The 144179-nt window shown below is 44.4% G+C and overlaps 1 long non-coding RNA gene across 2 annotated transcripts; it reads right to left on the bottom strand.

The window, feature by feature from the left end:
* Positions 1-25940: 25940 nt before the first annotated feature.
* LOC141264529 (uncharacterized) lies at positions 25941-81379 on the bottom strand. Of its 2 annotated transcripts, none has more exons than XR_012319994.1 (3): positions 81149-81379; positions 28438-28678; positions 25941-27233 (listed from the first exon to the last, which is right to left on the bottom strand). It is a non-coding gene; the product is annotated as an uncharacterized lncRNA (long non-coding RNA). The 2 variants fall into 2 exon arrangements; XR_012319995.1 differs by lacking the exon at positions 81149-81379 and adding an exon at positions 32141-32198.
* Positions 81380-144179: the final 62800 nt, after the last annotated feature.

Raw genomic sequence — 144179 nt, forward strand, 5'->3', positions numbered from 1 at the left:
GTAACGCTCATGATGGAGTCATCAGCACTGGCCATGATGGTGGAGTATTCAAAGCAGTGCAGCACAGCACACACGTTTCGCATGGAGGCCCACTCATTGGTGGTGAAGTGGTGTTGTTCTGTAGAGCGACTCACCCATGCGTGCTGCAGCAAAAACTCCACTATTTCCTGCTGCTGCTCGCACAGTGTCTCCAGCATATACAAGATGGAGTTCGACCTTGTTGGTATGTCACATATGAGGCTGTGAGCGGGAAGGCAGAAGTGACACTGCATCGCAGACAGGCAAGCCGCAGGGTGAGAATTCCAAAATAGCGCACACAATGCTCGTACTTTCAGCAGCAGCTCTGACATACTGTATGTGGGTAATTTTTAAGGAAGCTCTGCAGCGCTAAATTCAGCAAATGCATCAGGCAAGGGTTGTGCATCAAACCAGCTAGGCCCAGAGCTGCTAATAGACTTCGCCCGTTATCGCACACTACCAGGCTGGGCTTGAGGTTCACCAGCACCAACCACTCATCTGTCTGCTGCTTAATGTCTATCCACAGCTCTTGAGCAGTGGGTGATTTGCCCTCCAAACAGATGAGTTTAAAAGCAGCCTGCTGTCATTTCCTCCTGGCTGTGCTAAATTTGGTAGCGCAGGTCTTACTGTGACTGGATGAGGAGGCGGTGGAGGAAGTGGAGTAGGAGGAGGCAACATGATCAGAGAAACAACCACCTATTCTCGGTGGTGGTATTGCATGCGCTAGAACGCCTTCCTGCTTTGGCCCAGCCACCACTACATTTACCCAGTGGGCAGTTAGGGAGATAAAAAGTCCTTGGCTGTGTTTACTGGTCCACGTATCGGTGTTTGTGTTTGTGTGGACTTGCTACTGATGGCATTGCGCAATGGGGAAATGGGGATGAAAACCTTAATTACAGAAAGGTACCAGTAGACTGATTGACTTGACTGTTAAAGGCAAACTCAGCGAGAGGTAAAAACGAAAACCAGTCTTTCTGCCAAGCTGCCACAAAGCACCTTTAAATTTGTTACAAATATTGATCTCACTGCAAAATGCAAATAAATTTATCTAATTTATACAATGTGATTTTCTTGATTTTTTTGGGGGATATTCTATCTCTCAATGTTAAAATTAACCTTCCCTTAAAGTTATAGACTGTTCATGTCATTGTCAGTGGGCAAACTTCCAAAAACAACAAGGGATCAAATACTTATTTCCTCCACTGTATGTCCCCACATTACCTCTAATGTCGATGGGGAGGTAATATCTCTGTCTCTTTTTCTGAGAACACATTACTAAACTCCATCAGGTACCCCAGCAAACTCTTCAGATTATCAGAGAGTATATGTACAGATTTTAGACATTTCTTGTAACAATTGGGGATCCATCTAACAATCTCCTTCTGACACCAACCAATAACAGGATTGTGAATATGCAACAATGGAAGCTCCAGTACCAACTCATCAGGTAAATTATCCAAAACAAAATAGGAGATGGATTAAGTGCTCCCACTTGGAGCGTGAAATCCACTTTTACCCTCTTGACCAAATTCCAGGCTAACGATGTCTTGTCATTGGCAAACATTTGAATGAGTCTAAACTAACTGTCCCTAATCTTAACTTCAGAACCAGTCCCAAATCAATAAAGTTATCAGCAAACCCACAGTTATTGAACTCCAGTGTTGATAACACCTGGTTCTTGGAGGATAACACAGTATTTATCAGTACTCTATCAAAGGAAGAAAAGGGTACCTGATAGCCTGGTGACTACCTTGGCCTTCACCCAGACTCAGATGTTCTCCCAATGGTTTGCTTGCCTGAGGATGAGTTGGGAAATTCTTGAGAATATGTCCAGAGAGATCACTGTACAGACTGAGTCCCAGATCTCATCTGTGTTTTTTCTCCATAACAAGAAGACTGGCAAATCTAACCTCAAATGGCTCCACCTCGGGTAAATGGACCTGCTCTGGGGAAGTATAATGAGCAGCCTACTGTTCACCACGTTTCTCACGGATTCTGCGGTCCATTCATATGGCCAAGGGTCATGGCCTCCGCCAGAGAAAAAGGGGAGTCGTGTAGGACAAATGCATCGTTAAGAGTTTCAGAAAGGCCTTTGTGGAACTGGCACCCTGAGAGCTGCATTGTTCCACAGAACTTCAGTGGACCACTGCTGGAACTCAGTGCAGTAGTCCTCAGCTGTGTGACTCCCCTGTGCCAGTTTCTTGATCCTAGCCACAGAAACTTGGATCCTGTCGGGTTTGTAATAGATCAGACCTAGACCGTTCTGGGGTTTGTGGGACAAGGAAAATGTCCAGGTCTGAGGATCCTCTCACTGTAGGGAAATGTTTATTCCCACCCGTTGGAACTCGTCCCCTGATGACAGGGGATGCAGGCTAAAAAATAACCTACAACTCTCCCTAAACACCCTAAACTGGTCTTTCTCTCCCAAAAATGTATCAGATAGGGCCATTACAGGTTTGGGATTAACCAACTGTACTGAAGGGCACTGAAGTCATAGCCACTGCCGGCAGTGGAGCGCTATAGGAAGTATTCACAAAATTAATTATCTGACTCTGCAATGGATATTGTGATGACTCCACACTCTGGCATTCGTTAGCCAGATCCTGAGTCATCTGTGTCAAATTCGCCACCTGGTCACTAAGTGTGTGAACAGGATCCATACTGGCAAAAAATAAAAAATGCATAGGCTAAACGTAATGTGACATTGAGTCACTTCTCATGGGCAAGCCATGAGTCAGGATAGTCAAGGAGTCCGAGGTCAAAAGCCAGCAGGCAAATCATAAACAGAGGGAAGAGACAAAGGCATAGTGAGGTAACGGTCCAAAGTCAAGATACCAGAAAGATAGTGGATCAGAACAAAGGGGTTAAACAGACGGATGGTCAGAACTAGTTGCAAGGTCAGGCAACAAAAGATCATCAAGCAAAGCACTAGGCACAGAGAAAACCCAAGCACTCTTAGCTAAACCTACGTCATCTCGCCTCTGCATCAGATTGCACACTGAGCTGTTAATTAAAGTACTGACAGCCTCAGTACACCCCTATACCAGATTGGAGGGCTGAGCCATCAGTAACTGCATCCCAGACACACTGAGGGGCGGAATCATGACACCAGGTTCTTAAAGTGTTAATAATAGTCATAATACAAAACAATGAGAATGAAATCATTACTTTCAACCAAAAATTGGAAATTTGTACTTAAACATTAAATCGCTGCTCCTCAATAATCCCTTATCAATATTCATGACAAACTCTTCAGGAGTAAACAGAATTAAGAGCAGCTATTTCCAGACTGTCTGAATCCTTTCTGAACAGACGGAAAGGAGTTGGGTATCGGCGGCACCTGCCTGGTGTGTGCTGGGACACTTTCAGTTCTGCTCTTTTTTTAGATATCGAAATGTTAGTTAGAATCTGTCAAAAATAATCCCTGCATGTGATTAAAGACAAGGGGTAATGTAACCAGAATGAGCTCCTATATTTCACATGTGATTTACAGGAAAAGGTTAAGACCAAAAAAGATTCATTGTTCAAAATATTTATTATTATTATTATTATTATTATTATTATTATCATTACAGATGTGCAAATCATTTTGAGGCAATCTAAATTTATCTCCAATTTAAAAAAAAAATTGGATGTTTTCCAAAAAGCCTGAATTTTGCTGATTAGTAGAGGACCGGAGAAGGGATGAAAGTAAAATAATACCTTGCAGCTCGTCCGTCCCATTTTTTTTTTTGCAACAAATAAATTCAATTTAATTTTCATGCCAAATTTGAGCAAACTGACAAATTCTAATTTTGGCAGATTCGCTCATCATGTTACTATTATTGTCTTCTTTGGCTATGTGCACATGTTCAGCTTTTGCAGAAAATTCAGCTACAAATCCTGATGTGTTGTCAGGAAAAATGCTTCTTAAAATAAATGCATTTTTGCACATTTTTGCTATATTTTTTGGCATGTGTTTTGCTTGTTTTTGTATTTTTTTTCACTCATTAGAATGGATGAAAAATGCTGCAAAAGAGCTGAAAGAATTGACATGCTGCAGATTGGAATCTGCTGGAAATCTGCAAGGAAAAGAAAAAAGGAACATGTGCATGAGACTTCAGAAATCTCATTCACTTTCATGACACTGTAGAAACGCAGCACATTTTCCGCAACAAATCCGTGCAGAAACAAAAACGCAACAAAGCATACACATAATTTATGGTTCACCATTTTCAAAATCTCTACTTGTTGTCAATGAATGAGAACAAGCGTGTTTTTATCCACTGAGAACAAGCCATTAATCTGAAAATGGTGAAGAACAGAAGCATAAAGTCTAATAGAAAGTTGTAGAACTTTTTTCTTTTTATTTACAGGCTGGTTCAAGGGAACCTGTCAGCAGGTTTTCCCCATATAAATTGCAGCCAGCACCTGTAAGCTCTCTGTAACAGGATACAAGAATGCTGTATGTCCCAAATTGCTCCACAAGGCACAAAAAAGAGCTTTATTATAGTTACAGACAATGCGGTCCGATCCGATGGGTCTTGATTAGTGATGAGCGAGCATGCTCGTCATTCGAGATTTACGAGCATGCTCGGGTGTTTTCCGAGTATCTTCAGCGTGCTCAGGTGTTATGTTTCAGTCACTCTGTCCTCATGATTTGCGACTGTTTGACAGCTTTAATACATGTGAGGAATGCCTGTTTCTTAGGCATTCCTCAAATGTATTAAAGCTGTCAAACAGTCGCAAATCATGAGCATGGAGTGACTGAATCATAACACCCGAGCACGCTGAAGATACTCGGCGAGCACCTGAGCATGCTCGCCGAAAGGGTTAACAGAACGTACTTGCTCATCACTAGTCTTGATCCAACGCCTCCTCACTTCCCACAATCGCCATGCTCCTTCGCTTCTTAATGTGGATGGCGCATCCTAAGTCATCCACCCAGCGTCCTCCATCATGCTCCTGTGCAGGCACACTTCTCTCTGCCCTGCCAAGGGCAGAGGAAAGTAATGTAAAGCGCATGCGCGGGGAAATGGCAAAGAGCACCGATGATCAATAGGTAAAGCCAATACTTTGCTCTTCCCCCGGCAAGAAAGGGAAGAGTTTGCCTGTGCAGGAGCGCGATGGAGGGCACTGCTTGGACGACGTAGGTTGTGTAGGACATGATGACATAGAGAAGGCGCCGGATAAAGGCCAGTGGACCGGACCGCAGTGTATGTGAGTATAATAGAAGCTCTTTATTGTGCCTTGCAGAGCGTATCGGGGACTTATATACAGCATACTAGTATGCAGTAACAGAAGCTTACAGGTGGTAGCCACATTTTATACGAGGAAAACCTGGTGACAGGTTCCCTTTAAGTTTTACATCTACAGATGCAGTGATATTTAGCTTGTACTTAGGACATGCTCCTCCATTAGCCAAACAGACATATGCTATTTATTATTAAGAGAGCAGCCGCCTTTGTAGTATAATTTAAGCACTGTTGAGCTAACATCTCCATAAAACCAGAATTTTTTTTAAAGGTGTTATCTCACAAACAAAACAACAGTTATCACTCGTAGGTGATAAACTTTGATTGCTGTGGGTTCAGCAGCTTCGACTCCCCCGCGATCAGTAGAACGCGAGTATTGTGTCCTACGTATGAATGAAGCGCTATCCTCATAACCACAGTTCCATTCACCGGCCACGGGAGCAGTGGTCACCTGTGAACACTACATGCTCCTCTGACCCATAAAAGAGGGTAGCGCAGCTTTTACGCAGTGCACTACAGTTCCATCTACATGGAGAACACGAGACTTAGAATCCTATAATTATTCATTTGGGTCCCAACAGCCACAGTCCCACCTATCATACATTTATCCCCTTTATGACATGTTATCATTTGCAAAATTAAAAAGGGATTTAATTTTTTTCTAACAATTCTGATATACTGTATGCATTGTTATGTGATTGGTGTGGATGGGTGTGGATGGGTGCTGGCATTATGTTTTTCTCTATTTTTTGGTCAGCATTTTATGCTTTTTTAGGCTTTATTTTGAGAATATGTCATATCACTACAGTGGTCATTAAAGACGTTGTCCACTACTTTAACACTGATGACTTATCCTTGGGATAGGTGATCAATGTCTGCTCAGTAGGGGTATGACACCTGGCTCCCCCCACCGATCAGCTGTTCTTGTTGTTGGTGGCGGCAGGAAGTGCTCAGTAACGGAGCTGCTCCATCTACTAATAGTGACCGCGGCCGGATACTGCACGTTTATTTATTTGAATAGGGTGTGGTTATGCAGTACCTGCCATGGCCACTTTAAGTAGACGGAGCTGCGCTGTGCAACTCCATAGCTGAATACTTCTGGCCACCGCCGACACTGAGAAGAGTTGATCAGTGGTGGTGCCGGGTGTTGCAACCACACCGATCAGACGTTGATGACCTATCGGGCAAAAATGTTTACGTAGTGGACAATCCATTTAAGACCAAAATCACTTGCGGGAACCTAAATTATAAGTAAACCCAGTTTTCTGTATTGTCTTCTGCCAATACTCATCAGCGTTGGCATCTAGAAGAAACCCGGTCATCAGGTGATCGGTCATGGATTTACGGGTTCCAATGCAGACAGCAAAATTGAAACTGATGCATTGTTGATCCCTAGGACTGTCTTGTAATATTTCCAGTTGTAAGAATTTTCTTATGGATGCACTACCAGTTATTGGCGTTTTTATCATAAACTAAATAATATCCCATCCAGCCACTAAAAATGAATCAATATTCCATACATGAATTACAATTTTAATTGTTCTGTTTTTCTGCATAAGGAATGGAAAGATTAAAAAGGCGTTGGCCTTTCTGTCTTCGTTTTTTGGCTTGCAAAAAAATGATTTTCATTTCCCAAATCTTTTTATTTAAATTTCACAAAGTTTCCATCTTTACAAACCATTCTTGTGTAAAACCCAAGCAAAGTATTATAGGACTGAGCTAACATAATAGGTTATGTACATAATCGGCAAAAGAACATTTAACAAACGCACCTTCACCTTGCTTTAGTAAATCTTGCCTCGTTTTTACACTAATCCTGCATATTGCTAGCTCAGCTAAATTAACGGAAAGAAAAAGTACAAATTCCACATCCAGAAAATGCCAACTCCTTCCCTTGTGTCTAACTGACAGTACTGGATAATAAAACATAAAAAAAACCTGTATGGTCTAAGGCAGTGTTCCCCAACTCCAGTCCTCAGGAGCCACTAACAGATCATGTTTTCAGGATTTCCTTAGTATTGCACAGGTCATGGAATTTTCACTTCGGCCATACATGATCTGTTGGGGGCTCTTGACGACTGGAGTTGGGAAACACTAATCTAAGGGATAATGTTTAGCAGGGGCATATCTAGGGGTCAGACGGGGCCAGTTCAGAGAAAGTGCAGCTCGCTTGCTCCCAGTGATCAATTGTACTAGCGTACTTCAGGCACGACTGCAATTGAAGCACTGACCACCGGCACTTATGGGTCAGGGCAACATCAGCAGCATGATCTGATCATGTGATCACACTGCTGACATCATAAATGAGAGGAATGTATGTGGCCACAGCATGGGGGGGTGCAGATACAGTATGGAAGGGAAGGTGGGGAAGGGTGCGGACACAGTATAGTGAGCAAGGGAGGGATGAGTGTGGAAACAGTATGGGGAGCAGGGGGGATGTGTAAGGAGACTTTTGTGGAAATTTGTGTGAGGGGACACAAAATAGAGACTGAGTAGTGTTGAGGGTGGTATGGGGAGGGGGCAGCATGGAGGGGCAGTGTGAGGCCAAAGCAAGGAGGGGACAGTATGCCGAGGAGGGGGATTGTGATAAGGAAGCACAGTATAGAGACTGGGCAGTATAGGGGGACAATGTGTGAGAGGACAATGCGAAGAAGGGGCCAGTATGGAAATGAGAGGGCAGTGTGGAGGACATGTACCATAAAAGGGACTAAAAGAGACAGCGTTTGGGTTATATTTTGTGATTTTGTTCAGGGAACACAATTAGGAGAAATTACTTATTCAGGGGCACAACTTAGGGCAGATATTTTTATTCAAGAGCATTATAATGACTACTATTTTTAAGGGCATTGTGACAAGATGTGGTGTACAAGATAAGAGAAGATGGAAGTTTGCAGAGACAAACTGTGGCTGTGAAAAGTCATCATGCAGGCTGGACAAGTTGAAGAAAAGAAGAGAATGGCTCCATTTAGAGACAACATCATCTATTAGGTACCTGAATGTAAATATTCATTTGTGATACTGACTAATTATAATCAGTATTGTGGTTCCTGTATGGTCCTCAGTCTGATGATAACTGATAGCAACCACTCCTAGATCTCCTTACCATTGTTAATGATGTAATGGACATTGTAGATTCATGCAATACAAAAGTATATGGGTCTGACCTGACATTACAATTGATATACCATGTCCTGATGGTAATTGTGGTGATGAATTCATGTACTGATGGTGGTTTTAGTGATGTATTCATGTACTGATGATGGTCCTGGTGATGTATTCATGTTCTGATGGTGGGTTCGGTGATGTATTCCATACTGATCGTGGTCCTCGTGATGTATTCCTGTACTGATAAGGGTTTTGATGCTATGTTTCTGTACTGATGGGAGTTATATGGATGTATTTCTGTACTGCTGGTGGTTCTGATGATGAATTTCTGTACTGTTGATTGTTCTGGTGATGTATTTATATACTGATTAGGGTTGGCATGCTGTGTTTCTGCACTGATGGGTGTTTTACTGATGTATTTCTGTACTGCTGGTGGTTTAGGTGAGGGATTCTTTTGCTGTTACTGGTTCTGATCCTGTACACATATAATAGTATAAAAACTTGTAAGATTAAGTGATATACTGCTATGTTAATAAGGTGTTGTGCCATCTGACAAGTTAAGGGTTACTATGATTTTATTTATGTTAGGAGTAGTGTTGAGCGAGCATGCTCGACGCTGCTCGGTACGCGCCCGAGCATCTCACTACTCGGGATGTTCGGCGAGCACCGAGCATTTCAGAGTTATTCGGGCGGGAGCTCGGGTCTCCACCCTGTTAGGTGCTCTTTACAAAGACAATGAACATGCAGGGATTGCCAGCCAGTCACTGTAATGCCACAGCCATGTAGGTTGTGGGCATTACAGTGATTGGCTGGCCGCACAGCGTCACCTCGAGTATTTAAAACCGGGCGCGGCCATCTTGGACACAGTCGCTCCGGATCACACAGTGTAGGGAGAGTGCTGCTGAGATAGGGAGAGATTTATACTGCGAAATAGGTGGTGTAGGGTCTCTAAAGCCAGCAAAATCAAACAAACAGTCCTTCTTAGGACTAATATCCATCCCAGATATCAGGCAGGCTGTATAGGAGACGCAGTGGTTATACCAACTAACGCTGCAATACAGTCCTGTGTGCTGCTGCTCAAATTGCTAGACTTAGCCGCAGGTCTCAGGGGCCAGGAAAAATCCTTTTTTTTTCATCTAAATCCTCTTTTTTTTTTCCTCAGTCAGACTGCACAAACACCCATCTTATTAACCTTTTGGTATTCCCTCCCCCCCCAAAAAAAAAATTGTGTCTGTGAGTGTTCAGACACAAATATATGTGTTTAAAAGAATCTGGTTTTGGCCAGATAACTAGAACTGTGGTTTTGCCGTTCCACGGTTCAAATCTCTGTATTATCCACTTTTTTGCCTTTTTCCCATTAAAAAAGAACAGTTTGAGTGTCTCGCTGACTGTTCAGACACAAATATATCTATTTAAAAAAGTCTATACGCCAGGAAATTAGAACTGTGGTTTTCCTCTTCCACGGTTCAAATCTTGGTGTCATCCACCTTTTTGCCTTTTTTACATAAAAAAAACCAGTTTGAGTGTCTCACTGACTGTTCAGACACAAATATATCTGTTTAAAAGATTCTGGTGTAGGCCAGAGAACTAGAATTGTGGTTTTCCTCTTTCACTGTTCAAATCTGGGTGTAATCCATCTTTTTGCCTTTTTTACATAAAAAAAAAACAGTTTCAGTGTCTCGCTGACTGTTCAGACACAAATATATCTGTTTAAAAAATTCTGGTGTAGGCTAGAGAAATAGAACTGTGGTTTTCTTCTTCCACGGTTCAAATCTGGGTGTAATCCACCTTTTTGCCTTTTTTACATAAAAAAAACAGTTTGAGTGTCTCGCCGACTGTTCAGACACAAATATATCTGTTTAAAAGATTCTGGTGTAGGCCAGAGAACTAAAACTGTGGCTTTCCTCTTCCACGGTTCAAATCTGGGTGTAATCCACCTTTTTGCTTAAAAAAAAACAGTTTGAGTGTCTCGCTGACTGTTCAGACACAAATATATATGTTTAAAAGATTGTGGTGTAGGCCAGAGAAATAGAACTGTGGTTTTCCTCTTCCATTATTCAAATCTGGGTGTAATCCACCTTTTTGCCTTTTTTACATAAAAAAAAACAGTTTGAGTGTCTCGCTGACTGTTCAGACACAAATATATCTGTTTAAAAAATTCTGGTGTAGGCCAGAGAAATAGAACTGTGGTTTTCCTCTTCCACGGTTCTAATCTCCTTTTTATTACCCTTTTGCCATTGATAGTGTGAGTGTAACCTATTTTACTTGATTTACAATGGGCAATGTGCGTAGCAAGGGACGTGGAACTGGACGTTCTGGTGATGGTGCGTGCAAAGGATGGGGCCGTTGCCAAGGTGAAAATGTACCACAACCAACAGCCACATCCTCTCGCTCCACTTCTTGACCGAATTACTAGGGAAACACACAACACCACTATTGCAAACTGATCAGTGTGAACAGGTAATTAATTGGATAGCAGATAAAACTTCCAGTCACCTGGGCACCACTACCTCCGGTCTGTCTTCCACATGGTCAAGTGTTAGTAGCCGTGACTCTCGACCGCATACTCCTCCTCACCCTGATGCTACTTCCTCCCACCATGCCGAGTGTCGTCAGACAGCAACTGATCCCACAGTTGGACACTCTGAAGAGCTGTTCACTGGTCCATTTCCATATTTGGGCCCCTCGTCTGCTCCGCTTGAAGTGGTGGAAGAGGAGAGCCCATGTAGCGATGCCCAAATATTTGAACAGCCACGGCCACAGGAAGGCGACACTGGCAATTTGTCACAAGAGGTGGACGATGACGAGACACAATTGCCACGAAGTGAGGAGGAGGACCGTGGTGCGGAAGTGGAAGAGGAGGAGGTGGTTGATGATCTAATAACTGACCCAACGTGGTAGGAGGACACGCAGAGCGAGGCCAGCAGCACACAGGGGGAGGGAGGCAGTGTACCCCAACAGGCAGGAAGAAGCAGTGTGGTGGCCGCAGACAGAAGGAGGGCAACCGGTCCCCGTAACAGCAACACGAGGGACGTTGGCAGTACAACCGGTAAGTCTTCCAGAGTCTGGAATTTTTTTAAAGACTCTGCTGATAACCCCAAAAAGGCCATTTGTACCACCTGCCAGGCCAGCATCAGCAGGGGTGGCAAAACTACCAGCCTGACCACCACCAGCATGATCAGGCACATGGCAGCAAAGCACCCGACTTTGTGGGGTGAACCCCAGGGTCCACGACCAGTGTCAGCAGGTGTCACCACTGCTTCTTCCGCTGTTGTGCGTGTAAGAGAACCCCCTATTGTGCGTGCAAGGGAATCCCCTGTCCATACTGCAAGCAAAGATGCCCCCTCCTCTCAGTCTTCACTTGTTATGGCAGTTTCTCAAGAAACAGCATCAACATCCACGTCCACATCCCACCGCAGCGTTCAATTGTCCATATCCCAGAGCTTTGAACAAAAGCGCAAATTCGCAGCCAACGCCCCACAGGCCACAGTCCTAAATTCGCACATTTCACGACTGCTTGCGTTGGAAATGCTGCCTTTTAGGCTGGTGGAGACGGAATCCTTCCGCAACCTTATGGCAATTGCCATCCCTCGGTACTCGGTCCCCAGCCGACACTATTTTGCCCGGTGTGCCATCCCCGCACTACACAAGCAAGTGTCCCAAAACATCTGGCGCGCACTCAACAACGCAGTTACTGGGAGAGTCCTCCTGACAACGGACACATGGACAAGTGCTTGTGGCTAGGGACGGTGCATCTCCCTGATGGCACACTGGGTAAACATAGTGGAAGCCGGCACCCAGTCGGACCTTGGGATGGAACACATCCTCCCCACACCGAGGATTGCGGACCCTATGTCAGTCAGAGTTGTTCCCACATTTTACAGCTCCTGCGCATCATCCTCTTCCTCCTCATGTTCAGCCTCCATCTCAGATATCACCACATCAGTTACAAGCTGGAAGCACTGCAGTACTGCCTCAGCCAAGCGGCAACAGGCTGTGCTGAAACTCATAAGCTTTGGTGATAAACCTCACACTGCTATTGAGTTGTGGACAGCTGTGAAAGAGCAGGCAGATCTGTGGCTGAGACCGCTGAACCTACATCCAGGCATGGTCGTGTGTGACAATGGCCATAACCTAGTGGCAGCTCTGAGGCGAGGCGAGATCACACACGTACCATGCCTGGCTCATGTGCTTAACCTCATGGTTCAGCGGTTTCTTAAATTGTACCCCGAGTTGCCAGATCTGCTCGTCAAAGTACGCCGTTTGTCAGCTCATTTTCAGAAGACGGCTACAGCTTCCTCCGCCCTTGCAGTGTTGCAGCAGCATTTGCAGCTTCCGGCACACCGACTAGTGTGTGATGTCCCCACATGTTGGAACTCTACCCTCCACATGTTGCAAAGGATTTTTGAGCAGAAGAGAGCAGTTGTGGAGTGCCAGCTGCAACAAGGCCGTCGATATTCAGGTCAGACTCCACACATAAGTCCTCAGGAGTGGACCTGGATGTCTGACATATGTACCATCCTGACAAACTTTGAGGGGTCCACCAAGATGGTGAGTGGCGATGATGCCATCATTAGCATCCGCATCCCACTTGTCTGTCTTTTGCAACGCTCTCTGCAGAGAATTAAAGAGGAGGCATTGCAGCCAGAGAATGATGACATGGATCAAGAAGCCATAGCGGGCAATTACACACAGCCCAGCCTCATCTCATCTCAACGTGCATTGGGGGACAATGAGGGAGAGGAGGAGTAGGAGGAAGAACAGGAGCTGGTATCATGCGCTGTAGACGGTAGAACCTGTACAACTGTCACACCGTCGATTCATCGTGGGTGGCCTGAGGACAGAGGGGAGGAGGAGTAGGAGGAGGAGAGCAGGGTCAGTCGTCATCTTGGTGAGGACACTGAAGTCTTGCCGGTTACCAGTCTGGCACGCATGGCTGACTTTATTTTACGCTGCCTTAAACGTGACCCTCGCGTTATCAAAATGTTGGGTGACAGTCATTACTGGTTGGTGACACTTTTAGACCCCCACTACAAGGAGAACTTTCACTCTCTTATTCCTGAGGTGGAGAGGTCTACAAAAATGGGGCAGTACCAGAAGGCCCTTGCTGCAGAACTGTTAAAAAAATTCCCATCTGAACACGCTAGCGGCAGAGGACACAGTTCGTTGCCCAACCAAGGCGTACAGGCGAGAGAGACGCAACTCCAATCCAGCAGAGGCAGGGGAGCACTCTCAACATTCTGGGACAGTTTTCTGAGACCCGCCAAGCTTACAGGCCCTAAGGCGCGGGGTACTCTCTCAAGGAGTGGAAAGTTTCAAAAGATGGTTAGGGAGTACCTTGCCGACCATACCAGCATCCTCCGTGATTCCTCTGTGCCTTTTAATTATTGGGTATCCAAGCTGGACACTTGGAGTGAACTCGCTCTGTACGTCTTGGAGGTCCTGGCCTGCCCTGCCGCTAGCGTGTTATCGGAGAGTGTTTTTAGTGCCGCTGGGGGAATTAGAACTGATAATCACACTCGCCTGTCAACTGACAATGATGACAAGCTGACCCTCATTAAAATGAACCAAGGCTTTATTGGGCCAGACTTCTCATCACCACCAAATGACAGCAGAGTAACATAAAGTCAAATCCACTGTGTTATTTCGGGAGGTGTATTCCCATGCACCGCTTCACACCTACATGGATATACGCTTCCTCATTTCAGCTGTTTATTGCTCTTCTGCTTATTCTCAGCCTCCACCACCACTACACCACCAGGGTGACCATGTTCCATGTTGCCAGCATTGCAAGTTCCTCCGTCCTAATTTTTGGCAGCTTTTGCTTGGAAGGCATAGGCAAAGACTATGGGAGACCCACTCCCCAATAATGGGAATAATGTTTGTAATATGCAGTACTGCATGGCTCTTGTAAGGGGCATTGCAAGTTCCTCCATCCTAATTTTTGGCAGCTTTTGCTTGGAAGGCATAGGCAAAGACTATGGGAGATCCACTCCTTAATAATGGGAATTATGTTTTTAATATGCTGTACTGCATGGCTCTTGTAAGGGGCATTAAAATCGTCTTGTTAAGCTACTGTCACCTCCACGTTTCTTCCAAGGGTCATTGATATTGTCTTTTTATTCCACTGTGACCTCCACATCTCTTCCAAGGGGTATTAAAACTGTCTTGTTAAGTTACTGTGACCTCCACGTCTCCTCCAAGGGGCATTAAAACCATCTTGTTAAACCACTCTGAACTCCACGTCACTTCCAAGGGGCTTTCAAATCGTCTTGTTAAGCTATTGTGACCTCCACGTCTCTTCGAAGCATCATTGATATTGTCTTTTTATTCCACTGGGACCTCCTCCACTCTTCCAAGGGGCATTGATATTGTTTTTTTATTCCAATGGGACCTCCACGTCTCTTCCAAGGGGCATTAAAATTGTCTTGTTAAACCACTCTGAACTCCACGTCTCTTCCAAGGGGCATTAAAACCATCTTGTTAAGCTACTGTGACCTCCACGTCTATTCCAAGGGGCATTAAAACCGTCTTGTTAAACCACTCTGAACTCCACGACTCTTCCAAGGGGCATTAAAACCGTCTTGTTAAACCACTCTGAACTCCACATCTTTTCCAAGGGGCATTAAAATTGTCATGTTAAGCTACTGTGACCTCCACGTCTCTTCCAAGGGGCATTAAAACCGTCTTGTTAAGCTACTGTGACCTCCACGTCTCTTCCAAGGGTCATTGATATTGTCTTTTTATTCCATTGGGACCTCCACGTCTCTTCCAAGGGGCATTAAAACGTCTTGTAAAGCTACTGTGACCTCCATGTCTCTTCCAAGGGGCATTAAAACCGTCTTGTTAAACCACTCTGAACTCCACGTCTCTTCCAAGGGTCATTGATATAGTTTTTTTATTCCACTGGGACCTCCACCACTCTTCCAAGGGGCATTGAAATTGTCTTTTTATTCCACTGGGACCTCCACATCTCTTCCAAGGGGCATTAAAACCGTCTAGTTAAACCACTCTGAACTCCACAGCTCTTCCAAGGGGCATTGAAATGTTGTTTTTAATTACCTCTAACCTCCTCGACTCTTCCAACGGGCATTGTATTTCCTCCTAATTTTAGTCAGCTTTTACTTTTCAATGCATAGGCGAACACTAAGGGAGACCCACTCCCCAATAATGTTTTTTTAGTATGCTGCTTTTTCACGTCTGTTTCAAGGGGCATTGCAGTTCCTCATGATTTTTGGAAAGCCTTCCATTCACTGCTTAGGCCAACAGTGTGCAGGAGACCCAGTTGCTATAAATGGAAAAAATGGTTTAGTTAAGGCCCTCTGAACTCCATGTCACTTCCAAGGGGCATTGGAGTGCCTCGAAATTTTTGGTAGGCATTGCACTCACTGTATGCCCTATAACTGTGTAGCCGAACCGCTCCTTTTGGTACAGAAACATATCCTACAAGACATGTGTGGTTGACTGGCCTGATATTAATGTGGATGGTCTCTGTTCCTCCTGCTCTTTCTCCTTTGCCACCATCTCATCCATCATTCATCACCTGAAGCTTTGTTTTAACGGGAGTCATAGAACTGGGATAGTAGCAGGAAAACATCCAGCAATCCTCAGAGGAGATAGGATATGCGCCAAAATGCTGACCACCTCAGGCCTAGCCGCTACTACTTACATGCGCTTGCATTCCAAGGAACAGAAAGCTAAGGAGATAGATGGCCTCATGATCATGAATAATTTACTTGTTGTGTAGGAAGCCGACCACTGCTGCTGTCTACCTTCTGAACTTTGTGTTGAAGCCTGATTGACCCAGGACCCGCAATCCTCTATGTCTGGAGGACGTGTTGCATCCCAGTGTCCAACTGTGTCCTCGCTTCCGCAATATTAACCCAGTGTGAAGGCGTCAGTGAGATGGACCATCCCCTGGTCACATTCACTTGTCCACGTGTTTGTGGTTAGGCTGTCCTTCCCTCTAAATACACTGGGGAGGGCACAGGTAATGTTTTGGTATGCGCACTTGTAAATAAGGCGCACAGGGATAAATAAGGGCAGCTGGGGACCGAGTATGGACACCCGGCCGCCCCCTGGTGGCTGGGGACCGACTGTGGACACCCGGCCGCCGGGCGGCTGGGGACTGAGTATGGATACCAGGCCACCGACGCAGCCATGACATGGTGGCCGGCGTCTGCCTCCACAAGCCTAAAAAGCCTCATTTCAAGTGCAAGCAAGCTAGCAGTATGGTATTGCAGCCTGGGGGTGGGTGGGTGGCAGGCTGCACACTTACGCTTGCATTCCAAGAAAACAAAGCAGATGCTAACTTCTATCATCATCATCATGCTCCTCACCTTGGCAATCTCAATTCCCCTGATGGAGAAGCCAGGGCCCACCGGAGGAGTCTGGTTCTCTGGTGGGCTCGTCCAATGCTGCCCTAAAGCAGGCCAGGCTAAGAAAAGTGTGGGGAAGGTTCCCGGGACAAATAATATCGGCTGGGGACAGAGTATGGAGACCTCGCTGCCGGCGCAGCCATGAGGTAGTGGCCATCTTTGGCCTCCTCCAAACTAAAAGGCCCCATTTGAAGTGCAAGCTAGCAGTATAGTATTGCAGCCTGCGGGTGGGTGGTTGGCTGCATATTTGCGCTTGCATTGCAAGGAATGGGGGAGGTACAATTAAACACTGCCCTGGGACTAGAACTTGCATGGGGATAGTTGCAAGTCTGCATCTTCTGATGTGGCAAGGATCAGTTCTGATGGGCACACTTTTAGGCAGTGACCTGGGTGTCAGAGATGCTTCCAAGGGTCTTCCCCATGCTGTTCCCATGTCTTGTCAGCACTGTACGCATGTGTCACACAGCACATGGCCAGATAAGGTTGTAAAATGTTAAAATGACATTTCCCGGTGAATGCATTTGTCACGGTTGAAAGCAATACAAAAGTGCAAAAACGCATAAAAAATGCTACTTGTGAACATAGCCCAAGGTGTGGAGGAGTATTTTTGTTTTTGGTTATTTATTTTACCTTATACACAAGTCTTTACCCTGGAACGGATGTTCCTTAACATATTTCACAGGAAAACAGTTTCAGTTTCATTTTTGAATGTTTTATTGTGAGCCCGTAAAAGTGGCTTAATACCTCTTACCACGTTGTTGACAGCAGTGACCTGGGGGTCAGAAATGCTTCCTGGGGCGATCCCCATGCTGTCCCCATGTCATTTGAGCACTGTCACTATCGTTTTGGGCACTTTTTAGGCTTTCTACAGACTGCCGGGGGTGCCACCGCAAAAATGCTCCGGTCTCCCATAGACTAACATTGGGCTTGTTGCTCGGGTCGAGCGCCCAAGTATCACGGTGATCTCGGCCCGAGCTTCGAGCACCCGAGCATTTTAGTGCTCGCTCAACACTAGTTAGGAGCATTAAAGGGGTTGTCCAAGTTTGTGATGAGTCTGAAGTCATTCTATATGACTGCAAACTTCTGAATTCTAACTGCATGCTATCAGTATTCTCTGGTGTTGGTGGTGAGAGTGGGAGGTCACGAATTTGCAAGTATGCAGTCTCGTGCCAACAATACATGCGTGGCCTTGCTCAACGAAAATGAATTGAGCAATATCAGACATGCTCACATGACTGTCCACTCTTTCCACCGACAAGGGAGAATCCTAAAAGTGAGCAGTGCATGCACTGTGAGAATTCAGAAGCTTTCAGTAACCTACAGTGACTGCAGACTTTATCTCAAACCTAAACAAGCCCTTTAGTTATAAAATGAAACTCTGTAGCATGCACAATCCTAACAGCGTGTAATCTACTCACTGTCAGAATTCAGCCCTGCTTGCCAGTTACATCAGTCTTCACATTTCCTATTGGTCCTATAGGTCAGGAGCAGACATATTCATGCAACCTACAGAGCCACACAAGGGTCCATAAGGGTAAGGGCAGGGGAGTTACTGCAATAGGATGTAATTGCACCCAGGCCCTAGAGCCTAAGGGGTCCAAAATGTCCCTTTGACCTATATGAAAAGACCAGTCATAATAAAGACTTATAATAATTGTGGCCCCCATTTAAGCTTTTGAATTTGGGCCCATGAGCTTCAAGTTATGGAACTGAGTAAAGGGGCCCATTGTCCCCTCCAAAGCAGGTGGAATTGTGCATTATGATGAGCTATTGGACTGCAAAGGTCCCATATATTATTCTTGCACAGGGGTTTTCTTTTGTCTGTGTCCACCAGTGCTATAGACTTACAGCCAATATCTGGCCACTGTTGTTTTTGTCACAAAATTAGCTGCAGAAAATTTTCAAAAATGTGAGGGTTTAAAAACCACCTTCATTCATGCTGTCTTTTTGACTCATTTCACTCAGTTATGAGTAACACAAAGGATGGAATTAACATCATAATACATAATTAGTATTACCTTAGTCTTCATACAGAATCAATATTAATTTTTAACAATTTTTTAAAAATGGTCCTATGAAATGGTGTCAGGTGACTTTATTTTTACTCACAAAACCTCAATGTCTTTAAATAGTCATAGTCACTTGATTTTGCAGATAAAAATGAGAAATTGTGAGGTCAAATAAAATGTAATTTCAAAACCCGCCCACCACTTGTGGGTGTGGCTTCAGCTAACACAGTTCGTACACCCAGCCAAAAAGTGTTGTGACAATATAGACAACTCTTTTCATATGGGAGCTAATTTTGCCTTGGGATGCTTTAATCAGCTGATATGATATTTCCGTGGTATGGGAAATGTAGTATTTAGAGATGAGTTGGGGCTGAATCAGACATCCAATTTTTGCATACGACTTCTATCCATGTTTTTCACGTTTGTGTCAATGATTGTCTAAAGTGTTATCCACATGTCTGATTTTTTTTCCTTCGGACTGAGTGGTCCTCGGAAAATATCGGAGACGTGTCTAATTTTTTTCCCGGGGTCATATCAAATGCAAGTCAATGGGTCCTTGAAAAAACTGGATTGCTCAAGGATCACATCTGAGTGCAGTCTGATTTTCAAGGACAGTCAGAATGGAGAAACAGATCTTTTGGCACAACTTGCCATGCCATGCCCTTACTTGGGTGACATGTGTCATAAAATCATGACATCATCACGTGCGCCGAGCAGAGACATCAGAAGTCTTAGCTTGGAGTGTAAAAAACCAAAGAGGATCCGAATGACAGGAAAATGGGAAACAAAAAGATGCAGAAGACCAGACGATGGGCTATGTGGATGGCTAGACAGGTTCAACAAAATGGTAGCTGGAGATGGATAGCCATTATTTTCCTAAATTTGTGAGAAACAAATTACAAAAAAAATCTATATTCTGGAGAATACAAATTTTTGGAAAATACAAGGAGAATTCAATTACATTCAAGTAAGTTGCTCATCTCTACTCATCTCTAATGTATGGACATCTACATAATACAATCCCTTTTGTCATGTTCACATGCTATAACAGAATAGCATAGTGGTTGTTTTCATGAGATATCCCTTTAACCCCTTAAGGACCAGGTGATTTTTCATTTTTTATGCTTTTGTTTTTTCCTCCCCTTATTCAAAAAGCCATTACTATTTTTATCTTTTTGTTGACATTTCCGTGTTTTTGGTGTACTTTTGAATTGACTCATCAATTTTATCATGTGTTATACTGGAAACCAGGAAAAAAATTCCAAATGTGGCGAATTACCAAAAAAAACCTAATTCTGAAATGTTTTATTTTGGTTTTTTTATTTACAACATTCACTTTACTGTAACTATGACCAGGCAATAAGATTTTCCAGGTCAGTGTGATTATGGAGATACCAAACATGCATACTTTTTGTTTTACTTGAACAGTGATAAAAAATTCAGAAATTTGTAAAAACAAAATATCTTGATACGCCATTTTCCGAGAGCCATAATGTTTTCAATTTCCTGGGTGTGGAGCTGTGTGAGGGCTTGTTTTTTCCATCTCAGAGCCATTGTTTTTATTGATACCATTTTGGGCAAGATACGATATTTTGGCGCCTCCTATTACATTTTTTTGTGTTATTGCTGTGGCTGTAAACCGCAGTTCTGGTCTTTTGATTTTATTCTCGTTATGCCGTTTCCCAATCAGGTTAATCTATTTTTTATTTTGATAGATCATACTTTTACGAATGCAGTGATACCAAATATGATGAATTATTATTTTTTTTGTTATTTCTAAATTTCTAATGGGGGGAAAAGGGGTGTGATTTGAATTATATATTTTTTATTTTTTTCATATTTTTGAAACATTTTTTCACTTTTCACTATATTTGTTAGTCCCCTTAGGGGACTTGAACCTACAATCATCTGATCATTTGTACTATAGCAAAAATCATGGTCTCCTATGAATATCAGCCACAGCGTGGCTTTTACATGAATACCAGTTAGATGAGGAAGAAAGACTATCAACACTGTCCTTTTAAAAAAATAGTGTGCTAGAGGAAGGGACTCGTGGTCCAGACTAATTGAAGTGGGAACCTCAGCACCACAAAATAATGCTTTGACAGGAATAAGATCATGGCAGGCACAGGAGACCCTTTGCCCTCATGGCAACCCATTGGCACCCAACGATAACTTTACAGCCGGGCTGTTGAGTGCATAGAACACTGTGTCCCTTTCCTGGAATGCTGTAAATGCCACTGTTACAGATTGACATCAGCATTTAACTGGTTAACAGTGGCAGGCAGATGATTATTACAGCCATCATCTGCTGGCAAAGTTGCTTGCGAGCCCACATTAAAGGCAGGTGGCCGGCATATGGCCAACCCTGTATGTCATATGTCGTTATGGGGTTAAGACTGTGTGCATCATAGTAACTCCCATCTAATAATGGACTTTCTTGATGCAAAAAACAGCGGTTTGTGCTAGTATGTAACAGTTGGTATTCATTTCAGAGCAAACATACTGTATGCTGTAAATATAACAAGATGACATCGGCATCGGATGTCCATGATCTCCTCTTGTTTCCTCCTGGAAATCCAAAAACAGTAGTGTAACCTTTCCATGTAATTGGCCCTACTGTTACACACACACATTAATAACTTTTAATCGCACAATGTAATGCACAATGGGGGTTATTATTTTCGAACCATGTTGTCTTTTCGCATTCTTTTTTATCTTGGATTCATAGTTGTGAAATCCGAGCCCAACCTTCTAATGATCACTCTAGGATCTGTTAGTTTAACCTCTAATGAAATGATTGGTGTTTCTCTAATGATCACCTGTGGCAGTGGAATCTTGTCCTGACCTGCCTATATCCCTTGCCGGTAAGACGGCATCAGTCTATTCTAAGCTATTTCCAGTCTGATTATTGTGAGATGACACAAGTAAAGAAACGAGAGAATAAAAGACAAGCTCCGAGAACAGTGAATATTAACATTGTCTTTAATGGGTTTATTTTGCTTTCCTTCTAAAGCTAGCCAATCACATTCAAGCTTTTGACTTGATTGCTCAATAGTTTTTGTAAGTCTTGGCATGCATGTCTACTACATAGAAAAAAAGGTGAATATGCTGCTTCCGGACACTCCTCTCAGCAGCCTACTTCTAGGATCAAGGTTGTAGAATCTATTCTTACTTGACCATATACCATCATGAGATGGTTGGGGAGGCCTCAATAAATTTTAGAATGCTAGCCAATTTACAGTTCACTGAGAAATCAGATTACATGCCGACCAAAAAAGTCTGTAGGGAGAGGAAGGGAAAGAGAAGCGACCTGCTGGAGGAAAAAAGAGGCAGAGATATAGATAGTGCTGCTTTCTAGTAAGAGATTTAGCTTATCACAGTGCTGGATTCACAACAACACTACCCTGTTGTGCTGTAAAATACTCTCCAGTGTTTATGATGGGACTCAGCTTCTACAGTACTGACTTTTTCACCATATTGACCGCCATAGATGAGAGCTATAAGCTGTCATTTAATCACTCTCAGGTTTGTTGTGCTCCAGCAGATGTCACCATGTGTCGAATATTTTCATTGCTGATATCCCCACAACAGAGAGTCGAAATTAAAAAAAGTCCTACAGCGCTTATAATATTGAGTGTCCAGTTAAACATGAAAAGTTTAATGAAAAGTTCTTTTCAAAGAAAAAGCACTGACATAGGCTTCTGTTTGGGTAGTAACAAGTTTTCATAAACCATTTAGGCATAAATGATAGATAGATGAATAATAGCATTTTGAAGAGAGGGGGGACTATGAGTAGTGTTGAGCGAATTTGTTCGGCATTTCAAATTCACTCAACACTAATTATGAGCTCACCACGTCATGTCTTCTAATGCTGAAAGTTGAAATCTGTGTGTCGGGTGCTGGCCCTGCTGTTGAACTTTAGCCAAACATTTGATTAAAAACATGGAGTCCAAAGATATATAAAAATAGCATTTTTAACTGAAATAAAATTTTCTTTTATGTTATATTTTGTCAGAGACAATACATATTCCAGTTAATTGCAATTTTTTTAGTTGTGTTTTTTAATTTCACTTTTTGATATTAGTTTTGTTATCACTGTATGCATTGTGAATGAATACAGTGGTGTTGACCTCCAGCAGTCTTGTGCTACCACCCAACACATTATCTTCAATCCATAACCTGCCCCCATCCATACATCTCTGCTACCTCCTTAATCATAAACTCCAGTCTAAACCCTCCCTCATCCATACATCTCACTACTTTTTCAACAAGTTATCCTTAGTTTACAACCTGCCCCCTCCATACATTCTTCCACTACCTCACCACAGGTAATCTTCAGTCAATAATCTATCACCTACCAACATTATCAAAGAAATGAGCTGCAACATATGTTGGTATAATTGCAATATGCAGGTGCACATTCACACTGCGGCCACTTAACAGACAAAACCAAGAACAAGGTGTATCCAATCGGGATAGTCCTTTCTCTAGTTTTAAACCTCTCTATGTGTTAGCAGACCTCAAAATAGATAGGGGGAGAGCAGGACCCTTATCCAACTATTCAGAAATACAGTATGCTCTTGGAAAGTTATATAAACATAATGCCAAACCAGAAAGGGGGGATCCACACCAATGTTTGTACAAAGTACAAAAAACTAAATCAAAACCAAAGAAGTGAGCCGGAACACATTTTGGTATAAGTGAAATGTGCAGGGTTATGTTCACACTGTGGTCATTAAACAGATAAAACTTAAGATCAAAACAAAATGAGCATATACACTATAGTAAGTAAATAAATATGGTAATAGTACATGTAGATAACAAGGGGTACTTAGTTAACACTATTTTGATAAAAGAAAAGTGTAAAAGCCATCCCACCATGACAAAGTGTGCCCAATCAAGATGATTCTATCTCTAGTATTAAACCTCACTATGTGTCATCAGACCTCAAAATAAATGGGGGTAATACAGTACCCAGACCTGATTGTTCAGACACCTGCCTGTGGATTGTACCAGTTGGTTAAACTTTGTCGAGGTGGGATGGCTTTTACGCTTTTTTGATCAAAATAGTGTTAACCAAGTACCTTATATTATTTACATGTACTATTACTATTTATTTATTTGCCAGGTATAAAATACCAGATAGTTGCTAATTTTGTTTTTATCTTAGGTTTTGTCTGTTAAATAGTCACAATGTGAACGTACACCGACACACTGCACTTATACCAACATATGTTCCGGCTCATGTGTTTGGTTTTCCTTTTTTTGTGTACTTTTTACAAACAGGAGCGTGACAACTCCTTTTTGAGCTGGACATTATGTCTATTGAGATTTCCTTGGCAGGTGTCTGAACAGTTGGGTCTGGATCCTGCTCTGTCTCATCTCTACTGGGGTCTGCTGACACTAGGTTTAATACTCTAGGTTTAATTCTCTAGGTTTAATACTCTAGGTTTATTTATCTAGGTTTAATACTAGCGATAGAATTGTCTCAATTAGGGTACATCTTGTTGCGGTGGGATGGCTTTTATGCTTTTTTGATCAAAATAGTCTTAACTATTTACATGTACTATTACTATTTACTTATTCACTTACTACAGGGTATATGCTCATTTGTTTTTTTCTTGTTTTTTTTTTTTTTGACGTTGCAGAGCCCATTTCATTTTGAGGTTTTTGTTTTCCTGCCAGTATATATACCTACACTTTTACAGTCATGCATTTAGCTTGGGCTTGGTTGAGTAGTTCATTGATTGGATGAGATCTTTTCTTTGTGCAGACACCAGCATCTGAAGAATTTCATTCTAATCACCCTTTGATTTTGTGCAGTTTAGTACATGAATAGATAAAGCAAACATTTTTCTAGCGTAAGACTCTCCGTCTTTATGACAGCTATTAGTACCCCTCCTTCTTCATGTACCATGACAACACTAAATACGAGCATGTGAATCAAGGGTGATAGTTCAGAGGAGGTCGGGTACTTATAAATGACAATTCCTGTGATTTATATTTCTCATATCTTCACATGCACGACAATTGATCGACTGGTACTCCACCAGTATCACACTAATGAGGCGAAAACCAACAAAAGATCTCGCTGATCAATGTTCTGCATGGATATCTCACAGAAGAGGCAAATAAATCTAATCTTGGCATAATATAACTTGACCCCTGTAACAAAGCCCAAGGAAGCTGTTCTACGGATCAATCCAGGCATTTTATTAGATTCCTATCGTTGGATGTTTTGATCTTCATATTTTTACGAGGAAAATTGTCAATAACATTTTCTTGAAATACATTTTTTAAAATAAATGCAGTTCATTGCCAATAATTGTGTAGTTAGGTATATTATTATATTATTTAATGGACATTGGAATATGGAAATAAAAATGTAATGATGATTGAAACCACAAATTAAGAGCAGGTCTTATTGTCCACAGCAGTAAGTTCCACAATATGGGTGCAGCACGAGAGAAATCCTGCAGTCACGAAAAAGAAAAAGTAATATGGAAAGATGTCTTAGGTCCTTTTTTTTCCCCAGATCAAATCTTTGATAAAAAAAATAAACTAATTTATAGACTCTAGTAATAACTTTTCCTGCCTCGATTTCATCTTATCTTCATTCAAACTCCCAGTTTCTGGAGGTTTTGTAGGGTTTATGCCCTCCCCTGGATAGAATGTCCTGGATAGAGTGTCATGTAAAGTGCTTTGTAGGGTTTATGCCCTCCCCTGGTTAGAATGTCCTGGATAGAGTGTCATGTAAAGTGTTTTGTAGGGTTTATGCCCTTCCCTGGATAGAGTGTCCTGGATAGAATGTCATGTAGAGTGTTTTGTAGGGTTTATGCCCTCCAACTGGATAGAGTGTCCTGGATAGAATGTCATGTAGAGTGTTTTGCAGGGTTTATGCCCAACCACTGGATAGAGTATCCTGGATGGAATGCTGCATTGCCAAGTTTTTAGCAATAAGGTTCAGATACGGCTTTAAAGAAGGCAACCACTTGTAATATAATGCAATTTTATTTATAATAGTTAATTTGAAAGATAAAATAAAGAATCAAAGGAATAGTATGATATTAAGATATTGCGTACACTTTTGTAGATTAAAGGTTACAAAGGTTAAATACTTATAAAGGTTAAATACTTTTAAAAGTTACATACTTACTATTAGATCGAAGAAGAAAAAGATTTCCCTAGTAGCATGTACATCATCTGTCCAGAAACTTCAGCTGGAGAAGCATTCAGTGATGAGCAGAGAATGCGTCCTAGGTCCTACACTGTAAAGAGCGTCCTCTTCACAGGTCCACAATGCTTCTGCCATAACTGAATTCTTCAACAGCTTTTATATTTTAGAAAAAGGCTTACCCAACCTAATATTATGTAAGCATGAAAATTCATAGGTTGTTGTCCAACATTCTAATCCCCTGACAGTGGCCAGCTATCACAGATAAGCAATGCCGGACAAGACCTGTTCACGGACCATTCTACTTCTGTCATAATGTTTACATATGATAAGAGTAAATCCTACACCAGGTTATAAACCAGAACAAGGTTTTCTTCCCAGACAGTATATTGTGTTAAGAAGCTATGTATCAGTGAGATACTTTCACAGATAAAGTATACCTTAACACAGAATATATAATCAGAATATTGATTAAAGGTTGGATACATCATAATGGGTTTCAGATAGCCACTTATATTTTTGGTGCTACAATAAGCTTCTCCATCTTAAGCCATATGCCTGTAGTCTTATTTACAATTTTGTGCAATTGTCTGTCTCTGGTTCTAGCAAACACAGCATATACAAGAGGCTAATTCCCTTCAGTAATAAAAATTAAACCTCAGACTGTTAGAAAACTTAAACTAAAGCTATGTTTTAGTATGTCTGGACTAATGACCCTTAGTCTACTGAGGTAGGATACCTACAAACGCTGACATGTCTGGTTCCTATTTTATTTCAATATGGATTTGAAATATAAAATAGCCATTTTTCATGTTCATACTACAATCCACCCTTGGTTATCTGAATCCATATATTATTTATATCCAACGCCATATCCCAAAGGAATAACATCAACAGATGCAATGTTTTGAGTCTTTATAGCGATCATATCTTCAGTAATAAAATCTTCTCCAGTACAGTTTATACAAGCGTAATGCGGGTTGTATGTATAATTCTGAAGCACATCTCCTTCTTCCACCTCCTCATCTTGGATAAATCCCGCTATCAATTTGGTCCACAGTCGTAAGGGGGTTGGTATAGCTACCATACAAGTTTCCAACACATTTGTAGCTGTAGCAGACTTTGCCATACAAAAATGGCTCATGTTTGTCAGTTGTGCCAAGTAACTCCATAAATTCTGCTTAATTTTCCATAAAGCTTCAATCTCCTCGTCCGGCGTTTCTCTTTCCCATCTATATAACGATTGGGTAGTGACAGATACCAAAAGGACCATGCCTGTAACACCGATCATCCACCATCTCCAATTTTGAATCTAAAATGGAAATATATACATTAGTCTCTGAGATAACACCTGTCTGCAGGAACATGTTCCCACTTCTCTTGTCCTGGCTTCATCACTATTAACACATTGTCTGCCCCTTGGGCGATCACCTCTGAGGGTTCTGGAGGACCTTTATCTCCAGGTTGCTTCACCCAGATTTTTGCACCATCATTCAGAAAATGAGTGGAGCCAAAACCTCTGTCTCCTCCAACTGTTATTATTGTAGGAGCTGTTCCCTTGACTATTTTCATTTTTTGGATAGATAAAATCAATAATTGAGCTATACTGTCTCCTTTTTGGATCAACAAGTCACTATCCCCACTATTCAACAGGAGTACCTTGATTTCACCTTGATAATCCTGATGTATCGCTCCTCCCATCACTTGATTTCCTCTCAGGGCCAAACCTGATCTCGGAGCTATAAAGCCAAAATGCTTGGGAGGCATTTGTAATCCTATAGCAGTTCTGATTACCTTTACAACCCCTATTTCTAATCTAATTTCCTCATGAGAATGTAAATCTAGTCCTGCTGCCTGTGGGGTGGCCCTATAAGATCCCCGAGCCCCTGGCTCTAGTTCCCAATAGAGAATTGTTTGTCCTGTGGTAGTAGCTTTTAAAGGCATGATCTGTAAATTGGAGGTAATCATTCTCATTAATGGTGTTTCCTGTTCTCCAACTGGTCTGTTATTAAGAATGTTAAGGGCTTCACTTAAATGTTTTCTCTACCCTTTTTAGTTTCCATTTCCCAATTTCTTCAACTGTTCTTTCAATAGCCCATTCATCTGCTCTACCAATCCTGCGGCTTGAGGATAATATGGGGTATGAAAGATCCACTCAATATTATGTTCTGAGCAGAACTCTGCGACCTTCCTGTTCTTGAAGTGACTACCATTGTCACTCTGAATTTGCAATGGAATACCATAATATAATATTATGGTTTCCATAATTTTAATGGTACTGTTAGCATTGGCCTCTTTACACGGACAAGCCATCATATACCCTGAGTATGTATCCACGGCCGTGCATACATACACACCCTCCATCTTATGCAAGGGGGCCGACGTAATCTACCTGCCAAATTTGTCCAGGTAGTTTACCTCGGGCTATTTGACCCCTAACAACATGGGGGACAGGTCTTTGTTGTGAATGTTGGCATACTGGACATTTCATAATTGTTTCCTTGATTACATCTAACCTGATGGGCACCCCTCTGGTCTGTACCCATTGAGTCACTCCGAGCAGCTCCCCAGTGGTGTCAGTCCGAGCAGCTCCTCAGTGGTGTCAGTCAGAGCAGCTCCTCAGTGGTGTCAGTCCGAGCAGCTCCTCAGTGGTGTCAGTCCGAGCAGCTCCTCAGTGGTGTCAGTCTTTACTGGATTCAGTGACTGATATTTTGGACTGTTCATCTGCTACTGAGTTGAAGAGTCTTTCCAGGGTATCTGAAGCACAAATAGCATCAACATGAAACACAGCCACTTTAATTATTTGCACAATTGCTCAAATATATTGCCACAACTCTTTTCCCCATACTTCTTTGCTATGTATACTTGTAGTCTGATAGCCCACTGCGTTCCACACACGGTTGTTACCTTGGTAACTAGCTGCCCCTTCTGTAAACCACGCTTGTTTCCTCTGCTCAGGAATCAATTGTTCGAAGGGTATCTCCTGCTCCTGAAGTCCCACAGGGACTTTGCTTAACTTCTCATCCAATGTGGAGATTCCACTAACTCCTGGTTCTGCTCTGTCCTGAATTGCCTCAATTTGCTTTCCTCCTACTTCTGTAGTTATAACCTTGCACTCACTGAATTGTTTTGGAGTTCCCTTAATCAAACTGGCCTCCGCCCCTGTATCTACTAACATTTGTGGGGCGTGGCCAGCATGTCAATCACTTTTATCTGTCTCCCCCAATCGATCCTCCATTTCAGATGAAGACATCTTATTAGGAGAAAATGATGCCCCCTTCTGTTGGGCTTTGAAATCTTGTATCAAGGATTTAACTTCAGCATAAAGATCCTCAAACCCCGGTGCTGTGGGCTTTTCTGGCGACGAGGAGGGAGTGGGCCCTCTCTCTCCCCGTGTCCTGCCCGGCCCCTGCTGTGGGAAACCTTTCTATTATGTGAAACCCCTGACTTTTTAATTAACCTTCCCTCGCCTCCTTCTGTATTTGTACTGAGCTACACTTACAGCTGCCTTTTGTGCGACATGTTGATACCCATCACATTTATCCATTAGCAGCCTATTCTGACATTGCACCACTGTCACAGCACTCTGCATTTCACACCTTTGTTGTTCTAACTCTTGCATTCTTTGCAGGAATTGAAGCCGTTCCTCATGCTGTCTCCTATAAGCATGTAACAAAATCCATCCTCTCCTGCTCACAGCACCCAATTCCTGTTTTTTTTCCACTCGCACTTTTTGCAGACATGTCACCACATCAGCAGGTTCAGCATTATTCATACATTTGTCCCATGATTCACTTAATCCAACACATTGCAACCACTCTTTGGCCAAAATATGGTAAGGAGCCTGCTCCCACCCTGGAATTTCTACAGAAACACGTACAACCTCTTTTTTCTTAAAGAGAGGCATGTTTTACGCAATATCACACTATCACACAGAGTCCCTTCTACTTTCCAATAAAAAAAACTTCCGAGCCTTCTGCGTATCCTGCAGACTACGCCAAATTATGCATTGCCAAGTTTTTAGCAATAAGGTTCGGATACGGCTTTAAAGAATTCAACCACTTGTAATATAATGCAATTTTATTTATAATAGTTAATTTGAAAGATAAAATACAGAATCAAAGGAATAGTATGATATTAAGATATTGCGTACACTTTTGTAGATTAAAGGTTACAAAGGTTAAATACTTATAAAGGTTAAATACTTAGAAAGGTTACATACTTACTATTAGATAGAAGAGGAAAAAGATTTCTCTAGTAGCATGTACATCATCTGTCCGGATACTTCAGCTGGAGAAGCGTTCAGCAATGGGCAGATATTGCGTCCTAGGTCCTACACTGTAAAGAGCGTCCTCTTCACAGGTCCACAATGCTTCTGCCATAACTGAATTCTTCAACAGCTTTTATATTTTAGAGAAAGGCTTACCCAACCTAATATTACGTAAGCATGAAAATTCATAGTTGTTGTCCAACATTCCAATCCCGTGACAGTGGCCAGCTATCACAGATAAGCAATGCCGGACAAGACCTGTTCACGGACCATTCTACTTCTGTCATATTGTTTACATATGATAAGAGTAAATCCTACACCGGGTTATAAATGAGAACAAGGTTTTCTTCCCAGACAGTATATTGTGTTAAGAAGCTATGTATCAGTGAGATACTTTCACAGATAAAGTATACCTTAACACAGAATATATAATCAGAATATTGATTAAAGGTTGGATACATCATAATGGGTTTCAGATAGCCACTTATATTTTTGGTACTACAATAAGCTTCTCCATCTTAAGCCATATGCCTGTAGTTTTATTTACAATTTTGTGCAATTAGTTCATACTCATGTAGAGTGTTTTGCAGAAATGGAAAAGCTGTCTGGTTAGAGCGCTAGGGCATTTCAGTAGCAATTGCTACCTTCCTCAGGCAGTATAACCTGATTATACTACCTGATGAAGGTAGCAATTTGCTACCGAAACACGTTGCAATAAAAGGTTTGTTTTTTACTGCATTGCTCCTGTGGATTCTGTGCCCTAGCACTCTAACTAGACCGCTTTTCCATTTCTGCATCTTCACGTCCCTGGTCCAAGGGTACGCAGCAGGAGCTGCTCTGGGCTTGATTTTTCCACTTGCCATTCATCTTTGAGGACCTGCGGCGACGCTTACTTGGACCGCACCATCACATGACCGACTGACTGATCACGTGACCGGACACAACCTTGCAGGACCTGCAGTGATACACCCCCGGATTGTTCATTTGACAGGTCTGTGGATCATGGGAACGGATCCAGGATATATCCGCATGCCAGCAGCAACGCTGTGCCTCCGCTGTGGAGCGATTCACTAAGGTTGTGCAGAGGTGCACAACCCGTTGAGGTGAGAGGCCAACTTGCCTTATTTATTGTTTCCCCACTATTGACCACTGGTACTTCTCATTGCGCTCCTCCTTTCTTTTTTCCCTCATGTAGAGTGCTTTGTAAGGTTAATGCTCTCCCATTGGATAGGGTGTCCTGGATAGAATGTCATGTAGAGTGTTTTGTAGGGTTTATGCCCCCCCTCCCCACTGGATAGAATGTTCTGGATAGAATGTCATGTAGAGTGTTTTGTAGTGTTTATGCCCTCCCACTGGATAGAGTGTTCTGGATAGAATGTAATGTAAAGTGATTTATAGGGTTTATGCTCTCCCACTGAATAGAGTGTCCTGGATAGAATGTCATGTAGAAGAGTGTTTGGTAGGGTTTATTCCCTCCCACTGGATAGAGTGTCCTGCATAGAATGTCATGTAGAGTGTTTTGTAGGGTTTATTCCCTCCCAGTGGATAGAGTGTCCTGGATAGAATGTCATGCACAGTGTTTTGTAGGGTTTATGCCTTCCCACTGGATAGAGTATCCTGGATAGAATGTCATGTAGAGTGTTTTGTAGGGTTCATGCCCTACCACTGGATAGAGTGTCATGCAGAAGGTTTGTCACAAAACTGCTTCTTTCAACTTGGGTGTTCCTGATATGTATTACTATAAGGTGACACCAAAGCTACTCCACATGTAATGTTGGAATTTATCAACACCGGCTTTTCATATCACAGTCTTGAAACAAAAGACCGCTAGAGAAAGGTGTGCAAATTTCTAAATGGGTGGCAGCCTCTTAAAAAAAAATGACACATAAATTTGACTGTCCCGAAAATGAAATCTATACCTTCTATGAGCTGCAATAGATATCACTTACAATTTGCGCTAGTTTTCGGATGTGCACGGTGGTTGATCACTCCTTTAGATAAAACTCTTTGAAAAAAAGACAAAAAGAAGAGTTGGGGCGAGTATGAAAAGACACACATTTTTTGGCCTAATACTGTCGCTCCTTTGACTTTTCAACCTCAGAAAACTGGCATAAAGGGAATGATTTATTCTCGCAATTACGGTTGATGCTGCTCAATTATGGAGACGAGGTAGAGCGAAAGCAAGATCTAAAAAACTTATAATCTTTAAAAATTAATGCATTTGCAAAAATAAATATATTTACATTATCTAGCATGTGATTCTGTATTTTTCAGAAGATACTAATCTTTTAATTCTACAAGAATCAAGGAACCAGTGTAATGAGCGACATAATAATAATAATAATAATCATAATAATAATAAATTATATAATATAAAGAATTCATTGATCAATCTACTTTTACAAATATTGCTAATCGTACATTTATTATAGTTTCCCGCATTAATACAGCTCTGCACAGATATCACACAGAAGAGGCAACTAAATCTATACTTGGTCACATAACTTGACCCCTGTGACAGAGCGTTGCTGCAGAACAAATCAATCCAGGCGTTTTATTAGATTCTTATCACTGGATGTTACACACTTCATATTTTTACTGAGACAATTGGTAATAACCCGAGGTCTGAAAGAATACCATAATATGAGTTTCTAAATGGTTTCACGCTTTTATATTATATTTGTTTTCTGCAAGTTGCTAATTTAATATACTATGTGGCTACATTGATAATTATGACTATATTTGATTTTTTTTGATTTTTTTAACTTTTTTAGATATGTTCTATTATTATTTTTTAATATAAAAATAGACTTTCTAAATTAAATTTAAAATACATTTAAGATTAATTATTTATTTCCATATATATTTGTCGTAGTTTGAAAAGCTAACATGTGGTGTACCATGGAAGTTTGTTAAATTCTCCCAGCATTTATACTCGGCAGCTTCAATACAAAGCAAATGAACTAAGGCGACATCACTGTCATTTTCTACATCTTCATGTTGTGAGATAGTAAAAAGTTCAGACATATATACTTGAGGAATTTGAGGTTGCTTAGAGTTCTCCAAAGATTTCTTCCTCCAGAAAACTCTACTCTCAAAAGGTTCATTGTATTCCTGAGGTCCTTATCCACACAACCTGCTGCCCACAATAATAGGTAGAATTATGATATCTCTACTTATTGAGAACAGAGTAGCAAAAGATATAGAAAAGGTTGTCCATCTACATGATAATAGTGTACAAACCTGGACAGTAAGATGAAACATAAAGGTCGAGAATGAAAGACGTGTAAACGCACAAAAAAGTTAAAGCACCACTTCAGTGTTTTTTTTATTGTACCACTGGAGTGGTGCATTAAATGTAATAACCCTGCCCCCTGTCTGATGCTCACCTGACACCACGTTCATCCTTTTCCAGCGTCATTCCCGTCGGTCTCCGGCAAAAAGTGATCTGCAGGCAGCAACAGTGTTTCATGGAGGTCACTTTTCAATACATCTCTATGAGAGCCTTGATCTGGCTGCATCTGAAACAACAGATACTGGAAGCCTGTGCTAGCATTTCTTCTGCGGTGTTGCTATCAGGGTATAAAGAGTGGGAGAAAAGGGTTGCATTGACAATCCAACACAATGGGCAGCACATTGAACACATTTTATAAGTGGCCATGAACTTGTAAAAACCTCATGAAAAAATAAAGTTACGTTAAAACCAAGCACATCATAGTTTTTCTTATGAAATTCTCAATAAGTTTGATGTGTCACATGACCCTCTTCACATTGATAAAAATAAAGTTGGATCCAAAATGGCCAACTTCAAAATGGCTGCCATGGTCACCACTCATCTGGAAAAGTTTTCCCCCTCCCATATACTAATGTGCCGCAAACAGGAAGTTGATATCACCAACTATTACCATTTAATTTAGGTGTATCCATATAAATGGCCCACCCCGTATAATATTATAAATGCAAAGTATGGCAAAGTAGAAAACAAAAAGTCAAGGATCAATTTTACCTATTCAGGATTCATCCTAGAAACTGTAATTGGAGGGGGCATTTCTATCACGGACACACTTCTCAGAATGCGACGTTGACTGTGACTACAAAAGTTAATCTATCTCCTCTCACTCAATCTTGCACTCAACCTTTGCTATAGGCTATAAAGTGAGAATAGATCACATCCCAGTACACATAACCCAGATACACAACAGGCTGCCACCACTCTTCAAACAGATGAAGTGATGAGTAGTGTTGAGCCACCCCCGTAGTGTTCGAGTTCGGTTCGGTTCGTCGAACACCCGTGTGTTCGCCGAACTGTTCGTCGAACTGTTCGTCGAATACCTTCGAACACCGTTAAAACCAATGGCAGGCAAACAAAAACACATAGAAACACATAGAAAACACCTTCAAAGGTGTCCAAAAGCTGACAAACTGCTCAGAAGACATAACTAACACATGGAAAAGTGACAAGCACATATAGTCATGCGAAAATAAAAGAGGTGGAGGAGTAAAAGGAGGGGGAGACACAGATATAGGCATGTCATGCCCTTCTAAAATCCAAAAAGTGAGAAGCCGACACGGCCAGTCCGCTCCTGCCCGTGCCACCTCCATGTCGCCGGGTTTGTGCCAGAGCCGCGGTGAACCCTGACGGCCAGCCCCCCTCTCCCAATACTGGTGCCTGTCCACTGGTGGGTCGAGCGAGCCCCCCTGTGGTGGAGGCAGCTCTAAGCTTTTTAATTTAAATTGTCTCTCTAATTTGAATGAATACACTTTAAATCCATTTACAAGGATCTATTGGAGGGCAAGTCTCATGCCAGCAGCCGCGGTAATTCCAGCTCCAGTAGCGTCCACTAAAGCTGCTGCAGTTAAAAAGCTTTTATAAGGATCGAGCTCGGCTGTCCACCGCAAGGCATCCTACTGCCAGTCCCAGCCCCTATGCCTTGGGGTGCCTACTGATGCTCTTCACTAAGTATCCCATGGTCCCGAAGCATTTCCTTTGAAAAAATTAAGTGTCTAAACTACAGGTGGTGCAGCTTGCTTAACAGCCGGGATAATCCGCTCACTAGCAGACACTGCTACTAGGCACAAAGTATTTCCTGGGCTAGATGCAGTTAAAAATTTGTAATTAGATACTCTCGTTGGATGCTGAGAAAGCATTCCATAGAGTCTCCTGGCACGCCATATATGATTCTCTTAAAAAGCTTGGGGTAGGGGTCTAGGGGACCCTTTTATAGCCAAAATCACTGCCCTGTATCGCAATACGTCACCTAGGCTGAAGATAAATGGAACTGTAGCACCCTGAGGGCTCGGTTGCTACAGACGTATTGCACCTCACCCAGAGGTGTGATATCTCACTCTCAGGTAAGGATGGAGTGTGGATCAGGACCCGACACCTGCATGCATTACACCACATTGCCGTGGGGCAGGGCGACCAATATGCCCCTGAGATGGGCACGACAGTCCCTGTCCCTGGCTGGAGTGGGGGGAGGGAACACTGAGGAAGGGGAACCCTGTAGTGCAGGAGCAGGGAGGAAGCAGTTCCTGGGTGCATTGAGAAGGGAGTATAAAAGGTGGGCACCATCTTAGTTCAGTGCAGAGAAGTCTGAGCAGAAGTGGCAGGGAGCAGGGGCTCTGCATGTGCTCTGCTCCGGAGGCGGGCCTAGTAACAGAGGCTCAGGCCTGGAAGAGGGAGAAGGAAGGAAGAGGAGCGGAGAAGGCTCCAGGAACGAGGAATGAAGGGATCCCAGGGGTGCGGACGGGCGAGTCGCCACCGCACGCCCGAATCCACCTGCGTGGAGGGGTCAGGCCAAAGGGGGAGACCGGTCCCCGAACTAGTGGAGGCAGGAAACGACCCTCAGCTAGAAACCGGAAGCTCTGACATTTTATGTGGCGCAGCCCCTCGCTACACCCGCTAGGAAGGCACCACATAGGGTCAGGGAAACTGGCGCCAAGTTTACCAAGAGGAGGCCCGAGGCAGCCGGACAGAAGTGTTGGTAAGAAAGGCCAGACAAAGGACACACAAAGGGGGTCCTGTGAAGTGCTCCAAAGTTATCTGGGAGTTGTCTGAGCCCCTCACCTGGTGAGCACAGTACGACGTGGGCAGCCGTTACCTGCAGACGTGGTCTGGATAATAAGAACTGTGAGTAAAGGCCCTGAACTGCATCACTGACTCCGTGTCGTTACTGCTGCTGCCCTGCACCATCAACCCCATCCCCCATCCTCCGCATACACTGCCCTGAGGCTATACTCCTCCCGTGGGGAGTTATGCTACGCTCTGCTGCACCCACAACACCAGCCTCAGTGGTCTGCCCTGTAGCGGCGGTTCACTCTGACCGCATTCCACGGGTGGCGTAGTCGGACATTTAAACATGAAAACCACATAAATAGTTCCGCCACTGGTTTGACCGCCCTGAGCCACGGAACTGGGTCGCCGCCACGAAGACTACAACCACCAGCATCCACCAAAAAGGGTCCGGCTCCGGGTGTCCCAAGGCCCAGGGGGTGCGTCAGAACATTTTCATCACCTTTCACAATCACCAATGGGACAAGGCAGTGATGTCCTCTGTCCCCTCTCTTATACATCCTAGTGACGGAGCACCTGCTCTCATCAATTCGCCATAACCCCAATATTAGGTGGATTGAGGTGGGAGGCACCGAGTACAAGTGCTCTCTATTTGCTGATGATGTCCTAGTATATATCACTCAATCACATATATCCATCCATGCTGTTATGGCTGAAATAGATCACTTTGTTACATGGTAAAATTTTAAAATCAATGCAGCGAAGTCTGAGGCCCTCGATGTCTCCCTCCCCAAATCCATATAGGATTCCATCCAGTCCAACTTTCCCTTTGCCTGGCCCTCACAGGGTATCAAATACTTAGGAATTCCTATTCATAGAGACCTCTCCCATCTATGTTATCTTAAATTTGGGCCCTTTATTGAACAACTCCATACAGACCACGGTTGGAAAGTTAGAACTGTAAGATTCACTACGTGAACCACTGGTGTTTTGTGGAAAAGCACATGTACACTGCGTTCCAAATTATTATACGAAAAGTGTTTAGGAGTGATAAGGGAAGAATTTGTTTGTTTGTCAGTTAAACTCATTGATGGTGATGTGTGTCAGGGCTCTTTATATCACTGTAAGCAATTGCAGACACCTGTGCTAATTAGTTTGGCAGGTGTGTCCAATGAAAGGCAAGACTACTTAAGAAGGCTCTCTCACATTATTAAGCAGCCTACATTTTCTGCCAAAATGGGAAAGAAAAAGGATGTGTCGGCTGCTGAGAAGCAACAAATTGTGGAGTGTTTAGGTCAAGGCATGACTACAATCAACATTGTGCGATGATCAGGATGAAGTGTCTTGGCAATCAAGAAGTATGTAGCTGATTCACAGTACACACGTGTGCGTGCTGATAAGGGCAAATTGAGGACTCTTTCCTACAGGCAATTACGTCAGGTTGAAAGAGCAGCGGCAAAAAAGCCTTGTCATAGCAGCAGACAAGTTTTTGAAGCTGCTTGTGCCTCCAACGTCCCCCGAACAACAAGATGCAGGGTCCTTCAGAGGTTTGCAGCTGTGCATGCGCCATCCTGTCGACCTCCTCTATCCACTTCACACAAGCAGAAACGGCTCCAGTGGGCCAAACATTACATAAAGACTGATTTCAAAACTGTTTTGTTCACGGATGAGTGCCGTGCAGCGCTCGATGGTCCAGATGGATGGAGTGGAGGATGGCTGGTTGATGGACACCCCACGCAAACACGGCTACAGCGCCAACAAGGAGGAGGTGGAGTAATGTTTTGGGCTGGAATCATGGGGAGAGAGATTGTCGGCCCCTTTAGGATCCCTGAAGGCGCTAAAGATGAACTCCATAATGTATGTGGATTTTCTCAAACAGCACTTCCTGCCATGGTTCAAGAAGAAGAACCGTGTATTTCACAGCAAGATCATTTTTCTGCATGATAATGCACCATCTCATGCTGCACATAAAACATCTGCATCTCTGGCTGATATGGGCATAAAAGGGGACAAACTTATGGTGTGACCCCCATGCTCCCCTGACCTCTACCCCATTCAGAACCTTTGGAGCATCATTAAAAGGAGTGTCTATGATGGCGGGAGGCAGTTCACATCTAAGCAACAGCTCTGGGAGGGTATTCTGTCCTCATGCAAAACAATTGAAGCAGAAACCATCCAAAACCTGACAAATTCAATGGACGAGAGAGTTCAGAAGCTCCTTTCGAACAAGGGGTCCTATGTGAAAATGTAACATCACCTAGAATAAAGTTTTGAGTTGAAAACTGTTTGATTTCAGTTTCTAACAACCTGCTAATGCTTATAATTTCAAAAATGACCATTTTTTTGGTCTTTATTAAAATGAAAAGGTTGATCGAAAAGTTTGGGGGATCTAAGAGTGTGGCAACCCAGTAGTCATGATTACTTCGAATTCTGACAATATGAGGGTCATGCTGCAAAATTATTTTCCGGGCTAGATGCAGCTAAAAATTATTTTTAATTTTAAATCTGGTGAAGCTTTAGTATAGATGGCCTAATAGGATCAGTGCTGCACACTGCTACAAAGCCCAAATTATTTTCCAGTCAAGATACAGATAAACATGATTAGTAATTTGAAAGCTTAAAACGGTTGGTAGGGTGATTTTAACCAATCATCAAGCTTTTACTCTCCCCAGGATGACACAGGGGTAGAAAAGTCGTTTCGGATCCATGATTTGTTCATCTTTATGAACGTGAGTCTGTCTACATTATCAGTGGAGAGCCGCGTGCGCTTATCTGTCAGCACACCACCAGCAGCGCTGAACACACGTTCAGACAGAACGCTGGCTGCGGGGCATGACAAGATCTCCAAGGCGTAAGTGGCTAGCTCCGGCCATTTATCCAGATTGGAAGCCCAAAAAGAGCAAGGGTCCAGTGACACAGTCGTGGCTTCAATGTTTACTTGGAGATACTCCTGTACCATCGTCTCTAGGCGTTGACTATGTGTCAGACTTCTTGTCTCCTGTGGCCTTGCAAAGGATGGGCTAAAAAAGTGGTGAAATGATTCCGCAAAATTGATGTTACCAGCAGATACTGTGGTTCTGTTACGGTTTGAGTGCTGAACACTTGACGGTCCCACGGTTGGCAAGTTGGAACTGTGAGATTCACTACGTGCACCACTGGTATTTTGTGGAAAAGCACATGTAAGATTCTGCAACAGTCTCTGCTGATACTCCTGCATGCGTGCATCCCTTTCTATGGCAGGAATAATTTCTGCAAATTTACTTTTGTACCGGGGATCTAACAGTGTGGCAACCCAGTAGTCAGGATTATTTCTAATTCTCACAATTCGAGGGTCATGTTGCAGGTAGTGCAGCAAGAAGGCACTCATGTGTGTTGCGCATCCAGGAGCACCAAGTCCCTGTTGTGTTGGTGGCGAGGTAACAATCATGCTTCCTTCCTCTGTCCTCTCCCCCCAACCTCGCACAACAGAAATGTGATCAAGGTCTCCCTCATCTGATGAGTCTTCCATCAGTTCGTCCTCCACTTCTTCCTGGGCTCCTGCACCTTCCTCACTAGTTTGGCTGCTACCAAGCGCCCTGGTAAAACCATCTCCCCCACCCTCACATGCCTGCCGCCTTGGTGCTGCTGACCGTCTGGACCTTGCAGATGTTAGCCCTTCCGCATACAACTCCTCCTCCTCTACTTCCTCCACCTCCTCTTGTGCCACCACCTGACTCCGAATTCTGTTTAACATGTGCTCCAGCATGTAAATCACCGGAATAGTCATGCTGATAATGGCATCGTCAGCACTAAACATCTTCGTCGCCATTTCAAAACTGTGCAGAAGGGTGCATAGGTCCCTGATCTGAGACCACTCCTCCAGCGTGATTTGCCCCACCTCTGAATCTCGTTGGCCCAGGCTATACGTCAGAACGTATTGCACCAGGGCTTGTCGGTGCTGCCACAGTCGCTGCAACATGTGCAGAGTTGAATTCCACCGGGTAGGCACATCGCATTTTAGCCGGTGAAGTGGCAGGCCCAACGACTTCTGTAGAGATGTAAGTCGCTGAGCTGCGGGATGCGAACGGCGGAAGTGAGCACACAGCGACCGTGCCCTCTGCAGAAGGCCATCTAGTCTGGGATAGTGGGCTAAAAATTGCTGGACAACCAGGTTCAACACGTGAGCCATACAAGGCACGTGTGTGACATTGCCCCGGCGAAGGGCCGCACCCAGGTTTGCAGCATTGTCGCACACGGCCTTCCCTGGTTTCAGGTCCAGTGGAGACAACCATTCATGAAATTGGTTCTCCAGAGCTGACCACAACTCCTCAGCTGTGTGACTCACATTTCCCAGACATTTCAATGTAAAAACCGCCTGATGACGTTGAGCCCTACTGCCAGCATAGTAAGGAGGTGTGCAGGATCCCTTCTGCGCAGTTAGAAAGCTTGTGGCATGACCAGACAGGCTTTGGGTGCAGGTGGAAGACCGAGAGGAGGTTGAGGAGGCAGAAGCAGTGGAGGAACTTTGACATAAAGAGGATTGACGCACAACTCGTGGGGACGGCAAGACTTGGACAGCAGCCCCTTGTCCTGCTGTCACCATAGTTACCCAGTGCCCAGTCAGCGACATGTAACGCCCCTGTCCATGCCTACTCGTCCAAGTGTCTGTGGTGAAATGCACCCTGTCACACACAGAGTTTCTCAAAGCAGCGGTGATGTTGTGTGCGACATGCTGGTGGAGCGCAGGCACACCTTTCTTTGAGAAGTAGTGCCGACTGGGCATCTGGTACTGGGGCACTGCGACGGACATAAGGTCTCGAAAATCCTCTGTGTCCACTAGGCGGAAAGGCAGCATTTCTGTAGCCAAGAGCTTGCAGATGGTGAAATTCAACCTCTTAGCTTTCTCATGGCTAGGAGGAAATGGTCTTTTACTTGTCCACATCTGAGGGACCGAGGGCTGGCTATTGTGCTTAGACGGGGTTGATAAGGGTGTCCCCGGCAAACTGCCGGTCTGTGAGGAAGATGCAGGCGGACATGTTAGGTTTCCTTGATCCAAAGGTGGTGCTATCGATGTCGGACAGCGCTCAACACCAGCTGGTGTTACCACCTCCAAAGAAAATGATGACCTGCCAATCACGCTGGCAGTTGCGGGTAAAGAGGTGGCAGGTCTGCGCCCCAAAACAGGTGTGACTGCTGTCCCCCCAGTCACAGAGGATGAAGAGGCCGCGGATGCACAAGATATGGCAGACGGTGATTGGCCCGGCCGGCTAGGCCGCATTGTAGCACACTGAGCTTCCCACTGCAACTTATGCTTCATGTCCATGTGCCGGTTCATGCATGAAGTACTCAAACTATGTATTTTTTGGCCTCTACTTAGGTTTTGCTGACAAATGTTACAGATAACACGAGTTGGGTCATCTTTATCGATCTGAAAAAATTCCCAGGCTATGCAAGGCTTAGCACCCATGCGACCTGAAGAGCCACCACGACTTGTGGTGAGAGGCAGAGTTGTGTTTGAGGATGCAGTTGTTGACGTGCTTCCAGTACTACGTCTCTGTCCAGGAAGGCGCAACCTGACCTCGTCGTCACTAGCATCTTCCTCCACCTCCTCTGCTGACCTCATCTCTTGGCTGACTGTGGGTTGACAGTAAGTGGGATCTCCGACCTCATCATCATCACCCTGTGCGTTATCACACCCGTCGTCCTCAGAGCCAACCTGTTCCTGCCCTGACAAAAAACTAAAGTTGTCGCTCCAATCAGGTATTTGAGACTTATCATCGTCTTCCTCATTGTCTCCACCAACAGGAGTTACAGTTTGGGAATGAGGGTCTACATTATGGTCAGAACCTTCTGCGTCTGGTCCTGGATCCGACTCATAAAGATTCTGGGCATCAGTGCAGATCATTTCCTCGTCTGGATTCACAGAAGCGCTGGAGTCGACCTCTGATTCCCAGGCTTTAGTATGAGTAAACAGCTCTGCAGACTCAACCATCTGTTCTACCTCATACTCAGACGGGCAGCTGGAGATTTGGGAGCTGTGAGGAAGCAAGTGCGATTTGGGTGACACCTTTGAGGACTGGAGTATTTGTGATGTTGAAGTTGATGTGGAGGAGAGCCCACTTAAAGGAGCACTTGATATCCGTTGAAGCACCTGCTGTTTTTGTGCCTCATCTGGAATTTGTAGCGATTGGCGTGGCCGTAAGAAAGGGATCTTATCACATTGTCCGCTAAAAGAAGTAGACATTTTAGTTTGGCTGGAAGATGGTCTTTCTTCTGCAGATGTTACTGTTGCTTTAACACCTACCCCACGGACACAACCTTTTTTCCCCTTCCCAACACGCCTATTCCCCGTTCCACCAGCAGCAGGCCTTTTTCCACTCATTTTGGTGGTTAACTAATTCACAACTCTGGAGTTGTTTGCACAAAAAAACAATGGATGGTAACCGAGCAGAGCTGAGTGGCCAAACTGTGGTATTAGGCCAAAACTATTGGCTGGGTTAGATGCAGAAAAAAATTATTTTGAATTTGCAACCTGATGGAGGTCAGTATAGATGGACTAATACAAATAGTCCCACACACTGCTAGAAGCCCAAATATTTTTTCAGAGGTACTGTAGATGCAGATAAAAATTATTTTTAATTTGCAACCTGATGGAGGTCAGTATAGATGGACTAATAGACCAAGTCCCACACACTGCTAGAAGCCCAAATATTTTTTCAGAGCTAGATGCAGAAAAAAATTATTTTTAATTTGCAACCTGATGGAGGTCAGTATAGATGGACTAATAGACCAAGTCCCACACACCGCTAGAAGCCCAACTATTTTTTCAGAGCTAGATGCAGAAAAAAATTATATTCAATTTGCAACCTGCTGGAGGTCAGTATAGAAGGACTAATAGAACAAGTCCCACACACTGCTAGAAGCCCAAATATTTTTTCAGAGCTAAATGAAGAAAAAAATTATTTTTAATTTGCAACCTGATGGAGGTCAGTATAGATGGACTAATAGACCAAGTCCCACACACTGCTAGAAGCCCAAATATTTTTTCAGAGCTAGATGCAGATAAAAAATATTTTTAATTTGCAACCTGATGGAGGTCAGTATAGATGGACTAATAGACCCAGTCCCACACACCGCTAGAAGCCCAAATATTTTTTCAGAGCTAGATGCAGAAAAAAATTATTTTTAATTTGCAACCTGATGGAGGTCAGTATAGATGGACTAATAGACCAAGTCCCACACACTGCTAGAAGCCCAAATATTTTTTCAGAGCTAGATGCAGAAAAAAATTATTTTTAATTTGCAACCTGATGGAGGTCAGTATAGATGGACTAATAGACCAAGTCCCACACACCGCTAGAAGCCCAAATATTTTTTCAGAGCTAGATGCAGAAAAAAAATATTTTTAATTTGCAACCTGATGGAGGTCAGTATAGATGGACTAATAGACCAAGTCCCACACACTGCTAGAAGCCCAAATATTTTTTCAGAGCTAGATGCAGAAAAAAATTATTTTTAATTTGCAACCTGATGGAGGTCAGTATAGATGGACTAATAGACCAAGTCCCACACACCGCTAGAAGCCCAACTATTTTTTCAGAGCTAGATGCAGAAAAAAATTATATTCAATTTGCAACCTGCTGGAGGTCAGTATAGAAGGACTAATAGAACAAGTCCCACACACTGCTAGAAGCCCAAATATTTTTTCAGAGCTAAATGAAGAAAAAAAATATTTTTAATTTGCAACCTGATGGAGGTCAGTATAGATGGACTAATAGACCAAGTCCCACACACTGCTAGAAGCCCAAATATTTTTTCAGAGCTAAATGCAGAAAAAAATTATTTTTAATTTGCAACGTGATGGAGGTCAGTATAGATGGACTAATAGACCAAGTCCCACACACTGCTAGAAGCCCAAATATTTTTTCAGAGCTAGATGCAGAAAAAAAATATTTTTAATTTGCAACCTGATGGAGGTCAGTATAGATGGACTAATAGACCAAGTCCCACACACTGCTAGAAGCCCAAATATTTTTTCAGAGCTAGATGCAGAAAAAAATTATTTTTAATTTGCAACCTGATGGAGGTCAGTATAGATGGACTAATAGACCAAGTCCCACACACCGCTAGAAGCCCAACTATTTTTTCAGAGATAGATGCAGAAAAAAATTATATTCAATTTGCAACCTGCTGGAGGTCAGTATAGAAGGACTAATAGAACAAGTCCCACACACTGCTAGAAGCCCAAATATTTTTTCAGAGCTAAATGAAGAAAAAAATTATTTTTAATTTGCAACCTGATGGAGGTCAGTATAGATGGACTAATAGACCAAGTCCCACACACTGCTAGAAGCCCAAATATGTTTTCAGAGCTAGATGCAGAAAAAAATTATATTCAGTTTGCAACCTGATGGATGTCAGTATAGATGGACTAATAGAATGATGCTATGCCCAAAAGATTTTACTTCACTAGGTGCAGTAAAAAAATTGGTATTCTATACACAGGTGTTATATCTTGCAACACAGATAGGCTACTCCACTGACTAACACACTCTGCAATAGGCCAAAAAGGATTAGCTTTGCTAGATTCAGCCAAATGCTGTGAAAAAAACTTGCACAGCACTGGCACAGACCTGCCTGGTAAAAACTGATAGGAACTCATGTAACCTAGTCCTGAAAAGGACTCCAATTACAATTAGTCTTTACTCCCACAACCTATCTATTTAAGAGCACAGACCTCCCTGATAAAAGTCGTAGGAAATGCTGTAACCTAGTCCTTAAAAGGACTGCAATCACAACTATTCCCTACTCCCAAGCTATCTGTATATTTGTGCGAAAATTGGCTTGAAATTAACAAGGTATAGCGCACACAGCAACAGCGGTGCCGTCTAACACGCAGCTGCAGCAGTGAGAAAATGGTGGCGACGGGGAAAATGGCTTGGTCTTATAGGGCAAGGACATGTGACATACACTGCCAATGACACATGCCCTTGCTTGTGTGAAAAAAAGCACTTCGCTCCGTGTGTGCGCTGCTGATAGGCTGACAGATTGCACCTCCCCACTGCAAATGCGGGAAAGAGAAAAAAAAAATGGAGATCTTCATTGTTCCTGCAGAGATCCATCCCCTGCCCCTCCCCCCACCCCGCTGTACACTCAAACTGCGTATTAACATTAATTTTCATCATTACTGAGAAAAAATCCAGTTATGATTTTGGTGCACGAACAGTTATCGAACATAACCTCGAACAGCCGAATTTTTCTCAAATTGTTCGTGTTCGCCGAACGGCTCGAACACCGCCCAAAACAGCTCGAATTTGAGATTGGCGAACAGTTCGAGTAGAACAACGCTCATCTCTAGTGATGAGTCTCCAAAATATATATTATTGTTCAACAGTCAAAAGAATCACACACTCCCTGAAAGGCTATGGAATCGCTGGAGCATACAAGGACCAAACTTACAGTCTTAAGCTGTAATATAAAAAATACAGTGCCTACAAGAAAAACTATAAAGAGATAAAAATAAAACAACATACAAACATGCAAAACTGTTATAAAATAAAAAGGAAGAAAAACCAGATATACCTAAACATTCCCATCTAATATTATGCTTCTGTTTCCTTGAAGGTAGAAGAAAGGGTTTACAGATTACATCCAGCTGTAGCTGACCCGAACATGTGAACACCTTTCCATTGTGTAACCCATCTTTTATATGCCTGGTTCTGGGCTTACATTTCCAGGATGGCCTAGATTGGAATATTGAAATCGGAGATCTGTTCGTGTTAAAATTAGTGGTGAGCCCCTTGAATTTTAAATACCTTGTTTTTTCCAACTACCCCCCTTCCGATGGTGAATATGAAATGTCCAGTCTGGCCACAAAGGACTATCTGCTTAAGTTTTGAAGCTTAGGCTCACCAGACTGAGGTGGCAGGAATGACACCCTTTGTTGTCTCAGGGATATCCTGGCTCCTGGTTCCTGTAATAGGATATCACTCATGGTTCTTAATTCCTGTAATAGGAGTATGACGCGCCCCCTGGGCCGTGGGGTACTCGGTAGCCGGGTCGTTCAGTGCTGGGGATGTCACGGTGGCAGTGACCTGGTCCGTGACCCAGGGTGGTCAATTAAAGGGAGAGTAAAAGGGGAATAAAGTTTTTAGAGATAATGTTCGTGATGCCACCTGTGGTATGTGGCTATATGAAGCCGCCGTTACAGTGCAGATCCACTGGAGCCGATGGTGATGCAGCAGAGTTGGTTCAGCTCTCCACAGGTAGTGCTAAGCTCCAGGGCAGTATATGATTATTTTATGAGGAGGTAGATGTCGGTGCAGTGTAGTGCAGTGCAGGTGATGGCGCAGCAATTATTCAAGGACACAGTGGGGTGCAGTCTTCAGGTTTTACTGACAGTTGTTCAAGACTCCGGGTTACAGTTACTGGTGTGTAACCACCCACGTCGCCCTGTGACCTCTGGGGTAGGGGTCCAGCAAGCTCTCAGGTATCTCAGGAGCACTTACACGGGACCCCGTTCTATGTACCTTTCCCGGTCGTCTCACTGCGCTGGCTCTCACCCTCCTGTCCTGCGCCTCACAATCAGTGTCCCAAACCAGTGGCCTCGGGACTTGTCGGGCGACATGCTCTGAGTCCCCTGGACCCTATGCGGCCACCTTTTCGGCAATGTAATTGTGGATTTTGGCTGCAACACCTCGAAAATGCTGCAGCCTCCGGTTGGCTAGCTGAGCCTGGTTGTTCTCCACTAGTTTGGGGCCGGTCCCCTTCTGCGGCCTGATCCCTCCACGTCAGTGTGAATTCGGGCGCACGGGTGGCCTCTGCACTCGCCGTGCCCCTGGGATCCCCTCTGTCTCTCCTGGAGCCCTCCTCACTACTCCTCTCTTCTTTCCTCTCTCTCTCTCATTCCTTGCTCTTATGAGCAGAGCTCTTCCTGAGCTCCCAGCTCCCAAGTCACTCGGCACTCCTGCTCCAACCACTGGAGCAGGAGACTGGATGAACTGTTCCCCTTGCTCCCCTCAGCAGAACTGGACTCTGGACCCTTCTAGATGATTCTCTCTTCCTTATATACCTTTCTGCCTGTGCTCCCCTAATCTTCTTCCTCCACCCACCTCCTCTACCTAGTTCCACCCTCCAGCTAGGGACCATGGACTGTGCTCTCCCTTAGGAGCAATTTTGCCCTTCTCTACTGAAGTGGAGAGTATTGGATGTGGCTGTGTGGGTCCCAGGTAGTACTCCCTCCTTACCTGAGAGTGGGGTACCACACCTCTGGGTTAGATGCAGTACCTCTGTGGCAACTGGACTCGCAGTGGCACTAGAGGAGCACATAGATGTTATGCCCCAGCATAGTGTCAATGACGTGATTGGCAGTCTAAAAGTAATGTTCCACTACTGATGTTATATAGTAATTTCCCTTACAATTTCACATTTATGAGTCTTCATGTAGACCCATGGTTCCAACATTTTTATAAATTCTTCTCTTGCTCTTGACTCCTAACCAGCTGGATCTTCTAATCTGTATACCTGACCTTCACCTTCACTAGGTTCACAGGAATGACAGAATAGCAGGATCATTGGTTTTGCTAATGTTCCTTTGTAATATAGATGTCCAGATATTTCTTGATATTGAAAAAATGAATCCTTGAAAAATATAGTGTACATCCAAAAAATAGATAAAATCTTCAGATTTTTTTCTATCACGAGCATGTGAATTTTAGTTGTTTGTTATAATAATAATAATTATTATTATTATTATTATTATTGTTTTAATTATAGTATAACATTTGACGATCTTGTTTATTTTTTTTAGTGTGCCGATCCACTTTATTTTTCTCAGGTTAATTTCCTGACAATCAGCAGTATTTGAAATGGCACCAATCACATACAAAGGACACATCTAATCATTTACTGCATAGTGAGCAATTAATTTTCTCTTTTTATGGAAAAAATTAGGTATCAAAGTAATATCAAAGCAGGAAGCAAGATCCAATACGTTAAGAATAATGGAAGTAACCAACTGGTAATACCAAACCATTGCAGCAACCCTTTCATCTCATGTTAATTTCCATTGGGTACCTAGAAAATCGAGAGTTGTATTTCAATCAGTGCAGATTGGACACTGTCCAGCTTAGCCTGTTGCCATTAGCTGGGGGCAGTAGACTTATTCATCGATGTAATGACACTAGTACAAGGGAGCTCGGGAAGGGGAAACCTGTCCCATTCTAAGGTTTATTTTTAATTTTTATTTATTTTACCCACTTGTGAAATACCATTATATTTCGCAGAATTTTTCAGACATTATAATCACTGTCCCCATTGGGACTCACAATCTAAATTCCCTATCAGGATGTCTTTGGAGTGTGGGAGGAAACCGGAGAACCTGGAGGAAACCCATGAGAACACGGGGAGAACATACAAACTCCTTGCAGATGTTGTCCTTGGTGGGATGTGAACCCAGGACCCCAGCGCTACAAGTCTGCAGTGCTAACCACTGCTCGGGTTAGTATGTCAGTGCGCATCACCGAGCTCCAGATTTCATAATCTATAGAAACACTGTTAGAGTGCAAAGAAAACTTTGGTAAAAAAGACATTCCCTGATGGGAGATTTTAGCAATAAGCTGTAAAAGCCGTGTTGAAGACAGGTCCTTCTACTCCAAGTTACATCCTTTTCTTTAGTGCTGTACTTTCTGACTATTTTGATTTTTTCTTATATTTCAAGATTTTTTGAATTTCAAATGAACAATTCTTTATATAAAAAAAAACATTTCCCAGTCAGTGAGCACTATTCAATAATTCCATCTTTTTGGCTGGTAAAGTAGACTTTATACACTGCTGAAAAAAATAAAGGGAACACTCAAATAACACATCCTAGATCTGAATGAATGAAATATTCTCATTGAATACTTTGTTCTGTACAAAGTTGAATGTGCTGACAACAAAATCACACAAAAATCATCAATTGAAATCAAATTTATTAACCAATGGAGGACTGGATTTGGAGTCACCCCCAAAATTAAAGTGGAAAAACACACTACAGGCTGATCCAACTTTAATATAATGTCCTTAAAACAAGTCAAAATGAGGCTCAGTATTGTGTGTGGCCTCCACGTGCCTGTATGACCTCCCTACAACGCCTGGGCATGCTCCTGATGAGGCTGAGTATTGTGTGTGGCCTCCACGTGCCTGTATGACCTCCCTACAACACCTGGGCATGCTCCTGATGAGGCTCAGTATTGTGTGTGGACTCCACGTGCCTGTATGACCTCCCTACAATGCCTGGGCATGCTCCTGATGAGGCTCAGTATTGTGTGTGGCCTCCACATGCCTGTATGACCTCCCTACAACACCTGGGCATGCTCCTGATGAGGCTGAGTATTGTGTGTGGCCTCCACGTGCCTGTATGACCTCCCTACAATGCCTGGGCATGCTCCTGATGAGGCTGAGTATTGTGTGTGGCCTCCACGTGCCTGTATGACCTCCCTACAATGCTTGGGCATGCTCCTGATAAGGTTGCGGATGGTCTCCTGTGGGATCTCCTCACAGACCTGGACAAAAACATCCGCCAATTCTTGGAAGTCTGTGGTGCAAGTCTGTTGGTGGATGGAGCGAGACCTGATGTCCCAGATGTGCTCAATCGGATTCAGGTCTGGGGAACGGGCGAGCCAGTCCATAGCTTCAATGCCTTCATCTTGCAGGAACTGCTGACACACTCCAGCCACATGAGGTCTGGCATTGTCCTGCATTAGGAGGAACCCAGGGCCAACCGCACCAGCATATTGTCTCACAAGGGGTCTGAGGATCTCATCTCGGTACCTAATGGCGGTCAGGCTACCTCTGGCGAGCACATGGAGGGCTGTGCAGCCCTCCAAAGAAATGCCACCCCACACCATTACTGACCCACTGCCAAACCAGTCATGCTAAAGGATGTTGCAGGCAGCAGATCGCTCTCCACGGCGTCTCCAGACTCTGTCACGTCTGTCACATGTGCTCAGTGTGAACATGCTTTCATCTGTGAAGAGCACAGGGCGCCAGTGGTGACTTTGCCAATCCTGGTGTTCTGTAGCAAATGCCAAGCGTCCTGCATTATGTTGGGCTGTGAGCACAACCCCCATCTGTGGACGTCGGGCCCTCATACCACCCTCATGGAGTCGGTTTCTAACCGTTTGCCTTTTGTGCAGACATATGCACATTTGTGGCCTGCTGGAGGTCATTTTGCAGGGCTCTGGCAGTGCTCCTCCTGTTCTTCCTTGCACAAAGGTGGAGGTAGTGGTCTTGCTGCTGGGTTGTTGCCCTCCTATGGCCACCTCCACCTCTCCTGATGTACTGGCCTATCTCGTGGAAGTGCCTCCAGCCACTGGACACTACACTGAAAGACACAGCAAACCTTCTTGCCACAGCTCGCATTGATGTGCCATACTGGATGAGCTGCACTACCTGAGTAACTTTTGTGGGTTGTAGAGTCCGGCTTATGCTACCACGAGTGTGAAAGCACAACCAACATTCAAAAGTGACCAAAACATCAGCCAGAAAGCAATGTTACTGAGATGTGGTCTGTGGTCCCCACCTGCAGAACCATTCCTTTATTGAGGGTGTCTTGATAATTGCCAATAATTTCCATCTATTGTCTATTCCATTTGCACAACAGCATGTGAAATTGATTGTCAATCAGTGTTGCTTCATAAGTGGACAGTTTGATTTCACAGAAGTGTATATACTAAAGGGGGAAATCTCCCACCAATCTAGAGTAGTAAAGATATAGGTATAAAAGTCAATCTGGTCCCGTGCTACCAATAAAGTCCTGTATATAACCTGGTGGCCTCATGGAGAATGGCCCCAACTCGCGTTTCGCTTCTGACTTCCTCAGAAGTTAAAAATCTTATAAGTCATATAACTCATATCATGCTTACCCACATTTCTGATGTAGCTCAGTATCAAGACGATCTCAAGATCCTTCAAAGTTACCTAGTTTTGCCTCACGTAGATTTCCTCATCTGCATTAAAGGGTTTTACAGGAGAGCCCCAGGTCTCTTGCGTGGTCCGTACAAGACAACACTTGCCAGTCCTCATTCATTAGAACTGTCCTTTGTTATCCTTTGTGATCAATCAGAGCTCAGCTTTCATTTTATCAGAGCAAACAATTAGAGCTCAGCTTCAATATTACCTCCATATTGTAAGAAATGAGTAAAACCCAGAGTCTCCTTCCTGCCAGTTGTGTGTTTCTCTGAGGAGGATGAAGCAGTCTCAACAATAAAGGTTACAATTAAAAATCACATCCAAACCACATTTAATTTGAAAGTATTGATATTAAAAAAAGCTTTAATAATATTCTGTCTATATAATCTATATATATAATCGTCTAATTCTGTCTGTTTGTCTGTAACGGAAATCCCGCGTCGCTGATTGGTCGCACCAGCCGCCCGCAACCAATCAGTGACAGGCGCAGTCCGGCAGCAAATTGGCGCGGGATTTTAGCCACGCTTCGCTGATTGGTCGCGGCCGGCTGTGACCAATCAGCGATATTGGCGCGGCTACTTTAAATTAACCCTCCAATTTATCCCCCCGGGGATCCTAATGAATTTCATAAATACCTCATGTTGCCACTACTGCCTGTGCTATCGCTGACCGCGCACAGGCAGCACGTGACCCCCGGCTGCAGGCGGGTCTTGCTTCCGCTTACGTCATGACTATTTACAGCTGCAGCCAGGGGTCTCCTGTTCCACGGTGAGTGACGGGTTGTGGGCGGAGTTATCCCCATCGCGTCACACCTGGCATCCACCGTGCGCGTTCTCAATGAATCGACGCGCGGTGGATTCCGGGTGTGTCGCTATGGGGGATAACCCCGCCCACAACATGTCACTCACTGCGGAACGTGGAACAGGAGACCCCTGGCTGCAGCCGCAAATAGTCTTGACGTAAGCGGAAGCAAGAGCCGGCTGCAGCCGGGGGTCACGTGCTGCCTGTGCACGGTCAGCGATAGAGCCGTGCAAAGCTAGTATTGGAAACATGAGGTATTTACGAAATTCATTAGGGGCCCCGAGGGAATACTTTGGGGGGTTAATTTAAAGTAGTGGACAACCCCTTTAAACCCCGCTTCGCTGATTGGTCGCGCCCGGCCGGCTGCGACCAATCAGAGATATTGGCGCGGAATTTATCCCCCAGTCACAGTGCGACGTAGTTCAGTCACGTTTACTAGACAAGTTCTGTCAGTCACAGTGCGACATAGTTCACTCACGTTTACTGAACACGTTCTGTCAGTCACAGCGCGCTGAACTTCTTTACTGTACGCTATCACGATTTACGCTTCCTGTCTTCCAATGGGTCGTAAGCAAAAATACGCCAATGAGTATGACAGAATAAACAACATACATATTCTAGAATACCCGATGTGTTTGAATCGGGCCACCATCTAGTATAGAAAATAATTATTTTGAATGTAAGAGTGTAATAGTAATATGTTTGAACCCCCTGAGGTAACCAGAAAGCGAAACGTGGGTTGCAGTTCCTGTGGAGTGCACAATAACATACCACTTATGGGTAAACACTTTCTTATTACACTCTGTCATTCCAAAAAAAACACATTTTTTTTATTTAGATAAGCAGCAGGTCACATTGTTGAGACTTGTTTTATCTAGGGATTTGCTTCACGATTGCACCTATTGGAAACATGTTGCTTACTATTTTACCTGTTTTTGATGGGGTTACGTATCATTACATGCAGCTATCTGTGCTTCCCTTCCCCATGTGTAGTCTGTAGTACATAGTCTGTAGCGTAGTATGAGTGCTATCCGTGTTTTTCATGGATAGCACTCATACCTCGATAGTTTATGGGTAGATTATGGAGTAGTTCACATGATGTCCAATTTTTTCTTTGGACCGAGTGGTCCGCACAAAAGCATAGAGACTTTCCCAAAAATCGGACAGCCCTTGGATGCCAACTGTTTGCTTTCTGATTTTCATGGATCTTTGATAAAAGAAGTTGGAGAAACCCATTGTTCTTATTTTTTTCTCCATCTGATAGAAACTGGTGAAACGCTGACACTGACCAATCTCTGATGAAACTGTGACCAAAGACATTGATTATATTCAGACTGTTTTTCTCGTATGAGAACAAAATCAAATACATCTGAATGAGCCCTAATAGTGACATAGCTGGCACCTGTTCCTGTCCAGAAGCCTGACCATGACTTTAAAAATGGATTTCCTCTGGGATATTCTGTTACATGTTCACATTTTTTGTTGAATTATGGTCTACATTTTGTTGTGCCGACCCGAGTCCAGTTTGCCTTAATTAATTCTAAAGTCCCCCCCCCCCCCTACTTTATGAACCGGCTTTTCATTAAAAGAATAAAGTTTTGGGTACAGTTGCACTAAACTTTGCAGAGATCAAACTTTTTAGAATTTCTAACTTTTGATTACTGTGACTGTGGAAGCAATTTCTCAAAATAGCCCTATTCATATCCATTCGACACCGGACCAACCATAAAAGTAAAAAGTTAGAGGATCAGCTCCAATAGTGACAGGTTCAGAGGAGAGCTCTTTAAGCCTGCCAGGCCATTGTTGAAGCGGTACATCTATTTTTATCCTAAGGGAGCGTATGTATGACACAGAGTATCTGCTATATGTTCAGTTTCTTCTGTGGGAGGAATAGCTGACAAGGTCAAGTGTACTTTCTAATGAAGCTTGATGTGCCGAACATCTGAATTCTTCTTTTTTCCTCCTTTATTCTCGAAGCTATTAAGTAAACCGGTAGGTTTCTTCTCTGCATTGAAAAGAGAAACTTAAATCGAGAACCCTGCTCATAAATAAAGCTTCAGAATGTAACGTGTCTGGTTCCATGATATGTGGATGAAGAAATGGACATTTCACCCATAGGGCCCTTTTTTCAAGATCAGGATCCTAGAGATAGGTTTAACACTAGTGATTGAAAATCAAATTCAGCAATTTGCTCAAATTTGGCTATAAAACTCAACTCATATTGAATTTATTCAATGCAAATAAAATGTGTCATATTATGTGCCTTATTATGCTCTGGAGTCTCTTCATGCCCCATAGTATAATAAATGTTAAGGGTTAAAAAAATAGAAAAAATTGTATGCTCACCTCGCCACTCACCAGTCTCATGGTGACAACTTCTCGCCTGGTCCTCTACTCCTTGCCTGGTCCTCTACTGTGTCTTCATTCACTTAGCATTGGAGCTTCCTGTGCAAAGCAGGCCTTGGACGACACATGTCGTGATATTTGAATGTCATGACATGCATTGCCTAGGCACTGAGTCATCCTTGAACATGCACATTGTGACGTCTGGACATTGTGGCATCATATTGTGCATTTCCTGAGGCTTATTCAGTGCAAAAAGTGTCAGAGCTGATTGGAAATAGAAGCAAAAGAGGAAACAGGTGAGAGGTGAGATGAGTATATTATTAATTTATTTATTTTCAACCCCTTTTCTGTCTTTCTAAAATCCAAAAAAAATGGTACACAGCAGCCATTTTGTTTGTTTCGCATCATGACATTCAGAAAAAAAAAATTGGATTGGGTGAAAATGTATAAAATTGAATTTGCCTCAAATTGTAAAATTTGCCACAAATTAGATTTTATCAATCCAGTTTGCTCATCTCCCATTTCCCATCTCTTAGCCATTTATTGCTTATTAAATGGAAGTTCCATAAATTCTTAACCTGGAAATAATTTATTAAATGACCATTATTAGATTCACCAAGCACAAATTAGTCATTTGAGCTAGGAGACAGAAAAGTAATAACTCCTTCATATAGTTTATAACAATGGATTTGCACATGGCGAGAACTCCAGAATATTATAGAACCTATAGACACATGGATTCATGAAAACCACACAAATATACCAAAAACATTCAATACTTTACTGAGTTGCATAAAAAGTTATATGTAAAAATGACACTTGACTGAGCAGTGGATACTGAGGACACCTTTTCAGTGCTGCCCGCTGCAATGTAATCAACTTCCAGATGAGTGATGAAGGTCTTACTAACCGAAACGTCTTGAATCTGGAATTTCAATGAACAATAAAATATTTCAGTCTATGTGAAGAAGCGAGTGCCAAGTCTTTCTTACACTGTCTAAATCAGAAGACTGTTTTTTTCTGTAATGACAGAGTTGAATGGTAATTTGTTTGAATCCCCTGAGGAAGCTAAAATGCGAAACATGTGTTGGGGTTTCCGTGGATTGCACAATAACATACCACTTACGGGTAAGCACTTTTCTATTACACTCTGTCATTATTTAGATAGGCAGCATTTCAATATGTAGACCATATTTTTCAAGACTACTCATTATCTACTGATTTGCATCATGATTACACCTATTGAAAATATGTTATTTACTATTTTACATGTTTCTTGATGGGGAGATGTACCATTAGATGCAGCTATCTGTGTTTCCCTTCACTATGTATAGTCTTCAGTTTGGAACAGTTTTTTATAAATACTTTTTTATGCAACTCAGGTTATCTGGTAACCAAATCTCTGAACAAAAGTATAACCAAAGAACAAAGAAAATGAGGGAGTGAATGCTTGTTAGTGGAGTTGGTGCAAATAGATTCAAGGGACCCGGTCCATCAGCCACTGAGGTAGTCTGTGGAAGCTGGATGTGAGCCCTGAAATCTGCCTCTTACCTCATGGCAGCCGTGGTTTTTCTTTTGTTTAGCCAGCCTGGTGTGACATCACATGTGCATCACGCCGCCATGGTGAGGTTATGTCAGGCTGACTAATCAAAAGAGGAGCCAGGAATACTGTCAGGTGGTCCTCAGGGGTCAAGTTCATTAACCAAAAATTACTGATAAGCCAATGGGTTTGGCCCTGTGGATTGGTTGACACCAACACTAGTTTTTAGTGTCAGTACAGTATGTGTCCATTATAAGTTGGCCGACTTTACCAAATTTTCCCTTAAAATTTGATTTGCGACGAGAGAGGACCCCGCTGACCATAAAAGCTTACACTCTACAGGAGAGAGAGACTCCGCTGACCATAAGAGCTTACACTTTACCAGAGAGAGAGGACCCCACTGACCATAAGAGCTTACACTCTACAGGAGAGAGAGAACCCCACTGACCATAAGAGCTAACACTCTACATTACAGAGAGAGAGAGGACCCCACTGACCATAAGAGCTTATACTGTACAGGAGAGAGAGGCATTCTATATACAACTAATAAAGTGTAAGGAGAATACGATGGCCAGAAATTGAAGACAGAGGTCAAAAGAATTCATCAAGCAGGAGTATGGTTTATATGCTATAAATTTGATAGTTTTCAAGTAGATATGCAAGTCGCATATTCATATTATCGACTAAGGAATAAAACATTTGAGTATGGCATCTAAGGATAACACACAAATATGGTATAATATAGGCATGAACTGGAAAAAGAGAATATGGTAGACCAAACACAGAACAACGGGGCACAAACTTAATAGCCATGTCAAACTTGTCAAGGTCAAGAGATGAAGATAGTTCAATAATCCTAAAAAAGTTACAAGGGAACCATTATAAGTGACACAGAGCACAGACGAGATGAACCGGCTCTCTTTTCCAACTCGCTTAGCATCCCGGATGGCTCCACTACAAAAAATAGAGAGGCACCGGCATTCAGGTACTGAGGAAATAATTTTTTATTCTTTAAAATATAGAGGAAAAATTATTCTATGGATTTTTTGAGGAGATTTATTCCATACCACTGAAGTAGCAGTTAGGATGTTGAAATCGCCACTAAGCCCTATGACTGGTTGTGCCTGTAAGCCAGACAAGACCCCATGAGTTCACTTAGCAGCTATGTCTTTTCAGCATGGCTTAATGTATTTCAAATATTAAAACTTGTCATTCTTTCGCAGGTAAGCTTTAATGTGTATGTTATAAATTTCTTCTAACTTATGGTTTTGAGAAAGGAAGTAACTGCCTAACCCACTACTGTCATGTCCCATGACTTTGGAATCACTGCATTGTATTGTCGCATAGCTATGCAATAAAGTTTACCCTTTCGAAGTTTGTCCTTCCTCTCTCCTTGTCTGCCTCCCTAGCTCTGATGTCAGTAACCCATCCCTCCTTCTTCCTCATTCAGAGTATGTCAGCCATCTTAAGAAGCTCTGGTTCAGAATAGTCTTTGTTACCTAATGTAATTGTGCATTACAATGAGAATTCAGCTTGAAAATAAATCTTTTGGAATCTTCATACATGCCTGAGTCTTTATACAAGTCAAGTCAATCTATCTGAATAAATCTCTTCATGTGAGTATTGGTACATAGAGGTATCCAAAGAGAAAGTGTCTCAAGAGTCCTACACTCGCAGCCTAATTAAGGAGTCAGAAAAACTTCCTTAGAAAACCATTTATACAGTACAGGTATTAATTTCACTTTATCTGCACATACATATAATCGTACCTCCTGAGGGATAAGCAAATCTTTCAACTGTTAACCACACTGCTACTACTGATGCTAAACTTGGTGAGTTGACTCCAACATCTTAGTTCCTCCTTTGCTTTCTCCTCATCATTCAATCATAATGACAGAAGTGTTTTGAAAATAATGCATCAATAAATCAGATTATAAGTAAAATAATACTTTCTCCTCAATAAACCATGCCTTTCCTTGTACAATACAATATGTTGTTGGCTTTTGTGGCAGCCTTCTGGCATTAGACTTATGACAGGGATAGGAGTGATGTCATTCTGGGCATGCAAGGTTGTTTGTCCAGACCGTAACCCAGGGGTGGGGAATAAAAGGCCTGAGGGCCATTTACAGCCCTCGATGACCTTTTATCCGGACCCTGGCCAGATTCCCGGGGACCACAGTTCTTGGGCTGGCAGCTCTATTTTAACAGCCACCAGCCCATTAATTTCTTCTTGCTCCATGAGCATGCAAATTGTATGTATTTTGTGTGCAGGGTAAGCATGAAAATTGTATGGCCCCTGAAGAATGGTATAAATATCAAAATGACCCTTGGCAGAAAAAAGATTTCCCACCCCTGCCCTAATCCAAAAGGTACTCAAATCATCTGAATGACATTACAGATTCCCAAGTGATTCTTGGGAAATCATATTTTGTAGGATTGAGAAATGAGTAACAGTTGCCATCTCTACTTCAAGCTTTATTTTCATTTCTTGATGCCAAACGTCTACAGGTTGTTCTCACTGCCTTATTTTCCAGGTCATCAGAATTCCTCTTGACACATAAGGCAGCTCAACTCCATTCACTAAAAGCAAACTGATCATTAGAAAGTGTCATTTGACTTCAATCAGGTGTATAATGCAAACATATTTTTGAAATTATTGGTATTTTTTTTAATGTGACAATCCAAAAAGCTTAAAATATTGCAGCTTTTACACTGGTCACAGTCCCAATAGGTTGACACTTCCTGTTTTACTTAGCTTGGCTGTGTAGATTGGGACGTTCTTAGTATCCTTTTTTCGGTTGTTTCCCGGTTTATGGAGGAGGGTAACTACTCTATGAATTTAAAGAAACTCTAAAACTCTATGTATTGATACTTTAAGTACAGCATTGATGAGGAGACCGGCTAGAGTCAGCGGCTCCTGTTTCATGAAATTGCGTACGCCTCCTCAAGAATCAGGAGCACCGGACAAGTGGTGTACAACTTAGTGTGTGCCTCGCTACAAATCTTACTACAGTCCCTTCTATAGTAAAACTTTTGGTATAGTGAACCTGCCGCTCAGCATGAATTTGATGAACAAAGGTCGTCGTCCCCTTGTCCCACCCCAGCTGTCAGAGCTGGGCAAAAAAAATGCCAAAAGTCACACAATTTTTGCACAGTCTCTCTATTTGCACCAAAATTATGCTACTATGCTACAAAGATTTTTACTCCAGAAAACTGACCGTGTGATTTTTTTGTTTTTGACCCTACTTCAGCTGCAATAAATCCGACACACAGCTTTACCGTTTATATAGACATTACAAGTAAGGCATGTTGGTCTTCAAGTATGGACACCCCCAGAAAAGTTCTTAAAAATAAGAAAAATTTGCATGTAAAATAAAATAAAAACACAAAGAAATATATTTTTTCATGCAAAATGCGCCAGAATTCTAGAGTAATTTGCACCATAAAAGTGTCTTTCTTGACCTGAACTGTACCTCCATTTACTATGTTTCTGCACCTTGTCTGACAAGAGGGTGTGGCATCACTGAAAAGAGGGTGTAGCTTAACAGAAAGAAGGCCTGGCCCCCCCAAAAATGCAACAAAATTTGGAATCTAATTTCTGGCACAATGTAAGTCAATTTGTTAAAATAGACAACCTAATGTTGTTACATATCATTTTGAATTATTTCTCTTCCAAAACCTAAATCTTATTGATGACTGTGCAATTAATATTAGACATTTCCTTTAAATAAGGCTGAGTTGCAATGCCAGACGCATCCCAAAGACAAGAGTGGCTCTGATCCTGGAAAAAATATGCAGACTGTCAGACCAAACCACAATTGCTAATTCCAAAAACATTGCAGTGTGTCCTGTAACGTAATCCTTCCGCGGCTTGCTAACTCAATTTTACGGAATAACATCCAAATGAAAATATAGATTTTCTCTCTGTTAGTGCTCTTCATATTATTATGAAAACCTGCCCTGAAGCGAGGAGGCAGACTGCTCCGCTGGGTTTGATATAGCTGCTGCATATGTTGGTGGATGTTAATGGGGTTTCCTGGAATCGAGGATTCACATGTGCTTGTCTGGTGATGTGCCAGCTCGCAGGATTGCTTTACAGGAAGCTAAATCTAAGCCTAGTAGATATTCGTGTTAGAAATAAATGGAGAAATGCTGCAGGGTATTTTCTGATCAAGTCTGCAAAAAATATGACACAAATACATAGGAAATAGGAAATAAGGAAAGAAGCTTAAAATAGTGAAAAATTGAACATTAATCGTGATACTTTCATCGTAACCTATTAGGTTGCATTCATATTGCTACTAACAGCAATAAGCTAGAAGCTCGCCCCGGCACTGACTGACAGTCGGCTCTGCAGTGCATTAGTACACAGCCAGCTGTCAGTCAGTGCCGGGACGTGCTTGCAGCTGCCGCTCTCAGTGAGAGGTGACTGTAATTGCTCCGGGCACGCCGGCATGACTGAAAGCCGCTGCTCCCAAGAGAAATAAAGTTCATATGCTCCCGGGTGCCAAACCTTATATCTGCAGGTTAGTAGTGGAACTGACAAGTTTCCTTAAGGGCTTGTGCAGGCCACCATATTTTCAGTTCGAGTGTGATCCAACAAAACATCGGATCAGACTCGGGCCAATGTTATTCTTTGGTTCTGAACACATGTCCAATTTTTTCCTTGGACAGAGTCTGTCTGAGGAGAGAATCAGAGCATGCCTTAATTGCATCCGATACTGGGCCATGCAAGTCAATGAGTCCACGGAAAACATCGGAGGGCATTTGGATAACAATCAACTGAGGTGCAATTTTCAAGGACTGACAAAATGAAGAAGTTGGAATTTTTTTTTTTAACATCTTCTCCACATCCCAGAAAATTGGATCACACTGTGATCAAACTCTGATCAAACTCTGATAAGAATTCTGTCGGATAATAGAAAATACGGTGGTGTGAACCTAGCCTTAAGCAGTTCAAAAACACATTGGATTAGTAAATCTATGTGTAAGACAGGTGCCGGAATACAACGCACAGAGACCACGTGGCAAAAGCAGTCAGGGATTAATATAACCACTTTATAGATATAACAATTATTTTAAAGGGGTTGGTAACAATGGAATCAACAATAACTTGGAATAACAATAAGAAGTCTTTTCAGTAAGTAACAGTAAAGTTCTTTGCAAAAATGTGATGCACCCAGTCGTGGGAGACAGCACGTAAGTTCTCTTTCTATCTATATGGCTCTGGAAGGGGTCAACGATGCTTCATGCTAGGCCAGAAGTGGGTACGGAAAGTATTCAGACCCCTTTAAATTTTTCAGTCTTTGTTTCATTGCAGCCATTTGGTAAATTCTAAAACGTTAATTTTTTTTCTCATTAAAGTACACTCTGCACCCCATCTTGACTGAAAAAAGCAGAAATGTAGAAATTTTTGCAAATTTATTAAAAAAGAAAAATTGAAATATCACATGGTCATAAGTATTCAGACCCTTTGCTCAGACACTCATATTTGAGTCACATGCTGTCCATTTCCTTGTGATCCTCCTTGAGAAGGTTCTACTCCTTCATTGGAGTCAAGCTGTGTTTAATTAAACTGATAGGACTTGATTTGGAAAGACACACACCATAGGTGGAAGTTGGAAGTGACGGCCCTGCTCTCTCACGCTGTTCCTCCGCTCCTGCAGGCGTGCCTCTCCTGTCTCAGTCTTCTCTCAGCTTTTCTTGGCTTGACCATCGACGGTAGTCTCTTACGCTTGGGGTAAGGGGGTCCAAACCTCGGCTCTTGACAGGCGACGTTCGATACCAGGAACTTAATCAGTGCAGAGCGCAGGTCCTGCCTCTGGCCAACATACGCAGAACTCAGTGTGCTTCGGTGTCAGATCCGGACCTTATCAGACGACGTCCGGCACTTAGGTGACACAAGCCTCTGGCTGAGGCCTGTCGCACTGGGCTCTGCAGTACCTATGGAGCATGTCTGCTCCGCTCTTCAGCCTGGTGCCAAATCTCTGGCTGCAGCATCTTCTCCAGTGCACACCCACACCTTGTACTCTCTTGGCACAAAAAACCCCGTGCAATCTGGCACACAGAGCTTTTATGCCCAAGAAATCCTCTGGATTACCTGATAAGGTCCAGCACACAAATTCGCTCCCCCTGCAAATCTCCTAGCACCATTTGGTTCCTGCTAACACAATTCTTTGTTTTACTTTCACTTTCAGTTTGTTCTAGCAGAGGATGGTGTTCGCTTACAGTTACTTAGTCTCTCTTGTCCATCTCTTTACATACCAAATGTCTGCTTTGAGTACACATAATAGAGGACTAATATTAAATGACTATTCATATAACATTATAGTCAACTGATCCTGCAACAGCTTAATATTCATTTGGGTGTCCTGACCCTATCCCAATGGAACATTTGTTTCTGCTTGACATAAGCCACTACTAGAGGATCTGGCCAGGGGTATAGCATTGGTTAATGCAAAGGTAACAATAGCACCAAAGCCCTTTGAAAGGCGGCGGTGTTCACACCGTGCAGTAACTGAGGCAGTGACCCAATCAAGTCCAACATAAACAGCTTTTTTTTCAGCAACTCACAGGTTAACAGAAAGTCCTCCGTTTCGCAGCCGGGTTAACAGAAAGTCCATACACAATGGTTGCCGTGGGTAACGGCCGTGACGGGCAGCTCAGAGCCTGATGGGTGCAGAGCCTTCCCAGGCGTGGAATCAGCTACACACAGTCCTGCCGAGTTTTCCTGCTATCCTCCTAGCAGGTCCCAACACTGAACAACACTAATCCTTAGTGCAGGGTTTTTAAAGAACCTGTGGCAAGAGCCACTGGAAAACCCGGGTTAGAGGGAGGAGGCCGCCCCACTGCCTTCCTGTAGCCTCCCCCAAGAAATGAAGGCCCTGCCAGGTTTTACTTAATCAGCCTTAGCCAGATAGCCTGACCAGCTCAATGCTCACCTTCATTCCTGCATTGCAGCCACAGGTGAGTTTGTGACTACAATGCACTCCAATGGATTTAATAGGTCTCTATACACATTCTGGGGGATATATAACGTATACGATCCCGGTCACTGCCTCATATACCCCCCCCTCTGTTCAAACTTGTGGGGTTGAACATTTGACACCATACAGGGTGCCCGGGACAGGGCATCCGCATTTGCCTGCGACTTCCCAGGGCGATGTTCTACAGAGAAACTGAAATTTTGCAGTGACAGGAACCACCTGGTGACTCGCGCATTCCTCTCCTTGGCATTTCTCTTCCATACCAAGGGTGAGCGGTCCGTCACCAAGCAGAACTGGCGACCGAGTAAATAATAACGTAGCGATTCCAAGGTCCACTTAATAGCCAAACACTCCTTCTCTACCACGCTATAGTTTTTCTCTGCCGGGACAAGGTTTCTACTCAAATAGGTGACCGGGTGCTCTTCACCATTCACTTTTTGTGACAATACCGCCCATAGGCCTTCTTCCGAGGCATCTGTCTGTACAATGAAGGTTTCTTTGAAGTTGGGACTGATGAGGACCGGCTGTTCACACAGGACCAACTTCATGGACTGAAAGGCTTTGTTATGCTGGCATGTCCTTTAATAAAATAAAATAAAACTTAAAGGACACGTCGGGGTCCACCGGACTGCAGAGGAGCTGCAGCAGCTGAGTCCCAGAGGAATGATCAGCTAAGCACAGAGAAAGAAATGAACTAGTGTGATAAGTGCACACACAAGTAGTAACTAAACAAGGTACAATGCTGGGAGTTAACAACACTCCAGAAACAAAAATAATAAACTTCTGCACTTCCAGACACCGCTGTGCAGAGCAGGAAGGATTTGGCAGCATGGAACGCCTGAATACTACAGTCATGGCCAAAAGTATTGAGAATGAGACAAATAGTAATTTTTCCAAAGTTTACTGCTTCATTTTTTGTAATGGCAATTTGCAAATGTGACACCCCAGGGGTCTGGTTGCCACAGTAATAGAGATATTATGTCTGAGAGCAAGTGGGAGGTTTCTCTGGTCAGGAGCCCTAAGCATGCAACACGGCCCACCCAGACCTGGGAGGGGAGGAATCTGCCCTTATAAACTGGGTCTGGGGCGGGCGGGATTAGGTGAGACAGAGCCTGCAGAACAAGCAGAGCAGTCAGAGCCTGGAAAGGGAAAGTGACAACAGGAGCTCTGTAGGAGCAGGAGCGAGTGCCAGAGGCTGGAAGCTAGAGAGCTCGCCTTGGCTGAAGACACTAATACCGGACACGGAGTCCGAGGCTGTGGGGACATCCAGGTCCAGCAGCAGAATCCAACCGGCAGGGGATTCCATGTCCTCTGGCCTTAGAAACCCGAAGGCACGGTCACAAGCAAGGGACCAGCACCGCCATCGTGAAGCGAAGGCTAACGGAAGGCCCCAAGTCACCGGCCATACGGGTGAGCACCACACGGTATACTCAGGGACGTGGGCTACTTCTACCCGCATAGAGCAAGGTAGCCAGTAAAGAGTGCAGATAGTCGGGGAGGCCTACAACTCCACCTGGCCAGGGGAGATCCTGCTTGCTCACAGACTGAGCAGGCCCTTACTGCAAACTAGTACTCCCGGGAGGGTCTGCTTTATACCATCAGTAAAGACCCTGAACTGCACCACACGTCTCTGTGATTCCTTGCCGCACCAGCACCATTACTACTGGGACGCTCACACCATCACTCCCATCATCCACCTTAGCTGCCCTGAGGCAATACTTCTCCCGTGGGGGGTTATCCCATACTCGGCTGCGCAAACAACATCAGCCTCAGCGGTCGGCAGCGCAGCGGCGGTCCCCACTGACCGCAATCCACGGGTGGCGTAGTCGGACATTGTTCTTACCTATAGACTGCCACTGGTTTGACCGCCCTGGGCACGGACCGGGTCACCGCCACGGAGGACTACAACCCCCAGCGATCCGGCTCCGGGTATCCCCCTGCACAGCACAGGCCCAGGGGGCGCGTCAACTTTGGCGTAGTCGGCAGGATGTCGTGCCCTCAACCACCGGGTACTGCGTGCCTGAAAAAGACTTTTATACTTACCTGTGGTGAAGTTTCCCGCCGTCCGGAGCCGTTTCCCGCCATCGGACGCCATCTTGGACCGTTTCCCGCCGTCTCCTGCCGTCTTCCCGCCATCCGCAGCTGCTTCCCGCCTTCGGACGCCATCTTCGGGACACCGCGCGGGAAGAAGAGGGGCGTGGACGCCGAAAGCGCGCGAGATCCGAAGCTCCGTCCCACGCTCCGCCCCACGCTCCGACGCTGCGTAAGGTCCTGGAAGGAAGGAAGAGCGACGCTGACGTCATCGGAGCGCGACGCCAGGTCCTCAACCCCGACGATTGACTGCGGAGCCGCGGCCTACGGAAGAAGAGCATTGCAAGGTAGGCCACGATCCACTAGGGGGGAAGGAGGATGTCGGACACCGAGGGGAGCTCCACCACCACACCGGCCACCAGCGCAACCGCTGCAGCGGTCATGCCATTCACCATGCCCTATATCCAGGGGGCAACCTGGCTACCCCAGTACTCAGGGGAGTCACATACCCTAAGTGACTTTAGGGAAAGACTTGATAGCCTCTTCCAAGTATACCCCCTCACAGAAGAGCAAAAGTGAGCATTCTGGTGGCCCAGTTAATCGGGGCAGCTCAAAGGGAGGTAAAGTCCTGGTCACCTGGGAAGAAGAGGACTGTCAGAGAGATACTAGCCCGGCTGAATGACACATTTGACACCCGCACCTCAGCCGAGATAAAACTAAGATTTTACGGGTGCAAACAACGGGCACATGAAAGTATAAGAGACTATGCTCTAAACCTACAAGAGGCCCTGAGAGCCATTAAGCAGGCAGACCCTGACAGCGTGGGAAATGAAGACAAGCTGTTGACTGAACAATTTATTGAGGGTCTACTGTGCAATGCCCACCGAACCCAGTTGCAGGCAATGGCCTTACAGGACCCTGACCTGGACTTTGCACAGTTCAAGGACAGAGCCATCCGGGTGCTCCGAGAACCGGCACCAGGTGGCGCTGTGACCCACAGGCGCCCTGCTATCACTTACCACCAGGAGACGGCGCCCTTGTCTGCAGGTCCTGTGGGAGCTGATGCGCAGGCTTTGAACAATGACCCGGCAACAGACCTGTACCACCAGGTCCAAGAGCTGACTAAGAGTGTTGCCGCGCTAACCAGAACTGTGCAGTCTTTACAGGTCTCTTCTCCAGAAAAGATCCAGCTGGCATCCGGACCGGAGGACGTCCCGTGGCGCCGACTGAGGAGGACCCCACCGGCCAGAGGAAGACCCAGCGACAGACACAACGAGGACGGACGACCCATCTGCCGCCGCTGCAATCAACCCGGACATATGGCAAGGTACTGTCATTTAAACGGGCACAACCTGGGGTAGAGGGCCAACCCCCAGGCTTAAGATCATCAGGCCCATCAAACTGGCGTGACAAATACGTAGGGGGACGTCCGGTCTTGCCTGTGGTACTGGATGGCATTCCTATGAGTGCCCTACTAGACACCGGGTCACAGGTCACCACCATCCCGTACGTGCCCTTCAAGCAGTACTGGAATGACTCGGACATAACCCGCTACCCAGATGACGACCTGAGCATTATCGCCAGCAATGGTCAGCCCGTGCCACAGATAGGATTTAAGGAAATGACCTTCAAGGTCGGTAAAGTTAAACTGCCGGCACAAGGACTTATCATTGTGGACATTAACCGTCGCGAGAGTCACCCAAAAATCACCCTAGGTACTAACGTAATTGAAAACTGTGTTGCAGAGGTGATTCTTATTTTGCAGCAGGTTGCCAAGAACGCCAGTTCCAGCCAGCAACGTGTGCTCCAAAAAGAGATCCGGGCACTGATGAAACGGCAACAGGTGGAACTATCTGGTGGTGAGATAGATAGCGTGAGAATGTGTGACCCGTTCCCAATTGCCATGCCCCCAAAAAGTGAGATGATGATTTGGTGCCGGTCAGCTATTGGTCTAAGAGGTAGAGACTACCAAGCAATGGTAGAACCCGTCTACTCAGACAGTAGGCCCACCATTTTGACAGCACGGGGGGTGGTCGATGTAGGCAATGGGAGGGTGCCCGTCCGCATCATCAATATCGGGGAGAGAGAAGTATACCTGCCCCGGTATGCCACGCTAGCCAAATTGTTCACCATAAACCAGAACTCTGTACAGGCCGTAGAACCCTTGCCTCCATCTCAACCAGAGGAAGGTAGCGGCTCTAAGAAACCAATGGAGGACTGGTGTCAGCAACTGCATTTGGGTACTGACTCCACTCACTCACACCAAAAACAGGGACTCTATCGGGTGGTTCAAGAGTACAAGAGAGAGTTTAGTAAACAACCGCTAGACTTCGGGCGAGTAAAGGGGGTAGAACATCACATCCCCACGGGAGACCACCCTCCTATAAAGGAGAGATACCGACCCGTACCCCCTGCACACTATCAACACGCCAAGGGGATGCTAAAAGACATGAAGGAGGCTGGGGTAATTAGGGACAGCTGTAGCCCCTGGGCAGCTCCACTAGTCTTAGTGAAAAAGAAAGACAACACCATGAGAATGTGTGTAGACTACAGAAAGGTCAACCGTATCACACACAAAGATGCGTACCCATTACCAAGGATAGAAGAGTCCTTAGCTGCATTAAAATCTGCTAACTTCTTCTCTACTTTGGATCTCACTAGCGGGTACTGGCAGGTTCCTGTAACAGAGGCAGACCGGGAGAAGACCGCATTCACCACCCCGATGGGACTCAGCGAATTTAACTGTATGCCGTTCGGGCTCTGCAGCGCACCAGGAACCTTCCAACGGTTGATGGAATGCTGTCTGGGACACCGGAACTTCGAGACGGTCCTACTATACCTGGACGACATCATCGTCTATTCCAAGACCTATGAGGACCATCTGGAACACCTGGCAGAAGTGTTTGAAGCCCTGGCAAACTATGGCCTAAAGGTAAAACCCTCAAAGTGTCATCTACTGAAGCCAAAGGTACAGTACCTGGGACACGTGGTGAGTGCTGACGAAGTAGCCCCCGACCCTGACAAGATCACCGTGATTAAGGACTGGCCAAGACCATCCAGCATAAAGGAAGTGCGGCAGTTCCTCGGGTTGGTAGGCTGCTACCGAAGATTCATTCCCGGTTTTACCAAGAAGGCAGCTCCTATGCAGGACCTCCTGATAGGCCAGTCCAGGAAGGCCAAAAACCAGAAGCCACCTTTCAAATGGGAAAAGCTGGAAGAGGAGTCCTTCCGCCAGCTGAAGATGGCCCTCACGGGGGATGAAATCCTGGCATACCCTGATTACAGCCAGTCCTTTATCCTATACACGGACACAAGCAACATCGGGCTAGGAGCCGTACTGTCCCAGATCCAGCAGGGGAGAGAACGGGTAATTGCTTACGCCGGCCGAAAACTGCGACCCACGGAAAGAAACCCTGAGAATTACAGCTCGTTCAAGCTCGAGTTCCTGGCAGTGGTGTGGGCAGTAACCGAACGTTTCAAGCATTACCTTGCCTCTTCCAGGTTCACCGTGTACACGGACAACAACCCGTTGACACACCTGGACACTGCAAGACTGGGTGCCCTGGAGCAGAGATGGATGGCCCGCCTGTCCAATTTTGAGTTCCCGATCAAATACCGGGCAGGACGCTCCAATACCAACGCGGACGCCCTGTCCAGAATGCCAAACCTACCGGATGAAGGGGAGGATCCAGAAGAATTGGAAGAGATCGAACTCCCTGCGTTTCACCGTCATGGGATTACCCAGTATTCCCACCGTGTGAGGGGCCAGCGATCCGCTACGTTCAACCCCTTGCCCCACTACAACTGGGCGGAGACGCAAGACAGTGACCCCGCAGTCCGTCTGGTGAAGGAGATGCTGACCCAGGCTGACCCCCGCCTGGACCCAGACGCTCCGGAAGAGACCAAGCAACTGTGGACGGAGAAGAGCAGACTGTTTCTCTACAAGGAGAAGTTGTGCCGCAGAATGGTCAATTCCCGGACACATGAGCTGATCTGGCAGGTGGTGGTACCGAGACGGGACGCGGCTATGGTGCTGGAGGCCTACCACAATGGAGCCGGGCACTTCGGATGGAAGAAGCTGGAGTTCCTGCTGCGTGAACGGTTTTACTGGATAGGCATGAGAGGAGCCATTGAGAGGTGGTGTAGAGACTGTGGCCCGTGCAATCTAAGAAGAAGGGACCGTGCCAGCCAGAGAACTCCCCTGCAGCCCATCATCACCAGGCAGCCGCTGGAACTGGTCGCTCTGGACCATGTTAAACTGGCTCCAAGCAGAAGCGGGTATGTCTACACCCTAACCATCGTGGATCACTACTCCCGATTCCTGGTGGTGGTCCCTGTCAATGTCTTAATGGCTAAGACAGCAGCCAGAGCCTTCCAGCTGCACTTCTGCCGCCCACACGGGTACCCGGACCAAGTGCTGACAGACCAAGGACCAGCCTTCGAAGCGGAGGTCTTCCAGGAGTTCTGCAACCTGTATGGCTGCAAGAAGATAAGAACAATGCCCTATCACCCCCAAACCAATGGACTCTGCGAGAAGATGAACCAGGTGATGATAGATCTGCTAAAAACATTGCCCCTGGAGGAACGCAGTCTGTGGCCTGAGAAACTGCCCGATCTGGTGGACCTGTATAACCACATCCCGGTAGGTTCCACCAACTGTACCTCGGCTTACCTAATGCGAGCAAGACCTGGTAAGCTGCCTGTTGACCTGGATATGGGAGTCCTGATACCCGAGGACACCTCGCCAGAGACAGACTGGGATACAGAACGGCAGCAACAGTACCGGAAAGTACAGGAGAGCGTCGAGCGAAGTCTCTGTCAATCAAGAGAAAGGCAGGAGAGCACTTATGACCAACATGCTCTCGCTGTTCCCCTGGTACCTGGAGAGCAGGTCTTGAAAAGAAAAAGGCGGCTCCATAAGTTGGACGACCAGTGGGAAAAGGACCCGTACACCGTACTGCCCTCAAGCCACAATAATCCGAAGGTGTACGTCATCAGCAAGGATGGAGGAGAGACCACAGCCACTGTCTCCAGAGACCACCTGAAAAAGTGCCCCGAGAAGTTGCAAAGCACGGATGAAGATCAGGAAGACCCTCAACCCGTAGAGGAAAAGTAGGAAATGATCAGCACCATACTCGGAGACTTTCCCCGGTCCTGGACACAAGTAAACAACGCCATCGTGGTGCCCGTCGTCACCTTTCTCCAGCCAGCCCCTCAAGTGCCTACAGAAGACCAGGTAGAGCTGGAAGAGCAGCCGGCCCAGGAGGTAGAAGAGTCCACACCAGCAGCACAGGAGGATCAACCCTCTGCTAGTAGTGAGCCTGCCGTGCCCCTAGTGAGCCAAAGAGTGCGCAGACAGCTGCCCAGCTTACCCATAACACCTCCTACACCCTGTAGTGCAGGACCAGTTAGTGAGCTCCGTAGGTCCACTAGAGTCACTAGAGGTCAAATGCCCGCTCGCTGGAGAATCTAAACTAATGCACTGTGAATTTACCTGTTTCTTGAAAATGTTTATGGTTTATGTTTGTTGCCTGTTATTAATTATGTTTCTCAGTTACCCTGCAGATTTTTATGGACTAACAGGTTATGGACACTGGATAACCGGAACAATTTTGTAGATAGTTGCACCTTGGTGCCTCTTGTGAAGACGGCCGCGGAAGAGAAAACCTGTCTGGCGTGGCCTCCTTGCGGTCCAAAGTAGCTAGCTTCAGCCTTGCAGCCACGCCCAAGGACAACGCAAGGGGTTTGCTTTGGACAGGTCCCCTACTTCGCTTAAAGCTTCACCTTGGCTGATATGGACACCCGGTTGCGGACACGCCGTGACCTTTAAAGAACTAAAGCTTCTTGTAAATATGTTATTGTGTTATTGTTATACACTGTATTTATGTTTCTTTAAAAAATGTGTTTAGTCCCGGAGTACTAAAATTTACTAGGGGGGAATGTGACACCCCAGGGGTCTGGTTGCCACAGTAATAGAGATATTATGTCTGAGATCAAGTGGGAGGTTTCTCTGGTCAGGAGCTCTAAGCATGCAACACGGCCCACCCAGACCTGGGAGGGGAGGAATCTGCCCTAATAAACTGGGTCTGGGGCGGGATTAGGTGAGACAGAGCCTGCAGAACAAGCAGAGCAGTCAGAGCCTGGAAAGGGAAAGTGACAACAGGAGCTCTGTAGGAGCAGGAGCGAGTGCCAGAGGCTGGAAGCTAGAGAGCTCGCCTTGGCTGAAGACACTAATACCGGACACGGAGTCCGAGGCTGTGGGGACATCCAGGTCCAGCAGCAGAATCCAACCGGCAGGGGATTCCATGTCCTCTGGCCTTAGAAACCCGAAGGCACGATCACAAGCAAGGGACCAGCACCGCCATCGTGAAGCGAAGGCTAACGGAAGGCCCCAAGTCACCGGCCATACGGGTGAGCACCACACGGTATACTCAGGGACGTGGGCTACTTCTACCCGCATAGAGCAAGGTAGCCAGGAAAGAGTGCAGATAGTCGGGGAGGCCTACAACTCCACCTGGCCAGGGGAGATCCTGCTTGCTCACAGACTGACCAGGCCCCAACTGCTAACCAGTACTCCCGGGAGGGTCTGCTTTATACCATCAGTAAAGACCCTGAACTGCACCACACGTCTCTGTGATTCCTTGCTGCACCAGCACCATTACTACTGGGACGCTCACACCATCACTCCCATCATCCACCTTAGCTGCCCTGAAGCAATACTTCTCCCGTGGGGGGTTATCCCATACTCGGCTGTGCAAACAACATCAGCCTCAGCGGTCGGCAGCGCAGCGGCGGTCCTCACTGACCGCAATCCACGGGTGGTGTAGTCGGACATTGTTCTTACCTATAGACTGCCACTGGTTTGACTGCCCTGGGCACGGACCGGGTCACCGCCACGGAGGACTACAACCCCCAGCGATCCGGCTCCAGGTATCCCCCTGCACAGCCCAGGCCCAGGGGGCGTGTCACATATACTCCTGAATGTCAAAGAGTGATCAGCTTAACAGCAATTACTGTACTTGCAAAGTCAATATTTGCCCAGAAAATGAACTTTAACCCCCAAAACACATTACAACATCATGGCAGTCCTGCCTTAAAAGGAGCAGCTAACATCGTTTTAGTGATTGATCCATTAACACAGGTGTGGGTGTTGATGAGGACAGGGCTGGCGATCAATCAGTCATGATTAAGTAAGAATGACTTCACTGGACACTTTAAAAGGAGGCTGGTTCTTGGTATCATTGTTTCTCTTCAGTTAACCATGGTTATCTCTAAAGAAACACGTGCAGCCATCATTGCACTGCACAAAAATGGCCTAACAGGGAAGAGTATCGCAGCTACAAAGATTGCACCTCAGTCAACAATCTATCGCATCATCAAGAACTTCAAGGAGAGAGCTTCCATTGTTGTCAAAAAGGCTCCAGGGCGCCCAAGAAAGACCAGCAAGCGCCAGGACCGTATCTTAAAACTGTTTCAGCTGCGGGATCGGACTACCAGCAGTGCCGAGCTTGCTCAGGAATGGCAGAAGGCTGGTGTGAGTGCTTCTGCACGCACTGTGAGGCGGAGACTCTTTGAGCAAGGGCTGGTTTCAAGGAGGGCAGCAAAGAAGCCACTTCTCTCCAGAAAAAACATCAGGGACCGACTGATATTCTGCAAAAGGTACAGGGAGTGGACTGCTGAGGACTGGGGCAAAGTCATTTTCTCTGATGAATCACCTTTTCGATTGTTTGGGACATCTGGAAAACAGCTTATTCGGAGAAGAAGAGGTGAGCGCTACCACCAGTCTTGTCTCATGCCAACTGTAAAGCATCCTGAAACCATTCATGTGTGGGGTTGCTTCTCAGCCAAGGGAATCGGCTCACTCACAGTCTTGCCTAAAAACACAGCCATGAATAAAGAATGGTACCAGAATGTCCTCCAAGAGCAACTTCTCCCAACCGTCCAAGAGCAGTTTGGCGCCCAACAATGCCTTTTCCAGCATGATGGAGCACCTTGACATAAAGCAAAGGTGATAACTAAATGGCTCATGGAACAAAACATAGAGATTTTGGGTCCATGGCCTGGAAACTCCCCAGATCTTAATCCCATTGAGAACTTGTGGTCAATCATCAAGAGATGGGTGGACAAACAAAAACCAACAAATTCTGGCAAAATGCAAACATTGATTATGCAAGAATGGACTGCTATCAGTCAGGATTTGGTCCAAAAGTGATTGAGAGCATGCCAGGGAGAATTACAGAGGTCTTGAAGAAGAAGGGGCAACACTGCAAATATTGACTTGCTGCATTAACTCATTCTAACTGTCAATATAACCTATTGATACTCATATTATGATTGCAATTATGTTTCTGTATGTGATATAAACATCAGACAAACACTAATAAAAACCAGAGGCCAGCAGATCATGTGAAAATATAATTTTGGTGTCATTCTCAAAACTTTTGGCCATGACTGTAGATGGCGGCATAGAGAGCTGCAGATAGCTGCGGGCCAGGAAAGGCCTGGAACCTAAGTTCCAAAAGAGAGGGAGGATCTCTGCAGCACCCAACACATGGGTGTAAAAGCGGCAGTGTGACCACACATACAATGGCGGACCCTGAAATGCTGGATCGGTAGCAAGGACGCCTCCGTGGCGTGGACACCAACCGGTAAACCGAAGCGGTAGAGCGTGCTGCTCACAGCATTCCCCTAGCCCTAATTTATGGCTAGGATGACTAGGAAGCTTTCAGCAGGAACCCTTGACAATGACTCTCACACACTGCATTTACTGCCAGAGACCTCACCCCAGGTTAGAAAGAGATAGACTAGACACCAGGGCGGAGCCCACGGAGCCCTTAAATACACTAGAGACAGCCCCAGCCCCCAAGGGCAACCAACCATGCTGTACCAGACAGCAGGGGGTGTGGCTTAGCGGCAAATGATTGCAAGGGGGCGTGGCTTAGTGACAAATGACCGCAAGGGGCGTGGTTTAGCGGCATATGAGCAGAAACGCAGAAACCACACTTAGAATCCCTAGAACAGAACCTAAATGCTGACAATTACTGACCAGCAGGAAAGGGCCTGGCCGGACGCCGCGAGAAAGCCCTTCTCCTGCGTACCGGCCTAACATTACCCCCCTCTCTAGGGCTCTCCCCCCGGAATTACGGATATGCTCAAAAGCGGCAATAAGATCCGGAGCGTTGATGTTGCCTACCGGCTCCCAAGTCCTATCCTCTGGACCATAATCCCGCCAGTCCACCAAATAAAACTTCTTGCCCCTAACCACCTTAGAAGCAATGATTTCATTTACCTCAAAGTCATCCTGAGCGGATTCCGAAGCAGCCGGAAAGGAACCAGAGAATTCATTGAGAGTAACCGGCTTGAGAAACATGGAAGGCGTTAGAAATTTGCCAAGCGGCCGGCAATTTCAACCAATAGGCCGCATCATTAACTTTGGCCAAGATTTTAAATGGCCCCAAATACCGGGGAGCAAATTTAGTCAAAACCACCCGGAGGCGAATATTGCCTGCAGAATGCCACACCAAGTTTCCAGGAGCAAAACGTGGAGTAGGACGCCGATTCCTAACGGCCATGACCCTCATACGCTCCTTAGAAGCACACAAAGACTCCTGAGTCTGATCCCAGATATACGTGGCATTCGTTGCCCAATCCTCCACAGTGTGAAGAGGCATAAGAAGCCCCGCCGACCGTTCCCTAGATGGCTTATTTCGCGCACAAGAGATGCAGGCGGTGACAAAATGGGAGATATCAGTAGACATCTTGGGCCACCAATAGGACCGAGAAATTAGCTCTTTGGTCCGTTTGTCCCCAAAGTGCCCTCCAGTCTTGGAGGAGTGACCCCAATGGAGAATCTGTTGCCTACGAGACTCTGGCACAAAGGTCCTCCCAGGCGGAAGTCCCTGCAAGGTGACAGGGTTTACAGAGAGTAAACTCTTGGATGAGACAATAAGCCGTGGTTCCGACTCTTCACCCAGGGGGTCAAAAGAGCAAGACAGAGCATCTGCCCATGGATTAGATTTACGGATAAACTCCCTTGCCAGATTATCTGCAATGTATTCTGACATTGCTTTCATCTCAGGGACCGACAAAAGATATAACCTGCCTCTTGGGAGTTCCGAACCCGGTAGAAAATTTATGGCGCAATCATACGCCCGGTGAGGTGGTAGAGTCTCTGCTGCTTTTTTGGAGAAAACATCTGCATACTCCACGTATTGAATGGGTAACACTGACAGCTCCAGAGGTAACTCAGAACGAGAAATAGGAAGCGACGGACGAATAAAATTTCCCTGGCAGGAAGAGCTCCACTGGATAACCTGACCAGTCGACCAGTCCTGATGGGGGGAATGCCTCCGGAGCCAGGGCAGGCCCAAAAGTGCTGAATCCACCCCCTCCTCCATCACAAGGAAAGAAATAGATTCGTAATGGCTAACTCCTATCTGGACCTGTATAGTCTCAGTGCGATGGGTAACCTCCTTAGGCAGAACAAACCCGTTAACTACTCGGATTTTAACTGGATTAGGAAGTAAAATTAATGGAACTGAGTGGCTCTGAGCGAAAGACGCAGACATAAAATTTGCCTCTGCTCCTGAGTCCACACAGGCTCCTATCTCCACAGTCTTCTGATCAAGAATGACTGAGGAAGGCAACAGAATTTTGGAGGAAACAAATTCATTTTCTAGTGACTCGCCTCCAACAGACACTAGAACTCTCCGTTTAACAGGCGGAGAGCGACTGGCGCATTGCCCAGACCGCCGAGGGGTGTGGGACAATAGACCACATTTTATTGACTGTTTGGGAGGACAAAGACCCTCTGTGTGTGACACCTCCATGGGCACAGAGGGGTCGAAATTGCCCGAACCCTCACTCTGAGGCACTGAGAAGGTTGGAGCAGGACGCTCCCGTAGCTTCTCAGCAGTCACCTCCAGTCCTCTCTCGGCAAACCGAAGGACAATTCTGGTAGCAAGATTAATCAATGCCTCAATCATTACTGGCACCTCTCGGGTAGCCAACGCATCTTTTACATGGGAGGCCAGACCTCTCCAGAAAATGGGAATCAGAGCTTCGTCTGGCCAATCCAACTCAGCTGCTAGGGTGTGGAAACGCACCGCATAGTCGCTTACGGAAGACGTAGCCTGACTAATAGCGAGAAGACGCATGGCAGTGTCATTGGTGACCTCAGAACCCAAAAAGACCTGTTTGAGGGCTGTTGCGAAAGCAGCTATAGTTTGCACAACTGGATCCGACCGTTCCCAGAGTGGAGTAGCCCACTCCAGCGCCCGCTCGGAAAGCAATGAAAATATAAATCCCACCCTAGACCTATCAGTGGGGTACACCTGCGGTTGTAACTCGAAGTGCACTGCACATTGATTGAGAAGCCCCCAACAGATCCGAGCGCTCCCAGAAAACTTACTAGGAAGTGCTAGGCGAGGAGTTGAGACAGGGAAGGGTATTAGGGAGGCTACTGTCAGGCTCACAGCCTGAGCGGTCAGAGTCGGAATGTCCAGAGTCGGCGGACATTGCTCTACTTGTTACAACTGAGACTCCAGCTGCTGGATATGGCATTGCATTGAGGATGAGCCATTCTGACTCTGTGCAGTAGCCGACCTACTCAGCCAGACCCTGGCCTAGTCTAAGGTTACGCTGGCGTGTCCTTTAATAAAATAAAATAAAACTTAAAGGACACGTCGGGGTCCACCGGACTGCAGAGGAGTTGCAGCAGCTGAGTCCCAGAGGAATGTTCAGCTAAGCACAAAGAAAGAAATAAACTAGTGTGTTAAGTGCACACACAAGTAGTAACTAAACAAGGTACAATGCTGGGAGTTAGCAACACTCCAGAAACAAAACTAATAAACTTCTGCACTGCCAGACACCGCTGTGCAGAGCAGGAAGGATTTGGCAGCATGAAATGCCTGAGCACTAGATGGCGGCATATAGAGCTGCAGATAGCTGCAGGCTAGGAAAGGCCTGGAACCTAATTTCCTAAAGAGGAGGAGAATCTCTGCAGCACCCAACATATGGGTGTAAAAGTGGCAGTGTGACCACACATACAATGGCGGACCCTGGAATACTGGATCGGTAGCAAGGTCGCCTCCATAGCGTGGACACCAACTGGTGAACCGACACGGTAGAGTGTCCTGCTCACAGCATTCCCCTAGCCCTAATTGATGGCTAGGATGACTAGAGAGCACACAGCAGGAACCCTTGACAACGACTCTCTCACACTGCATTTACTGCCAGAGACCTCACCCCAGGTTAGAAAGAGATAGACTAGACACCGGGGCGGAGCCCACGGAGCCCTTAAATACACTATAGACAGCCCCTGCCCCCCAGGACATCCAACCATGCTGTACCAGACAGAAGGGGCGTGGCTTAGCGGCAAATGACCACAAGGGTGTGTGGCTTAGCAGTACATTATCACAAGAGGCGTGGCTTAGTGGCACATGACCACAAGGGGGCGTGGTTTAGCGGCATATGAGCAGAAACCACACTTAGAATCCCTAGAACGGAACATAAATGCTGACACTTACTGACCAGCAGGAAAGGGTCTGGCCAGTCTCTCAATCAGCTCATCCGCCCTGGGCACTGGATAAAGGTCAAACTTCGACACTTCATTTAGCTTTCAGAAATCATTACAGAAGCGTAACGATCCGTCTGGTTTCGGAATCAGTACCATGGGGCTAGCCCACTCACTCCATGATTTCTCGATGATGCCTAACTGGAGCATCAGCCGTGATGGCTTGCCTCCGGGCTTCGGGTACCTGGTACGGTCTCAATCACACCCTTACCCTAGGTTCGCTGACAATGTCATGTTGGAGAACTGTAGTCCTGCCCGGTAGCTCTGAGAACACGTCGGTATTGTGCTGCACCAGTGAGCAAGCCTCCTGTCGCTGCTGTTTAGTGAGAGCACCACTTATCCTGACCTCTCCCCCAGACGCATCCCTGGCTGAAGGTAGAGAACTCTCTGGTGATATGCCCGGAGTGACGTCTGTAACTAAACACTCTCGATCTTTCCAAGGTTTTAGCAGGTTAAATGATAAAGCTGCTCAGGTTTCCTCCTTCTGGGCTGATACACCCAGTAATTTACCTCCCCCACCTTTTCTCGAACCTCATATGGTCCTTGCCACTTGGCCATGAGCTTACTCTCGGCTGTGGGTACCAGTACTAACACTCGATCACCCTTGTTAAAAGACCTGACTCTGGCTTTTTTATTATATGTGCACCTCTGGGCTGCCTAGGCATCTAACAGCTGTTCTTTCACGATGGGCATGACCGCTGCGATCTGGTCCTGCATACTAGCTACATGTTCAATTATACTCCTATGTGGAGTCGGCTCTTGTTCCCACGTCTCTTTGGCTACGTCCAACAGACCTCTAGGGTGTCTGCCGTACAATAACTCAAAGAGAGAGAACCCTGTGGAAGCCTGGGGTACCTCACGGACGGCGAACATCACAAAGGGTAGCAACATGTCCCAATCCCTTCCATCCCTAGAAACCACCTTTTTTTAACATGGACTTGAGGGTTTTATTGAACTTTTCTACTAGCCCGTCGGTTTGAGGGTGGTACACCGAGGTGCGCAATTGTTTAATTTTTAGCAGTTTGCACAGTTCCCTTGTCACTTTGGACATAAAAGGGGTTTCCTTATCCGTCAGGATCTCCTTAAGTAGTCCAAAGCGACAGAACAGTGCAAACAGCTCCCGTGCAATCATTTTTGCCGAGGTGTGGCATAGCGGTATAGCCTCCGGGTACCGGGTGGCATAGTTGGCGACCACCAGTATATGTTGGTATAGAGACAGTCCTCCGGTTCGCAGCCGGGATAACAGAAAGTCCATACACAATGGTTGCCGTGGGTAACGGCCGCACCAGGCCGCTCAGAGCCTCACGGGTGCAGAGCCTTCCCAGGCATGGGTTCAGCTATACACAGTCCTGCCGAGTTTTCCTGCTTTCCTCCTAGCAGGTCCCAACACTGAACAACACTAATCCTTAGTGCAGGGCAAGAGCCACTGGAAAACCCGGGTTGGAGGCAGGAGGCTGCCCCACTGCCTTCCTGTAGCCTCCCCAAAGAAATGAAGGCCCTACCGGGTTTTACTTAATCTGCCTTAGCCAGATAGCCTGACCAGGTCAATGCTCACCTTCATTCCTGCATTGCAGCCGCAGGTGAGTTTGTGACTGTAATGCACTCCAATGGATTTAATGGGTCTCTGTACACATTCTGGGGGATATATAACGTCCCTCGTATACGATCCTGGTCACTGCCTCACACCTATTATCTAAGACCACAATGCCCCTGTGTCCCATAGGATAACACTAGTGTTAAATGACATTTGCTAAATATAGGATCCCTATTAAGCTGGCCATACACATTAGATAGCTGTTGGCCGAGCGAATATTCAATGCTCAGCTGTCATAGCATGGCTATGAGAGAACCACTGCTATACTCCTAAATATTTGGAGAAAGTCTAGAGGTCCACATGCACATTAGATGGCCATCCGATCCTGTTGGGTTCTGCTGATTCTCTCTAATGTGTATGGGGGCCTTTACAGATTTTGTTTTGGCACTCAGGAGATTTGAGTTACAAATCTAGATGGGACATTATCTGGGTCTGATTTTTCCCCTCTCCCTATTGACATCATATCCATGCTCAGCTTAATCTACATGTATTTGGGAAAGTTGGACAGATCAGCTCCTGGTGGCTGATAACTTACCATTTGGTTGATAGTTATCTAAAATGAAAAATACTTGTCACTTCAACAAAAAAAAAAATAATGTTTCGGTTCTAAATTTGGACCTTCATCAGACACAGATTGCCTTTGGTCCAATCGAGAATGTTTCAAGAAAAGATGGAAACCTAAGTCATATTATATATTGAGACTTAGGTCACCTTTCTATTTTGCTTCTTTTTCTGAAACATTTCCTACTGGACGAAAGGCAATCTGTGTCTGCTGAAGGTCCAGATATAGGACCGAAGCATTTCAGTTTTTTGTTGGATTGCCTTACAATAAAATCCGAGATAAAATCTGAGAAAAATATTATCTTCATTTTGGAGTACCAAGTATTTTTAATTTTTAATTCAATGGATGTAGAACCCTTCTTGAACACCGTTCATCTAATAAGAAGGCCATATATCTCTATATCTAAGTTATATAAAGTGTAAAGCCTTTCACATACTTTGGATAGCCATCAGCCAAATGATGGCTTGTTCCCATAGAGAGCTCAGGAGCGCTCAGCCAAATCAGCATTTGGCCAGCAGCTATGTCGGCAATTTCTATCATCTACAGTTGTGCTCACGTTGCCCAATGCTCCTGTGTTCTTAATGAGAAAGCCGCTGCCAAAAATCAATGAGGGTGTCTTGTTTCCTGGAGAACCAAAGTAGTTCTGAAGTTGGACATGCTGGATTTCTAACTCCCCCGACAATCATTTATCGCATAAACATTAGACTGTCGGTCGAACTCTACCATATTGGTGAGTTCGTCCGATGATATTCCTATGTATATTGGGACCTTAATGGGTGTGAAGGTGTATGGGTATATTAATACTCAGCAGGTGAGGTGGATCCTCTAAGCCTTTGGTCCGGGTTGGCACATGGACCACAGGTGTCAATCCAGCAAGCAAGAAAGCACGTGGGAAGCAAGAACTGTAAAGGCTCACGAGGAATCTCAGGAGCAGCAGGACAAATGAAGTGAAACCAAGAAGGAATAAAAACAAGTACAAACATACAATACAAACAACACAGATGGGGGAGCTCACCTAACATAGGACTAGGAGTCTTAATCCCAAGACACAGGTGTTTGTCAATGGACCTTAAATAAGTCTAGAGAGGTGATGTCACAGATCCACACCGGGCAACCAGAAAAACCCAATATGGAGCACAATAGAGGGCAGCGGACCCAGGGGAAGGGAGCAGAGACAGGATAATCCATAAATGTTGCAAGAGTTAATATGCACTCCGAATCTTAACTTCAGAGGTTCAAGAATCATTGCCTTAGTGACAACCTGAGATGACATAAAACTTATAGAGTTTCTCCTCCCTGGGAAATCTAGAATATTAACCAGATAATGAGAAAAAACAAATGGCTACATCTCACAAACGTTCTCTTGGTTCATATGTTGTTAACATTGAGAAATACCCTAGACTTCCCTTTCCCACATAGGAAATATTTGGAGATTGTTCTCCACCGTCATCTGTCTTTCACGGGAAATTAGAAGCATTAATAGTTCCTTTATTTGTTCCTGGCTGTCTAGTGAGAGCAAAGGAATGATAGGAGTAATAACCGTCTTCTCCTTCCTATCACCGAGGTGCTTAACACTTACCTGCCTTGAAGCTCGGTGCTCGGCTGTGTCACTCTTTTTCAATCTAGTGGGTGTCAATCAGATGGTTGCACAGAGCTCCAGGTGGTTGATTTCAACATGTAAGACTCCCATCCAAACACTGATAGCTTTGCAGTATCCTCGGGGAAGCGTGATCAGAATCAGCAAGCGGGCACCATGCCTTCTGTCTTGTATCTCTCTGACTTATTGGGATTTTTTTCCTGCTTTATCCTGTAGTGTAGCAGAGAAATGTGATGGTGATATTTTGGCTGTTCTATATTTCGTAGATGTAAATATTTTTGACATTGACTTTTTTTTTTTTCAAGAATTTGTTCAAGTTACAATTTTTACTAGTTTTTCTTTCAAGTAAATAAAAATCAATAATTCCAATGGTTTTTCATCATTATTTAAATGTAATAATAATTTAAATGTAATAATGAAAAATCATAATTTATATCTTAGGGAACAGTTTTTTTAAGAAGATTTTAATTATTTCTTTATTTTTCTTTGTTCTTAGCATGTGTTCACAATGAGTTTTTAGTTTTTGGAAGAGAAGCTGACCAGTAACTCTCCAAGTTTTTAATGAGTTTTCGGGTTTTTTTTAGGAGGATTTGGAGTTTCTGCTCAGCGTCCACTTCAAAAACTCAGCTAAAAGATTCAGTGTGCACATACCTCAAGGCTAAGTATTTTATGGTCTATAAGACGTACCGGACCATAAGAAGCACCTAGGTTTTAGAGGAGGAAAATAGAAAAAAATAAAATAAAGCAAAAAATGTGGTCATGATGCACTGTTATGGTGGAGGGGGTCTGCTGCTGACACGGGTATAGGGGTAATGTCCCCCAATTCTGTATCTATAGCCCCCATCCTGGTATATATATGCCCCCATCCTGATATATATGACCCCCCTTCCTGTTATATGTGGCCCCCATTCCCATCCTGGTATACATTGTCCCCCATCCTGGTATGCATTGCACCCTCATCCCAATCATGGTATACAAGGCCCCCTCACCCTGGTGTGCATGGCAACCCAATCATGGTATGAATGGCACCCCCATCCTGGTATGGATGGCACCCCCATCATGGTATGCATGGCACCCCCAGCTTTGTAGGCATGAATCCCCCATCCTGGTATGCATGGTCCCTCCCATCCTGGTATGCATTGCCCCCCTTCCTGGTATGCATGGCACCCCTCATCCTCGTATGCATTGTCCCTCCCATCCTGGTATGCATTGCCCCCCATCCTGGTATGCATGGCACCCCTCATCCTCATATGCATTGTCCCTCCCATCCTGGTATGCATTGCCCCCCATCCTGGTATGCATGGCACCCTTCATCGTGGTATGCATGGCCCTCCATCCTGGTATGAGTGGCACTCCCATCCTGGTATGCATAGTCTCCCCATCCTGGTATGCATGCCCCCCCCATCTTGGTGTGCATGGCACCCCCATCCTGGTGTGCATGGCATCACCATCCCCATCAATGTTCACACACAAAAAATAAAAGGATTTTACTCACCTCTTCGCTGCTCCAGTGCTGCGTCCTGCTCTTCTGCAACCAGCTGATCTCAGCGTGTGAGCTGCGCATGACATCACTGCCATGCACCATCAGACACAGGCAACAGCTGCCAGAATAGTCACTGCCGCCTACGTTGGGACTATGGAAGTGGAAAGTAGTGACTATTCACTCTCCTTAATAGCATGCACAACGTCAGCCGCGGCTCCTGCAGCGGCCGGGTGATCACGTGTGCCCGCTTTAAAGAGCATGAATATTCATGCTACTACAAAGGAGTAGTTCCTAACAGCAGCATAAAAAGTATAGAAAAAGTCCTATTGAATACTTACAGCCACAATGGACCCCCTGATGAAGGCAGCCGTGCCGAAACGCGCGTCGGGGTGTGGGCCATTGAGGAGCGTGTTCTAGTCCATTAATTTGCTGTCCTGTGCATCAGATATACCTGCTGGTATTCGTATCATGGAGGTGGCGCCATTTGCTATGTATTAACCATCTTTAAATTTACTTGATATGTACTTGCACCTTAATGAAATGGCGCACTGTGTTTGCACAGAGAAATTCTCTATCATGGCAGCTTTATTTGCAATCATGCCTATTAGTTGTTTGCTCCCCATTGGCGATCCTCCATTGCTTTATTAATTACTGTCTCTGCATGTGATTTTCATTTCTTAATTATCTTTATCAATAAGGAATTTTTGTACATTTATTACTGGTTGGGACATTTATGCGAAGTTTTGTTCTTTTTGTGTTTCTCTCAGCGTAATAAAGAAGCGGGCATGAGAAGTGGGCATTAGATTTCTATAAATCCCATCCACTTTGTTGGAACTGTAAGAGCCTGCGATGTATTTGCAGTGGAAATGTGCATTGTCAAAAACTCATCAAAAGCTCATCATGGGCACATAACGTATGGGCTGATTCAGATGCCCGTATCTCATGTACAAGCACTATCAGTGTTTTTCACAGATAAAACTCATACCTATGATAGTCTAGGGGCCTGTTCACATATTCATCTTTTTTGTTGTACCAAATAGTCCACACAAAATTACAGAGACTTGTCCAGTATTGAGTGTCGGATCAAAACCGTCAGTGCAAGTGTATGGGTATATGAAAACATCAGACAGACCCAAAATATTGAATCCTCCCAAATACAAATGTTTGTGCGAGTTCCAAAAAATGTCGGCTAGTCAGTCGCTATTAGGGCTCGAAAACACAATCATTTAAATCGGACGAGTGCTATCCATGGTTTTGATGGGTCACACTTGTCCCCATGTTATTCTACGGGGCGGTGCCCATGTCCAATTTTTTCCTAAGACTGAGAGGTCCAAGAGCAAAAATCACAGCATGCACGATTTGCCTTTAAGAATCAGATTGAATACACCCATTCATGTCCATGGGTGCAAGAAAAAAATTGGACCACATTTGGATGACATCCGAATGTTATTCAATTTTCACCGACTGGAGGAATGGAGAAGGGGGATAAACATTTTTTTTCTCTCCAACTCCAAGAAAATCATATTCCACTCTGATTAGTGTTTGATTAGCATAATCAGACTGGTTTTCGTGGATGGATATAACATGGTTGTGTGACCCTTGACATATGTTGATTTGTGGAGGGCCGGGAAAGAACATAACAAGTTAACTCCAATGTTTTCAACTATGTAAGTTTTGCCATTTCCAATACCAGATTCATCCTTTATTGAAGAGTACCTTTGGGTTTCCTCAGACACAAGGGTCTTGGTGTAAATGCCCCCTGCCTCGTCATCTAATTTTTTATTAGAGCTTGTATTTTGTACTATTCTGCACTAATTTTTGGGCTCTTATTTAGGGTGAGGTTTTGGTTCCTTTTTATCTGTCTTGATGGAAAAGGTTCAAAAAAAGAAAAGTTCCGTTCTTGTTTTAATAGTTATTATTATTTCATTTTTTTGCAATTGAGTATTAAAATCATTATTTTATATAAATGAAATCTGCATAAAATTTTTTTTTTTGGGGGGGGGCTTATCAATCCCTGTTAGGATGTAATGAGAGAAAAAAATCTTTTTAGAAATCTCTTCTACATCAGATAACCCATTGGAAAGAGTAACTTAAGATGTAAAAGACTCAGCAGGGGCAGAATTTAGGGAGGAGCAGAATTTTAACTCAGGGGTTGTCCTACCAGGAAACATTATTTGACAAAGTAACGACAAAGATTTACCTACACTCTTACTATGCAATGTGGATAATGAATTAAAGTCTTACAAGTTCCATTGCATGATGTTTCACATGTGATGCAATTTTTAAAAGATGTGGACAACCTCAGATCCATTTCTTCATAAAAAACGCAAGTATTTCTGGCTATTTTTTTGAAAGTGGGTTTCATTGAAAATGTAGAGATGTCTGCCTTCTTAGTCTCTGTGTTACAATGTTTGTTGTTGATGTAGAACGAGTTAACTGAGAATCCGTCAGTGATATTGTTTTGACAGGACAGGTTATAATGTCTACATTTGCTATTCTGAACTCATCTCATCTGATTTAGGACCAAAACATTTAACTCAACTTTCATGTGGTCATAAATCAGCTGAAGAATGAGAGTTATAAACTCTTACAACAGGCTTACCAACAAATTCTTAGGTAACTCAGTTGGGTGCAACTTTTTTAATGAAACCCATTTGCAAAAAATTTTTTTAGCCAAAATCCAGACATTTGAGCAATACCAAGACGCCAAAGGTGTCTATATACTTTAAGACCCTTTCTGTTATTGGCACCATATATCTGTCTAAAACACCCCTTAAAGTATGAAACCTATTAAAGCTATTTTTATAAATGTGGCTCGTACATGACTCCTATTGGTCGCCAACGATCCTTCATTTACCCTGATTACAATGGATTGCTGGTGTTTACATTAGCGTCTTCCTTTCCTTCTTATTGGCGGTTAAGTCCACAGCCTTTATTCACAAGTGTTATGCTGAGAGTGAAAGTGAATTCAGCTCTTTCTATTCTTTGGACTTACTGCTTATTAGCATAGCCATCAATACTTCAGAGATCATTGAATCCTACTTTAAGGTCAGTATAAGGTCCATTCCCACAATCCCACAATCCCAGCATCCACCCATCCATTTTACAAATGCTGTGTATATCAAGGAAATACGTCGAATACCTACATGACTGTGCTTAAGTGCCTTCACCTCCCCATGACCATGTCCAGTTACTCTACTATGACAAGTGGCCTGCCTGGTGATGTCAATTGTCCTACAGAAATTATCATATCTCTGTGAAAGTTTTTGGCACCCAGATCAAAAGGGTGGTTTGATGTTTTTCTCAGATCCGTGACCTTATTATGATGTTTGGGCCTACTTTTCACTCTCCTGTTTGTTAACAATGCAGAAATATCAGGAGTAGAGTCCTGCGTTATCATCACCAATAGTTGCCAACTGCCATTACTTCACCGGGACAATCCTATGCAGTAGCATACATAGAAATCAAGGGGTCCCGTAACAAAAGTCCTAATTTGGCCTCCCCACTGCACGTCCCCCAGAAAAATAGAAATATTTGGAGGAGTAGGTGGGTTCATACCCCCAAAATCAGTTAGAGGATCAAATATTATCGGAGGGACACAGTAATTATGCCATTACTGAAGCCCATAGTGTTGTCACCCACTACTATATACTTTCATGGCCCAAATAGAGTATAATGCCCCCCATACTGCATGATACTGCCACAGTGAATTACCTCTACAGTCCCCCCTTATGCACATTAGGATGACACCACAGCACCTCCAGCAAAGTGTAATGAAGCCACAGTAACGCCAACACATTATAATACCTTCCACAGCATGATGCCCCTAAGGTGCACCCACACCGTATGATGGCCCCATAACTCCCCTATTTGTAGCATGATGGCCCCACAGCCCCCTATCCACAGTATGATAGTCACAACAGCTCCAACACACAGAAAGAGGGTCCAAAAATACATTATGAGGGACCCAAATATATTATGAGGGCCCAAACAGATTCTACCTTCATTATAATATCACTGAATGATGCCTTCACAGTGAATTCCCCCCACAGCCCCTCACACATTAAGATGACACCACAGTGCTCCCAGCAAAGTATGATGCTGCCACAACAACCTCAACACAAAATAACTCCTCCCACAGCATGATGCCCCTAAAAGGTTCCTCACACAGTATCATGGCCCCATAACTCCCCTATATATAGCATGATGGCCCCACAGCCCTTATACACAGTACAATGATCCTCACAGACCCCACGCATAGTATGAGGGCTCCCAAACACATTATGAGGGTCCAACAGTGCTCACAGTCAGTATAATATTACCCACAGTCCTCCACAAAGAAAAATTACCCCTGCATATAAAATTATGTCCCCTAACATACAATATGAGGTCCCCCACAACCATCCACATAATATGCGATCCCCTAAACACAATTTGATGTCCCTCACAAATCCCACAGTCAGTGTGATGGCCCCACAAACACTGTATTGTCAATCATAGCCCCCCACAAAGAATGAGGGCTCCGGACAACACCCACACTGTATGATGTCCCATATAGTTCCAAAAGAGTATGGAGACCCCCAGAAATAACTGATAGTACTGCTGCCTCCCCCCCCCTCAATATGATGCCTAAACAAGGCATCTTATTCCCCAAAAGTACTTACACTAAAGAAAAACTATTCACCTTCCGCCGTTCCCCCGATGCCTGCTGTGGTCAATGCACTGTGCCGACTGAGGCTCCGTCCACACAGGAGGCGTGATGTAATGATGTCATCGCTCCTGCTGTGTTGCGCCAATCAGATGCATAGAGAGCGGGGTGGAGCAGAGAGCTGAAAGCTCCCTGCTGCACCGTTGAAATTGCCATGACATGCAGTAGAAATTGGAGGGTGTCATTTGACACCGGTTCTCCCCAGTTCACAGGCCCCAAAAGGTTAGCTGGTGTTCAGTCCGGTCTTCCAAGGCAGTCTTCACTAACATGGGTGACTGCCCTGCTCTGACTGCTTTGAACGACCAGACTGGATGCTTTGCAAGGGTAGCACCAAACTTTCTTCTCTAGTCTATTGCATAGATTATGAAAAGTCATTGGAGGAAGAAAAAAAGACCAAAAATCTTCAAACATTTCTGACTCCACTTCATCTAGCACACAGCTCCATGTTGGTAGTGATAATTATTATGCTTGAAATGTAATTATATCATGAGATATTCTGTTCTTTTTCAGCCAGTCAGTGAAGTAAAACATAGTCATTTAATTTTTATATATTAAAAATATAAAAGTGTAACATTTTAAAAAGAACAAATGGGAATAAAATCTCTGTCTAGAAAAATAATGAGATAATTGAAAGTTTTGGTTTCTACATTGTGTTATCCATTATAGGTGAGCTATTATTCTTCCTACTCTTTACTTCCTGGAGATTTTTGGGTGAGAGGTTTTCATGGTGTGAACTTGATATTTTTTTCACAGTTAAACATTTTTTTTTTCAAATTTGTTACAATATGTTTAAATCTTTATAGAAAATGTTCACAGCTTAACATTTCTAATAGTGGTTATCGGCAGCAGGGGATCTGGATAATTACAGATGGAAGGTTTCAAGTCTTTCAAAGTCAGTTAAATTGAAAAATCATTTAATAGTTAGATAAAAACCTTTTAGCAAAATTCAATACTGTGCAAAAGTTTTAGGCAGGTGTGGAAAAAATGCTGCAAAGTAAGATCCTTTCAAATATAGAAGCGTTAATATGTTTTTTTTATCAATCAACAAAATGTGGAGTGAATGAACAAAAGTGAGAAATCTAAATACCATCAATATTTAGTGACCGCCCTTTCTCTTCATCACTTTTCTTAGGTACTTGTCACTTGTACACAGTTTTTCAGGAATTTGGCAAGAGATTGTTCCAAACAACTTGGAGACCTGACCTCAGATCTTCTGTGTATGTTGCTTGTGCAAATCTTTCTCTCTCCCTATGTGATCCCAAACAAACTGGATGATGTGAAATCAGGGCTTTGTGGGGCCGGATCATCACTTCCAGGACTCCTTGATACAGTGGTGACCAAAAGTAGTGGCACCCCTGCAATTCTGTCAGATAATACTCAGTTTCTTCCTGAAAATGATTGCAATCACAAATTATTTGGTATTATTATCTTCATTTAATTTGTCTTCAATGAAAAAACACAAAAAGAATTGTCCTAAAGCCAAATTGGATATAATTCCACACCAAACCTAAAAAAGGGGGTGGACAAAAGTATTGGCACTGTTTGAAAAATCATGTGATACTTCTCTAATTCGTGTAATTAACAGCACCTGTAACTTACCTGTGGCACCTATCAGGTGTTGGCAATAACTAAATCACACTTGTAGCCAGTTAACATGGATTAAAGTTGACTCAACCTCTGTCCTGTGTCCTTGTGTGTACCACATTGAGCATGGAGAAAAGAAAGAAGACCAAAGAACTGTCTGAGGACTTGAGAAACCAAATTGTGAGGAAGCATGAGCAATCTCAAGGCTACAAGACCATCTCCAAAGACCTGAATGTTCCTGTGTCTTCCGTGCGCAGTGTCATCAAGAAGTTTAAAGCCCATGGCACTGTGGCTAACCTCCCTAGATGTGGACGGAAAAGAAAAATTGACGAGAGATTTCAACGCAAGATTGTGCGGATGGTGGATAAAGAACCTCGACTAACATCCAAACAAGTTCAAGCTGCCCTGCAGTCCGACGGTACAACAGTGTCAACCCGTACTATCCGTCGGTGTCTGAATGAAAAGGGACTGTATGGTAGGATACCCAGGAAGACCCCACTTCTTACCCCGAGACATAAAAAGCCAGGCTGGAGTTTGCCAAAACTTACCTGAGAAAGCCTAAAACATTTTGGAAGAATGTTCTGTGGTCAGATGAGACAAAAGCAGAGCTTTTTGGGAAAAAGCATCAACATAGAGTGTACAGGAAAAAAAAAGAGGCATTTGAAGAAAAGAACACGGTCCCTACAGTCAAACATGGCGGAGGTTCCCTGATGTTTTGGGGTTGCTTTGCTGCCTCTGGCACTGGACTGCTTGACCGTGTGCATGGCATTATGAAGTCTGAAGACTACCAACAAATTTTGCAGCATAATGTAGGGTCCAGTTTGAGAAAGCTGGGTCTCCCTCAGAGGTCATGGGTCTTCCAGCAGGACAATGACCCAAAACACACTCCCAAAAGCACTATAGAATGGTTTGAGAGAAAGCACTGGAGACTTCTAAGGTGGCCAGCAATGAGTCCAGACCTGAATCCCATAGAACACCTGTGGAGAGATCTCAAAATGGAAGTTTGGAGAAGTGACCTGGAGCAGTTTGCCAAAGAAGAATGGTCTACAATTCCAGCAGAGCATTGTAAGAAACTCATTGATGGTTACCGGAAGCGGTTGTTCGCAGTTATTTTGGCTAAAGGTTGTGCAACCAAGTATTAGGCTGAGGGTGCTAATACTTTTGTCTGGCCCATTTTTGGAGTTTTGTGTGAAATGATCAATGATTTGATTTTTGCTTCATTCTCTTTTGTGTTTTTTCCTTGCAAGCAAATTAAATCAAGATAATAATACCAAAGAATTTGTGATTGCAATCATTTACAGGAAGAAACTGAGTATTATCTGACAGAATTGCAGGGGTGCCAATACTTTTGGCCACCACTGTAGTTGTTAATGACATTGGATGATGTTTGGGGTCATTTTCCACCGGTAGAATAAATTTGGAGTCAATCAGATGCCTCCCTGATAGTTTTACATGATGAATAAATATCTGACTGTATTTCCTTAAGATGCTTTTGTACAATTTTACAAAGAAATCAGTTACTTTGAAGACCTTGCCTGAAACCTTAAAAAAGTAAAAGGATATTATATTACATGTATACTATTTTTAGATTTTTACTTTTTGTACTGGATGCTTTTCTTGAAAAAATATTATTTTAGGTTATGGGAACTAGAGATGAGCTGATTGAGCTAAATGCAAATTAGGAAATTTGATTCACAGAGAAGTTGTTCTCCTCGAATTTAATGTTCCTTAGTATGATCTGGCTTCTTACAAGGGTTCCAGAGCATAATAAATGTAATATGTGAAAAAAAAAAAATTGGTAAAGAAAAAAAAAAATCATTATACTCACCTCACTGCTTACCTCTCTGTCCCCTCCACTTCTCCCCGCCCCCCGTCTAGTCCTCGCCACATCTTCTGACCCACCACTGCTCATGTTGGAATCTTCGGTCCTCTCTAACTGTGTTAGACATCCAGGTGTCATGGAGCCTGAGAGGGCTCTTTCCGGTTGCCCAGAAGGTAAACGGCGCATGTCATGACATAATGACGCCATTCACCTCCTAGGCGCCATGACACCCAGAAGTTTTGTCCAAAGCGAGAGGACCGAAAATTCCAACGTGAATGTTGGCCGAGCACAAGATGTGGCAAGGACTAGATGGGTAGCGTTGAGCGGAGGATCAAAAGAGGCGAGCAGTGTTAATTTTTTTTTTGATGGCACATTATTCTTCCAAAAAATGGCAGCCAGTAGCCACTATTTTGATAAATCCGCACGGAAGTGAATTACAAAAAATCGGTATTTTGGCAATTTTTGTAAAATTCTAGTAGAATTCAATTCCACTTAAGCTTATCCGCTCATCTCTAGTACTAGGTTCTGAAGATAGGACTATTCTAACAATTAAAATTTTTATAAAAAAAACAATGGACTCGTTTTCTTCCTCACTTCTATTGCAATGTATAACTTTATTTTTTCTTTGCCGGTCTATGAAGATCAACTCTGATTTTGCATGAGCAACATACACTTGGGGCTCTTCACTGTACGGAAACAAGTTTGCAGTTAAGTAGAAGAGTTATCCACACAAACAGATGTTTTCTTTCATTTTTTTTTTCAAGCAGCCCTGGCAATATGACAATCTGAATCAAATTGTTCACTGTAGGCTCCACTTATGTTTGTATTTGTGCTCATCTCTATAACCTTCATGACCTTCTCCATCTGGCCTTCAAACTCAACGATTTCATCTGAAATCAGAGACACAAACAAACTTGGGTGAAAGACTAGCTGTAGATTAATTGCCCAACCCCAAGAAAATATGATTTCTGCAGTGCGTTACTCCCATCAGCAAAAAAATATGGTCAATTATGTATATACAGTTTATGTACAATCAACATTGAAAATTGCAACACAAAGAGTGGAAAGTCGCGGAATTCCGAGGATGGATAAACATGCTAATAATATGCAAATAATTAAAAAATTGCAAATTGATTTTCTTTAGAATATTTGCACTGTTTGTCTTTCAAAGTCTGTGTTTTGCACTTTCCATTGCAGGCTACAAAATGAGTTAATTGAGGATCTGTCAGCGAGCTACCTCTTCCGAGCTCTGCTCAACTAATTCTTGACCACAAGAAAGCTGAGTTAAACTTTGTCGTGATAAAATAGCTGAGAGGATCTCAGATGAACAAACAAAAAAGTTAAGACATGGTGAGAACCGGCTTAGTGATGGATTCCCAGTTAAAGAATCGCTACCGTTAGTTTTTTTATTTGTTAAACCTGTGTAAATGTTAGTGTAGTGACAGTGTGTTAATAAACGCACCAATCTCCAACTTCATAGGTGTCCAGCACCGTTCTGACCCCATCAGAGTCAGGTGACGGCAATTCACACTCTCCAATTCACATTGTTCTTTGTGGCCCTGATTCATTAAGACTGTAAAATTCCTCTAGGGGGCGTATTGGAATCAGATGCTCCAGATTCATTAACACATGCACGCCTCTTGATGAATCTGGAGTCTCTGACGAGTAGCATGCGCCTTGATGTGCAACACCAGAAATCTTACTCCAGTCCCTAACTGGAGTAAGATTTCTAGTGTAAGTAAGGCCACAGCTCATCGTGAATTAGACACTGCGGCATCACATCCTTATTACACCCCCCACCCCGGCTCTGCCCGTTTTGGTGGAGTTGGGAGAAACGGGCTTGAAAACAGCAAAAGTAGCTTAATTTTTTAGCAAAAACTGTGCAACTTTTCAGAGGCTTATGTTCCATCGTCTTATATTGTAACAGCCCCCACACAGAGAGCGCTGTCTGTCATGTGGCAGAGAAGGAGCGGAATGGTGCTGGATACCGGAAAAGACAGCGATCGGCGAGTATATTAACTGACACTACACTACCATTTACACATTTTCAGGGAAAAATTAAAATTTTTCTTTACCTCAATCAGTAGCAAAGGCTATAGAAGGTAAATGGTGCAAAACTATAAATGTAACCCAATTGCAACAATTATTTTTAGCAAAAAAAATATCTGCATTAAAGTAACAAAACAGGTGTCTATGTTGCATGGCCCACCATTCCTTAAAAGTTCCCCTCTCTATGTTGAGATATAAAGTCAATATTTCACAAGGTTCTCATCAAGGCTCTCAGGGTCCAGGATCACAGGAATAAGTCACTCCATCAATCAAGGAACTTTTGAGATGAAACTGAAAAGCTAAAAAGGAAAGAAAAGACTTTGCTCAATCAGGTTGGATTTAACATTCGGTTTTATGGAACTTCAAATTCTGATTTGTGAAAGATCCAAACTATGAATAAGATTTCTACAACCCCCATTTACTGGCATCATAAAATTGGAAAGCATATTTGAAAACCAACAGATTGACCATTGAATGAGACCCTGTGTATCCTCAGCAGTGAAAAATGTAAATTTGTGGCACTTTCTGCAGCAGAATCTATAGGATGAAAGAATGACCAAGGCTAATATACCAATATCCTATCATTTGGAATTCAATTGCTGGAAGGTATAACATAATGATGACATTATTATTTCTATATTGGAGCTTGGTTCCATTCTCAGTGTGTTCTACTACTCAATTGAATTGATCTTGTAATCAGTATCACTGATTAGGGGAAGAGAAACTAGGAGAGTCACTTGTAGGGAAGGATCTGGGTGTCCTTGTAGATCAAATACTAAATAACAGCATGCAATGTCAATCAGCGGCTTCTACGGACAACAAGATATTGTCATTATTGTCATATATTAAAAGAGGCATGGATTTGCACGGCAGCGACATAATACTACTTTTTACAAAGCGTTATTGCAGCCTTACCTGAACTAAGCTGTTCAGTTTTGGGCACCAGTTCATATAGAGAATGTCCTGGAGTTACAAAGAAGAGAAGCCAAACTGATAAAGGGCATGGAGGATCTTAGTTAGGAGAAAAGACTAAGAAAATTATATTCATTCAGCCTTGAAAAGAGTCGTCTAAGGGTCAACATGATTGACTTGAGCAAGAATATTAATGACCCTTACGAAAAAAAGTCAAAGGTTGTGTGGTGCCCCACAGGGTTCGGTCGCCACAGAGGTACTGCACCTCACCCAGAGGTGTGGTGTCTCCCTTCTCTCATGTAAGGAGGGAGTGCTGCACGGAATCCCAACACCTACATCCAACACTACACTATCCCAGGCTAGCAGGAGGGGCAAGACGCAATGTAGTTTCCTGCTGAGCCCTGACCCTGGCTGGGGTGGGGGGAACCCAAAGTTAGGGGGAACCAGTAGTGGGTGTGGGTGGAGGAAGTAGTTTATGGGAGCACTCATACAGTAGATATATAAAAGGTAGACCTCTTAACAGTAGTGTGTGGTTAAGTAGGGACAGTTCAGAGGAACAGTCTGGGAGCAGAGTCTCTGTAGGAGCTCTGCTCCACTACAAGGGCCCAGGACTGAGGCCCAGGAGGGGAGCAGGGAGTAAGCTCCGTTCTGCAGAAGGGATCCTAGGGGAGTACGGCGAGTGCAGGCAGCACCCGTACACCCCGAACCTGCCAAGTGTCAGGAGGATCTAGGCCGCAAGAAGGGGACCGGCCCCTGACCCAGTCGTGCAGCTTCAGGCCTCGGCTGGAAAAACCGGAGGTTTCTGACTTCTACAGCCAGAAGCCAAACCCCCCACTCCAATCCAAGTAAGGTCAAGCAGGTCTGTGCAACTCCGACGGACAGGGGGGACCTCGCAGCACCCGAACAGAATTCACAGTGGGAAGCGCAGGGCAGGAGGGAGTAAGACCCAGCGTGAAGGCGGTTTAGAGAGGTACATAAGAAAGTGGGGTTCTGCCAGGTACACGAGAGCTGCCTGAGGAAGGACTGAACCCCTGCCCGGTGAACGCAGCGCAACGCGGGAGGCTCGCACCAGTACAGTGCACCTGTGGACTGTCTAAGAACTGTGAGTAAATCTTGGATGACTGCACTGAGCTGCCTCCGTTCCTTTCTTTCGCCGGTGCCATTTCCCTCCCTGCACTACAATGCCCAGCACACCTCCTTTTATCTACACTGCCCTGAGGCCTACTCCACCTGTGGGGAGCCGTTCCATCTCAAGCTGCCCTAACATCTGCCTCAGAGAACTGTCGAAGTGCTGGTGATCCTCACCAGACTCCACAGGTGGCGTCACGACAAAATCCCCTATAAATATCCCCTTTTTGCACTGACTGCCCTGGGTCACGGACCAGGCCGGCCACCGTGATCTTTCCCCCCAAAAGCAGCCATAAGGCCCGGCTGCCGAGTACCCCATGGCCCTGGGGGCGAGTCAGTTGCTTCTTGTAAAACTCCCTCAAAATACTAGGGAGAACTTCCTTCGCCTGGAGAAAGAAAGGTTCAATCTCTAGAAGAGACAAGTCTTCATTACCATAGCAACTATGAATCTATGGAATAGTCTACCTCAAGAGTTGGTCACAATGGAAAAGTCAAACTAGAAGAGTCACTTGTAGTGAAGGATCTGGGCGTTCTTGTACATCACAGACTAGAAAAGAGCATACAATATCAATCATCAGCTTCTAATGCCAAGAAGATATTGTAATGTATTAAAAGAGGCATACATTTGTAAGTCAGGGACATAATACTACATTTTTACAAAGTGCTATTGCAGCCTTAACGAATAAGCAGTTCAATTCTTGGCACCAGTTTACACAAAGGGCATTCTGGATATAATGCAAAGAAGAGAAACCAAACTGATAAGGGGCATGGAGGATTTTAATAATAAAGAAAGACTGAAAGAATTACATTTATTTGGTCTTGAGAAGAGTTGTCTAAAGGAGGACATGATTAACTCGAACAACTACATTGATGGCCTATGCAAAAAAAGAACAAAAGTTGCTTCTTATAAACCCCCCTCAAAAAATGAGGACACCTCCTGTGCCTGGAGAAAGAAAGGTTCAATCTCCAGAGGAGACAAGGTTTCTCTACCATAAGAACTATTCATCTGTGGAATGGTCTACCTGTTCACATCACGAATTGTTGATGGTTTCAAAAAAAGGCTTAGATGCTTTCTTAGATGAAAATAACATGAATGATTATGTAAAAATGTAAAGTTCTTTTCTGAATATTTGGTGAAGTTGAACGACATTTAGGATCAGGAGGGATATTAGCTTTATTTGGGTGGACAGGACCATGCATTGTGGGTTTAAAAGTGCCCCTTCTCTTTGTCCTTTTCCATCCCTTGATTGAACTTGGTGGACATTTGTCTTTTTTTCAATCATACCATGTAACAATATCAACCATTTAACACAACATCAGCAAAGCTTTGTTTTTCCGAGGCAGTAACAGTCCTCATGCAGGAGTCAATTATAGAACATATTTCAGATCAATTCCCTCGAGCTCCCTGAGATATGTGGGCACTTCCATTTACATAGATAGACCTTCTCTTTCTGCTTCGCATGAACTTGTTTTCCCAGTTACTCCAGAGTTTTACTATATAACAGAGTAGACTGTAGTTATTGGAGAAAGCAGTTGTCAAGATATGAAAGATTAGCTCGCCTTTGATGATACATATTCATTCTCACAATCTCCACACATGCTAGAATATATCAGAGATTATCATCATTTATGAGCAGAATCCACATACATGAAGGGAAAATCTGAAAATCAACATTTCTTCTCTTTGTATTGTCGGGGTCGTAGCGACATTCCACTCGTCCTCCAGTCACTCCAAATTAAGGCTATGAGCATGGGTCAACCATTCAAAGAATGAGTCAGACAACAAGCTGGTTCAAACTCAGAGCACACTCAGAGGGCTACTGGCAAGCCACGATCTCAGCAATGTTCCGCTTTTATTTCCGCATGCACAAACCTAAATACACTACATAATGGGGAGGGGAAAGGGGTTGTTCGGGGCGGGGTAAGCCATAAATGGAGTGTTCGGGGCGGGGTAAGCCATATATGACTAGTATTCGGCCACTCCTGATTGGTCCACGTCTCCTTAACTCAGTCTCTGGGCAGACAACAGTCAGTTGATGTTTTGGTTTCATTTCTCTGAAACAGGTGCTTGGCTGATACCGGCGCCATCTTAGCATAAATTTCGATCTAAGTAACACGTAGCAAGGAAAGCTTATTGTTATAAGACACAAAATGGTGGTTAGTACATAAGCAAAGCGTATAAAAGTATAAAAGTAGAGAAAATATATATTCTTTCTTACCCTGACAGTATATTTAACAAAGGGAGAGGCGAGCTCTTCTTCTTCTTCTGTGATTTGGTTGCCTGAACGAGACCCTTCTGGGAAATCAGTCAACTCCTCCATTTGCCGGTAGGATGGATATGGCTGAATAGACTCATAATTTAGTCTGGAATTGTCTTTCTTTTTGCATTGCTTCATGTGGTTGCCCAGAACTAGATTATACATGGTGGAGTGCAGCATTGTTACTGAAGGAGGTCTGTTAGCCCCTTCCCAATTTGTGACATATGGGTATGGCAAACGTTGGGTACCAGTGTATGTAGTGAGCTCAGGCACTGCGCTCACTCCTCATAGTGGATGCCAGGTGTTTCATACATCCAGCATCCACCTCTATTGGTCGCAACCGTAGCTAGCTTCAATTACCACTGCTAACCACTTAAAAGCCACTGTCAATATCTGACAGTGGCATTTAAGGTGTGCAATCCTGCCGTCAAGCTGTTTTTGGCTCCCATCTTCCGCCCAGGACACAATCTCAAGGTTCCTTTGAGTTTCAATGGCAACCAGGAGGCAGTATGAAGACCCCCTATGGCTGCCATATTTGTACTCTTGGTCTGGGTTTCATAAAAGACCATCATGTTTCCCATATACAGAAAAACTTTTGTATTACAGTATATAAAAAAAGTGATGAAGTGTTTATGCTTTCAACTTCCTTAAGGGAAATTAAAAATAATGTTTTAAAAATTTATATTAAAAAAAAAAAAGAAATAAAAAATTAAAAAATTCCTATCATCCCCCTCTTTTTTCTTCAGCTTAAAAATAAAAAAAATACATATTTTATATCATATCAAAATATTAAATCATTTAACTTGTACTGAAAATGCCCTTAACAAAATAAAATATATGAAAAACACTAAAATTGCCATTTTTTTAGTCACTGCTAGTGATGAGCGAGCACTAAAATGCTCAGATACTCGTTGCTCGGGTCGAGCAAAGAGCCCAATGTAAGTCTATGGGAAACTTGAGCATTTTTCAGGTGGCTCCCCCCGGCGGTCTGCAGAGGGCCTAAAAATTGCCCAAATCGATGGAAACAGTGCTGAAATGACATTGGGACAGCATGGAGAAGACCCCTGGAATCATTTATGACTCCCAGTTCATTCCTGTCAACAACGTTGTTAGAGGTATTATGCCACTTTTACGGACTCACAATAAAACATACCAAAACGAAACCAAAATGGATTTTCCTGGGAAATATGTTAAGGAACATCCTTTCCAGGGTAATGACTTGTATATAAAGCAAAATAAAAACCAAAAACAAAAATGTTCCTCCACACCTTGGGCTATGTTCATACTTAACGTTTTTGATGCGTTTTTGCACTTTTGCATTACTTTCAACCGTGACAAATGCATTCACCAGGAAATGTCATTTTAACATTTTACAACCTTATCTGGCCATATGGTGTGTGAGACATGACCAGACACATCCTGTTTCATTTATGAAGGAGGGACTCTGAAAGTCACAAAGCCTATTTTTATAGGGCCATCAGGCAGCCTTTTCTATTCTTAATGGTCCAGCAGTCGGCCCTCACTATTCTTAGAGAGCCATGAGCCAGCTATGTTTTATTGTTCCCATTACAAAAGAGTGGGTCTCCTATACTGTTATTGCGTATGCAGTGAGTAGCAGGGCTGCCCAAAATTTGGACGCACCCCAATACCACTTTGAAAATTTGGATGCACCCCAATACCCCTTGGAAGAGACTTAGAGGAGGGCCTCCTGAAAACAATGTTCCCATTATTAGGAAGTAGGTCTCCCATTGTGTTTGCCTATGCAGTGAATGCAAGGGTTGCCAAAAATTTGGAGGCACTCCAATGTCCCTTGGAAAAGACGTGGAGGTCAGAGGGCCTCCTGAAAACAATGTTCCCATTATTCGGAAGTGAGTCTCCCATTGTGTTTGCCTGTGCAGTGAATGCAAGGGCTGCCAAAAATTGGGAGGCGCTCCAATGCCCCTTGGAAGAGATGTGGAGGAGGGCCTCATAAAAAAATGTTCCCATTAGAAAAGAGCGGGCCTCCTATACTTGTAAATCCCATGCACTAAGTGTATGGGCTGACAAACATTTACCCGGGGGGTATACATGAACATACTGTATAAAAACATTTTTTACGTGCATCATAAACACCCTTTAAAAAAACTATGTGGGTGTTGCATCACGGACCACGGTCACCCTGGTGATATTGTGGTGGAGGATGATTTGAAGGAGGAGGACAAAAGCAAATAGACAAAATCAGGAAGCATATACCCATGTGTGGGTGTGAAAAGGTGCATGGGAATACACCTCCCAAGAAAAGACACTGGATTTGAGTTTATGTTGCGCTGCTATCATTTGTTGGTGTTGAGAAGTCTGGCCCAATCCAGCCCTTGTTCATTTTTATAAGAGTTAGCCTGTCACTATTTTCAGTTGACAGGCGGATGCGCTTATCAGTTAACTTGACAGAGAAAGGCACCGAAGCACCAGGCTAGAGAAACAGTCAAACACTGAAGTCCAGCACAGCCATAAGGGCGGAGCTGGAATATAAAGGCAGATGGTCTCGTGACCGCAAAACACAAGATGGAAAAAACAAACAGGAGGGTTCTAACAGGTATGCTTCTGAGCTCGCCACCAGGTTCCGTCCATTGTCACACACGACCATGCCTGGCTGTAGGTTCAGCGGTGTGAGCCACAGATCTGCCTGATCTTTCAAAGCTGTCCACAACTCTTCAGCATTGTGCGGTTTGTCACCTAAGCATATTAGCTTCAGCACAGCCTGTTGCCGCTTGGCCGAGGCATTGCCTCAGTGCTTTCAGCTTGTGACTGTTCTGGTCATTTCGGAGATGGAGGCTGAAGAGGAGTAGGAGGCTGAGGAGGATTAGGTGCAGGAGCTGAAGACCATAGGGGCAACCCTGATTGACCGAGGGCCCGCAATCCTTGGCGTCGGTAGGACATGCTCCGTCCCAAGGTCCGACTGAGTCCCAACTTCCACTATGTTAACCCAGTGTGCTGTCAGTGAGATGTACCGTCCCTGCCAACAAGCACTTGTCCTCGTGTTCGTGGTTAGGTGGACTTTCCCGGTAACTGTGTTGTTGAGGGCACGGCTATTGTTTTGGGACACGTGCTTGTGTTATGGGGGGCGGCACACCGGGAGAAATAGTTGCAGCTGGGGACCGAGAACTGAGGGATGGCCGCTGCCATCAGGATGCAGGAATGCTTCCGTCTCCATGAGCCTAAAAGGCAACATTTCGAGCGCAAGCAGTCATGAAATGTGAGAATTTAGTAGTGTGGCCTGTGGGGCGTTGGCTGCGTATTTGCACTTGCGTTCCAAGGACTGGGGTATGGACAACTGAACTCTGCACTGGGACAAGGACGTGGATGTTCTTCCTATTGCTGCTACTTGAGAGTGTACAATGACAGGTGCAGCGCAGGAGGCATCTTCGCATGCACTATGGACACGGGATTTGCGTGCATGCACAACAGCAAAAGAAGAAATGGTGCCACCTGCAGAAACTGTTCCTGGACTCTGGGGTTTGGCCCACAAAGTCGGGTGCTTTGCTGCCATATGTCTGATCATGCTGGTGGTGGTCAGTGGTAGGTGGTGCAAATGGCCTTTTTGGGGTTATCGGCAGAGTCTTTAAAAACAACCAGACTCGGGAAGACCTAAGAGTTGTACTGGCAACTTCCTTCGTGTTGGGGGAACGGTTGCCTGCCTTCTGTCTGTGGCCACCACACTGCTTCTTCCTGCCTTTTGGGGTGCTCTGCCTCCCCCCCCCCCCGTGTGCTGCTTTCCTCACTTTGCATTTCCTTCTTCCAGGTTGGTTCAGTTACTATATCATCCACCACCTCGTCTTCCACTTCTGCACCCTGGTCCTCCTCCTAACTTTCTGGCAATTGTGTCTCATCATCGTCCACCTCTTGCGACACTTTCCCACCGTCACCTTCGTGTGACTATGGCTGCTCAAATATTTGGGCATTGCTTCATGCGATCTCTTCTTGCTTCGCTTCAAGTGGATAGGGCGAGAGGCCCGAATCTATAAATGGAAAAGTCAACAGCTCTTCAGAGTGTCCAAGTGTGGGATCATTTGTCTCTGGGCACTCGGCATGGTGGGAGGAAGGAGGATCAGGTTGAGGAATATGCGTTTCAGACTCATGGCTACTCAGACTTGACTGAAAGACAGGGTGGTTGTGGTGGCTAAGTGACTGGAAGCATTATCCGCTATCCAACCAACAACCTTTTGACACTGCTATGGGTTCAATAGTGGAGTGCTGTGGTCCCCTAGAAATTGGGACAGGAAGGTCGGGCGAGAAGATGTTGGTGTTTGTTGTGGTACAATTTCAGCTTGCCCACGGCCTTGGCCTCAGCCTCTGCAGTTCCCCATCCCTTGCCACATGCCTTGCCCATTTTAAATGGAGGACAATATCTTCCACGCTCACTACAAATGACTGAATTTGGAGCGAACTTATATGTGATCCGTGTGATGGAGAAACCACAGTTTTAAATACCTGGCCTGCAGGTAACTATTTTGAACAGCAATTTGGTGTCAATTGCTTCACTTACACACTGAAACAAATTTTTAATGGAGGTCAGAAATGGCAGTATTTTCTGAAAACGTATATGTGATCCGTGTGACGGAGAAAACACAGTTTTAAATACCTGGCCAGTAGGTAACTATTTTGAACAGCAAACTGGTGTCAAAAACTTCGCTGACACAGTGAAAAAAAATTTGAATGGAGGCCAAAAATGGCAGTATTTTCTGAAAATGTACACTACTGTTCAAAAGTTTGGGGTCACCCAGACAATTTTGTGTTTTCCATGAAAACTCATACTTTTATTTATCTAATGAGTTGCACAATGAATAGAAAATATAGTCCAGACATTGACAAGGTTAGAAATGATGATTTTTATTTGAAAGAATAATTTTCTCCTTCAAACTTTGCTTTTGTCAAAGAATGCTTTCTTTGCAGAAATTACAGCATTGCAGACCTTTGGCATTCTAGCTGTTAATTTGCTGAGGTAATCTTGAGAAATTTCACCCCATGCTTCCTGAAGCCCCTCCCACAAGTTGGATTGGCTTGATGGGCACTTTTTGCGTACCATGCGGTCAAGCTGCTCCCACAACAGCTCAATGGGGTTGAGATCTGGTGACTGCACTGGCCACTCCATTACAGATAGAATATCAGCTGCCTGCTTCTTCCCTAAATAGTTCATTTATAATTTGGAGGTGTGCTTTGGGTAATTGTCCTGTTGTAGGATGAAATTAGCTCCAATCAAGAGCTATCCACAGGATATGGCAAGGCGTTGCAAAATGGAATGATAGCCTTCCTTATTCAAAATTCCATTTACCTTGTACAAATCTCCCACTTTACCGGCACCAAAGCAACCCCAGACCATCACATTACCTCCACCATGCTTGACAGATGGCGTCAGTCACTCTTCCAGCATCTTTTCAGTTGTTCTGCGTCTCACAAATTTTCTTTTGTGTGATCCAAACACCTCAAACTTTGATTCGTCTGTTCATAAAACTTTTTTCCCATCTTCCTCTGTCCAATGTCTGTGTTCTTTTTTCCATATTAATCTTTTCCTTTTTATTAGCCAGTCTCAGATATGGCTTTTTCTTTGCCACTTTGCCCTGAAGGCCAGCATCCCTGAGTCGCCTCTTCACTGTAGATGTTGATATTGGCGTTTTGCGTGTACTATTTAATGAAGTTGCCAGTTGAGGAGCTGTGAGGCGTCGATTTCTCAAACTAGAGACTCTAATGTCCTTGTCTTGTTGCTCAGTTGTTCAGCGCGGCCTCCCACTTCTCTTTCTACTCTGGTTAGAGCCTGTTTGTGCTCTCCTCTGAAGGGAGTAGTACACACCGTTGTAGGAAATCTTCAGTTTCTTGGCAATTTCTCGCTTGGAATAGCCTTCATTTCTAAGAACAAGAATAGACTGTCCAGTTTCACATGAAAGTTCTCTTTTTCTGGCCATTTTGAGAGTTTCATAGAACAAACAAATGTAATTCTCCAGATTCTCAACTAGCTCAAAGGTCAATTTTATAGATTCTCAAATCAGCCTAACCGTTTTCAGATGGTCTAACATACTTGTGCAAGGGTTTTCTAGGGTTTTCTAAACATCCATTAGCCTTCTTACACAGTTAGCAAACACAATGTACCATTAAAACACTGGAGTGGTGGTTGTTGGAAATGGGCCTTTATACATGTAGATCTTGCAATAAAAACAAGACATTTGCAGCTAGAATAGTCATTTACCACATTAACAATGTATAGAGTGTATTTCTGATTCATTTAATGTTAGTTTCATTGAAAAAAAAAGTGCTTTTCTTTCCAAAATATTTAAATTTCTAAATGACCCAAAACTTTTGAATGGCAGTTACATATAGTTACATAGTTTATAAGGCCGAAAAAAGACAAGCGTCCATCCAGTTCAGCCTATTTCTTGTGCACTGCAGCTATTCCGCAGCGTTGATCTAGGGGAAGGCAAAAAAAACCCATGCGGTATAGGCCAATTTACATCATTGAGGAAAAATTCACTTCCCGACACCAATCTGGCAGTCAAATTAAATCCCTGGATTAATTAACTATCACTAAGCATAAGATGTAATTTTATTGTTATCAAGAAAGACATCCAGGCCTCTCTTGAACTCATTAATAGTGTTGAGCCACCCCCGTAGTGTTCGGGTTCGGTTCGGTTCGTCGAACACCGGGATGTTCGAGGAACTGTTCGTCGAACTGTTCGTCGAACACCTTAGAACACCGTCGAACACCGTTAAAACCAATGGCAGGCAAACAAAAACATATAGAAACACATAGAAAACACCTGCAAAGGTGTCCAAAAGCTGACAAACTGCTCAGAAGACACTCTCTTTAAAAAAGCCGGCCGGCAAATTCAGCAGCGGCATACACCGGTACCCGACAATTTAGACAAGAAGGAATAGAGCATCACACATAGATTAGATAGATAGAAACATGTCAGTCACACATATAAGAAGCACAGTGACAGTGTTGGTTACTGCACTTGTCATTTAGTGTAAAGGATTTATTAAAAAAAATATTAGTGTTTTCATGCACCGTCTCTTTAAAAAAGCCGGCCGGCAATTCAGCAGCGGTACCCGACAATTTAGAACAGAAAGAATAGAGCTTCACACATAGATTAGATAGATAGAAACATGTCAGTCACATATATAATAAGTACAGTGATAGTGTTGCTTACTGTACTTGTCATTTAGTGTAAAGGATTTATTTAAAAAAATAATAGTGTTTTCATGCACTGTCTCTTTAAAAAGCCGGCCGGCAATTCAGCAGCGGTACCCGACAATTTAGAACAGAAAGATAGAGCATCACACATAGATTAGATAGATAGAAACATGTCAGTCACATATATATGAAGTACAGTGATAGTGTTGGTTACTGTACTTGTCATTTAGTATTAAAATAAAGGATTTATTATTTAAAAAATTGGCGTGGGGTTCCCCTTAATTTTAGGCTCTAGCGGAGGTTAAGCAGATGGCTGGGGCAGATGTTTGAAGCCTGGGAAGGGGGTAATACCCACGGAGCTTCCCAGGCTACTAATATCAGCCCCCAGCTGAATACATAGCCTTTACTAGCTATTAAAATGCGGGACCCCCCCAAAAAAATGACGTGGGGTCCCCCCTAATTTACTAGCTAGCAAAGGCTAGGCAGACAGCTGGGGGCTGATATTAATAGCCCAGGAAGGGAGCCATGAATATTGGCCCCCTCCCAGGCTAGAAACACCAGCCGTCAGCCGCCCCAGAAATGGCGCATTCATAGGATGCGCCAATTCTGGCACTTAGCCTCGCTCTTCCACGCTGCCCTGGTGCGGTGGCAGGGGGTAATAGGGTTGGGGTTGATGTCAGCTTATAATGCCAGCTGACATCAAGCCCAGGTTAGTAATGGAGAGGCGTCTATAAGACACCCCCATTACTAACCCCATAGTCAAAGTTAAAAAAAACACAAACACCCAGAATAAAGTCCTTTAATTGAAATAAAGACACAATCCTTTATTGTTCTAAATTAAACCATACTTACCATCACGCACATTCCAGCTGAAGCCAACGATCTCCTGCAATAAAAGAAAAATAATAAAGCAACCTCATCCTTACCTTTCCATGGTTCCCACGACAGCTTCAGCTCTGCTACATCGAGATGACAGGCTGGACCGCAGCAGAACGCTGCCATCCAGCCTGTCATCCCGCAGACACTGAGAAGCGCAGGCTTGCTTGCGCTGCTCAGCGTCTCTCTGTGACGACATCCAGATGAGCCGAGTTCATGTCCAATAAACTCGGCTCACCTCATGCACGTCACTGACAGCGTGGGAAAATTCTCACGCTGAAGCGCTGATTGCAGGAGAATTTTCCCACGCTGTCAGTGACGTGCAGGAGGTGAGCTGAGTTCATTGGACATGAGCTCACCTCATGCACATCACTGACAGCGTGGGAGAATTCTCCTGCACTCAGCACTTCAGCGTGAGAATTTTCCCACGCTGTCAGTGACGTGCATGAGGTGAGCCGAGTTCATTGGACATGACCTCGGCTCATCTGGATGCCGTCACAGCGAGACAGTGAGGAGCGCAAGCATGCCTGCGCTTCTCAGTGTCTGCGGGATGACAGACTGGATGGCAGCGTTCTGCTGCGGTCCAGCCAGTCATCTCGATGTAGCAGAGCTGAAGCTGTCGTGGGAACCATGGAAAGGTAAGGATGAGGTTGGTTTATTATTTTTCTTTTATTGCAGGAGATCGTTGGCTTCAGCTGGAATGGGTGTGATGGAAGTATGGTTTAATTTAGAACAATAAAGAATTGTGTCTTTATTTCAATTAAAGGACTTTATTCTGGGTGTTGTGTTTTTTTTAAATACTTTACTAGAAATTCATGGCGGTCATGTCTAATACTGGCGTGACCCCATGAATTTTGGGCTTGGGGCCAGCTGATAATACCAAGCTGGCCCTAACCCCTTTATTACCCAGTGAGCCACCGCACCAGGGCCCTGGATGAGTTGGGTACAGCGCCAGAAGATGGCGCTTCTATGAACGCGCCATTTTCCGGGGTGGCTGCGGACTGCAATTTGTAGCGGGGGGGGGGGGCCCAGAAAGCTTGGGCCTCCCTGCGCTGCAGATTCCAGCCCCCAGCTGCCTAGTTGTACCTGGCTGGACACAAAAATAGGGCGAAGCCCCACGTACTTTTTTTTTAATTATTTCATGAAATTCATGAAATAATTAAGAAAAAAGGCCTTCCCTATATTGTTGTGTCCGGCCATTTACAAATAGGCAGCTGGTGGTTCGGGGCAGCCCGTTCCTGCCTGCTGTACCTGGCTGGACACAAATATAGTGCGAAGCCCCACTTCAATTTTTTTTAATTATTTCATGAAATTCATGAAATAATTAAGAAAAAAAGGGCTTCCCTATATTGTTGTGTCCGGCCAGGTACAAATAGGCAGCTGGTGGATGGGGGCAGCCCGTTCCTGCCTGCTGTACCTGGCTGGACACAAATATAGTGCGAAGCCCCACTTCAATTTTTTTTAAATTATTTCAGGAAATTCATGAAATAATTTAAAAAAAATTGACGTGGGGCTTCGCACTATATTTGTGTCCAGCCAGGTACAGCAGGCAGGAACGGGCTGCCCCCAACCACCAGCTGCCTATTTGTACCTGGCCGGACACAACAATATAGGGAAGCCCTTTTTTTCTTAATTATTTCATGAAATAATTTAAAGAAAATTGACGTGGGGCTTCGCCCTGTTTTTGTGTCCAGCCAGGTACAACTAGGCAGCTGGGGGCTGGAATCCGCAGCGCAGGGAGGCCCAAGCTTTCTGGGCCACCCCCGCTGCAAATTGCAGTCCGCAGCCACCCCGGAAAATGGCGCGTTCATAGAAGCGCCATCTTCTGGCGCTGTACCCAACTCATCCAGGGCCCTGATGCGGTGGCTCACTGGGTAATAAAGGGGTTAGGGCCAGCTTGGCATTATCAGCTGGCCCTAAGCCCGAAATTCATGGGGTCACGCCAATATTAGACATGACCACCATGAATTTCTAGTAAAGTATTTAAAAAAAACACAACACCCAGAAAAAAGTCCTTTAATTGAAATAAACACACAATTCTTTATTGTTCAAAATTAAACCATACTTACCATCACGCCCATTCCAGCTGAAGCCAACGATCTCCTGAAATAAAAGAAAAATAATAAAGCAACATCATCCTTACCTTTCCATTGTTCCCATGACAGCTTCAGCTCTGCTACATCGAGATGACAGGCTGGACCGCAGCAGAACGCTGCCATCCAGCCTGTCATCCCGCAGACACTGAGAAGCGCAGGCTTGCTTGCGCTCCACAGTGTCTCTCTGTGAGGGCATCCAGATGAGCCGAGTTAATGTCCAATGAACTCGGCTCACCTCATGCACGTCACTGACAGCGTGGGAAAATTCTCCTGCACTCAGCGCTTCAGCGTGGGAGAATTCTCACACTGAAGCGCTGAGTGCAGGAGAATTCTCCCACGCTGTCAGTGATGTGCAGGAGGTGAGCTGAGTTCATTGGACATGAGCTCACCTTATGCACGTCACTGACAGCGTGGGAAAATTCTCCTGCACTCAGCGCTTCAGCGTGGGAGAATTCTCACGCTGAAGCGCTGAGGGCAGGAGAATTCTCCCACGCTGTCAGTGACGTGCATGAGGTGAGCCGAGTTCATTGGACATGAACTCGGCTCATCTGGATGTCGTCACAGAGAGACGCTGAGCAGCGCAAGCAAGCCTGCGCTTCTCAGTGTCTGCGGGATGAGAGGCTGGATGGCAGCGTTCTGCTGCGGTCCAGCCTGTCATCTCGATGTAGCAGAGCTGAAGCTGTCGTGGGAACCATGGAAAGGTAAGGATGAGGTTTCTTTATTATTTTTCTTTTATTGCAGGAGATCGTTGGCTTCAGCTGGAATGGGCGTGACGGTAAGTATGGTTTAATTTAGAACAATAAAGGATTGTGTCTTTATTTCAATTAAAGGACTTTATTCTGGGTGTTTGTGTTTTTTTTAACTTTGACTATGGGGTTAGTAATGGGGGTGTCTTATAGACGCCTCTCCATTACTAACCTGGGCTTGATGTCAGCTGGCATTATAAGCTGACATCAACCCCAACCCTATTACCCCCTGCCACCGCACCAGGGCAGCGTGGAAGAGCGAGGCTAAGTGCCAGAATTGGTGCATCCTATGAATGCGCCATTTCTGGGGCGGCTGACGGCTGGTGTTTCTAGCCTGGGAGGGGGCCAATATTCATGGCTCCCTTCCTGGGCTATTAATATCAGCCCCCAGCTGTCTGCCTAGCCTTTGCTAGCTATTAAATTAGGGGGGACCCCACGTCATTTTTTTTGGGGGGTCCCCCATTTTAATAGCTAGTAAAGGCTATGTATTCAGCTGGGGGCTGATATTAGTAGCCTGGGAAGCTCCGTGGGTATTACCCCCTTCCCAGGCTTCAAACATCTGCCCCAGCCGTCTGCTTAACCTCCGCTAGAGCCTAAAATTAAGGGGAACCCCACGCCAATTTTTTTAATAATAAATCCTTTGTTTTAATACTAAATGACAAGTACAGTAACCAACACTATCATTGTACTTCATATATATGTGACTGACATGTTTCTATCTATCTAATCTATGTGTGAAGCTCTATTCTGTCTGTTATAAATTGTCGGGTACCGCTGCTGAATTGCCGGCCGCCTTTTTTAAAGAGACGGTGCATGAAAACACTATTATTTTTTTTGATAAATCCTTTACGCTAAATGACAAGTACAGTAAGCAGCACTGTCACTGTACTTCATATATATGTGACTGACATGTTTCTATCTATCTAATCTATGTGTGATTCTCTATTCTTTCTATTCTAAATTGTCGGGTACCGCTGCTGAATTGCCGGCCGGCTTTTTTAAAGAGACGGTGCATGAAAACACTATTATTTTTTTTGATAAATCCTTTATGCTAAATGACAAGTACAGTAAGCAGCACTTTCACTGTACTTCGTATATATGTGGCTGACATGTTTATATCTATCTAATCTATGTGTGAAGCTCTATTCTTTCGGTTCTAAATTGTCGGGTACAGGTGTATGCCGCTGCTGAATTGCCGGCTTTTCATGTTTCACTGTTGGCACTGTTCCCATCGATTTGGGCAATCACTGTAATGCCACAACCACCATGGCTGTGGCATTACAGTGAGTGGCAGACAATCCCTGCATGATTGGTGCTCTAAATAGCGCCAGACATGCAGGACACGCTTTTGGTGCACGAACAGTTATCGAACATAACCTCGAACAGCCGAATTTTTTGCAAATCGTTCGGGTTCGTCGAACAACTCGAACACCGCCCAAAACAGCTCGAATTTGAGATTGGCGAACAGTTCTAGTCGAACACCGCTCATCTCTACTCATTAAGTGAGTTGGACATCACCACTTCCTCTCCCAGAGAGTTCCAGAGTCTCACGGCTCTGACCATAAAGAATCCCCTTCTATGCTGGTGCAGGAACCTCCTTTCATCCAGATGCATAGTGTGCCCCCTCGTCTTTGTCACCATCCTTGGTATAAACAGGTCATGGGAGAGATCTCTGTACTGCCCCCTGATGTATTTATACATGTTTATGAGGTCTCCCCTAAGCCTTCTCTTTTCCAATGTAAATAGGCCTAATTTTGTCAACCTCTCTGGGTATTCTAGTCCCTCCATTCCCTTTATTACCTTAGTCGCCCTCCTTTGTACCCTCTCTAGCTCCAATATGTCTTTTCTGAGCACCGGAGCCCAGAACTGTGCACAATATTCTAAGTGCGGCCTTACCAGCGCTTTATACAGAGGAAGAACAATGTTCTCATCATATGCCCCTATTCCTCTTCTGATGCATGCCATGACTCTATTTGCCTTTGCAGCTGCTGCCTGACCCCGGGCACTCCAATTTAATTTGCTGTTAACCAAGACGCCCAGGTCCTTCTCCATGTCAGATTTCCCCAACGGTTTCCCATTTAATATGTATGGGTGATTGCTGTTTTTCTTTCCCATGTGCATGACCTTACATTTATCGGCATTGAACCCCATTTGCCATTTTTTGGCCCAACTCTCCAATTTATCTAAATCCTCCTGTAGCTGTGCCCTATCCTCATCTGTATTAACTACTTTACAAAGTTTAGTATCATCTGCAAATATTGCTATTTTACTATGCCACCCTTCCACTAGATCATTAATAAATATATTAAATAATATAGGGCCCAAGACAGACCCTTGAGGCACCCCGCTAGTAACCCTGACGCACCCTGAGCTTACTCCATTGATAACCACCCTCTGCTTTCTATCACTCAGCCAGCTATTTACCCACTTGCACATATTATCCCCCAGACCAAGCATTCTCATTTTATATACCAACCTTTTGTGTGGCACGGTATCAAACGCTTTGGAGAAGTCAAGGTATACAACATCCACTGACTCTCCCCGGTCCAGCTGTGAGCTCACCTCCTCGTAGAAGGCCATCAGGTTTGTTTGGCAGGAGCGATCCCTCATGAATCCATGTTGATATGGAGTTAGACAGTTATTATCATTAAGATATTCTACAATAGCATCTCTAAGAAATCCTTCAAACAATTTACCCACAACAGACGTTAAGCTTACTGGTCTATACTTCCCAGGGTCACTTTTAGACCCCTTTTTGAATATTGGTACCACATTTACTTGGCGCCAGTCTAGTGGGACAGTCCCTGTCCATAAAGAGTGCTTGAATATAAGATACAGCGGCCTGTCTATCACATTACTTAATTCTTTTAGTACCCGGGGGTGTATGTCATCTGGGCCTGGTGACTTGTCTATTTTGATATTATTTAGGCGTTTCTGAACTTCCTCCTGGGTTAGGTGGGTGATATTTAGCGGAGGGTTTACTTTATCACTCTGCATTTCCTCCGATAAATTGTTTTCTTTTGTGAAAACAGTGGAGAAGAAGCTATTGAGTAGGTTTGCTTTACCCTCATCGCCCTCTATGATTTTACCCAGGTTATTTTTCAATGGGCCAACTCCATCAGTTTTAATCCTTTTACTGTTTATATAGTTAAAGAACAGTTTGGGATTCGTTTTACTTTCCTTGGCAATTAGTCTCTCTGTCTCCTCTTTTGCTATTCTTATTTGTTTCTTACAGATTTAGTTTTTTTCCCTATAAGATATTAGCGCTTCCTCGTTGCCTTCTTGTTTAAATTTACCGAAAGCCCTTTTTTTGTTTTTCATTGCCGTCTTGACTTCCTTATTTAGCTACATTGGCTTCCTCCTATTCCTAGTCCTTTTATTCCCATAAGGAATGTACCTTCTACAGTGACTATGTAGGACTGTTTTGAAAATTTCCCATTTTCTCTCTGTGCTCCTATTACTGAAGATACTATCCCAGTCTATAAGGTGAAGGGCATCTCTTAGCTGATCAAACTTTGTCCTCCTGAAGTTCAGTGTTTTTGTGACTCCCTTGCTGGGCACCCTACTGAAGCACATGTGGAATTGTATAATGTTGTGGTCACTATTTCCCAGGTGCCCCCCGACCTGCACCTCAGTTATCCTGTCTGGCCTGTTAGTTAATATTAAGTCTAAAAGGGCCGTCCCTCTAGTTGGTTCCTGCACAAGTTGTGACAAATAGTTGTCTTTGATAGTTGACCGAAACCTGTTTCCTTTCTGAGATCTACAGCTTTCGGTTTCCCAGTCTATATCGGGGTAGTTGAAGTCCCCCATAATAATCACCTCGTTATTTTTTGCTACTTCGTCTATTTGTCTCATTAATAGACTTTCCGTGGCTTCTGCTATATTTGGTGGTTTATAACAGACTCCTATGATAATTTTATTATTGTTTTTTGCCCCATGTATCTCCACCCATAAGGACTCGACCTCCTCATTTCCCTCCCATACATCCTCCCGTATTGTAGGCTTTAGACACGTCTTTACATATAGACAGACTCCACCCCCTTTCCGATTTCTTCGATCCCTTCTAAACAGTCTGTAACCCTGTAAGTTAACTGCCCAGTCATAGCTTTCATCTAACCATGTCTCGGTTATTCCCACTATGTCATAGTTACCTGTAGATATTTCTGCTTCCAGTTCATCCATCTTGTTTGTCAGGCTTCTGGCATTTGCTAGCACGCAGTTTACACGATTTTGTTTTGTTCCAATCTTCCCCCTGTGGATTGTATTACAAATTTTCTTACCTCCCTTCCAAGTATCTTGTCTTGGACCTTCTTTGTCGCACTTCATATCTTTCATTAGTATGTTCTCTGGTTTCATGTTCGTGTCCGGCGTTTTTCTTCCCATCCCCTCTTCTTCTAGTTTAACGCCCTCCTGATGAGTGTTGCGTGTCTCCTGGCGAATGTGTGTTTCCCGGGTTTGTTGAGGTGTAGTCCGTCTCTGGCAAGGAGTCCGTTATAGAGGTAATTCACACCGCGGTCCAGGAATCCAAATCCTTGTTGTCTGCACCATCGTCTCAGCCAGTTGTTCACATCAAGGATCCTGTTCCATCTCCTGATGCCATGCCCGTCTACTGGAAGGATAGAAGAAAAAACTACCTGCGCATCCAGTTCTTTTACTTTCTTCCCCAATGCTTCAAAGTCCTTGCAGATTGTGGGTAGGTCCTTCCTTGCCGTGTCATTGGTGCCAACATGTATCAGAAGAAATGGGTGGACATCCTTGGAACTGATGAGCTTCGGTATCCTATCGGTAACATCCTTGATCTTCGCACCTGGGAGGCAGCATACTTCTCTTGCGGTTATGTCCGGTCTGCAGATAGCTGCTTCTGTTCCTCTCAGTAGTGAGTCTCCCACCACCACCATAGTGTATATGTGATCCATGTGATGGAGAAAACACAGTTTTTAATAGCTGGATTTTTAGTGCTGCAATATGGAAAGGACCTGGCTGTATTCTGCAGTGCCAACAAGCAAATGGCGCAGAAAAACTGTGTTCTCTGGATTGCTTTTTAAGCAAGTAATGAGGATTAAGATCCAAAATAAAGTATTCCTGGCCCCTGAGACCTGGGCCTTTGTCTAGAAGTATCTAACAGCAGCAGAAGGCAGAAATGGAATGGAGCCTCTAGTGCTATATGACTGCAGTCTGCTATATACACTGCCTGCCTGCCTATATACACTGCCTGCCTGCCTATATACACTGCCTACCTGATATCTCTGCAGATGGATTAGTCCTCAGAAGGACTGTTTGTTAAGATGGATATGTGTAATGTACTTGTTTTCGCCCTACTCTACCTAATACACAAGCAAATCTCTCCCTAGCTCAGCAGCACCTCTCCTTACTCTGCCTGATTTCAGAGTGACTGTGACGAGCACAGCAGCGACAGGTCTGATATAGACCTGATGATGCTTTTTGGCCAGCCAATCACTGTAATGCCACAACCACCATGACTGCGGCATTACCATGAGTGGCAGGCAATCCCTGCATGTTGATTGGCGCTCTAAAGAGCGCCAAACATGCAGGGAGGGGACCCGAGCATCCGCCCGAGCATCTCGCTAGTACTCGGCGAGCTCCGAGCATCTCGAGTACTGAGGTGCTCGGGCGAGTACCGAGTACTTGCGAGTATGCTCGCTCATCACTAGTCACTGCACCTGTCCCAAAAATACGTGGAAACACAAAATGGGTCCAATAAAAACTACATTTTTCCTTGCAAGAAACGCCTGACAAAGATCCATCAACGAAAAAATGAAAACATTAAGGGTCACAGAAAATCGCAACAGAAACCAATTTTTTTTTTACAAATGTTTTACTTTTTTTACATAAAAGAAAAGCTTTTTAAGCTTGAAATCACGGCGAGTCTACAGAACTAAAAAATCATTTTTGTCAGGTTATTGGAACGCCACAAAAACAAATCTCAAAATTTATAGAAAAATTTCTTCACCATTTCACTGCCCTTGGAATTTTTTCCTGTATTTTACTACATTATATGGAACAATGAATGGTGTCCTTCAAAACCACAACTCATCCTGCAAAAAAGAAGCCATCGTATGGCTGTGTCGACAGACAAATAAAAAAGTTATAGCTCCTTAAATAAGGGGAGGAACAAAAGAATCCATAAATAATGAACAAATAGCTAAACTATAAAGGGATTGAATGTTGACTGTCATAGACCAATGATTTCCAAAATTTTTCAGCCAAGTACACTCTCCCTAAATAAAAGATAAGGCTGAGAACACACCATGCGCTGCCTCCTGAAAGAACAGCAGGAGGACTATTTTGTCAGTACCATTTAGCGGGACCACAGATTGAGACCTGACTGTTAGTTGTAGACCCATTGGACCAAACTATGGCTAAGACAAAAGACTAAAATTTCCTTCATCGAAAATGCAAGGCGATGTTTATGTTAGTTAGACAACTCCGATCCAGCCATTGAGACCAATAAACATCACATTCAAGGCTAATCGCAATGTAGACCTTGTCCTGTTCATCATCTAGGTTGTAGACTCATTGAACACAACTATGGCAAAGACTTTGGCCCTAATTAAAATATTTGCGTTTTTCCTTTTTTGTTTTGAGGTAATTGTTGCTGTTTTATGCCACAAATTCTTCAAAATGGTGCACACGGCTCATGAATATGGCACAGAGTCAAAAATGGTCTTGAAATGATTTTGTGACTTTTTAGCGCAAAAAAGTCACAAATTTTGTAAAACCGCGACAAAATATTAGTGTACTCAAAAATACACCAGAGGGAAGGGGTGACCGAAGTAAAGTTGCACCAAATTTTATGACTTTTTCAAAAGCTGCAATTGATGAATCAGGCGAAAACATTTGGGATCGCTAACCTCCCCCCACAAATCATAAAACAATCATACAAAAAAGTAATAACAGGTGAGCACATATAAAATAAGCATAAAAAAGCACAAATAAAACAATGAATTGGGTGCAAATTTAAAAAAATAGCATAATACACTCAAAACTAATGACAGGCAGTTAAAGGGAGTCTGTCACCCTCAAGACGCCTATTAAACGCCTATTAAACCACTCACACGGGTATTTAGAGGAATTAGTCCCTATAACAATTACACTTGACGTATTTATTTTTGTGGTTTAGCTGCCAGAAAAATGATTGTTTGCAGGTGAGGGGCCCTTAACGCACTTGTGAAATGCCTCTTTGTGTGTAATGACTCTTTGTGTAATGCCTCTTTACTTTGCATACTGATCACTTTGTTATATATCTTGATAGACAGTGCTCTGCCTCCTCACATAGACACTGCAGGAGCCCAGCCGTACTCCATGTCAGTGTGCTCTCTCATTATCCTGTCTGCAGCAATTACCGCAGGCTCTAGTACAGACAGGAGTAGAGATGAGCGGTGTTCGACTCGAACCGTTCGCCAATCTCAAATTCGAGCTGTTTTGGGCGATGTTCGATAACTGTTCGTGCACCAAAATCATAACTGGATTTTTTCTCAGTAATGCTGAAAATTAATGTTAATACGCATTTTGGGTGTACAGCGGGGTGGGGGGAGGGGCAGGGGATGGATCTCTGCAGGAATAATGAAGATCTCCATTTTTTTTTCTCTTTCCCGCATTTACAGTGGGGAGGTGCAATCTGTCAGCCTATCAGCAGCGCACACACGGAGCGAACTGCTTTTTTTCACACAAGCAAGGGCATGTGTCATTGGCAGTGTATGTCACATGTCCTTGCCCTATAAGACCCAGCCATTTTCCCCGTCGCCGTAATTGAAGTCCTTTTCAGGGCTAGGTTACATCAGTTCCTATCAATTTTTGCCAGGCAGGTCTGTGCCAGTGCTGTGCAAGTTTTTTTCACAGCATTTGGCTAAATCTAGCAAAGCAAATTCTTTTTGTCCTCTTGCAGTGTGTGTTACTCAGAGGAGTAGCCTATCTGTGTTGCAAGCTACACCACCTGTGTATAGAATACAATTTTTTTTACTGTACCTAGTGAAGTAAAACCTTTTGGGCATAGCATAATTCTATTAGTCCATCTATATTAACCTCCACCAGGTTGCAAATTCAAAATAATTTTTATCTGCATATAGCTCTGAAAAAATATTTGGGCTTCGGCTTGTAGCAGTGTGTGGGACTTGTTCTATTAGTCCATCTATACTAACCTCCACCAGGTTGCAAATTCAATATAATTTTTATCTGCATCTAGCTCTGAAAGAATATTTCGGCTTGTAGCAGAATGTGGGACTTGTTCTATTAGTCCATCTATAATAAACTCCACAAGGTTGGAAATTCAAAATAATTTTTATCTGCATCTAGCTCTGACAAAATATTTGGGCTATTATCTGCATCTAACCCAGCCAATACTTTTGGGCTAATACCACAGTTTGGCCACTCAGCTCTGCTCAGTTCCCATCCATTGTTTTTTGTGCAAACAACTCCAGAGTTGTGAATTAGTTAACCACCAAAATGAGTGGAAAAAGGCCTGCTGGTGGTGGAAAGGGGAATAGGCGTGTTGGGAAGGGAAAAAAAGGTTGTGTCCGTGGGGTAGGTGTTAAAGCAACAGTAACATCTGCAGAAGAAAGACCATCTTCCAGCCAAACTAAGATGTCTACTTCTTTTAGCGGACAATGTGATAAGATCCCTTTCTTACGGCCACGCCAATCGCTACAAATTCCAGATGAGGCACAAAAACAGCAGGTGCTTCAATGGATATCAAGTGCTCCTTAAGTGGGCTGTCCTCCACCTCAACTTCAACATCACAAATACTCCAGTCCTCAGAGGTGTCACCCCAATCGCACTTGCTTCCTCACAGCTCCCAAGTCTCCAGCTGCCCATCTGAGTATGGGGTAGAACAGATGGTTGAGACTGCAGAGCTGTTTACTCATACTATAGCCTGGGAATCAGAGGTTGGCTCCAGAGCTTCTGTGAATCCAGACGAGGAAATGATCTGCACTGTTGCCCAGAATCTTTATGAGTCGGATCCAGGACCAGACACAGAAGGTCCTGACCATAATGTAGACCCTCGTTCCAAAACTGTAACTCCTGTTGGTGGAGACAATGAGGAAGATGATGATGAGACTCAAATACCTGATTGGAGCGACAACTTTAGTTTTTTGTCAGGGCAGGAACAGGTTGGCTCTGAGGACGACGGGTGTGATAACACACAGGGTGATGATGACGAGGTTGGAGATCCCACTTACTGTCAACCCAGAGTCAGCCAAGAGATGAGGTCAGCAGAGGAGGTGGAGGAGGATGCTAGCAACGACGAGGTCAGGTTGCGCCTTCCTGGACAGAGATGTAGTACTGGAAGCACGTCAACAACTGCATCCTCAAACACAACTCTGCCTCTGACCACAAGTTGTGGTGGCTCTTCAGGTCGCATGGGTGCTAAGCCTTGTATAGCCTGGGCATTTTTTCAGATCGATAAAGATGACCCAACTCGTGTTATCTGTAACATTTGTAAGGCAAAAGCTAAGTAGAGGCCAAAAAATACATAGTTTGAGTACTTCATGCATGAACCGGCACATGGATATGAAGCATAAGTTGCAGTGGGAAGCTCACTGTGCTACAATGAGGCCTAGCCGGCCGGGCCAACCGCCGTCTGCCACATCTTGTGCACCCGCGGCCTCTTCATCCTCTGTGACTGGGGGGACAGCAGTCACACCTGTTTTGGGACGCAGACCTGCCACCCCTTTACCCACAACAGCCAGCGTGATTGGCAGGTCATCATTTTCTTTGGAGGTGGAAACACCAGCTGGTGTTCAGCGCTGTCTGACATCGATAGCACCACCTTTGGATCAAGGCAACCTAACCTGTCCGCCTGCATCTTCCTCACAGACCGGCAGTTTGCCGGGGACACCCTTCTCAACCCCGTCTAAGCACAACAGCCAGCCCTCGGTCCCTCAGACGTGGTCAAGTAAAAGACCATTTCCTCCTAGCCATGAGGAAGCTAAGAGGTTGAATTTCACCATCTGCAAGCTCTTGGCTACAGAAATGCTTCCTTTCTGCCTGGTGGACACAGAGGATTTTCGAGACCTTATGTCCGTCGCAGTGCCCCAGTACCAGATGCCCAGTCGGTTCTACTTCTCAAAGAAAGGTGTGCCTGCGCTCCACCAGCATGTCGCACACAACATCACCGCTTCTTTAAGAAACTCTGTGTGTGACAGGGTGCATTTCACCACAGACACTTGGATGAGCAGGCATGGACAGGGGCGTTACATGTCGCTGACTGGGAACTGGGTAACTATGGTGACAGCAGGACAAGGGGCTGCTGTCCAAGTCTTGCCGTCCCCATGAGTTGTGCGTCAATCCTCTTTATCTCAAAGTTCCTCCACTGCTTCTGCCTCCTCAACCTCCTCTCGGTCCGCCACCTGCACCCAAAGCCTGTCTGGTCATGCCACAAGCTTTCTAGCTGCGCTGAAGGGATCCTGCACACCTCCTTACTATGCTGGCAGTAGGGCTCAACGTCATCAGGCGGTTTTTACTTTGAAATGTCTGGGAAATGTGAGTCACACAGCTGAGGAGTTGTGGACAGCTCTGGAGAACCAGTTTCATGAATGGTTGTCTCCACTGGACCTGAAACCAGGGAAGGCCGTGTGCGACAATGCTGCAAACCTGGGGGCGGCCCTTCGCCGGGGCAATGTCACACACGTGCCTTGTATTGCTGACATGTTGAAACTGGTTGTCCAGCAATTTTTAGCCCACTATCCCAGACTAGATGGCCTTCTGCAGAGGGCACGGTCGCTGTGTGCTCACTTCCGCCGTTCGCATCCCGCAGCTCAGCGACTTACATCTCTACAGAAGTCGTTGGGCCTGCCACTTCACCGGCTAAAATGCGATGTGCCTACCCGGTGGAATTCAACTCTGCACATATTGTAGCGACTGTGGCAGCACCGACAAGCCCTGGTGCAATAAGTTGTGAAGTATAGCCTGTGCCAACGAGATCCAGAGGTGGGGCAAATCACGCTGGAGGAGTGGTCTCAGATCAGGGACATATGCACCCTTCTGCACAGTTTTGAAATGGCGATGAAGATGTTTAGTGCTGACCATGCCATTATCAGCATGACTATTCCGGTGATTTACATGCTGGAGCACATGTTAAACAGAATTCGGAGTCAGGTGGTGGCACAAGAGGAGGTGGAGGAAGTAGAGGAGGAGGAGTTGTATGCGGAAGGGCTAACATCTACAAGGTCCAGACGGTCGGCAGCACCAAGGCGGCAGGCATGTGAGGGTGGGGGAGATAGTTTTACCAGGGCGCATGGTAGCAGCCAAACTAGTGAGAAAGGTGCAGGAGCCCAGGAAGAAGTGGAGGATGAACTGATGGAAGACTCATCAGATGAGGGAGACCTTGATCACATTTCTGTTGTGCGAGGTTGGGGGGAGAGGGCAGAGGAAGGAAGCATGATTGTTACCTCGCCACCAACACAACAGGGACTTGGTGCTCCTTCTTGCTGCACTACCTGCAACATGACCCTCGAATTGTGAGAATTAGAAATAATCCTGACTACTGGGTTGCCACACTGTTAGATCCCAGGTACAAAAGTAAATTTGCAGAAATTATTCCTGCCATAGAAAGAGATGCACGCATGCAGGAGTATCAGCAGAGACTGTTGCAGAATCTTACATGTGCTTTTCCCCAAAACACTAGTGGTGCACGTAGTGAATCTCACACTTCCAACTTGCCACCCGAGGGACCGTCGAGTGTTCAGCACTCAAAACGTAACAGAAACACAGTATCTGCTGGTAACATCAATTTTGCGGAATCATTTCACCACTTTTTTAGCCCATCCTTTGCAAGGCCACAGGAGACAAGAAGTCTGACACATAGTCCACGCCTAGAGACGATGGTACAGGAGTATCTCCAAGTACACATTGAAGCCATGACTGTGTCACTGGACCCTTGCTGTTTTTGGGCTTCCAATCTGGATAAATGGCCGGAGCTCGCCACTTACGCCTTGGAGATCTTGTCATGCCCCGCAGCCAGCGTTCTGTCTGAACGTGTGTTCAGCGCTGCTGGTGGTGTGCTGACAGATAAGCGCACGCGGCTCTCCACTGATAACGTAGACAGACTCACGTTCATAAAGATGGACAAATCATGGATCTGAAATGACTTTTCAACCCCTGTGTCATCCTGGGGAGAGTAAAAGCTTGATGATTTGTTAAAATCACCTCACCAACCGTTTTAAGCTTTCAAATTACTAATCATGTTTATCTGTATCTTGGCTGGAAAATAATTTTGGCCTTGTAGCAGTGTGCAGTACTGATTCTATTAGGCCATCTATGCTAAACTCCACCAGATTTAAAATTACTAATCATGTTTATCTGTATCTTGGCTGAAAAATAATTTGGGCTTTGTAGCAGTTTACAGTACTGATTCAATTAGGCCATCTATACTAAGCTCCACCAGCTCTCAAATTAATAATCATTTTTAGCTGCATCTAGCCCGGAAAATAATTTTGGGGCTCCTAGATGCGCAAGACACATGAGTGCCTTCTTGCTGCACTACATGCAACATGACCCTCAGATTGTCAGAATTCGAAGTAATCCTGACTACTGGGTTGCCACACTCTTAGATCCCCCACACTCTTCGATCAACCTTTTCATTTTAATAAAGAACAAAAAAATGGTCACTTTTGAAATTATAAGCATTAGCAGGTTATTACAAACTGAAATCAAACAGTTTTCAACTCAAAACTTTATTCTAGGTGATGTTACATTTGCACATAGGACCCCTTGTTCGAAAGGAGCTTCTGAACTCTCTCATCCATTGAATTTGTCAGGTTTTGGATGGTTTCTGCTTCAATTGTTTTGCATGAGGACAGAATACCCTCCCAGAGCTGTTGCTTTGATGTGAACTGCCTCCCGCCATCATAGACACTCCTTTTGATGATGCTCCAGAGGTTCTGAATGGGGTTGAGGTCAGGGGAGCATGGGGGTCACACCATAAGTTTGTCCCCTTTTAAGCCCATATCAGCCAGAGATGCAGATGTGTTATGTGCAGCATGACACGGTGCATTATCATGCATGAAAATGATCTTGCTGCGGAATACACGGTTCTTCTTCTTGAACCATGGCAGGAAGTGCTGTTTGAGAAAATTCACATACATTATGGCATTCATCTTTACCCCTTCAGGGATCCTAAAGGGGCCGACAATCTCTCTCCCCATGATTCCAGCCCAAAACATTACTCCACCTCCTCCTTGCTGGCTCCGTAGCTGTGTTTGCATGGGGTGTCCATCAACCAGCCATCCTCCACTCCATCCATCTGGACCATCGAGCGTTGCACGGCACTCATAGGTGAACAAAACAGTTTTGAAGTCAGTCTTCATGTATTGTTTGGCCCACTGGACCTGTTTCTGCTTGTGTGCAGTTGATAGAGGAGGTCGACAGGATGGCTTACGCACAGCTGCAAACCTCTGAAGGACTCTGCATCTTGTTATTCGGGGGATGTTGGAGGCACCAGCAGCTTCAAAAACTTGTCTGCTGCTATGACAAGGCTTTTTTGCCGCTGCTCTTTTAAACTGACGTAATTGCCTGTAGGAAAAAGTCCTCAATTTTCCCTTATCAGCACGCACACGTGTGTACTGTGAATCAGCTACATACTTCTTGATTGTGCGATGATCAGGATGAAGTGTCTTGGCAATGTTGATTGTAGTCATGCCTTGACCTAAACACTACACAATTTGTTGCTTCTCAGCAGCCAACACATCCTTTTTCTTTCCAATTTTGGCAGAAAATGTAGGCTGCTTAATAATGTGGGACAGCCTTCTTAAGTAGTCTTGCCTTTCATTGGACACACCTGCCAAACTAATTAGCACAGGTGTCTGCAATTGCTTACAGTGATATAAAGAGCCCTGACACACATCACCATCAATGAGTTTAACTGACAAACAAAAAAATTCTTACCTTATCACTCCTAAACACTTTTTGCACAATAATTTGGAACACAGTGTACTTGTGCTTTTCCACAAAACACCAGTGGTTCACGTAGTGAATCTTACAGTTCTAACTTGCCAACCGTGGTCTGTATGGAGTTGTTCAATAAAGGGCCCAAAATTAAGATAACATAGACGGGAGAGGTCTCTATGAATACGAATTCCTAAGTATTTGATACCCTGTGAGGGCCAGGCAAAGGGAAAGTTGGACTGGATGGAATCCTGTATGGATTTGTGGAGGGAGAAATCGAGGGCCTCAGACTTCGCTGCATTGATTTTAAAATTTGACCATGTAACAAAGTGATCTATTTCAGCCATAACAGCAGGGATGGATATGTGTGATTGAGTGATATATACTAGGACATCATCAGCAAATGCAGAGCACTTGTACTCGGTGCCTCCCACCTCAATCCACCTAATATTAGGGTTATGGCGAATTGATGAGAGCAGGTGCTCCGTCACTAGGATGTATAAGAGAGGGGACAGAGGACATCCCTGCCTTGTCCCATTGGTGATTATGAAAGGTGATGAAAATGTTCCATTTATCTTCAGCCTAGGTGAGGTATTGCGATACAGGGCCGTGATTTTGGCTATAAAAGGGTCTCCTAGACCGCTACCCCAAGCATTTTAAGAGAATAATATCTGGCGTGCCAGGAGACTCTATGGAATGCTTTCTCAGCATCCAACGAGAGTATCTAATTACAAATTTTTAAATGCATCTAGCCCAGGAAATACTTTGTGCCTAGTAGCAGTGTCTGCTAGTCAGCGAATTATCCCAGCTGTTAAACAAGCTACACCACCTGTAGTTTGGACACTTAATTTTTTCAAAGGAAATGGTTCAGGCCCCCGGGACACTCAGTGAAGAGCATCAGGGAGGCACCCCAAGGCATAGGGGTTGGGACTGGCGGTAGGACGCCTTGTGGTGGACCGCCAAGCTCGATCCTTATAAAAGCTTTTTAACTGCAGCAGCTTTAGTGGACGCTACTGGAGCTGGAATTACGCGGCTGCTGGCATGAGACTTGCCCTCCAATAGATCCTTGTAAAAGGATTTAAAGTGTACTCATTCAAATTAGAGAGACAATTTAAATTAAAAAGATTAGACCCGCCTCCACCGCAGGGGGGCTCGCTCGACCCACCAGCGGACAGGCACCAGTATTGGGAGAGGGGGGCTGGCCGTCAGGGTTCACCGCGGCTCTGGCACAAACCCGGCGACACGGAGGTGGCACGGGCAGGAGCGGACTGGCCGTGTCGGTTTCGCACTTTTTTGGTTTTAGAAGGGCATGACATGCCTATATCTGTGTCTCCCCCTCCTTTTACTCCTCCACCTCTTTTCTTTTCGCATGACTATATGTACTTGTCACTTTTCCATGTGTTAGTTGTGTCTTCTGAGCAGTTTGTCAGCTTTTGGACACCTTTGAAGGTGTTTTCTATGTGTTTCTATGTGCTTTTGTCTGCCTGCCATTGGTTTTAACGGTGTTCGAAGATGTTCGACGAACAGTTCGACAAACAGTTTGGCGAACATATGGGTGTTCGACGAGCCGAACCGAACTCGAACACTACCGGGGTGGCTCAATACTAGACAGGAGTCAAGGATGCACCGAGGCCCCTCTTTTGCATAGAAAATAAATATTTTTTTTTCAGGAAATTAAACCACTAAAACCTATAATGCAAGTATGACGTTTACAGGTCCCCACATAACCCCTAACAGTGGTTTAATTGGTGCTTTGGGAAGAGGGATGGTGACAGACTCTCTTTAACTACAAAGTCCCAGAAAATCCCATCAAAGCCAAAAATGGTCTTCAAATAATTATTGGAAAAAAAAGCATATAATCATTGTTACTGGTAATTATGAACCACATTTTATGGCCCCCAGTATGGTCTATTTGCAATATTAATAATTTTTTTCTTTACTATATATGACGGTTTTACTAATGTACGAGTCTCTGCTTCCACTGAGCTTGAAGGAAGCTAAGATGACCGTGGATCCTTATTCCACATTAGCAAATCGCTATTGTTAATGCCTCTAGATTCGCCCGCCTGCTCCACAGGGGTTTCATTTCACATATTATACTGTTCTATTATCACTCGTCGCTACGATATTACAAAGGGTTTTATATGAAGTCATCATGTTTGCCATTTAAGTTACTACATTTAGTGTTGGGCTAGAAGAAGCCTGAAAGATTCAAAGTTGGTAGCTATCTAACTATCTATCTACTTACTGTATATTTGTCACAGAACTTTCCTTTGTTCCCTATATCCGATCACTCGCTCGTGTCACCTGCGTCTTAAAACATCTCCAGAATCCGACCTTTTCTCACCTTTGAAACTGCTAAAACTCTTACTGTCGCACTTATTCACTCTTGTCTGGACTACTGCAACTCTCTTCTAATCGGTCTCCCTCTTACCAAACTTTCTCCTCTCCAGCCCATCCAATATGAGTCAGCCAGGGTTGTATTTCTGTCCAGCCACTACACTGGTGCATCCATCTTCTGCCAGTCATTACACTGGTTGCCCATTCGCTACAGAATACAATATAAACTTATCACTCTCACCCACAAAGTTCTAAACAGTTCTGCATCACCCTATATCTCCTCACTCATCACTGTCTATCGCCCTACATGTGCCCTTCATTCTACAACTGATCTAAGACTAACATTCCCCGTAATCCAAACCTGACATCTCCATCTCCAAGATTTCTCCCGTGCTGCACCAGTTTTCTGGAATGCACTACTCCAACTGATACCTAGCCAACACATCTCTTTACACAGGACTATCACCTCAACTCTCTAACCTAACTTTCCCCTGTTCCCTCCTTCAAAATATTCTTCAGAATCTGCTCCGTTCTATTAATCTGTCTTCACATCCTCCATGCAACTGCACTTGATAATTGCACTTAAACACACTGGCTGATGAACCGATATGAAAACCCCTATTTATTATAATTGCTGGACCTGAAATAACAAGCACTTTTCACCTATTGCATCCCCCCATTTCCTTGTAGAATGTAAGCTTGCGAGCAACAGGACCCTCACTCCTAATATAACTGTTTAAACTGTCTTAAATTGTATTGAATTTATTGTCTGTACATGTCCCCGCTTAATTGTAAAGTGCTGCGAAATATGTTGGCGCTATATAAATAAAAAGTATTTATCTGTCCAGTTTTCCCGCAGCATCACATACAGTTTGGTCCCCACATGTAACATTTAGGCTCGGCAGATAATTCACCCGCTAGCTTTATGTCTATTGATTTGCACCATTTGACCTCGTTTAGCTTTGATGAGGGCATCTATAATCCTCAAGTGTTTAAAGAGGGCTACAATTTATTAAAACACCTTAAATGGAGCGTTGGGAAACAGAATGTAAATCAGTTCCCTCATTAATATTGATCTCTGAAAGGTAATTGCTGAGCTCCAGATCTCCCTACAGATGTGTAAATTTGTGTTTTATCACTTTAAGATTCTGTCACTTTGTATAATTCACACCTCCTGATTGCCCTCCGAGCAACAATAACCTTTTAGATTAGAACCCCTTAATGCTTTCACTACCAAGTCTTACCACAAGGGGCACTGTAGATGTGAAGCTTAAAATGCGCATTTACAGAACTATAAGTAGCAAAAAAAGTAATGAAAAAGAAAAAAAAAACACATATTTTCTTCTCTGGCTTTGGCTTCATAATGACTTTTCTTGCAAATATTATGGTAAGTTTATTTGTTTGCTGCAGGCCACATCTGTTTTTGCTACTTTACACACACTTTCTTTTTTTTTAAAAAAAGTGCTGGGACAATTGAAATGGACATAAAAGTTGTACAAGAAAACTTTCAACAGATTTTGAAATATTTTTTGTTTACAAAAAACTGTCATAGTGGGGATGATAAATTGCACTCCTTGACTTTTCTTTAGTTAATGAAGTTAGTTATCTACATATTTTGAATGCTGATGAATAACGATTGTACCGTTACTGTAAAGTGTAATTGTTCGCACACTCACACAAAATTATGGAGGAAGGAAAGGACTAATAAAGGACGATACCACATCTGCACCCAACTGGTCCCTGTACAGACTTTAAAAGTCCCTAGACGCACAACTAAAAAACACCTCCTTGGTCCTGTCTCCGTAAAAGGCCGTCAAGAAGTTTCTCATTCCTCCTGAGGAACCAGAGGGGAGGCCACACACAAATCATACAAAAGGAAAGGAGAGCATGCAGGGAGACATCAGTACCCAGAGTAAGAAACTAAACACAGGATGGACAGGGGAAAAAATACAGAGAACCAAATAATAAAGTGAAAACCTCTCAGATCCCAAATGTGGAAGAAAGGAAAGGGTGCTGGGGAGGCTAACTCATAAACAGACCTCAGGAAAGCAACTTAGATTTCTAAAACAAGATAATCTCTAGCTAAGGAGCTAGAAATCCAAACACCCATCAGCCTTGAAGTATAGCCAGCAAAGAAGTCAGGCACAAGGTGATTATAATTAGCACCTCCCAAGATGTGATAGGACAGAACAAAATGGCGAAGTGAGAAACAAACCAAGGAAAGGGAGGCAAAGACAAGAAAACTATCAGCAGTTGGACAGAGATCATGCAGACTGTGGCTCAGCAGAGAGGGAAACCAACCACAAAGCAAGAGATCACTGGATTGAGTCCCAAAACCGAGCCATGGCAGTAATAAACAGATGAACAAGAACAATAAAAAAGTCATACTCTCTTAGCCGTTCACCTGTTTCTGTCGATGAAGCTCCCCATCGGTCCTCATCTGGCATTCTAGGCCCCTGCTTCTCTACAGAGTCCTGTGTTCTTGATGCTGAAGTAGAACTGGGGATGAAGAAGCCAAAGTGAGTGTGATGTGTAATGGGCTGGGTGGTGGAACCACTGTGCCTAGATGGAGGAGAGCCAGCAGGGGCGTTACTAGGACCTCACCAAGTCCGACATCAGATGTTCAGCGGCTTGACGACTCCGTAATCTGTGGAGAGACAAGGGAGGCGGAGCAAGGTGCTACTTAGGGTGGATGGCGGCTGAACCTCCAGGGACAGGAGACAGGCATGGCCAGGGATGGTAGAGTTGGCAAACACAGGCGGACACGACAGATAGATAGGCAGGCGGGCATGGCTGATGGACAGGTTGGCAGGCACAGCTGATTGACAGGCAGGCCATTTTGGCGGAGGTGCCTTGAACACAAAATGTCCTCACAGCGGCGGTGCTTAAATACTTTGCTGGAGACACTTTAGGGTGGCACATCCCCTTTAAGAGACAGAGAGCACACGTGTGCCCTAAGCAGAGTGCCCGAGGATCTGTTTCTTCTTTTTAGCCCAAATATTGCCAGCCAAATAGTGGCTAACTTGCCATCATTTGGCTGGATTCATGTAATCAAATTTACAAAAATTTTTAGTCTCTAGAATACTCTGATTTTGTGAAATTCTAAAATAATTTGTTTAGAATCAATTTATTCAACCATAAGTTTTACTTTATGCCCCATGATACTTATGATTTCATGTACATAGATTTGTTCAGTGTCCTACATCATGTATCAACGATTTTGATTGAAAAATTCTTCCTCTCCTCCTCTTTCTACTTCTTCTTTCACTTTCATTTGTTGTTATTATTTATTTGTATACCTAGTTTAGGAGTGTTGACCGGTGTAATTGGACATCTTAAGAACTCCACCGATTGTATTAACCAATGGTAAAGTAAGCAGTGCTGAGTTGCAGCTCAGTAGAAAGCCTGAGTTTGTACACTGTTCTTCTCATGTTTGAAGATAAGCTGGAATCTTCTGTCCCTTAGGGCTCGGGCAATCAACTATATTTATGGTCTGAGTGTGATCCGACTAAACATCAGATAGCACCCGGACCAATGTTATTCTTTGGGGCTATGCACACATTGAAATTTTTTCCTTAGACAGTATCCGTCCGAAGAAAAAAAACGTTGCATGCCGATATTCGAATCGCGCTTGGCCATGCAAGTCAATGAGTCTGAGGAAATCATCAGACTGCACTCAGATGACACCTGAGTGTGCTCTGATTTCCTCACACTGACAGAATGGAGAAGATGGGGACATTTTTTTCTCCATCTTATGCGAGAAAATCGGATCACACTCTGATCAAACTCTGATCAGAGTGTGACTAGCATAATTGACTCAATTTTCTTGGATGAAGAAAAATACGCTCATCTGCACCTAGCCTTAGCTTAAAAAAATTATTCTTCCTCTTCTTCTTCCTCTTCTTCTTCCTCTTCTTCTTCCTCCTCTTCTCCCTCTTCCTCTTCTTCTTCTCCAGTTTAGGAGTGTTCACTAGTGCAATTGTAGGTCCTAAGAACGCCACTGTTTGCCTAAACCAATAGGAAAGTGAGCAGAGCAGCTCAACAGAAAGTCTGGACTTGTGCACTGCTCTGCTCATGCTTGAGGATAAACTGGAAACTTTTGTCCCTTATGGCACAGTCAGAGGGTCATGTAAATCGAACTGAGATCTGAACGCAGTGCTCGGACTGGCTGGCGGCTCTCCTGACTCGAGCATGACAGATGCATAGAGATACATGAAGCTGTCATGCTTGGGTCGGGAGAGCCGCCGTCCAGTCTGTGCCCTATGTTCCTATCGCAGTCCAATTTATACGGTCATCTGACTGCGCCCTAAATGTGAGTCAGTAATGATAGCAGGAACCAGATCCCAATTGATCAACACAACTAAACATCGGCTTCAACATATCAAAATTGGTTTAAATTTTAAGTACAGTAAATGAAAGGGAAAAAAAAACAGATGAAAACAACTAACTGAAAACATAGCATGACATCAACGTAAAATCTTGAGTTAAGGGAAATATTTCAACTTTCTTCCAAATAAAGCACCACCACTGTGTACAGGCTGTGTGTGGCATTGCAGCTTAACAATGGAGCTGAACTGCAATACTAGACAACTTGTAGACCGGGGTGGCGCTGTTTTTTGAAAAAAAGTCTGCAATGTTTTTCTAAATCTGGACAACCTCTTTAAACCCTTCCCACCTCAAAAAATGCTTTTTTTCCCCCCATCTCCTTCTTCCAAGTGAAATAAATTTTTTATTTTTCCATCCACACACCTGTATGATGGCTGCTTTTTATGGGACGAGTTGTTGTTTTGAATAACATCATTCATATTACCAGTGTGCTGAAATACAGGAAGAAAAAAGTGTGGTTCAATTGGGAAACCAATGCATGTTTTTTTGTTTTTACGGTGTATATTCCATGGTAGAAGATACTAAGAATCATCATTCTCCAGTATTATTATGGCAGTACAAAATTTTGTATAGATCCTTTTTTACTTTAATGGAATCTGTCAGCAGGTATTTGCTAACTCATCTGAGAGGAGCATACATAGAACAGCCTTAAGTAAATATAAGAGAACAAACATAGCTGATACCCTGACCAATGTCAGAATCAACATGAGCTCCACTCCAAACACATGATCAAAGCAAAGGAGGAATCACGGAGTAAATTAATAGGAGATAGTCTTTATTAAATACATAAATATAATAAATAATCAAATCACAGCATCGAACAATAGGGATACGTAGGGTCAGGGGATAGCAGCACTGAATGGCTCAAAACCCCCACACCCACACCATGAATTGTGAATTGTGGGGTGGGGAAATCACAGGCAAGGTAAGTAACAATGAATAAACAATGACCAGGGGTCAGTCACACTCAATATTTCCTGGACTTGTGCGGTCCATAGTTTTATAATGTGCCCGTGGTCAATATGTAAGTAAAAGAGCCTTACCAGGAGATGGAACAAGAAGCTAAGAGTGCTGCGTGGGGTGACCCATGGAGAGAGATGCCTCAACGCGCGTTTCGCCTGGTTTCTAGTGGCTTTCTCAAGAGGCTATGTCTCAAATGCGTGCAAGGACCTTAAATATGCACATCACGTGGTCATGTGACGCATCACATGACCGCGTCTGGTCTGCGGTATGAGACTTCCGCTCAGTGGTGCATGCGCCGTAGGTACCCTGTCACAAGCGCGCACCCAGGCCGTCATGCTCCGCGCGCGCGCAATAACGCACTGAGAAGGAGGTAACAGACAGCCGGGCGCGGGCCAAGCGAGGAGAACCAACGGACCGCATGCGCTCAGCGTAGGCCAGCATATCAAAGGCAAGACACATAGTATAATGTAATAATATCATGTTCTCTCTTAGTGTGGACATCTATGCATCTTAACAACTCATTAGTAACAGTGCAAAAAATTATTATTATTATCCATCACCAGATGACATGATGATATAAGATATTTACGTACATACAATGTCAAGTTACAAATGACTGGCGCCACATATCAAGTATATTAAATTATACATTTCCGGACAGAAGTGTTCATCCCAAAAGCTGAAGGCGGAATGCAGAATCATGAAAAACAAGGCTCATAACCATGAAAAAATCTGTGCAGAGGTATACATCGCATCATCACTAGGACAAATATATAAAAAAAATATAAAATTAAAACATGCCATATCAAAGAGATATACAATTAAAAGTCAAAATAATCATAATGAAAATAGTCACATGGGACTATAATACAGAATCGGCAGGAGAGTAAAGCCATGAACCTCATAAATCATAAGAACGCGGCAAAGCTTAAAGCCTCGTTCAATCCTCGCGGGCTAACCGTGTCCAAACTGACCATCCACCTCGCTTCCCTTTGAGCTAGACGCTGTTTAATATTACCACCCCTAGAGCCAAGACGCACCACCTCAATTCCACGTACCTGCAATGTTTTTGGATCACAATCATGTGATGCCTTGAAGTGGCGTGGTAAAGTCTTGAGCTTCCGGGGATCCGTGACCGTCCTGGCCGCGCCAATGTCCCGCACGTGTTCACGCACCCTGACACGGAGCTCCCGTGATGTCAAGCCTATGTATATCAAGTTGCAACCACAGGTCGCATAATATATCACATTACTCGTGCTACACGAGATATAGTGCAAGATTTTAAATTCACGGGAGCCATCAGAGGACGTGAAAGAGACACTGCGCAGGACATTGGCGCAGGCAAGACTGCGACCGCACGGAAAACATCCCATGGTAGGCCCACAGGACCCAAATGGGTTTGATATAGGGGAAACATAGTGACTAGACACTAAAAGATCTCTCAAATTTTTCCCCCGACGAGCTGTCATTGGAGGAAAATTCTCAAGGTGATCTCGTAGCGCGGGTTCCGTGCCCAGAATTGTCCAATGGAGGTTGAGAATCTGTCGCATCGTCTCCCACTCATGGTTAAAAGACGAGATATACCGAATTTTTCCTCTCGTCTCTTTCCCCAATTTAGCCTGACTGGAATATAGAAGACTACTGCGGGAGGTATCTTGTGCCCTCTCTTAGCCCCGTCTGATGCCTTGGTTACTGTATCCACGTTGTTTAAACCGTCTGGTTAGATCGGCAGCCTGGGCCTCAAATTTTGAATTTGTAGAACAGATCCTCCTCATCCTCAGGAACTGTCCAACCGGGACGGCCCGAATCGTTGGTGAATAGTGTGCCAAATCAGCGTGGATCAGGGCATTCAGTGACGTAGACTTTCTGAAGACATCAGTCTGGATGGCGGAATGCGCATCCACCTCCAGGCTGACGTCCAGAAAGTCAATACGTTCAGTGTGATAGGTGTAAGTTAATCTGATACCACGTGAGTTGGCATTGAGTCGTCCCATGAACTCCTCGAGCTCCCCCACTGTCCCCCGCCAAAAAAATAAAATATCATCAATATATCTCAACCATGACACGACGTGGTCCGCGGCGAGCCCGCCATCATCACCAAAAATCTCCATCTCCCATGCACCTAGGAAGAGTTTAGCGTACCATGGCGCGCAAGCCGCCCCCATCGCCGTGCCACATCGCTGGAGATATATTGTGTCTTTGAACAGAAAATAATTGTGCGAAAGGATAAAGTGAAGGAGTTCAAGGAGGAATTCCCGAGATGGGCCGTCCAAGTTGGAGGTCCCAAGGAACAAGCGGACTGCCTCAAGGCCCAGGTCATGTTGGATACATGTATATAATCTCTCCACATCAGCGGTGACCATGAGGGTGCCATGCTCCACCAGGATGCCGTCAACCCGTGTAAGGACGTCCGTCGTGTCTTTCACAAACGAGGGAAGAGTCTCGACAAGAGGTTTTAAATAATTGTCGATATATTTGCATATGGGTTCACATAAGCTCCCCTGGCCTGACACGATCGGACATCCCGGCGGGTTGACAGCATCCTTATGGATTTTGGGGAGGAGATACAAGGTTGCTGTCCTGGGATATCGGACCATAAGTGCTTCCAATATCTTCTTATCAATGGTTCCCTGATCGCATGCCCGACCGTGAATCTTCTGGAGTGCCGCAGAGTAAGAGGCCGTGGGGTTAAATGGTAACCTTGCATTGGTATCAGTATCCCTTAACTGCCAAAGGGCCTCCCTTTCATTTCTCATACAAGGCCACACAACAATATTCCCTCCCTTGTCTGCCGGCTTGATGACTATGTCATAATATGATTGAAGTTGCTTAATAGCCACACGTTGGCGGTGGGTGAGGTTATCATATTTCCTCCGCGTGGAGAGTTTTTTGAAATCCTCAGCCACCAACCGCACAAAAATTTCTACAGCTGGACTCAAAGACAAGAGAGGGAAACGTGTTGACCTAGAGCTAATACTCAGAAGAGACACACTTGATGATACGGGTCCCTGTTCCAATAGGAGGTCCTAAAGATTTTGTAACGCTTCTCGTTCTGCAGCATCCAGAGATCCCAGGTCACCATGCGACCTACATTGAAGTTTTTTTAAGATTAACTTTCTAGCAAATAGGTGGAGGTCCTTTAGCGCTGTAAAGTAATTGAAGGGGCTAGTTGGTGAGAAGGATATCCCTCTTTCAAGGACCTCCACCTGAGCATAAGTCAACACATGTGTGGAAAGATTAATGACCCGAGGCCCCCCCAGGGAACACCAAACTGTTGAGGAGCAGCGTGCCTCCTCTTGTTACTTGGTCTTGTCTGAATCCTGGCTGGTGGATTTACTAATGCTCTTTCCTGAGGGGATGGATTCACTAGGGGGACCTGGTCCTCAGCTGAAGCAACAGATACCGAAGATGCTGATCTTAAGCAGGAGTTTGAATTGAATCTGTAATGCAATCGTGACCTATCAGTGGATGTCCTCCATCTGTACACATGTTTGGTCTGCTTGTCCTGTATATCTCGCTGAAATTTTTTCATTTTATTTGAGAAGATTTCTTTAACCCATTTCTGGAACTCAGCCTCAACCTCATCATTGAGCTGCCGCAGCTGTTCATTGGTCATATCTCTTCTAAAGCCACCTTGAAATTGCTCCATTTCGGATTCAATTTCCTTGATGGATTTTTCATTCAATTCCTTTAATAATTGCAAAAAGCCAAGGGAACATGTATCCGCCAAAGCCTCCCACCTATTCTTGAAGTCCTCATCCTCAATATTAAATGAAGGGAAAATTTGGACACGTAAGCCCCTTGGAATGAGGCGTTTATCAATATATTTTCCTAAGAATGCATGGTTCCACCAAATAAGTGTACGAAGTTTTAAAAGATTCTTAAATTTGGCAATACTCTCCTGCAGGCTCTGATCCACACCCGGCCCCAAAGTACCCCCAGCCTCAGATGCGTTATTTATTTGTGCGAGCTAGGCATTGTCCTGTGTTCGAAAATCCATTGAAGGCCTTAAATGTGCTGAAAAAACACAGAAGCTAATTAGCATACATAGAACAGCCTTATGTAAATACAAGAGAACAAACATAGCTGATACACTGACCAATGTCAGAATCAGCGTGAGCTCCACTCCAAACACATGATCAAAGCAAAGGAGGAGTAAGTTAATAGGAGATAGTCTTTATTAAATGCTTAAATATAATAAATAATCAAATCACAGGATCGAACAATAGGGATACGTAGGGTCAGGGGATAGAAGCACTGAATGGCTCAAAACCCCCACACCCACACCATAAATTGTGAATTGTGGGGTGGGGAAATCACAGGCAAGGTAAGTAACAATGAATAAACAATGACCAGGGGTCAGTCACACTCAATATTTCCTGGACTTGTGCGGTCCATAGTTTTATAATGTGCCCGTGGTCAATATGTAAGTAAAAGAGCCTTACCAGGAGATGGAACAAGAAGCTAAGAGTGCTGCGTGGGGTGACCCATGGATAGAGACGCCTCAACGCGCGTTTCCACCTCCTACCTGCTTCCTACACCAAGCTACACACCTTCTACAAGCAGTGGAACGCACCGCTCTTCTCCTGGAACGCAAATATGGGATACTTCCGCTCATGTGACTATCATGTGACCCAAGGACGCGCGTTCGCGTCATTTCCGGTTCAGGTCCTCTCGGCAGCGCGCACTTCAGCGTCCCACCGCTCACACCACACACACCTCCTCCCCTTCCTCCCACCATATATATAACCCCAGGGTGACACTCCATACACTGCATCACCTCTGACAAGCGGTGGATACCGCGTCTATACCTTACTCTGGACCTCTGTTTCCAGGTATGTGTCACCCTCCTTTAGCCCCCTGAGCCTGTAGTCTCTTGTAAAAGCCTCTCTCATTTTGTGATATCCTATTACAGCTTTCTCTACTGACGTTCCATTCCTGGCCTATACTCCTAAGTATATGTTCCAGTTCTTTGCTCAGGTATGCCCCTTCTCTGTACATCTACATTCTAACTTGTTTCCTATATAGTTCCTTTTTAATGGGTTCATTTCTGCCTTACAGCAATCTTAGTGGATTCCTTTTTCCACCTTCATGACCCGTACCTTGGTATGTTACCTCTTTCTCTTTTTTTCACACATTCCCCATGGGACATCCTTCCTAACTCCTCCCTGTTCCCTTCCTCCCTTCGTGTCGCCCTATGAAGGTAGCCTTTTGACTTACAAGAATTGCACTTGTTTATGTTTTCCTCTGACAATGTCAACTGACCTTCGCAGAACACATGATCATTACTATATGTTACTGTGTGTTTGTTGTTTTCTTGTTTTTGTAGTACACTGATGAAGGTCCCGAGGGACCGAAACGTTTGTTTATTTGATTGTACCTACTTCATTAAAAACTTTATATCCAATTTTCTAAATTCCTTGAGTGCCGGGTTTTTCTAATATAGTACTTTTTGGCTTGGTACCTTACCCGTGCACCAAGAACAAATCAGGAGTGCGGTAGTTTTTGTATCTTTGTATGCCTCCTATATACCAGCACCCTGATATAAAAGGTCATGACCACTACAAATATTTTTTCATACAACGCTGAGGAAACCACTCACATCATCTCACAAGCAAACCTTCCCTGCGACTTTCTTCAAGTTCCACCCAAGGAAACTAGGGGGAAGGACTGGGAGAGAGAACGGAGACACCTCACCAACATCGAACTCCACTGTGCAACCTTATCTGAGTATATCCGCGTTCAGCACATCCCACGAGGCCTCAGGGTTCCTCTGCGCCCTACTCTATTTAGTGATAAAAAGGAGTATTGCACTAAATTCGAGAAGATACTTAACAAATGTTCATTTGATTTAATGACCCTCACTGTTGAATTTTTACAGAAGGAAATCTCGACATCCAGGGAACAAATCTCAAGCATTGAGACACAACTCTCCACTTTAATCCCACCTGAAGAGTTTGAAACCCTAAGGAAGAAAACGGACACCATCATCGAACAACATAGACGGGACACGGAGAGTAGAAAACGAATCAAGTTCGCAAGAGACCTAGAAGACTACCAACAAGACAAGGTTTACAGATGGCGCGACAGACAAGCCCCCAGGCGCAACTATACATATCACAGAAACTACTCATCAGATCCCTCCACTTCAGGCTCGGAGACAGACCGACATGCCCCCATTTCTTCTACTCGTTTTTTAGGCACACAGAAGAGAAACATGAGAAGAAAAGGACCAGACGAGGAGGCGCCCGGAAGAAGCAAAACGGACTTCACCCGGATTACCCGCTCTCAGGTACTACCACGTTAGTAGTTAATATCTCTTCACGATCCCTCAGCACAGCTGAGATCTCTGCCTTACAAAAAGGACTGAACTTCTGCCCCTCCAGCAGGTATAACACGTTCATGCTCGATATGGAGCTTCAGAGATTTTATCGCTCCATACGTCTCAAAGCTCACTTCGCACATGAACCTGCATCCACGAGCTTTCAAACCACTCCACTACCAGACCCAGTCCAAATCACTGCAGCTAGCCTCGGCCTTAAGTCTAAAAGCACATACCGTCCACCCAGGGACAAACATGCGGTAGAAACCTTTATAGGTTTTATCAACAGCTCCTTTGAACAATTAAGGGGGGACATGCAAAAAATGCCTGATCCATTACCATCACAATATGTCAAGTGTAGACAAACAGGCCCTCAAATCTCTAGAGACCGACAAAACTATTATAATCAAACCGGCTGACAAGGGAGGGGCCATTGTAGTCATGGATGAAAATAAATACACTCACGAAATACAACGACAACTAAATGACAGTAAGGTATACTCTGCATTAGAAAGAGATCCCACACATGACATCAGTACGTCAATCCTTAACACAGTTGACCATTATTTGGCACAGAAAACAATTGATCTCAAAACACGAGACTTTTTAATAAAAAAATATCCTATTACACCAGTATTCTACATCCTTCCCAAAATTCATAAAGATCTTGAAAACCCCCCGGGCCGTCCCATTGTGGCCTCTACAGATTCTATACTGTCCCCGTTATCCATCTTTTTGGAAAAGATACTGACTCCTTTGACTCAGAAAAATCCATCTTACTTATTGGACACAGGGGCCTTCCTTGATATAATCCATTCTATTCATCAAATACCACCCACTGCCTTTCTTGTCACTCTTGATGTCAATAGCTTGTACACATCTATTCCCCATATCAAAGGCATAGAATGTGTGGGCAACTTGCTAAATAGATTCAACACACCCGTGGACACACAGAATCTCTGCATAGATCTATTAACCTTAGTCCTCACCAAAAACTTCTTCTTGTTTGGGAACACCTTCTATCTTCAAAAACAGGGGACCGCGATGGGCTCAAATGTAGCGCCCCCATACGCCAACTGCTATATGGCGGAATTCGAGCAGGAAATTGTCTATTCCAACGACCTGTACAAAGCACATGCGATCACATGGAAAAGGTATATAGACGATATTTTCCTCATATGGGGGGGCCCTTTAGAAACTCTTGAGACCTTTTTTGACATCATCAACACGGCATGGGAAGGCCTTAAGTTTACAATGACTTCTAGTCCTGAGTCTATCAATTTTCTAGATACCAAGGTCATTAAAAATGAAAAGGGAATATTGTCCACAGATCTATATGTCAAACTAACGGACAGAAATGGCTTACTTCATTTTGACAGTGCACACCCCAAATCCACGATCTCATCTATACCCAAGTCCCAATTCCACAGGGTGAAACGCATAGTGAGCGACACCACCACACAGGACACACGTCTTAGAGAGATGCAATACAAATTTATGGAACGGGGGTATCCCCCAGCTCTCTTACAAGAATCTCTCAACCCAGACACTCGAAGTCGCCACACCACCTCGGACCATCTCCCCTTTGTCCACACTTACCACCCTGCAGTACGTATCCTTCATAAAAGGATCCATCAACACTGGAAAATTCTACACACTGCATACCCATCAGTTCCTGAATTCAAAAACCCCTTCCTCCCATTCTTCAAAAGAGCACCCAATATAAGAGACCGCCTGATCCGAGCTGATTTACCCACCAACCCTCCTATACCCAGACAAAGATTCCTTGCTAACCCCAAAACTGGGAGTTTTCCCTGTCTCCACTGCTTTCAATGCAACAATGTCATCAGGGGTAACACGTTTTACCACCCACACTCCGGCAAACAATTTCACATTAGAGATTTCTTCACATGCAACTCCTCCTTCGTAGTCTATCTCAAGTGCCCGTGTGGTCTCATCTATATCGGGGAAACTACCCAACCGGTCAAAGACCGTATATCAAAACACAAATCCACTATTCGTTGTAAAAACCTCCTTCTACCCATACCACACCACTTTTCTACCGCTGGACACACCATCTCACAACTCAAATTTCAAGTAATAGATCATGTACCCATCCCATGGAGAGGCGGCGACCGCATCCGTATGCTTAAACGCCGTGAATCTTTCTGGATTCATGAACTTCAAACATTGTCCCCTAAAGGACTCAATCGGGACTATGACCTGCTCTCTTTTATTTAATTGGTCCACAATGAATACTAGTACACAGCTAGCCGCGTTTATAATGGGACTTTCTCAGTACGTATTTAGTGATGGACTCCACTCCCATTCTGTACAATTGGTTATGCTTTACATAATTCTGTATGATTTGTTCTGTCCTGCACAATACTTTATCTGAAAAGTTATCTAGAGTAATTGATATACTTAGAGTATATTCTCTTTTTCCTCATGTACATGCTTGTGGTTTTTAATGTGTTCTCCCCCTCTTCTCTCCCCAGCAACCTTCCTAATACCTCCACCTCCTTCCCTGCTCCCTATGGATGTCCCCTCTCGAGATTCCACCTCCTACCTGCTTCCTACACCAAGCTACACACCTTCTACAAGCAGTGGAAGGCACCGCTCTTCTCCTGGAACGCAAATATGGGATACTTCCGCTTATGTGACTATCATGTGACCCAAGGACGCGCGTTCGCGTCATTTCCGGTTCAGGTCCTCTCGGCAGCGCGCACTTCAGCGTCCCACCGTTCGCAGAACACATGATCATTACTATATGTAACTGTGTGTTTGTTGTTTTCTTGTTTTTGTAGTACACTGATGAAGGTCCCGAGGGACCGAAACGTTTGTTTATTTGATTGTACCTACTTCATTAAAAACTTTATATCCACTTTTCTAAATTCCTTGAGTGCCGGGTTTTTCTAATATAGTACTTTTTGGCTTGGTACCTTACCCGTGCACCAAGAACAAATCAGGAGTGCGGTAGTTTTTGTATCTTTGTCTGGATAGCCCGGCGTCGGTGGGGGAAGCTTGCTCAGCTCTGCTTAATTCTAATTCTAAAAGTTCTCATTGTGAGAAAATGGCGACACCCAATAAACTTAGTGATACTGTACATCAGCTTCTCTTTGCCTACATCATGCTGCTCTCAGATGCAGTAGCAAAAACCTGCTGACAGATTCCCTTTAAGAGGTGAAAAAATTTGAGAGATTTGTGAAAAAAAAAATTGAGGGGTTTGTGTCACCATTTTTCGTGACCCGACTGAGCTGGGTGAGGGTTTTTTTCTTCTTGGATGATGAGTGTTTATAGCTTTTTGGCTGCGTACAATGTTTTGATCTATTTTTATTTAATTTTTTTTGTAGGGAGGAGTAATGACTAAAAAAACTCCATTGTGGCATTTTGATTTTATTTTTGTGTTGCGGCTACCAAATTTGTTTCTTTTTTTAAAAAAAAAATATATATTTTTTTTAATGGGGGAACAGTGGGATGATTTGAATTTTTTAATTTTTTCATCTCTTTAAAAACTTTTTTTTTTTATTAATTTATTACTTTATTTTTTAGCCCCCCTCAAGGGACTTGATTGCTTATACTTTGTATTGCAATACAACAATATTGCAGTATATAGGGTAAATCTTGGTCTCCTTTGAACCTCAGCAAATTGTGTACCATTTCCGTACAAAGATGACAGCTATAGGGGCCTTCAGAAGGTCCTTGGCAGCCATAGTAACTCATCGGCGTCACAAGATGCCAATGGAAGCTGATAAGTGCGCAGCGGCGCATGTTCAATTTAAATGTTGTCAATGGCATTTAAAGGGGTTCTCCAACCCCGGGACTTTAACATTGATGGTCAATCCTTAGAATAGGTCATCAATGTCTGATCAGTGGTGGTACGACACCCAGTGCCGTTGCCGATCAGTTGTTCCCAGTGTCGGCCAGAACTGGTCAGAATAGGTGGCAGATGTACAATTCCCGGCTGCGACCACTATACAACTCCGCCGACACCGGGTACATTTCCAAGTGTCGCATCCCCATCAGTTAGACATTGATGACCAATCCTTATGATAGGTCATCAATGTTAAAGTCCTGGACAACCCCTTTAAAAGGTTAACATCAATGGCCGGAACCCACCTCTGAACATTTTGTCTTCTACACATTTTTTTTTCTGCTACAGCTTAGAATCTTAAAGAGAAACCTCATCAAATAGAAGTAAACATCCACAATTCTTCCTGCTAACACGAGCGATTTTCCATCTTGCGGTTCTCCTAGCGGACATCGTTGTGATTTATCTATGTTATTTACTGGTTATTTACAAACCCCTGTCCGGAGGAAGTGACTCGGATATTTCCATGCACTATATCAGTCAGCACAGACTCTCCAGAGGAAGGAATCTGTCAGGAGACCGATGATACAATGGCCAGAAGGGGCCCAGTGGCTGACATAGTAATGTGTCTAGAGTACATAGTTAAACATAAATCTATGTAGAGTCTTTATCTACAGCTGTACATAGAGGGAGGACCTGAGATTTTGTATATCAGGAATATGAGGACCGGAATAGGAGATAAATAAACATTTACATTGCCAATAAACCTTAAATAGCCATTGACCAAATTCTAACGAGGCCAGGAGCAATTTCTCCAATCATCTCCATACAAAACCACATTGGGTACGTCCAGCATGCATGACGTTTCAGTGGGGAGAGGGAAATAAGCTGCCTGATTCCTCATGTGGTGGTTTATCTCCAGTGGGAAAAAGGATAAAATATGTAGAAATTCAACATGACAGATGATTATTTTTGCAGTCAGGGAAGGATTGGGACACCCTCTGTTTTGGGGACGGTTGCAAACAACTTTATTAATAATGGAAAGCAACCGAACCCGGGGTCCGCGATGTAGCCTGGAAGACTGCGGCAGAACACCTTCTGGGTAAGAAGGTAAAACAACCAACTAATATATAAATCCCTCCAGTGTTACTGCACACCGGGACGGGAAAAGGGATTCGCACTATCTCCGTTAACTACACGAGAGATGTGCGACAAATAACGTAGCCGTAGCCCTGTTAACTGCACAGAGGCTACTCAGCAGGCGCTAGAAAGTGTGTGTGACTCACGCCGGTGTATATGTGCTCCCAGCCGGTGTGCAACCGGACTGCGGAGTAACTCTCCACGTGGCTAACAGGCGGTGCCAGGAATACGGAGTCCGCAGTCTGCTCGGGGTGTATAGCGACCCCCTTGTCGGAGCCAGACTGTCAAACTGAACTACCTGCCTCCCTCTAGCTAAGACTGCCTATCCCCAGCTAAAACTGCCTGTCCGAAGCTAGAGCAGCAAGAGAGCACGTGGACCCCAAACAGACATGAACACAACCTTAGCTCAATAATCAGAGCGCACCGCCATGTTTGTGGGCGGGCTATTTAAAGACTAAGCCCTGCCCACCGTCACATTATTGGTCGCACTACTGATGGCGTCACCCGCGACCAATTAGGCGGTGCCAGGTCACCGGATCAGCTGACACCAAACCACCAATCACGGTCTGCCATGTCACGGGCATGCTCAGTGCAGTGCACCCTGGACTTAGGCTGTAGCAGCCCTGTTCCTTCCCGCAGCCGATGCTTAATGCTACTATGAACAAAGACCCAAGGGACAGCCTATACATCTTGTGCACTTGTTAGGCGTTGGGCCTTAAGGCGATGCTGAGCAGTGTCTGCCCCAGCTGGACAAGAATGAGAGACCACAGAATCCACTGATGATTCTGACCCAATTTCAGACCCAGCACACACCTGACACCTAACATTATCCCCCCTTCTAACATCCCCGTCCACTTGACGCTCATATTCCTCAATGAGCATGGGAGCATGAATGTGGTCCACAGGTTCCCAGGAGCGAACCTCAGATCCATAGCCCCTGCAGTGTACCAGATAATATTTTTTCCCACGAACCAATTTAGACCCCACAATCGCCTGCATCTCGAGATCATCACCCTTGGTGTCTGAAGCCTGTTGAGGTTCAGAGAATTTTGTCAGGCGAACGGGCTAAAGGAGCGACACATGAAAAGTGTCATGCATCTTCAGGTGTCGTGGTAACTGTAAACGGTACACTACGAGATTTACTTGGGCCAAAATTTTGATAGGACCAATAAAACGGGAGGCAAACTTAGCAGATTGCCCGCGTACTCTGATATTGCAAGTCGCGAGCCACACTCTGTCGCCAGGAAAGAATACGGGAGCAGAACGACGAAGAATGTCAGCGGACTCTCCCATCCGATTCTTGGAGGCCAATATAGCATCCTGGGTATGGTCCCCAACCACCCGCGCCTCCAGAGCCCAATCTCTGACCCCAGTTTCCACAGAGGGAACTGGCATAGGGACCGGAACGCGCGAATGTTGACCATTATTCAGAAGAAACGGAGTCTGACCCTTGGAATCCGCCATGGATAACGGATGAAGGAAACCAGCCGACCCTTGATGGGACAATTTATCTCTCGCACAGGAAACACACGTTTGAACATATTCCTTAACGTCCTGATGCAACCGAGGCCACCCATACGACCGTTGGAGAGACTTCGTGGTATGTTTGACCCCAAAATGACCCCCGATCTTAGAGACATGTGCCCAGGAGAGCACCTCATTTTGTAGATAAGAAGGAATGAACGTCCTCCCGGGAGAAACCTGGCTTAGGGACACTGGAGCCACCGTCCGCATACTCTCCGAAGGAATAACAAGCCTGGGCTCGTCATCGTCCTCAGTCGTATCCGCGGACCAGAATGAAACGTCTGCCCGAGGGTTCTTTTTGATAAAATAAGACATGGCCTGGATCTCGGGGACAGGTGGGGGACAAACCCTACCGCAAGGAGACCCCATGCAGGGAACCATATCAATAGGACAGTCATAGGGTCGGTGGAGAAGTAAAGTCTCTGCAGCCTTTCTAGAAAAGACATCCGCGAAACTCTGATATTGCACAGGAAGAGCGGCCAAGTCAGTAGGAGGCTCTGAGACTACCCTCCGGGTGGCTGTAGCCATACACTGGGAAACACAATCCTCACCCCAGGAAGAAATTATCCCCGTATTCCAGTCAATGTGTGGAGTGTGATAACGTAGCCATGGAAGGCCCAATAGCACCTCATCCAACCCACCGGGAAGAATAAGAAAGGAGATAACCTCCCGGTGACCCTAAGGAAATGACATGGTGAGGGGAATTGATTGGTGAGTGATTTGCATGTCCAGCAGTTAACCGTTGATTACCCTAATGTTCATTGGTTTTGGCAGTAACTCCATAGGAATGGTGTGCCTCTGGGCAAAAGTTGACGACAAAAAATTGCCATCGGCGCCAGAATCCACCCACACCTTGGCAGTAACCATGGTCATTCTGAAAAGCAACGTCACCTCATACAATAATTTGGAGGAAGGAGCCCCATAATCTAACACACCCCCTCCAACGGTGGTTAGACACACCTCGTTTCCCGACCGCTTGGAACCCTTATTAATGGGGGACCCCAAGAGATGTGCAGGTCGGAATCCAGAGGAGCTAGACTCAGTACGGGATATATCCATAGCCTCAGACTCCGTGTTGGAGGCCACGGGTTTGGAAATAGGTCTAGAGAATGAAGGTGCCAACCGAAACCGAGGTCTGGAGACCTCCAGCTCTAACTTGTGTTCTGTATGACGCAAATCTATTCGGTTAGCGAGAGAGATTAACTCTTCCAGAGAAGTTGGAATTTCTCTGGTAGATAGAGCATTTTTAATATGCCCAGCCAGACCCTTCCAAAACACCGGGATTAGCGACCCCTCAGACCAATCCAATTCAGCCGCTAAGGTTCTGAACTGGATGGCATAGTGGCTGGCGGTGGCCGAACCCTGGACCAACGCAAGAAGCTTAACAGCCGTATCATGCGTGACCTGAGGACCTAGGAAAACACTCTTTAGGGCTCTAAGAAAGAGACCCGCATTAACCACTACCGGGTCATCCCGCTCTCATAGAGGTGTGGCCCACTCCAAAGAACTGTGAGAAAGTAACGAGATGACAAAACTCAATTTGGCTCTTTCGGAGGGGAAACGTGCTTCCATCATCTCTAACTGAATGGAGCACAGATTAATAAAATCTCTGCAGGAGCTGCTGTTGCCAGAAAATTTTTCCGGGAGAGCAAAATGGGGTAGTGGAGCAATAGCAGCTGTCGCAGCATTCACCGCAGCCGTGTTAACAAGACTAGCCACCTGTGAAGCTGCCTGGGAAGCTACTGCAGTGATGTCAGCAACCGGGACAGTCTGTTCCAGAGACCTAAGTCTGGCCTTAAGT

This window comes from Phyllobates terribilis, unplaced genomic scaffold (assembly GCF_046119375.1).
Source record: "Phyllobates terribilis strain yellow unplaced genomic scaffold, ASM4611937v1 Scaffold_4__5_contigs__length_816908805, whole genome shotgun sequence".
NCBI classification, from domain to species: Eukaryota; Metazoa; Chordata; class Amphibia; order Anura; family Dendrobatidae; genus Phyllobates; species Phyllobates terribilis.